Source organism: Metarhizium album (assembly GCF_000804445.1).
Source record: "Metarhizium album ARSEF 1941 chromosome Unknown scaffold_40, whole genome shotgun sequence".
NCBI lineage: Eukaryota > Fungi > Ascomycota > Sordariomycetes > Hypocreales > Clavicipitaceae > Metarhizium > Metarhizium album.
In genome coordinates, this window is record NW_024467614.1 from 36,321 (window position 1) to 171,068 (window position 134,748).

At 53.9% G+C, this 134,748-nt stretch overlaps 38 protein-coding genes across 38 annotated transcripts; 28 read left to right on the top strand and 10 right to left on the bottom strand.

Annotated features, from left to right (window-relative positions):
• Window positions 1-4,237: 4,237 nt before the first annotated feature.
• On the top strand, window positions 4,238-5,461 carry MAM_07973 (Transcription factor vib-1; the record flags this gene model as incomplete). Its single annotated transcript, XM_040826771.1, has 2 exons — window positions 4,238-5,049; window positions 5,116-5,461. The coding sequence occupies 2 exons, from the start codon at window positions 4,238-4,240 to the stop codon at window positions 5,459-5,461; spliced, it is 1,158 nt and encodes a 385-aa protein (XP_040675199.1).
• Window positions 5,462-5,540: 79 nt separating this feature from the next.
• MAM_07974 (uncharacterized protein) lies at window positions 5,541-5,741 on the top strand (the record flags this gene model as incomplete). The annotated part of the gene is made up of 1 exon (XM_040826772.1): window positions 5,541-5,741. One exon carries the CDS (start codon window positions 5,541-5,543, stop codon window positions 5,739-5,741), a length of 201 nt encoding a protein of 66 aa, XP_040675200.1.
• A 70-nt stretch (window positions 5,742-5,811) lies between these two features.
• On the top strand, window positions 5,812-6,189 carry MAM_07975 (Transcription factor vib-1; the record flags this gene model as incomplete). Its single annotated transcript, XM_040826773.1, has 1 exon — window positions 5,812-6,189. The coding sequence occupies one exon, from the start codon at window positions 5,812-5,814 to the stop codon at window positions 6,187-6,189; it is 378 nt and encodes a 125-aa protein (XP_040675201.1).
• Window positions 6,190-7,479: 1,290 nt separating this feature from the next.
• On the top strand, window positions 7,480-8,563 carry MAM_07976 (uncharacterized protein; the record flags this gene model as incomplete). The annotated part of the gene is made up of 2 exons (XM_040826774.1): window positions 7,480-7,718; window positions 7,780-8,563. 2 exons carry the CDS (start codon window positions 7,480-7,482, stop codon window positions 8,561-8,563), a joined length of 1,023 nt encoding a protein of 340 aa, XP_040675202.1.
• Window positions 8,564-9,232: 669 nt separating this feature from the next.
• Window positions 9,233-12,821, top strand: MAM_07977 (Protein required for hyphal anastomosis (HAM-2); the record flags this gene model as incomplete). The annotated part of the gene is made up of 6 exons (XM_040826775.1): window positions 9,233-9,978; window positions 10,040-10,176; window positions 10,245-11,248; window positions 11,311-11,617; window positions 11,677-11,806; window positions 11,885-12,821. 6 exons carry the CDS (start codon window positions 9,233-9,235, stop codon window positions 12,819-12,821), a joined length of 3,261 nt encoding a protein of 1,086 aa, XP_040675203.1.
• Window positions 12,822-13,323: 502 nt separating this feature from the next.
• Window positions 13,324-14,271, bottom strand: MAM_07978 (uncharacterized protein; the record flags this gene model as incomplete). Its single annotated transcript, XM_040826776.1, has 2 exons — window positions 13,324-13,723; window positions 13,805-14,271. The coding sequence occupies 2 exons, from the start codon at window positions 14,269-14,271 to the stop codon at window positions 13,324-13,326; spliced, it is 867 nt and encodes a 288-aa protein (XP_040675204.1).
• Window positions 14,272-18,491: 4,220 nt separating this feature from the next.
• MAM_07979 (WSC domain containing protein) lies at window positions 18,492-21,297 on the top strand (the record flags this gene model as incomplete). The annotated part of the gene is made up of 2 exons (XM_040826777.1): window positions 18,492-20,370; window positions 20,453-21,297. The coding sequence occupies 2 exons, from the start codon at window positions 18,492-18,494 to the stop codon at window positions 21,295-21,297; spliced, it is 2,724 nt and encodes a 907-aa protein (XP_040675205.1).
• A 1,370-nt stretch (window positions 21,298-22,667) lies between these two features.
• Window positions 22,668-23,153, top strand: MAM_07980 (Ribosome maturation protein SBDS; the record flags this gene model as incomplete). The annotated part of the gene is made up of 3 exons (XM_040826778.1): window positions 22,668-22,834; window positions 22,891-23,014; window positions 23,097-23,153. 3 exons carry the CDS (start codon window positions 22,668-22,670, stop codon window positions 23,151-23,153), a joined length of 348 nt encoding a protein of 115 aa, XP_040675206.1.
• Window positions 23,154-23,657: 504 nt separating this feature from the next.
• Window positions 23,658-28,344, bottom strand: MAM_07981 (wd-repeat protein; the record flags this gene model as incomplete). The annotated part of the gene is made up of 2 exons (XM_040826779.1): window positions 23,658-27,620; window positions 27,700-28,344. 2 exons carry the CDS (start codon window positions 28,342-28,344, stop codon window positions 23,658-23,660), a joined length of 4,608 nt encoding a protein of 1,535 aa, XP_040675207.1.
• Window positions 28,345-30,933: 2,589 nt separating this feature from the next.
• Window positions 30,934-32,129, bottom strand: MAM_07982 (Dbl-domain containing protein; the record flags this gene model as incomplete). Its single annotated transcript, XM_040826780.1, has 2 exons — window positions 30,934-31,212; window positions 31,350-32,129. The coding sequence occupies 2 exons, from the start codon at window positions 32,127-32,129 to the stop codon at window positions 30,934-30,936; spliced, it is 1,059 nt and encodes a 352-aa protein (XP_040675208.1).
• A 3,503-nt stretch (window positions 32,130-35,632) lies between these two features.
• MAM_07983 (thiamine pyrophosphokinase) lies at window positions 35,633-36,632 on the top strand (the record flags this gene model as incomplete). Its single annotated transcript, XM_040826781.1, has 2 exons — window positions 35,633-35,676; window positions 35,726-36,632. The coding sequence occupies 2 exons, from the start codon at window positions 35,633-35,635 to the stop codon at window positions 36,630-36,632; spliced, it is 951 nt and encodes a 316-aa protein (XP_040675209.1).
• Window positions 36,633-37,742: 1,110 nt separating this feature from the next.
• Window positions 37,743-41,055, top strand: MAM_07984 (ATPase, P-type, calcium-transporting; the record flags this gene model as incomplete). Its single annotated transcript, XM_040826782.1, has 4 exons — window positions 37,743-37,860; window positions 38,028-38,185; window positions 38,280-40,903; window positions 40,959-41,055. The coding sequence occupies 4 exons, from the start codon at window positions 37,743-37,745 to the stop codon at window positions 41,053-41,055; spliced, it is 2,997 nt and encodes a 998-aa protein (XP_040675210.1).
• A 408-nt stretch (window positions 41,056-41,463) lies between these two features.
• On the bottom strand, window positions 41,464-45,259 carry MAM_07985 (Proteasome, subunit alpha/beta; the record flags this gene model as incomplete). The annotated part of the gene is made up of 6 exons (XM_040826783.1): window positions 41,464-41,607; window positions 41,728-42,287; window positions 42,383-42,949; window positions 43,517-44,308; window positions 44,385-45,083; window positions 45,184-45,259. 6 exons carry the CDS (start codon window positions 45,257-45,259, stop codon window positions 41,464-41,466), a joined length of 2,838 nt encoding a protein of 945 aa, XP_040675211.1.
• A 1,752-nt stretch (window positions 45,260-47,011) lies between these two features.
• On the top strand, window positions 47,012-48,601 carry MAM_07986 (GLUT4 regulating protein TUG; the record flags this gene model as incomplete). The annotated part of the gene is made up of 2 exons (XM_040826784.1): window positions 47,012-47,148; window positions 47,227-48,601. 2 exons carry the CDS (start codon window positions 47,012-47,014, stop codon window positions 48,599-48,601), a joined length of 1,512 nt encoding a protein of 503 aa, XP_040675212.1.
• A 577-nt stretch (window positions 48,602-49,178) lies between these two features.
• Window positions 49,179-49,918, bottom strand: MAM_07987 (60S ribosomal protein L36; the record flags this gene model as incomplete). Its single annotated transcript, XM_040826785.1, has 4 exons — window positions 49,179-49,256; window positions 49,340-49,421; window positions 49,627-49,727; window positions 49,862-49,918. 4 exons carry the CDS (start codon window positions 49,916-49,918, stop codon window positions 49,179-49,181), a joined length of 318 nt encoding a protein of 105 aa, XP_040675213.1.
• A 354-nt stretch (window positions 49,919-50,272) lies between these two features.
• MAM_07988 (thymidylate synthase) lies at window positions 50,273-51,384 on the top strand (the record flags this gene model as incomplete). Its single annotated transcript, XM_040826786.1, has 2 exons — window positions 50,273-50,391; window positions 50,469-51,384. The coding sequence occupies 2 exons, from the start codon at window positions 50,273-50,275 to the stop codon at window positions 51,382-51,384; spliced, it is 1,035 nt and encodes a 344-aa protein (XP_040675214.1).
• A 1,890-nt stretch (window positions 51,385-53,274) lies between these two features.
• On the top strand, window positions 53,275-53,966 carry MAM_07989 (uncharacterized protein; the record flags this gene model as incomplete). Its single annotated transcript, XM_040826787.1, has 2 exons — window positions 53,275-53,669; window positions 53,789-53,966. 2 exons carry the CDS (start codon window positions 53,275-53,277, stop codon window positions 53,964-53,966), a joined length of 573 nt encoding a protein of 190 aa, XP_040675215.1.
• A 1,031-nt stretch (window positions 53,967-54,997) lies between these two features.
• Window positions 54,998-56,203, top strand: MAM_07990 (triacylglycerol lipase FGL2; the record flags this gene model as incomplete). The annotated part of the gene is made up of 1 exon (XM_040826788.1): window positions 54,998-56,203. One exon carries the CDS (start codon window positions 54,998-55,000, stop codon window positions 56,201-56,203), a length of 1,206 nt encoding a protein of 401 aa, XP_040675216.1.
• A 1,464-nt stretch (window positions 56,204-57,667) lies between these two features.
• MAM_07991 (uncharacterized protein) lies at window positions 57,668-58,834 on the top strand (the record flags this gene model as incomplete). The annotated part of the gene is made up of 1 exon (XM_040826789.1): window positions 57,668-58,834. The coding sequence occupies one exon, from the start codon at window positions 57,668-57,670 to the stop codon at window positions 58,832-58,834; it is 1,167 nt and encodes a 388-aa protein (XP_040675217.1).
• Window positions 58,835-61,326: 2,492 nt separating this feature from the next.
• Window positions 61,327-62,503, top strand: MAM_07992 (14-3-3-like protein; the record flags this gene model as incomplete). The annotated part of the gene is made up of 3 exons (XM_040826790.1): window positions 61,327-61,847; window positions 61,936-62,023; window positions 62,141-62,503. The coding sequence occupies 3 exons, from the start codon at window positions 61,327-61,329 to the stop codon at window positions 62,501-62,503; spliced, it is 972 nt and encodes a 323-aa protein (XP_040675218.1).
• Window positions 62,504-63,738: 1,235 nt separating this feature from the next.
• Window positions 63,739-64,230, bottom strand: MAM_07993 (uncharacterized protein; the record flags this gene model as incomplete). Its single annotated transcript, XM_040826791.1, has 1 exon — window positions 63,739-64,230. One exon carries the CDS (start codon window positions 64,228-64,230, stop codon window positions 63,739-63,741), a length of 492 nt encoding a protein of 163 aa, XP_040675219.1.
• Window positions 64,231-67,011: 2,781 nt separating this feature from the next.
• On the bottom strand, window positions 67,012-71,239 carry MAM_07994 (SacI domain and endonuclease/exonuclease/phosphatase; the record flags this gene model as incomplete). Its single annotated transcript, XM_040826792.1, has 4 exons — window positions 67,012-68,332; window positions 68,406-68,625; window positions 68,703-70,525; window positions 70,590-71,239. 4 exons carry the CDS (start codon window positions 71,237-71,239, stop codon window positions 67,012-67,014), a joined length of 4,014 nt encoding a protein of 1,337 aa, XP_040675220.1.
• Window positions 71,240-72,570: 1,331 nt separating this feature from the next.
• On the top strand, window positions 72,571-75,070 carry MAM_07995 (mRNA splicing protein (Prp39); the record flags this gene model as incomplete). The annotated part of the gene is made up of 5 exons (XM_040826793.1): window positions 72,571-72,765; window positions 72,852-73,067; window positions 73,132-73,235; window positions 73,636-74,838; window positions 74,896-75,070. The coding sequence occupies 5 exons, from the start codon at window positions 72,571-72,573 to the stop codon at window positions 75,068-75,070; spliced, it is 1,893 nt and encodes a 630-aa protein (XP_040675221.1).
• A 962-nt stretch (window positions 75,071-76,032) lies between these two features.
• MAM_07996 (Dynamin, GTPase domain protein) lies at window positions 76,033-78,237 on the top strand (the record flags this gene model as incomplete). The annotated part of the gene is made up of 2 exons (XM_040826794.1): window positions 76,033-76,410; window positions 76,462-78,237. 2 exons carry the CDS (start codon window positions 76,033-76,035, stop codon window positions 78,235-78,237), a joined length of 2,154 nt encoding a protein of 717 aa, XP_040675222.1.
• Window positions 78,238-79,371: 1,134 nt separating this feature from the next.
• MAM_07997 (uncharacterized protein) lies at window positions 79,372-79,818 on the top strand (the record flags this gene model as incomplete). The annotated part of the gene is made up of 1 exon (XM_040826795.1): window positions 79,372-79,818. One exon carries the CDS (start codon window positions 79,372-79,374, stop codon window positions 79,816-79,818), a length of 447 nt encoding a protein of 148 aa, XP_040675223.1.
• A 495-nt stretch (window positions 79,819-80,313) lies between these two features.
• Window positions 80,314-80,526, top strand: MAM_07998 (KAP P-loop; the record flags this gene model as incomplete). The annotated part of the gene is made up of 1 exon (XM_040826796.1): window positions 80,314-80,526. One exon carries the CDS (start codon window positions 80,314-80,316, stop codon window positions 80,524-80,526), a length of 213 nt encoding a protein of 70 aa, XP_040675224.1.
• A 417-nt stretch (window positions 80,527-80,943) lies between these two features.
• On the top strand, window positions 80,944-82,341 carry MAM_07999 (HAD-like domain protein; the record flags this gene model as incomplete). Its single annotated transcript, XM_040826797.1, has 1 exon — window positions 80,944-82,341. The coding sequence occupies one exon, from the start codon at window positions 80,944-80,946 to the stop codon at window positions 82,339-82,341; it is 1,398 nt and encodes a 465-aa protein (XP_040675225.1).
• A 1,060-nt stretch (window positions 82,342-83,401) lies between these two features.
• Window positions 83,402-83,743, top strand: MAM_08000 (uncharacterized protein; the record flags this gene model as incomplete). The annotated part of the gene is made up of 1 exon (XM_040826798.1): window positions 83,402-83,743. One exon carries the CDS (start codon window positions 83,402-83,404, stop codon window positions 83,741-83,743), a length of 342 nt encoding a protein of 113 aa, XP_040675226.1.
• Window positions 83,744-84,639: 896 nt separating this feature from the next.
• MAM_08001 (uncharacterized protein) lies at window positions 84,640-85,242 on the top strand (the record flags this gene model as incomplete). The annotated part of the gene is made up of 1 exon (XM_040826799.1): window positions 84,640-85,242. The coding sequence occupies one exon, from the start codon at window positions 84,640-84,642 to the stop codon at window positions 85,240-85,242; it is 603 nt and encodes a 200-aa protein (XP_040675227.1).
• A 1,690-nt stretch (window positions 85,243-86,932) lies between these two features.
• MAM_08002 (cytochrome c peroxidase precursor) lies at window positions 86,933-88,204 on the top strand (the record flags this gene model as incomplete). Its single annotated transcript, XM_040826800.1, has 3 exons — window positions 86,933-87,422; window positions 87,531-87,904; window positions 87,977-88,204. 3 exons carry the CDS (start codon window positions 86,933-86,935, stop codon window positions 88,202-88,204), a joined length of 1,092 nt encoding a protein of 363 aa, XP_040675228.1.
• A 2,079-nt stretch (window positions 88,205-90,283) lies between these two features.
• Window positions 90,284-92,132, top strand: MAM_08003 (tripeptidyl-peptidase 1 precursor; the record flags this gene model as incomplete). Its single annotated transcript, XM_040826801.1, has 4 exons — window positions 90,284-90,442; window positions 90,520-90,742; window positions 90,808-92,000; window positions 92,061-92,132. 4 exons carry the CDS (start codon window positions 90,284-90,286, stop codon window positions 92,130-92,132), a joined length of 1,647 nt encoding a protein of 548 aa, XP_040675229.1.
• Window positions 92,133-94,981: 2,849 nt separating this feature from the next.
• On the top strand, window positions 94,982-96,733 carry MAM_08004 (protein disulfide isomerase; the record flags this gene model as incomplete). Its single annotated transcript, XM_040826802.1, has 2 exons — window positions 94,982-95,126; window positions 95,262-96,733. 2 exons carry the CDS (start codon window positions 94,982-94,984, stop codon window positions 96,731-96,733), a joined length of 1,617 nt encoding a protein of 538 aa, XP_040675230.1.
• A 512-nt stretch (window positions 96,734-97,245) lies between these two features.
• MAM_08005 (uncharacterized protein) lies at window positions 97,246-97,647 on the bottom strand (the record flags this gene model as incomplete). Its single annotated transcript, XM_040826803.1, has 2 exons — window positions 97,246-97,414; window positions 97,508-97,647. The coding sequence occupies 2 exons, from the start codon at window positions 97,645-97,647 to the stop codon at window positions 97,246-97,248; spliced, it is 309 nt and encodes a 102-aa protein (XP_040675231.1).
• A 486-nt stretch (window positions 97,648-98,133) lies between these two features.
• On the top strand, window positions 98,134-99,046 carry MAM_08006 (Speract/scavenger receptor; the record flags this gene model as incomplete). The annotated part of the gene is made up of 3 exons (XM_040826804.1): window positions 98,134-98,401; window positions 98,467-98,770; window positions 98,800-99,046. The coding sequence occupies 3 exons, from the start codon at window positions 98,134-98,136 to the stop codon at window positions 99,044-99,046; spliced, it is 819 nt and encodes a 272-aa protein (XP_040675232.1).
• A 14,764-nt stretch (window positions 99,047-113,810) lies between these two features.
• Window positions 113,811-116,093, top strand: MAM_08007 (WD domain containing protein; the record flags this gene model as incomplete). The annotated part of the gene is made up of 2 exons (XM_040826805.1): window positions 113,811-114,869; window positions 114,939-116,093. 2 exons carry the CDS (start codon window positions 113,811-113,813, stop codon window positions 116,091-116,093), a joined length of 2,214 nt encoding a protein of 737 aa, XP_040675233.1.
• Window positions 116,094-117,450: 1,357 nt separating this feature from the next.
• On the bottom strand, window positions 117,451-119,284 carry MAM_08008 (exo-beta-1,3-glucanase; the record flags this gene model as incomplete). The annotated part of the gene is made up of 2 exons (XM_040826806.1): window positions 117,451-119,024; window positions 119,113-119,284. The coding sequence occupies 2 exons, from the start codon at window positions 119,282-119,284 to the stop codon at window positions 117,451-117,453; spliced, it is 1,746 nt and encodes a 581-aa protein (XP_040675234.1).
• Window positions 119,285-123,022: 3,738 nt separating this feature from the next.
• Window positions 123,023-125,960, top strand: MAM_08009 (Mitochondrial protein cyt-4; the record flags this gene model as incomplete). Its single annotated transcript, XM_040826807.1, has 2 exons — window positions 123,023-123,225; window positions 123,281-125,960. The coding sequence occupies 2 exons, from the start codon at window positions 123,023-123,025 to the stop codon at window positions 125,958-125,960; spliced, it is 2,883 nt and encodes a 960-aa protein (XP_040675235.1).
• A 2,374-nt stretch (window positions 125,961-128,334) lies between these two features.
• MAM_08010 (HEX2 protein-like protein) lies at window positions 128,335-130,176 on the bottom strand (the record flags this gene model as incomplete). The annotated part of the gene is made up of 2 exons (XM_040826808.1): window positions 128,335-129,348; window positions 129,418-130,176. The coding sequence occupies 2 exons, from the start codon at window positions 130,174-130,176 to the stop codon at window positions 128,335-128,337; spliced, it is 1,773 nt and encodes a 590-aa protein (XP_040675236.1).
• Between the last annotated feature and the right edge of the window lie 4,572 nt (window positions 130,177-134,748).

The following is a 134,748-nucleotide window of genomic DNA, read 5'->3' on the forward strand; positions in this document are numbered from 1 at the left end:
GTTGTGCATACACAGTACAGTTCATACGATTGATATGCCTCCTCATATCTCATCAATAGGAAGTGATGAAAGTGGGCTTCGGTTTGAGCGTCGACAAATCAAAGCCGGCGTCTCGTTTTAAGTTGGTGTCATGATTGGGAATGCCACCCCTTTTGATGGGCAGGGCCATGGCTTCTCGCGGTTCCTCTTCATGCAGCTGGCTAGTACTGTAGGTCTGGTCAACGAGTGTTTTGCTAAGATGTTTCCAGTGGTAGAATGAGCCTCACCTTGTCTAGGCGTGCCCCCGCTATGACCACCGTCCCAAATTGGTAGTATTGTCATGTTGGTCGTGCGACAATGTTGAGCATAGTACTATCTCGGAGGACTTGGACCCTGCAGGACGAGCGGCGTCTCCATCGTGGCGGTACCGGCATTGGCTAAATACCAAAAAAAAAAAAAAAAAGTAGACGAAAGATGCAACTCAAGCACAGAGTAGGGCATCACCAGCTTTCTGCGACAACAGATGAACGAGCCTTGGACACTCGGCGCAGTCGGAGCTGGAGCTTCACCACTCGACGCCCTGTGCCTGCGGGACCGGTTTGCATCCCTTGGCCTGGCCGGCCATGACTGACCATGGCTACGCTCCTAGGGGGTGCCAATCGGCAATACCAGCGGGCTGTTTCTTGTTTCTGCCAGCCTGCCGCCAGTTGACCTCCCCTGGCCCCCCTGATCTACCAGCCTGTGGGATGCTCTGCTCTACTTGTTTTTTCGGTTTGGTTCGTCCACACAGCTGCTCGTCTACGCCCTTTTGGGCTACCCTCTGGGATAGTGGCACTAGGAACCTCCACGTTGGCGTGCCCGATACCGTATTGGGTACGTACCTTGGTAGGTACCGATAATGGAAGGAGGATAGAGGCCGTACGGAGCGCACTAGACTCGAGCTCCATGTGGTCGCTTCTCTAGAGCAGACTCGCCATCGCCATGCCTTTGCTAGCGGCAAGCGGCTTGCGGGACCGATAGCCTTGTCCCTCTGCCTCGCCCATCTAAATCCTGATTCAAGGCGAAAATTTCATGGAGTTTTTGTCTTTCATGCCACCCCCTAGCTTTTGCCTGCGCGTCGAGCTTCAAGTTGCCGGCCTCTGGTCACCTCTGGTCACCTCGGGTCCTCGACGAGCTTCCCTTTCGGGTGATGCCTGCTCAACAGACCACATGTGCAGGCCGGGCTCCAGCCTCGCCTCTGCACCGTTGTGTGCAACCATGCCGGCCTGTCGAAATCGGAAAGGCGGCTGTCTCTGAATACCAAGACATGGCTGCAACAGTGGGCCAATCGTGACCATGGTTGGTGGCCAGGACATGGAAGTTCCCAGTCGTTTGATGGGGCAGAATAGCCTGACAAGCCGGCCGAAAAGGCGTCAGCCAGCCGGAGAAGATGTCAACACACTCCCCATCGGCCTCCCGTGCCCACGACGATGTGTGCCGCCCCAGTCCGTCAACAGTCATGGCAGGCACATTGAACGGACAGCATGGGGCATCACCGGAAGTAAGCCCGCCTGGTGCAGACCGTTTGGCCAATGGTGGCCTCGCCTGGGCACCCGCTTACTTGCATCCTTGAGGGCGATGGGGACGATGGCTTCGATGGAGGCGCACACCCGTCAGCCCAGCCAATGCCGCCGCTAGTGGAAGGCTTCTTTCTCCATTGATCCAACTCGGGTTTCTCCTTTGCTCTCTCGAGCGCTCAAGCTCGAGACGGTGTTGCCATGGCTCTGCGCTTGATATGGCCTCTCCAGACGCACTGACAAAAGCCAGTCGGCCGTGCCTTTCACAACCTCGGTCACTGTCCGCACCTGACCCATGCAGGACTAGGGCTGGTCCTGATCTCCCGAGTCCCGTGGCTCCTGCCATGGCGCGAGGCAAAAGGTTTTCGGCCGACAATCATCTGGGACAACGGACTGCTGACACCAACGGGGCAATTAGTCGACGTAGGAGCAGCAGCGACCATGTACTATGCCTTTTGGTATTGTTTTGGGTGTTGCGCATGACTAAGTTCGCCACCATTTCGGGGCGGGTGCTGGTTACCGTGTGGCAATGACGCGGCGCGCACTGGTTTTTTGGTCATGGCCACCACTAGCCGCGAACCACTATCGGCCGAGTCCTCTCGTCTCTCTCGGTTCATTTCCAAAGGGGGAGAGGAGGTGGGAAGGAAAAAAAAAAGGAAAGAAAAAAAGGCCCAGCCAACTTGTCTGGCTGGCCTTCATCTGGCCCGCCTGGTTTACCCTGCGACAAGAAAGGCTCGAGTTGAGAATACGGCTACCGACTTGGTTCGGAAACGTGAACGTGGCAGACAACTTGTGTCTCTGGTCTCTGGCCGGGGGAGGTTCAGATGGGCAGCTCTCCAAGACGACTCGATGCTTTGGCCTCGTCGCTGGTTCATGATAACGACAGCGTCCACCGGCGCCATACCGGTGCGCGGTAGTCAACTTCTAGAAGAATTGCGGGCCTTGCAGTCATTAGCTTCCTGGTGGTATTATCGGAGCATTCTGCGAGTCTGCGTCCAACTGTCTTTCAACGCACGCTGCTGGTTCGCCAGGGACCGGAATGTGCGCTTGAGCCATGAGGCTTGTGAAGCTCGACTTTTCTGTGAAGAGACCAGCCATCCTTCGACCCACAGACACCCCTGCCGTGTCTCGTCTCCGTCTTTTGTCTTTTGTCTTGGTCTTGAGAGAGAGTAATCACGACCGAGCACGGAGCAGGTACATGGCCCACGCACTTGCCTTACTGTACTTACTTTGTGACGGACGCCGCCCGCTCGGCAGACCTCACCTGCCGTCTGTCACCCTCCCCACGGCTCGGTCACCGGTGCTCCGTACATTACATGTACATGGCCATGGCCATGGCATGGCTTCTGACAATCTGGGCCTCAACCGAGGAGGAACACTTTCGTCTCCTCCTGGCTCTTTCCCTTCGTCTGTGTGCCCGCCGCCCTCCGCCACGCCCCCCGATCTCGTGCTTGCATCCACGGTGTCTTGGCCCCATGCCCCATGCCACGGTAGCTCTTCCCGCGCTGTCGGACTTGATCTCGCCCCCAACGTAACCGTCCATCTGTCATGGGCAGCATTTAGGGCTTCCACGTCCCCTTATGCTTCCGGGGTAATTGACGGCTCTGCATGACAAAGACAACTGACATGCCAAGAATTCGCAGAGGCGCGAACTCACGTTGCACGTTGAACGGTGGTTTCCTGTCTTGTTGAGACGGGGCACAGAGACAAACGAGAAGGCCCATCATGTCGCCGTCGCCTCGCATGGCTGGCCCACGAGGTTTGGCTTTGCCGCCAGGCCGGGCCCCCTCCCGCTACCGGCCAGCAGCAGGAGTGAGTTCCAGCACTGTTGACTGTTGACTTGTTGACTGCACCTGCTGGCTCTCCTTCTCTCCTTCCAAGAATAGACGCCTACTTAACGTAACTTGGACGATAAGTACCTCCAGCCCTCCCTCACACGGGTGCACTGCACGCCTCGGTGGACGACAGACTGCGGCCGGATCGATGCTAGTCGAGTGGATGGGCCAAGAGCCCGAGCCTGCTTAGTCTCAATCTGCTCCATGACCCTAAAAAGAATCGCAATTACACGCCACTACAACAAACAGCACGCGCTAATAGTCGCTTCGCTGGGTTCGCTGGGTTCGCTGGGTTCGCTGGGTTCGCTGGGCTTGTTCCCGTTCCTGGCTGGCTGGCTGTTAACACCGGCCCTGGCACTCACATCACATCACATCCCATCCCAAATGTACCCGGTTCAGTGCCGGGCCTTTTAGGACACACGCCCCTCCACAGAAGAACATTGAATCCACAGAATCCACAGCCATCTGCCGTCCTGGGGGGGGTACTACTCGCCCGCAACTCGATCTGCATTTCTACAACCACCATCACTTACATCTTTTTTTTTTATTTAAATTTGCCAGCCGGTAGCATCTGGACTTTCCATTCAACTCGGACCGGGGAAAACTCACGGCCCTGCGCTGTTGCCGTTTCATCCTCAACGACCAAGTTTGAAACCTCGGCCATTCCAAGGCGATATACTTGCTCGCACTCCTGGCCTCTCCCATCTCTTTCGCCTACTTGGACCTCTCGGACAAAACAGGCCCGTCCTTTGCCAGTGACTCCTGTCAAGGTGGCTGTTCACCACGCCTGGAAAATCTCGTCCTACCAGGCATCTTTTGCTAGGACATGCGCCCATGATGACTACCGCAGCCTACCCAGCAGCCACAATGACCGAGCTCCGAGGAGAACCTGCTCACTCAAACCTGTGGTCGAATTATGGCAACTCCTCACACTTACCCAACCGCCTTGGAAGCATAGACTCTTCTATTCACAGCCACTCGCAACCACATATCTCGGCCCGGCCTCGAGGCGAGCTGGACCAGCCCTACTCGTCGTACAGTCGATATTCTCAGGATGAGTCTGCCTCTTACGACCGCCAAAATTCCTACCCCAGTCTCAAGCGGTCCTTCTCCCAAACCGAACCACCGGCCTACCAGGAAATAGTTCATGATATGAGGGACGACGGCTCGCGACTCACGGTGAATCAGGATCACAAGCTGCTCTCTTTCCGCCGCTCGCAAGACAAGTCTACCATTGTTGATCAGCAGGGCCGTGTGCAGCAGCTGGAATTGTCCGCTCAGCTCCACGGAATGTTCTTCTTGTCAGAGATGCCCGCGAGCTGCAGCGACGGTTCGGTGCTGCAGCCCGAGCTGACGTGCTACCGTCGAAACTTGTTCCAAATCAGTGGCTCGCTGGTCATGCCTCGAGGACAGCTCTCCGTGGTTACCGAACCCAACGAAACTCTCCCCGTCAGCAACATGGAAGTAGCTGTGTCGGCCATCGAGTCTGTAGATGGCAATCCCGTGCGTCTCATCGTCATTCCCTGGAAGACCCCGCCACCAAACTCGACCGAAATCTGCCAAGGTCCGGATCAGGAGCCGTCTCCGTTGCCGCTGATTCCCTTCCAGGAAGACGGAAACGAAACGGATGGAGACTTTGCTGTTTACCCCATCGGTTGGCGCCGGCTTCAGTTCAGGATGTAAGTAGCAGTTCTGTTCATGTTATGTTTGCCAACTTGACGCGGTCTTCTGACACAAAAGTCTAGTGCCACTGCCAACAATGGCCGTCGAAAGGAGCTGCAACAACACTTCGTATTGCACCTCAAGATTAATGGTACACTCTCCGACAACTCCAAGGTTGTCTTGTCAGAGTCGATAACCGCTCCCATTGTCGTTCGTGGTCGCAGCCCACGGAACTTCCAAGCCCGCAAAGAAATCCCTCTGCTTGGCTCGAGCGCCGGATCGCGAGGTCAAGCACTGGTTGAGACTGGATTGGGTGTTGTCGCTAGCGCCATCAACCTCAAACAAGACGGCAAGCCCAGGAGTATGGATGTGCAAGTCCCCAGATCAGCATTTACGTTCAGTCCCCCGAAACCTCAACCCGAGCATTAATTCCATGAGATCCAAGTTAGTAGCCAAAACCCCGTGGGCCCCAACAACTTCGCCATAGAACTGACTTGTACGTCCCGAAATGCAGCTCGTATCCCTCTTGGAACTCGCATGTCCCTTCAACCATCGCGCCCGACTCGTACTCGAAGTTGCCCCTCTCCGGATCTTCGGCGTTTGCTACGGAGCCACAGGAGTTGCCGCTACAGACTTCGATGGGTTCCTCAGTGCCACTGCCACTGGCGACTGCGGATCAACCCCAGTCTGGTATACGGTCTCAGTATAACTATGCCACGACGTCGACCCCGCAACTCCCCGGCAGCACCGTTACTTTGGGAGGCGACAGTGCCTTCAGCATGCCCCGATACGTTGACAGCAATCCGAGGCCTTCCAAGAGTCCCCGGCACCAAGGCCACCAGTCTGTTCATAGCAGTAGCTCCATCCATAACACGGAAGGTCCAGACTATCGATACAGCGCTTTCCGCGGCATGTCGAACGGCGTTGGCGATGTCTCACCCGGTGGCAGCGCGGCACCGTCAAGGGACTACTACCCGCCCGCCAACACATGGTCCACAACTACGGCTGCAGAGCCCAGTTCGAACCTCTCCTATGCCGGAAATGACGGCAGATCTTACCCAGGGGTGTCCTCACTGAAGCACGAGCCTGGCTCGTACAGTAACAGCGCTCGCGGCTCTTTTGATACAATGAATAACTACTCATGGACAGCTGCTTAAAACACTGTGCAACCTGGTTCATTATGTGTTCTTGTGGATTCTCCTGCAGCAAAAACCTTCATGATGCTCCGAACAAAAGAAGGTAGGCTGGGGATCGGTGGGAGTAGAATGCAGACCGCAGCGAGCCGATTCGTTTTGACTTGACATAATGTACCATATTGACTACTTTTGATACTATACCACCACCCGCGTTGCTTGGCGCTGTGGACGCTAGATACCCGCTATTGGCGAGCCCTGGGTTAACCGATTCTTCTTTTTATTTGTTTCTTACTTTTTTTCCTTCTTGTCCCGTTTTGATGCAAAGCGGCCTGAGGCGACGGGGTTTGCAAACGAGCTGGTCAGGATTCCAGGAAGAAAGCTGCCTGACCGTCATGCATGGAGCTTGGCGGTTGCACCACGGAGCCGCCCCCCTTCCCGGATCTACAGATGTTTTATGAATCAATCAAACCTGCTTGATGCTGTGTGGAACAGTTATATTTGACAGTTTGACAAGTTAGTTGACTCGGTTCGGCCCAGCTTTGCCGGAGTTGCACGGGCGCGTCATGCTCATGCAGGCGAGACCCACCACTTGGACGTATATACTGGATTTTTTTGAGTATGTTGCATTAGCATGGCTAGGATTGGCCCTGGTGTGGCGTGAGGTATGGCCCGATAGCAACGCCGTCTTGCCCAGACTTGTGTGGCAGGATTGATGGGGGATTGGCCAGGGGCACGTTTGGATGAAATGAAATGAGCCACGGGGGAACGGACGGATTTGATAACAAACTCGGGTTGGTATTCAGTTTCATTACTCCGTACTAGCACTTCCTTTGCCTACTACTTGTTGCTGACGGCGGCGCTATGGCGAACAAGGGCGACTTCCTTACTTTGTTCTTCCCTTTTTGCCCTCGTTTGCTTCTTTACCTGCCCCTTCTGGCTGCGCCAACGGAGTTGTATTTTGTGTCGCATTCAGCTGGGGGGGTTTTTTTTATAGAAATATTCCAGACATGCACACGTTAGATGCTAGAAAACGTCTCAGGTTTTGCGCTGTGCAGCTTGTTGCACTATGTGTTGTGATGTTTGATTTTGAAATCCTTAGCCATGAATTTCGCAAGCACGAAGTCGTTTTGGCGCCGGCCGCCAGGCGAGGCTAGCGACGGTCTGTTAGCGCGCGGCAGTCATTTTGCCAGAACTAACGGTACTAGGCAGGCGGAAGTTGAGCTGATGGCGCGCGCGCTTGTTCGTTGCATGCTGACGCCTTGCGTTTGCGTTTGCGTTTGTTGATTGTCGGCGATAAGATAAGATAAGAAGATGGCCCCCAACTCGCCCCCCATGCTCCAAGTGGGACCGATGATGCCGTGTCAAGGTGTGAGTGAAACTTCATCCACGAGCCAGAGACCACGGAGTACTCACCTGCTTGTGAGCACGAGCCGAGAGTTTGCTGGCTCGCCATCCTGGCGCTCACTCCTCACTCTTAGCGCCGTGTTTCCAAAGTTTGCATTGCATTCGGGCCACCTGCCGCCAATGTTTGAGCAACCCGGGGCAAAGAGGTTCGCGTTCATCACCGTGGCCTTCAATCCCCACCGCCGCCGCTGACTGACATCCGTGCAGAGTCCGCCGCGAGGACTTGGACAGCGACGATGATGACGACTCTCCGCGGAGCGACAGTGCAGGCGAGGGCATCGACCTAGATTTGCAGGCGAGGCTGAATGCACAAATCGCCAAGGCACTGGGCATGGATGTCCACGCGGGCCCGAGGTCGGAACCTCACGCAGGGCCTCATCTGCCACGCCAGGATTCCAGCGGGGAGGGGGACGCCCAAGAGGTCTCGAGACGGGAAATGGTGCGTGAAGGCTCCGACGGCGACCTGGGCGAGTTTGATTTCCGCCTCTTTGGCACGGCTGGCGCGCCGTGCAAAGTCGTGCTGGAAGAGCATGCCGAGCCGCTCGGAGGGGGCGCCCTGGTACGTGGACGGCCTTGTTCGTATTACTCGGCGCGAAATGTGTCCGACGGCCGGAGGCGGGAGTACTTGGCTGCGGCGGTGACGGGAGACGAGGTCGTCGAGCGATCGTACAGGCCGTCGTGGGGAATGCAGTTGCCGTGGAAGGTGACGAGGGCGACGGTCGTGAAGAGGGCAAGATTCGAGGAGGGCGCGGAGACGGGGGACGGGAAGACGAGGAAGCGACCGGGCAAGAAGAGGCGGGTTGCGGCGCGTGTCAAGGCCAAAGCCAACGAGGAGAGGGCCGAGGCCGAGGCGCGGAAGGCCTTGGACAAGGAGGAGCATTTGAAGGAGAAGAAGAAGAGGATCAACCGCTTGAAGAAGCTGAGGAAGAGGGCAAAGAGGAAGGTGGGCAAGGGCGAGGAGCACGACGCGGGGGAGAGTGATGGCGAATAGGGCGGTCTAGAGGCAGACGGTTGTATTTACTGTTGGCGTGCGGTTCGCATGTCTTTCCCCCTCTCTGTCACCACCTTCCAGTCACAATAGTTGCATTGTGGTTTAGTTGCTCAATCCAGGACCTGGTACCTGGGTCGTTGGGAACAGGACGCAGTGCTGTTTTTGACCCTGCAAGTGGCCTTGAATGAAATCGACTACTAGATGGATGCGGGACTAGAGAAGCCAGAGAAGTAATGACAATGGCAATAACTGTAAATGATGAAGCACTCGTGTCTCGGGTTCGCAATCTGTGATGTCTGTGACATTTGGCTTGGTGTTCTGAGGTTAGGTTCCTTGCCAGCCAGCCAATGGGCGTGCTTCAAATGTTGGTACCCTCCCGGCCTGAACGCCGCCAACCGCACAGCAACCAACCCTTCGAAGACACAGGACCCTCAAGCTCAAGCTCAAGCTCGGACCCGACAGCCACGCGAAAACCATCTTTGAATAAAATCCAGCAACGAAAGCCACCAAGTCGAGCATCTGGACGAGGCGAGCCAGATGGACTGAAGATCGTACAGCGCACACTAGACAGGTGGATGGATGCGCGATGCGCCACGGACGACGGAGACACGACATCACCACGACATCACCATCCCAGTGCCTGCTCTCGCTGCCCCACCACCGCAAAACATGTGGCCGACTTCCAGATCCATCCGTGAGGAGACCTCTGAGCAGCCGAGGCCGACGGACGACGTAGCAGATACGGGGGAAGTTGCTGGGGGCGTCCTGAGAAGCGAACAGTCGCAGAAACCGCCGGTACCTGCGCCGCCATCAAGACCAGGACTACAACGAAATGCAATGCCTTCTGGTCTCGCAGCAGCAGGAGGACCAGGCCAAGGAAAGCCAAAACCGCAGCAGCAGAACCCGTCACCCACCGACTCGCTCTCACTGCTGCAGCTCCGCCGCATCGTCGCCGAATATCCTCGCGTCGAACCTGTTGCCTACGACTTTGTCTACTCGGACACGGGGCCGCACGCCGAAGAGATCGACGAATGGTTCGTCTATCAATTCTGGCAATGGGTGCGTCTAAACGCTGCCCAGAAGGCATTCGAGTGGCACTGGAACCACGAATCTGACGGTCGGCATTCGTGGGATGACGCAGACCACGACACGCGGGCCAAGTTCATACAGGCCGCGATTGCGGGAGTCCAGTCGAACGATGCGGCCTTGCGCTCTGCATCGATAGGCAAGATCGTGTATCTTGTTTTGGGCCGTTGGGGAGACACGGCTATGCCGAACGCACCAGTTGGATGTGGGCGGTCGATTGCCAGCATACCCCAGCTGCAGGCCATCAAGGCTGGTGTGGAGTGTTTGACGTCGTTGGAAGGATTGCCCGTGGTTTGGGAGGCACTGAGAAATTGCTTCGAGTTGCATTGGTAAGAAGGCGGCTGGTCGAGCTGCGTTGAGCGAAACGGCCGGTTTGCTGACTTGTTCCAGGTCTGGGGATATCCACCAGCAGGCGAGCCCGCAGGAGGCGCAAGACGAATTGATGAATCTGATGACCATCATGTATATTTCTATCCAGGAGACGCTGAACGACTCAGACGACATGTCTTCATCATACAAGGCATTGCGTAAGTGTGCTTGGTCTCGAGCTGGTCGTTCACGAGGGCGTGGCTAACGAACGCTGTTGGCGGTTTAGTGGAATTGGAGCCGTCTTTGGTGGACTTTATGTTGACGGCGACTTCTAAACTTCGATGGGATGAGCAGAATTTCATGCCTCTTACACAGGTGATTGAGACGCGAGTTGCCTGGGTCTCAAGGGTTGCGCCGCTAATAGACGCGCAGATCTTCCTCTTGTTCTGGAAAACCATCTTGCTGGTATTTGGAGGCACACCAGATCTGGCACGGGTCAAGGCGGCCTTGAGCGAGATAAAAGAGGGGATGACCAAGGAAACCATCACAGCCTCGCCTCTGGACTACCATTTGTTCCGACAAGAAATCACGTCCAAGTATCCAGCATACGTCCCTCCACAGCCTTTGCTACCTCTCGAGGACGAAACCACGTCGATTCTACCACCCATTCCAAACCATCCGGCACGAAACAACGGCTCGAATGGCATCATCGCCACACCCGCACAGTTGCAAACGGGTGGTGCCTCCATCTTGAACCAGCCAGTTCACATTGCCACTCCTGCACCATCGCCCCCGCCTTCACCCGGAGTCGGTGGGAAGGCAGGCAAGAAGCAGAATTACCAAACAAACCAGAATTTCCCCTTCATGTACCCTCCCCTGGATGCGACTAGTAACAGCGCTGGCGGAAAGGGCATGGCTGGTATTGACGACTCAATAGTAAGCCGAAGATGGGAAGGAAGCGACATTCCTGCTTCAATCCTTGAGGCTGGAGAACTTTTCTCCACCAGGGTGCGGATGACGCGCGCAACACGGCAAATGTGGGAAGAGAGGGAGCGATTTCTCAAGTTCGAGCGCGGATGGACGGAGGACGGCGACTACGACGACGACATCGAGGGTCTCGACCTCAGTGAGTTGACCTTGGAGGAGAGAGAGGTGCTCAAGGAGGTCAAGGCCGAAGAGAAGACAACACGGTCTGCCCACGACTCGGAGCCCGAGGTGGATTATGGACCACATCCAGAGAACTTGTCAGAGAGGGATAAGCAGCGGCTACTAGCGGTGGAGAGATTCTACGTAAGTTTTCTCGAACCGGGTGTCTGTGGCTCACCATGTGTTGACTGGCTTCCCATCCACAGAAAGAGTCGTTGCCTCATTTGCAGTCACTAGTTATCGTGCTGCTACGGCCGATCCTGGTCAACGTCACCGCCATCGTAGCGCAGCAAGCTGGCCAGATGCCCAATGGCATGGCGGGCAGAGGAAACAACCCAGGAATGAACGGTGGCCCGGGTGGACCGAGGCCGCCCGAGGGTCCGGGGCAGACTGCCTCACAGGAAGAGCCTGAGCCGTCCCCCGAGGAAGTCGACGCGGTCAGGACGAGAGAGATCACGTCCAAGGCCATGACTGGGATTCTGGTGCTGCTGCTCAAGTGGCTAAGGATATCTCGTAAGACGCCATTACGTAGCCCCCTCCCGTTGGGTGATCTGCCAACTGACGTGGTGCAGATGTGCTCAAGTTTGAGTACCTCACGCAACTACTTTTGGACTCGAATTACGTCCCCCTGGTGTTGAAGCTATTTGCTCATCAGGATGTTCAGCAGGTGGTTGACAGCAAAATGGACCGAGTGGAGAACAGGTAGGGAGCTCACTCACTCACCCGCCCACTCACTTGCCATTGTGAATAGCGGTCCCCGTTCTGACGTGGCAAATGTAGCTTCTTCCAATTCTGCAACCTGCGCTCCAAGCTCAAGGACAAGGCCGACAGCGACGTGGAAAATGAGCACGGGGAGCAGGGGGAACACGGCCACGACGACAACAAGACAGGACAGCAGCAGGCCTGCTCCCAAAACGACAGTGAAGACGAAGCCGTCCCCCCGCCCATCAAACGCAGACGATCTCCTGCCAAGGACTCCGAAGCAGAAGAAAGGGCAGAAGCAAAGGTAGAGGGAGAGGCAGAGGCAGAGGCGGCAGCAAAAGCAAAAGCAGGAGCAGGAGCAGGAGCAGACGCAGGAGCAGAGGAGGAAGAAGACGAAGGCGAGGCCAGCGACGACCAAGCCTCGACGCGCCCCGAGGTCGACGAACTCGGGTACCCCGTCAACCCTCTTCCCGAACGGCCAATCACCGACTTCTCGCGCCGCAACTTCTTCTCCCTCATCAACTACCTCCGCGTGCTGCAGAAGATTTGCAAGAACAAGTCCCACCGCAACCTCCTCCTGGTGCAGTACAAGTCGTCCACCATCCTCCGCAAGGCCCTGCGGGTGCCGCAGCCCGAGCTCCGGCTGTACACGCTCAAGCTCTTCAAGAACCAGGTCCCGTACTGCGGACGCAAGTGGCGCCAGTCAAACATGCGCGTCATCACGGCCGTGTACCTGCACTGCCGCCCCGAGCTGAGGGACGAGTGGCTCGCCGGGAGCGACGTGGACGCCGAGGTGGACTCGGCGCTGCCGCTGGAACAGGCGCTGCGGAGTCTGACGCACTGGCTCAATGTGAGGCGGTGCCCGGACCAGATTGCGGCGGACATACGGGCCGCGATGCGGGAGGAGCAGGACTTTTTCAGCAGGGAGCTGGAGAAGATTGACATTGGGTGGGGGGACGAGGGAGAGGGCGGCGGGAGCAGCGCCGAGCCAGACCACGTGGAGGGATGGGCTTGACTTGACGAAATATGTGAGCCGGGAGAGGGAGGCACCATCCTGCCTGCCGCGGTTTGTGCCAGGCGAGGCTCCCCCGTGGGGTGTTGAAGGGCCTGACTGATGCAAGTCGTGGGGAAGCAACGACGAAGAGGCCATTTCGGCCACCAAATAGGGACGGGTGTTACGAGTCGATCCCGCATCATGCCGTGAGGGAAAGCGAAAAACCAAAGTCACCCATGTCTGGCACCGGGCCAAACATTGCTCACGAGGCACAAAAGAAGGCATGGCAAGGTGTATAAACATAGGTCCAAGTATGGATCGATTCATGATATTAGGTATTACAGTCAAGCCGGCGTCATTAACACATCAGGACGTATCCAGTACGCAAGTAACAGCGAGCAGAAAACAGCCGCCCAAGTCGAGGCGTGACACAACCACTCGACCAGTTGCATCCTCCCGCCGCCATCCCCGCTCCACGTCTTGTTCCCAAGCCTCGTCGATTCCGTGACGAAAACAGCTCGCCTCAAGCACGCTCGTAAACGCCATCCCCGTACCTGTAACTCCTGGGCGGCACGCCACTCATCTGCGGCGTCGTGTGCCATGCGCCCGTCGTGGCCTGCGGCTGGGACCCGTAGCCGGGCTCCTGCTTGTGATGATCGGCCAGGCCGTCGTGGTTCACAGCCGTGTTCTCGGTGGCGGAGCTCTGGCGCGCATAGTCGAGCTGATCGGGATGCGTGTGCTCCGGCAGGCGGTTCGCGTCGTCCAGGGGCGCGGGATCCTTTCGGCGGCGGAAACGGCCGAAGAAGCCGCCGCCCGCGTATCCCGACGTGTAGTTGTTGGCGGGGGAGGGGCCGAAGCGCCTCTCCTTGCGCCGGTGGCGGACGAGAGCGACCTCCATGAACATGGAGAGGACGAAGAGGAAACTAAATCACAGACGGGAGGGAGAGAGTCGTCAGCAGGGGGGGGAGTCTGGTGGCGAGGGCGGTAGGGGGGATTCCGCTCACATGGCGATGATGGCAACGGCCATGCAGGCCGTCTGCAGGCGGCAGGCGGTGTGGAAGCTCGGCAGGGCGGTGAAGCCGTCCTTGTTCCCGGCGGCCTTGGAGTCCGACCGTCCCTGGCCAAAGGGCGTGTCGAGGTAGCCGGTGCAGGAGCCGGCGCCGTGCTTGTTGACGACGGCCACGTAGATGAAGCAGCCGATGAAGCAGACGTCGAGGACCATGGCGACGAAGGCCGTGACGGCGAGCCCGGCGACGCAGCAGAGCAGCACGAGGCCGACGAGGGCGTAGAGGGCCGCCGCGCCCGCGATGCCCGTCACCGCGCGCGCCGACGTGTCGATGGGGAGGTTGTGGTTGTGCAGCGCCGCCAGGAAGTAGGCGTATATGCCGAGGATGAGGGCCGCGCCGAGGAACTGGGCGCCGCGGATGAGCCACTGCAGGGACTTGAGGGCGAGGCCTGACTTTGCGCCCATTGCGACGTGCGACGTGCGACGAGCGACGTGCGACGGGTCCGTTGGTCTTGTTGGATGCTGGAGGGGGATGGGGGCAGTTGCAGGTATGATGACGATGACGATGACGATGACGACGATGTTGACGACGATGTTGACGACGATGTTGACGTTGTTGAGACTGAGGGAGCAGGTTGCGGTCCGAAGGAGGAAGAACGAGTTTAAATGACAGAGAGAGAAACAGTCAGAGTGTATGATGCAATGCTGCGACCAAGGGGACCGATGTGCGTTTCAAGTTTCGACCTTCCCAAGTGCCGATGCGCAAGGCAGAAGAAGATGGAGAAGCAGGGACCTGCGGTTCACGGCATGGCAACATGGGTCCGAGATTCAGCATTATTTCTTGCCTCGAATGTTCTCTACCTGCGCTCGGACTGCAGATCGCTCCCTTCTTGTTTTTCTTCGCTTATCCCCCTCTCTACTCCGTACAGATCTCGTTATCTGATGCGCCGGCAACAACAGTTTATGACGTCTGATTCCATCCTCGTGGCTGCGACGGATCTGGGAGGGGCAGCATGACGACGACGTCTGTGGCTGGTGGGGCGTTGACGTCGTCGAGTGGAAGTGGGGCCAGCTAACGTCGCGGACATGCGATTGGTGTACCGTGTACGGGACAGCCTCGCTATGGACACAGCCACAGGCCACATGGGTGCTGGACTTTGGTAAAGTCTTCGAATGGATTCACACGCAAGAGGAGTGGGGAGGAACCGCGTCCGACACGAAGTGAACTGTTGGGGTTGTGCTTTCGCATGTCCTCTGAGAGGCTGCCGAAAAAAAAAAAGACCAAAAAATAAGAAAGTGTCTTGTTTTCGGCATTCTGCTGCAGCCACGAGGAGAAGAATCCACCAGACAGACGTAATACTCCGTACGAACAATGGAATTGTTTCGGCCTTGATCAAGACCTTGGACGACGGCACTGCCCGACATCTCGCCGGTGCCACCGTACTTGGATCATAACACCCATTCCTGGTGAGGCAGAACTTGATCTCGTCAAAAACCAAAAAGTGCGCAATGAACTAGTGTGACGTCTTCAACACTCCACGACTACCTACACACGCGGAAGTCAGTCCATGCCTGCAGCAGACTCCCTTGTGCGTAGCACGAAACAAATCACCGCCCCCCCGGTTGCCGCCTTTAGGTTACGCCATCTGTTCGTGGCGGGCACCATGTGGCAATTGTAAGACAGCCACGCCCAGCACAGGCAACTAACTCTGTATCTCTGACATCTACAACACCACGAGCGGGTTTGTGCTTGTATATGGTTGAACAAGAAAAAAAAAGCTTCAGTGCCGCTCGGACAATATCAGCAGACGAAGAAAAAGAAAAGAAAAGAAGAACCGACAAAAGGCCCCAAAGAACAAAGAGCTACAGACCCGGTGAGCTCACCTGGCTGGGACTATCGAAATCAGTCCAGCATCAGCTTGGCCGGGGAGAGCCCATTCGCCAGTCTGGACCAAGACATGCAGATCCAAGCCTCGCAAGATAGGCTGACATGGCCCAAAATAAATATCACCATCGACTTACAATGCATTCGAATGTCAGCTTCGTCGCCCACGTCGCATCGTCCCCGGATGGAAAGCGTCCATTATTGCCAATGATGCGGCAATTACACCCTAGCCTGGCCATCAAGAAATCTAGATTCAGCAATTTCCCATGTTTGCGAGAGGTAGAGAGAGGGGGAAAAGCATCCACAACTGCAACGGGCCGGTTCCCAAAGATGCCCTGAGCAAACCCTTGCACCTCGAGTGTGCGATAGAACGAGTCAATTGGCTGTGTCGAATGCCCTGCAGGTGAGGGGGAACATGTGTCCGAGGAGAGGGGAAGGTAGGGCGCCGGCGCAAAGATTCGAATAATGCAGATGTTGCCTATGATACAGTCCTAGAACGGACGGGTTAGGTAGGAATCGATCCAGGCATCCATTCCAGAAGCCCATGTCGACAACGACAACGACGACGCCAGACAGGCCCACCATCCGCGTCAACGGGGGTTTGTCAACACTGGTGGCCGCCTTTGTCGACGATGGATTGATTGATACTTCTCGCCCCGCAGGCCCCGGGACTTGCTTACTTGGCTGCGAAATGGTCAGTGATTGGAGCCAGTTCTGAACGCTCAGCCGAGGCGCCACGCCGGTTGTTGCGGAGGATAACGAACAAGGTCGTGGGCGGCACGTTTGTTTGTTTGTAAACTTTAACGTTGTAGCCACGAACTCGTCAGGGTCTTCGGCCAAGAGCCGTCAGGTTGTCAGGTTGTCAGGTTGTCGGGAGTCAGGGCTCAGGGCTCAGGGGCGGAGAAGCGGGGGGCCCCGCGGACGGCGGCGAGCGAATGATTGGGAAGGAGCTCCTAGCACATGGGGGCGGGCAGGAGGCGGAGGCCGTCGAGCCGCCAGCTTAGCACCGGGTACGACGGTGCCACCGCCAACACTTGAACCTTGTGCGGCGCCACATCGTCAGCCAGAAGTTAGAACTAACCCACGGGCAATTTATCATCATCTGACTCTCTCTACGCGACTCGCTGCCCTTGGTGGCAACAGCGGCATCAGTATCAGGTCCGTCCGGGAGACGACAATTCTCGACGGTAGGCACGACTGCTCAAAGGCAGGCAATACGTACCTAGGTAGGCGGCCTGCGCATGCCGTACCCCGTCTTCTCCCCATCTCCATCTCCCGCCAGGTAGGCGGCAACTACTAGCTAGTAATTGCGCACAGGCTACTCCGTACCCATCGTGTGTCGATGCCACTCCCGGTTGGAAGAGCAGAAGATGGAATCGGACCCGATTCTGGCGCCGGATTGCCGCGTCCATGCTGCGTCAAAAGGTCGGATTACCAGACGGAACCTCGCGAACCCCTCCAGCTCAGCGCCAACGTTGCATCCAACATCGAACCACACCCCAGTCCCCCATCGTGGCGAGTGGCTGGATCGAGGTGCGAGGTGCGAGGTGCTCACTAGGCAAGGCAAAGAAAACATGGACCGTGGTAGTGCGTGCCGTGGCACAGTGGCACAGCAAATTTTCTTTGTCGAACGCATCCCACGTTTTGCACTCTGCGGAGAATATTGTCTTGTGCTATCTGAGTACCGTGACCATGTTCCTCATTCTCACGGGTAGCACAACCCGGAAACTATTGATTGACAGCCCTGATCAAGCAGCCGACCTCCATTCCATGGTGTGCACCTATGCAGCTCAGTCGGACGCAACCCATCTGCGTACGCGTCGTGTTGCTGATTTTCTTGCATTTTTCAAGACACGGCGGAACGGTTTGAATGCAGCATCTTGGGAGGCACAAGCTGGCACTGGCACCGTCCGTCATCACGCGTTATTCGGCGTGATCCAGCATGGCCGTGCGTGGTGCGTGGGCCCTAGACAAATCACAAATGATCTGTTTCTAATCAACCGACAGCCAAGAACGAGCCGATGGCATCCATCCCCCTTCGCTTGGCAACGGTGACGAGTCCGACGACAGCCTCGAAGCAATCGATCGATATTTATCCGGCGAGCCTACGGACGTTGCACAGCGGTCGGGTGCTTGCGCTGTCCAGCTGAGCTGTCCTGGCCTGACTGTGTCCTCTCGATGCATCCCGAGACAAATAATGACACAGAGCCGACAAGGGACGTTGGAAGGTGCGGCTGACGGGCAGCGAATGGTGTACTGGACGAATCCGGCACCAGACGCCGCGACCCCTGGCCGACTAATGCAGACGCCGCCGATAATACGAGGCCTGTCATGCCAGGCTAGGCCGTGCTTGAACTGCCTCCACTCTCGGCCGTTTGTCTAATCTACCGAGCACGCTTACGCTATACTACGATGTAGGTCCCGTACGGAGTACGAGCCTCCAGTTCTGAGGACAGGCCGGGGGCGGGTTCCTGGACCGCGCCGCCGTGGCCGATTTCCAGTCATGCATTGTCGAGAGAGAGACATGGGGCTTTGCTCCTCGGTTGGCTCAACAAGTGCTCAACTTTTCTTTTGTGGCTTCTGGAAGTTTATAAATTTCCTGCACGCTCATCTTCTCGTCATGCTCTGAACATCGTCACCTCTCGTCATCCACGCTTTTGACCCTTTTGCTTTGGCTGTGACCTACCGATCAGAGAGGCCGCAAAACTGCGAGCTCTGGCCAAGGTCAATCGGCCTCTCTCTTGTCCGAGTGCGGCATCAGTACTTCGAGCTTCTCCATCGTCTCCAAGAACTCGTCGTCATGAAGACCTCGCCCGTCATTTTGGGCCTTCTCAGCCTCGCTGGCTCTGCCGCGGCTGATCCAACCTGGCCCTCCAGCATTGACGAACTGGAGGAGATCATGTTTCAAATCAACTCTTTCCGGTCTCGAAAGTTTGCCGATACTGTCAACCCTTGCACCAACGAAGCCTCCGGTCCCGGTCGCCGCAATGCCGCCGAGTGGCTACGATCCGCCTTCCACGACATGTCAACCGCCAACACCTTCTTCAAGACTGGCGGTCTTGATGGCTCCCTGCAGTACGAGTTGGACAATGGCGAAAATACGGGTCCGGGCCATAGAACGACCATGAACTTCATGGCACCCTATGTCTCGTCACGTTCCAGCCTCTCGGACTTGATGGCCATGGGAGTCTACATGTCTGTTCGTTCATGCGGCGGCCCAATCATCCCAGTTCGCGCCGGGCGCAAGGATGCCACGGCCGCCGGTGCCTTGGGTGTTCCCCAGCCTCAGAACTCAGCAACCATGTTCCAGCAACAGTTCGAACGTATGGGGTTCACGACGGAGGAAATGATTCAGTCGACGGCTTGCGGCCACACAATTGGCGGTGTCCACCAAGACGAATTTCCCGACCTCATGCCGGCCACCGGTGTGGTCAATGGCAACGTACAGCTTGATTCCACCGACGCCGTCTTTGACAACAAGGTTGTCACGGAATACCTTTCCGGAAAAACCTCCAACGCGCTCGTCGTCGGCCCGTCTGTCAAGATCAACAAAAACTCGGACTTCAAGGTTTTCAATGTCGACGGCAACAAGACCATGCAAACTTTGACCGACGTCAACAATTTCAAAGCCGTCTGCCAAAAGGTTCTTCAAAAGATGATCGAGGTGGTGCCGCCCACCGTCACCCTTACCGACCCCATCGTGCCCTACACTGTCAAGCCTGTCAACCTGCAGCTCACTCTGGCCAATGGCGGTACTGGTCTCCAATTCACCGGATTCATTCGTGTCAAGACGACAGGCCTCGCCAAGGACAGTATCAAGAACGTGGCCGTCACTTACAAGGACCGCAAGGGCAACGCAAACTGCGGTGCGAGCTCTTGCACCATCACGAGTACCGTTCAAGGAGTTGCGCAGGGCTTCGACGACACCTTCAGTTTCTACCCCATCGAAGCCGTCATCCCTGCTGCATCAGGTATCTCATCCTTCACTGTCACCGTGAACAATGCCGACGGTACGAGCAAAGCCTACGATAACAACGGCAACGGCTATCCTCTTCAGGACGACGTCGTGTTCCAGGCCCCTCAGAGCTGTATCACTGGCAGCACTGGCGCCCTGTCCGTTGTCGCTGCTGTCCGCAATGACGTAGCTAGCAATGGTGCTCAGGCCAGCATTGCCTACAAGACGGCTCAGACCAACAGTCCCGTCGGCCTCTTGAACAATGCCACTGTTCCTCTTCAGAAAGGTGCCTGTATTGGCAAGTACACTCTTTTCTCGGCCAAGTATACCATTCCTGGTGGCATGCCATACCAGTCTCGTGTCGATGTCATGGCCGGGAGCAAAGCCGACACCTTCAAAGCTGTCACTGATATTGGCGGAACCTGCACGGATTTCCCCAATCCCGGTGCCTGCGATGCTGTTGATCCCCCAGTCAACTCGACCACTACCACGACAACTACTGGTCCGACGGCCACGACCACAACCACCAGCTCGATCGTGGCGCCCGTGACACCCACTCATCGTGCCACTGTTGGCGGTTATAATCATGTCTCCTGCTGGTCCGAGGGTGTCGGCGTCCGAGCCCTGGCTGGTATTTCCTTCGCCAACGACACCATGACGCTTGAGAAGTGCGCCGACTACTGCAAATCTTATGTATACTGGGGTACCGAGTATGGCCGCGAATGTGAGTCTCACAATGCAAATTTTCGGCTCGCCTTGGCCTCGGCCACGCGGGTTTCAGTGCGCATATCTGACGAGAGAAATAGGCTACTGCGGCAATGCTCTTGACAAGAGTAGTGCGGCTGCTGCCATCGGCGAATGCAACATGGCATGCGGCGGTGACCCCGGCGTGTACTGCGGCGCCGGCAACCGTCTGGAGCTGTACTCAACGACGAGCGCACCTGTCACGCCGACTCCCACGGCAACCCTCAGTCACAAGCCCACCGTCGCCCCATACACCATGGTCGGCTGTTGGAGCGAGGGCAATGGAGTCCGGGCTCTGAACCAGGCCGCCACTATCAGCGACAAGATGACCAACGAAGCCTGTGCCACTTTCTGCAAGGCTTACAAGTATTTCGGTACCGAGTATGGCAGCGAGTGCTACTGCGGCAGCTTCCTTGCCGAGAGCAGCAAGACGGTGCCCATTGGGGACTGTAACATGCCCTGCTCCGGCAATGCGTACGAGTACTGTGGTGCCAGCAGTCGCCTAGAGCTGTACCAGAACCCCAACATTACGACGGGTAATCCCGAGCAGCCCGCAGCCATTGGCGATTATGTTTTCGTCGGGTGCCAAAGCGAGGGCAACAACACCAGAGCTCTGCCTGGCTCGACTGTATCGCAGGACAATATGACGAATGAAGTGTGTGCAACCTTTTGCAAGGACTTTACGTACTTTGGCACCGAGTACGGGCGAGAGTGCTACTGCGGCAACGCCCTCGCTGCCTCTTCGATAGTTGCTCCCGCCAGCGAGTGCAGGATGCTCTGTGGTGGTAGCAACACGGAGTACTGCGGTGCTAGCAACAGGCTGTCTGTTTACAAGAAGAAGCAGACGCCTCCTCCACCGCCACCACCACCGGCCACGACGCCAAAGCGAAGACGCAACCACTTGTAATCTGCAATGTGGTCAGGGGGGTGGATAGCGCCGTACATAAAACCAGACATTACTTGTGATGGCGTGAGTACAAGCCATGTCTTGGAGTAAATATATTATGTGATTGACAGTGAAGGGTGCTTCGTTTTGCAGTTGAATGTTTGCGATGTGCGTACGAAGCCTTTGGTTCATTGCTTCCTCTCCTGGTCCCGACAGCAGTACGGGGCCCCGATACGTGGTAGGTTGTGAATAGGAAGGACCTACAGCCACAGCGGCCTGTACAGCGTGGAGATGATGATGATGATTTGTAACGGGTGCCTCTTTGCGCGAGCCAACTACCGAGAAGCTCGTGAGCGCGTGCGGAGCAGGTGCGGAGGATTCAGCAATTGAAGCGCCGGAGGGGACCGGCCGGGCATCGGAGCCGGAGTGGAGGCGTGGCGGCCCGAGCCAGAAATATCGGCTACGCATGCCCCGACTGCCGTCGACGTCTCTGTGCACAAAAAAAAAAAAAGAAAAGGAAAAGGAAAAGGGAGGGAATGCTTCTTCCAAGCTTGACGTTTGCAGGCCTACACATGTGCGTGTTGCCGCGTGTCACCCCAGCTTGGATGATGACGTGTGCAGGCCGCCGCCACTCCAAACGAGATGCTCCATCAACGAAGTGATTTTATTGCAGGCGCGGCCCGCCCGTCGATTGTCAGCGCACAGTGCTTGGGTGCCCCCCACAATACACGCACGCTCCCATGCGGCAATTACACATCCAAAAGGGAGGGGGAAAAGATCGCAATCGTGTGAACAAAGAGGCTCCGTTGACAGAATCATCCCCACTTCTCGACCCGTCGTCCATGGCACCCCTCGCAGCTTCGTCACGGCAGAGTGGCCCGTGCCCCTCAGCCCTTGCTAAGTTACCTGCCCACTACACCTGCGGACCCCCGAAACGTCAATGATTCAACGTCACGACCGAGTACTCCACAAAACGCCCAATGACGTAGGTTAGCTACCCCAAGCTCCCTCGGTCATCGCACCTTCCCGCCTCGAATGGCGGGATGGAAAACAGGTCCCAAGTTGCCAGCGGAAAAAAAATAAAAAAAAAAAAAGGGAAAGAAAAGGCAGACCGTTGTTTCGGCACCCGGACAAACTTTATTAAGCCCTCCATTCCCTCGCACCTCTTCTCTCCCGCCCCTTCCTTCCCCCTCTCCCCTCTCCAATTCCCCGCATCATCCTATCCTCCCTTTGACAAACCTCAAAAGTCCGTCAAGCACCTTCCCGCACGTGAAACTCTGAAAACGGTCAACCTTGTCAGCAAAAACACCAGGAAAGCTCACCCAGCCTCACCACCGTCGCGCGGCATCCCTCTCCAAGCCCCCACAAGCCCCCCCCAGAAGAAGGGCAGAATGACCCGAGGCGAGAGCACGCAGACCAAAGTCCACTACAAGGGCTCCACCGACGACTTCCTCGTCTTCGTCGAGGACGTTGCCCAGTACAGGGAGTGGCTGAAGGGAGACACGTCCATCCCCCTGGCGCAATTCGTGTCCTCCTTCAAGATCTTCCTCACGCACCGGTAGGCGCGCCCCCCTCCCGTCCAAGCTGGCGTTCTGACGAGGAGGCCGAGAGCAGGCAAGGCGCCCAGGGCACGTACGACGAGTCGCCCAAGAGCGTGCTCTACTCTGAATTCAACACCGACGACGAAGACGAGGTCATCAAGAAGATCCTCAAGGAGGGCACCATGCAGACCATCGAGGTACGTGCGCTGCTGCGCCCGTTTGCTGAACCCGTCCGTCCGCGGCTCCTGGTCTGCGGCGCACGCGGCTGACACCGCGCAGATGCCGGCCCGGCAGGGCGTCACCAACGACAGCATGAGCTCCATGAAGGCTCACTAGGCGCGCTTTGGTCGTGTCGGGGAGGCGTCGTCGCGGGGGATCAAACCAGGCCCTTGTCTTTTCCGCGCCCTTCTCTCGTCCCACTCTCCCCGTGCGAATGTTGTGCTTGAAAAGAAGAACGAGAGGATTGCAGTGGCTGGTGGTGCATGCGTGGCGGTGGTCTTTGACTTGGTCGTCCTCGTCAGCTGCAGTTGCCGTATTGCAAAGTGTGCCTTGGTAGAAAGACTTGTCTCTGCGTCGTGGTTGTGGGTGCTGTTGTCCGTGCCGCGTCGGTGACTGCGCCTTTGACACCGTCGTCCGTCAGGGAAAACGTGCACGACGCACTGCTCGTAGCGCCTTCGTCTTTCGCCACCACAAGCCAACTATTATTGACTACCAAGTGTTATTTATGCTTGTGAGACGGCATTTACCAATCTGAATCTCTCGTCGTGCCGTGTGCAACGTATTTCTAGACCAGTGCACACCACCACCGTTCGGTCATCCCTCGCATCTTCCCCTCCTAGTCTATGCCGAATAGGTATCAGGTCGCTTGGGAAAATCAAAATACAGAAACGTCACCTTGCCCGACGCATGCCCTAGAATAACAATGTCTTCACAGACAGCCAACACGTTCGACGCGTAGCTCGTCGGCAGCAACGTCAAAATGCCGCGGCCCTCGATCCAGACGTCGCCCAGCCTCGCCTCGCCCTCCATCCCTGGGAACGCCACCGGCTTGTAAACAAACAGCGTGTTGTCCGGCGCCTTCTTGTTCAGCCATGTCTGTCCGGATGCGCTGCTCGACACCGAGCCCGCAGTCGTCACCACGGTCTCCCCGTCCGCCGCAAATGCCATGTGAGAAAAGGTTTCCTGCTGCTTGAGAACCTGGCGTCTCGAGTCGGACGCCTTTTCCAGCGCGTAGATGGCGCCGCTGACGGTCCCGACCATGACCGCCGAGTCGTCTGGGGAAAAGGCGAGCGCCGTGGGGCAGTCGGCTTCCTCCGCGCCAAATACGTGCACCTGGTTCCCAGTCTCCGTCTCCCACAGAGCAAAGGCGCCATCCTTGTTGATGGATGCCAGCGTCTTGCCGTCGTCGGAGAAGGCAATGCACAGCTGCGACTCGCTCTGGCCCTTGATCGGCACGCTCGCGCCCGTTTCGACCGTCCAGAGTCTGACCGTCCTGTCCTCGGAGGATGAGGCAACCATCCTGCCGTCTGGGGAGAATGCGACGCACCGGACGGCGGCGGCGTGTCCCTTCCAAGTGTGAAGCGCTTCGCCCGTCTTCAGGTCCCAGACCCGGACCGTCTTGTCGCCCGAAGCCGACGCCAAACAGTGCCCGTCTGGGGAAAAGGCAACGGAGCGGACGGCGTCCTTGTGGCCGCGGAGACGTTGCAGGCACTCGCCGCTTTCAATGTCCCATACGCGGATGTCTCTGTCGCTGGAGGCTGTTGCCGCGACGGTCTTGTCGGCAGAGACGACCACGTCCGTCACCCGGCCACGGTGACTTTGTTGTGCGTCTTGCCGAGTCCAATCCTCAACGTCCAGCAGACGAGTCGTGTCCTCCGAGCCGCCCATTGCTATGGTCTTGAGATCTGGCGACAATGCAATCGTCGGCCAGTTGTTCCACCCGGGACTGAAGCTCCGCGTACAGACACCGCTCTCGATGTCCCACAGGCAGATGGTGCCATCGGTGGAAACCGACCCGAGCATTTTACTGTCTCCAGCAAATGTGAAGTCTCGGAATGCCTCGTCATGGCGCTTCAGCACCCGAGCGCTGTCTCCCGACCCTGTGGCAATGTCCCAGAGACCAATCAGGTTTTGCAGCAACGAAACAGCCAAAGTCTTGTTGTTCGGCGACAAAGCAACGATGCTCTTAGCATCCCCCTTTGCCGCAAATATCTGGTCCAACTTGTCCGTTACTGCGTCCCACACATGAACTGTGGCATCTCCAAGCACCATCACAACTCCTTTGCAGTCAAGTTGGAAGTTGGCGCAGACAATTTTTCGCTCCTCCGGATGCACGAGTGCCCGAATCTGTGTCTTCGTGTCCAGGTCACAAACATGCAATGCATCCCTATACACCGCCAGTACAGATTTGGAGTCGGGAGAGAAACTGATTTCTTCGGCCACCCCCGTCGAGTCTGGAAGGAAAATTGTGCACATGGGCGTCCAAGTTTCCACATCCCACACGGTAAGAGAGCCCTCGGTACCAGTTGAGAAGAGCTTCCCGTCCTCAGAAAAGGCCACTGCCGTGACTGCACCATAGCGTCCATCGAGGGTGCGCGTGCTGGAGTCGCCAGTCTGCTGCGTGGTGACCATGTTTCGAATGAAAGGAAGCCGCTCATGCCATCCAAAAACTCGAACACTGCTATCGGGTGGAGTGAAGAGTAGCGCCGTGCCGTAGGTCTGCAAGGTTGCCGCCTTGATGGTGGACTCGTGACTGACAAGAAACCTCTCGGCATCCTTGAGAAACTTCTTCAAGGGTACTGACGGTTCAAGGCGAGGCTGTGCTGCCAGCAGGCGTATGGCTTTCAACCCTTCGGACAGACTTCCGAGAAGCGACAGGCTTTCAATCCAGCGAAGAAAGAAGTTCTTCAAGAAATCCAGGACCTCCTCAGACGTTACCAGCTCCACGGAAGCCTCCGACACCATCGCGTCACACAAGTGGTGTATCCAGAATGTGGCAGAGTAGGCAACACCAGCCAAAGGGTCGCTGTCGGAACCGTTGATTGCGTCACCGAGGAACCGCGGGAAGTACCCATTTCCAAGAAGATGGTACATGTTGTGTTTCAGGCTGTGTTGCATCTCGAAGATGGACCGGCTGGCGATGTCTTGATGGCTCAGCACAGCATCCCCTTGCTCCAGCAGCTTGCCATATTCCTGGCACAAGTATTCTCGAACGGATTGATGGGTCAAAGACACAACTCTGCCTGTCATGCTGAGCAGAGAACCGCAGGCCTTTACGATGTCCAGAGGTTTGATGGGAGAACCAAGTCCAGCCACCACTCCCAGCTCCTTGAGAGTGAGCGGTCGATATGCAAGATAAACAGCAGTAAGGACGTTTTTGCATCGCGTCCTTTTCAGCCCATGATGCTCTTCAACCCTGGCCATCATGTACCCGTACAAGTCTGGCAGTCCGGGAGGCAGCTGCTTAATTGTCTTCATGGCGTCTTTGCCATCCACGCCTTGGAGTTCTCTGAATGCCAACGCTGCCCAGAGAAAGGTGTTGGCAGCTCGCTCACATATTTCATTAGAAAGTTCCACGAGCGTAGCCTCATCATCGTAACCAGGCTGGCCTTTTAGTCCTGACAGTTTGTAAGTGATGTATGCATGAACTGGTCCTTCCAGTCTTTGTGCGTCCAACTCAACCAGAGCCTCGTCCATGTCTGGTTTCGGCAAGTCAAGTTCTGGTCTGCTAGAAATCAGCCATTTGACTTTACGTGAAATACTCAGGGACTTGAAGATGAGTTGGATCAAATCCTCTCTAGTCCCGTCACACTCGTCAAGACCATCCACGACAAAGTACACAGGTGTCAGTGACGGATCCTTCAGCATATTTTCAAAGGCCTCAGACATTGCACTCATCGCATTCGAATCTGTAAACAACAAGGATCCCGCATATCTATGTTTGGCACGCAGGTGTTGGATCAGGCGAGGTTGCTGGATAAGCAGCATCCACAGCAGGGATCGAAATATTGTATGTGCATTGTTTCTCATCCGATCTCCCGTGCCTTGACAAAAGTAGTATGACACGCTGGGTGCGAATGCTGCGGATTGAGTTGAAATTTCGCGAACAATCCCCATCAGAAGCATTGTCTTGCCCGTTCCAGGCCCTCCTTTAACCCAAAGCATGCGGCGGGAGCGAATCCCATGCCAATCGGAGAATGACGCATACTCTTTAGTGCCCATGACCCATGAAAATGCAATGTCGATAAGCTTATCTGTCTTTCTTTCAAGCCTCTCAAGGTCGCGCATCGGATCGGTCGTGAACAGGTCTCGGAGACAGGCGGAGTCTCTGTCATCAGTAACCCTTTGCTTCTGTGTGGAAATGAAGTCCTGAAGATCTTGGTGGACATTTCCCAGAGTTGATTGCATCTTGTCTCCATGTTGCATGAGCTCTGATAGGCGTTCAAGTGAGCTCTGAGTATTGTACTGGACAGAAGCAGCCCTCAGAGCTTCTTCTGCGCTGGTGATGGCCTTGAGGTCCAACTCCCACTTGTCCCACGCGGCGAGCTCGCGGAGATAGGTCAGGCCAGAATTCCTGTAGTAAGAGCAAACGCTCTTCATCTGATACAGCAAAAGGCTCTTGTAAAGATCAAGCACCAGCGTCTCCAGGCGCTGCGTAACCACATTAGCGGGTTCCTTTCCTTGGACGATACTTCGCTCATCCAACAGGTGATCAACCAGGGAGCAATACCAGTCCATGCGAGAGACTACGTGGGTGATGCCTGCAAGGTTCTCTCGGGAGACTCTCGCCGGATTCGTGAGAATCTATTCGCAAAATTAGTCTCGGTGGTCTTAACGGCGGACGGCATCGATGAATGGGGCCGTCGGCATCTGTTCCTCTCACCTGCAGCCCGACACAGACACCGGCCCACGGCAAGGCGGCTTGAGGAACGTTTTCGATGGCCACGTCGATGACCCCTCTAGCCTGGAGCACAAACCCAGCAACATCTCCCACCGTCTGGGCAAGTTTCGAGTCGTCAGCAAACTTGTCCCGTCCCTTTTGCACAAGATACCGCATGTGTGCCTGGCGCTTCACGGGGTCCTTCAAATCAGCAGCCAACAAAGTGGCCGTGTCGGGCCCAGGCTTCCCCTGGTCACCGCCAGCAATGGCAAACGTCAACGTCTCCGCATATGACCGCACAATGCCAGAGGTGGCGCCGCTATCTTCCAAGCCATCGTATGCGTCGTTCCAAAGCTGCTGAGACTTGGGCAGGCCTTGGTCGTCGTCTGCGGCAGACGACGCGGTCCTCCTCCTTGGTGTTTTGGCGGAGCCTGCGGCTTGCTGAGCAGCAACAGCCGCAACAATCCGCCTTGGGAGTGCCCGAATCTCGGTCTGGACGACTGCTGTAACGGCTTTGACGGTTTGGTCAACGGCCGACTTCATCAGGGTGGGTAACAACGGCGTAAACGGCTCAGACTTGGGCGGTGCTGCAGCAGCGCTCCCATTGCCATCAACCTGCGTGTGGACTTCTTCTCCCGTTGATGCCATGGCTCGACGCACCAGTCGACCCCTTCTTGTTCCGAAGAACCCCCCCAACCAGAGCGACGATTGACGCTGTGGTGCTAGAAAGAAACGATGAGCTTGGCGAGGTAAAGACTCATTGTCGATGAGGGTTGGCTCAGTACCTTTTTTTGTTTCCCTGGCCTGAAGGTTCAATTCATTGTTTGTTGTGGGGCCCAGGACGCAGGAATCGGCAGTCGGCAGTCGGCAGTCGGCACCAGCGCTTCATCATGTTGGAGTCCTTCGGCCAACTCATCCAAGACATTGCCAGGTTGGTGATATTGAACAATCCAATACAGAGTATGTTAGTACTGGCCTACCAGGACTCTGTACACTGTCGACTACACAACGCAAGTCATTTCTTACCTTGACGGGGTACAGGCCCACGCTGTCGCGCAATAGCCCCCCCAGGAGTCCGGACTCCAGATCCGGACAGACTTTGCCCAAGGTTTGCATTCCGTACCGAGTACAGCATTCCCAGGTAAATTGCTTTACCAAACGGAGCACTTAAATCCCTAGGTGGCTATCATAGATGCCTCAAGGTATTGTCGCCAGCAGCCCATCGACCGACGTCTTTGCATTCATGACCTGTCGAAGACGCGTCAACAACACTTCATGCGTGGGCTATCCAATTCCCAGATTTTCTTTCATGTGTCAGATAATGGCCATATTCCATCTTCAGATATTTCATATTCTTCAGTTTCTAAACTATGTCACTATGTATTATGCACCTTCAGCCATGCGATTTCTTTTACGGCCAGTCCCTTCATCTTCAAAACGAGCACCAAACCAAGACCAATGCACGGCATCATCGATTCTAACGTCTGTAGAGGGTCAATCGGGCAACCGCTCAACTAGACATGCCTCGCAATCCATACCTGGTATGCCGCTTCTCTTCTTCGTCATCACTCCCTGCACTTCCTCCTGCAGGCATGAGCGCTTTGCTGAGCCAGTCGAAGCCCTCCATTGTCCATATCACTTATTCTGCTCCCCCAATTTGACCTCGATACAACTTCTGCCATGTCTGGAGGTGTCGTTTGCGGTCCTGCTGGCCGAAAAGTGTCTTCAAGAGACATTCTCTGCCTCAGCCCGCCAGCTCTCTTGGCAAAGGAACTTGCAATGCTCGCCACACTCAGTTTTCTTATTACCGTTGAGGCTGATGTTCTAACTAGGCGCTCACTCCTCGACCGGCCACCCATGCCTGAAAACGGCAGAATCTCTCGACTCCAGACATCAGCCAGGATAGCCTCCAATCGCACACGTTCGCTTCGAGGTGGTGCAAGGAATGAGACTCGAGTCTTCGCGGCAAGCAGAGAATGAGATCGATGCATGTTTAACGACGTAGAACCGTGGCCGCTGGTTTGCCGAGCTCCGCTTGTGTTTTTTATGATTACTTGGTATAAAGCTGGCTTGGGACATATCGTGGTAGCTCTTCGGATGGACAGTCTCCGGGCGCCAGGGTCTGTTGTCTTTCATGTCAATGCCTCCCACAAGTTTGACTAACAGTGATGACCTACCTGATTTGCTGGCAACAACCCCAAGACTTTTCATGTCCAGGTCCAGAAATGTAAGTGCGGTAGCCGCCCCAATCTTGCATTGAGCTGGCGGTGAAGATAATCGTGCACGCCATTCAACTTCTTCTTTGGGTGCGCAGGCTGTCATAATAATTTCATATAGCTGGTGATGGCATTCAAAAACGAGCTTCCAGGAGAAAGGTGCCGTATGGCATTGTAAACCTATTTTAGAGACGAAAAATCAGCCCGTTTGTAGGCTCACACTCTCTGGTGTTGAGACTTTCATACTTACCTCTTCCGTTATCTGCCTCCTCTACTTTGACCTCATGCACATCTATACAAGCTTTTATGGTATATATGGGATCTACTTTCCCAGCACATGCCAAGCAGAGAATATCAGGGTAAAGTATACATATCAAATATTGGCCGTCAACTCCATATGGAGTTTGCCAACAGACATGGAGGGCTCCGCATAAACGAACATGACCGAAGGATCTTACCCGATCTTTGGAAACAGAATCAAAACTCTACCCTTTGGTTACTCTTGGTTTTTCATCCACGGGCCACAGGAAGCTTACCCTATTTGGAAACACAAGTCGGTCTTGCAGTAGCCAGGAGCGCGATAAAGTGTTTCTCATTTGAGGGTCATTTGTCACCTGGTTGATTTCTGCGGTTGCCTCACGAAAGCGGTTTAACACGCTCTCAGCTGCCATGTGTGCGTTTGGACAATCAACCACAGGCGTATGTTTGAGGAGCTCCCCAAATATCAAAGGGTACCTGCAAATTCTTTGTATCGGCTTGCAGATCATGTTAATGCGTGTTCTCTCTTCGCCTTTCACATTGGTCTTCTCACCTTCACAAGAAGATCTTTCATGGTAGCTGCCCTGTTGATGTTGCGCTGAACACAGCTCTTCGTGCTTAAAAGAGCTGACAGAGCTTCGAGTCCTTTCTGGTTCAAGTCCCAGTCCGGCAACGTGTCGTAAACTGCATCTGTTTCTTGGATCATCATTTCATACTTGGCTCCGTACTCTTTATATATAAAGAAACGGCTCATCTGTGGCCATCAGAAGACTGCGCTGGTCTCATGAATGGCAATGGACTTTACCTGTCTCTCAAATATTTTGGAAACTTCGACAATAACTTGTGGTTCCGTGCACAACTCAGATGTTTCCATGGTTGACCCGCCGCCGTGGACGTTGGCGCCTCCACCACAACCGAAGGCTTGCGTTCGATCATGAAACTGTAGACTCGCTATTCCAGTGGCGCCCTCTGGATGACAAAACTCCTTGAAATCCGAATGCGAGACGGCGCGCTGAAGCTCGTCCAGGAATTCTTCATGCAGCTGTAAGATGTCAGAGAGATTGTGGTTTACTGATTGCCGCAAGCCAGGATATGCAGAAGGAAGTGAAACTAGCATCGTAACATAAACCTAGTAGTTTCATTAGAATATTTCATCGCATGGTCAGTGCTTTGTCATACATTCAAAAGCAGCCTTATATCAGTGATGTAGTCTTGTTCAGTGTGAACTAGCTCATCCAATATTCGGCGACGCTTCACAGCCCGATCGAGAGCGTCAGCGTCCAGTCGTATTGGCCTTTCGATGGAGACTTCTTCAGACTGTCTTGGTTCAGCCGTAAATGCGCCGGCGCCATGTTCAACCCGCGAGGCACATCTGGAAAATGCCGTGTTGGCTCCTGATCTCGTAACGGTACTGAGTCCCGCCAAACTAGCACTGGCGCTCCGAACTGCAGAAACGAAGTTGAATGAAGAGCCAGATGACGATTTAGTCCGAATCGAGTGGTATGGTGGTGATGTACCACAGTCCTCGCCAGTAACCCAAAGCCAGTACGGAAGGCCGCGGTTAGGTAGCTTGCGAGATGGAAGGCTATGCTTGTTTCTTTTCTGTATAGAGACCACCCATTTACGGAAAGGAGACTGAGGACGAACATACTTTCCCGGTTCGAATTCCGGCGTATCTGAGATTCGACAGGTTGGGGCAGAAGGCATTTGATCGATACGCCAGTGCGAGAACTCCTGCCAGACTTGAGCATTGTTTTCGGTACCGTCGGCATCTAGCAGAGACTTAATCTGCCTTCTCCTATGGCTGAGTCCCTCATAAAACTGTCCAGCGTACGTGCTGAAATGGGGGAACTTGAAACTGCTGATGTTTTTCCCAACGATGGGAGATGTGGAATTTGTCGATCCGAAGTCGTCGACGGAGGCCCGGGGCGTACAGAAGGTCGATACTGCAATCGCCATACTACAGAAGAACTTAAGTGAACGAGTCCAAAAAAATTCGGATACAAAATTACTTCCAAGAAGAACCCAAATGGAGTGAATGGCACCAAAAACGAACCAAGAGAGGGTATCGTGCGATGCTGGAAGAGAAATAAGTCTGGGGCTGCTGTCCGGTTCTCGACAGCTGGCAACGGGAGAGCATGAGTGCAGGGGAGGAAGGAGCAATCCCACTTGATTGAGGAAGCGACTGCCGGAGTATTCGCAACTTCCATTTGATTGAAATAAGTATCGGTCCGCAATCTGAAGAATCCCGTCTCTAACGGTTCCACCGCAGCACATGAATGACCGTGGGTACATGACGACGGCGACACCGCTGATATCTCGTGTCTGGCCACCGAATCGGTCGAGCTACGTTCTCTGTCATACCCCCGAAAAAAGGAAGTCCTTAATCCGAAATAATGGTTCAAGCTCTTGACATGTACTACCTGTGCGATTGACGAACTTGGGTACATGCGGTTGCGATCTCGTATTCGAACGCTCCTCGAGCCATAGCCAGGGCTTTGGTTAATGGCTTCATGATTGCTTCAAATCAGTCTTCACTCATCGGTGCTTTTGGTTACCACGAAGACATGGCGTCTGTTGTGTAAAACGAGTGAAGATCGGCAACTCTCGAAGTCGACCTCGTGGAGTTCGGGTTGACTAGAGCAGAGGAAGCTGCGGTGACTCTGGGCAACGACGCCAACGAATGACATCCTTTCTGGACCACTACTCATTCTCCGAATCAGAAAAAAAATGCAGGACGATATGCATTTTAATAGCGTGGTCATGCATGAAATGTAGTACAAGTTATTAAGGTTCGTGGATCATGGTTGGCAGAAACCGAGGCTACGGGAGGGCATGTTGATACAGTCCTCCGGCATGCAAGCATTTCACAACTACTTCATGATGAAATACACCATAATCTTTGATCCATCAAGTATGTTTTTTTTTCTTTTTTGGGAGACTGAATCAAACGCAAGTCGTGAAATGAGTACATGGCAATGGTGAGAGCCGGCGATGACAATAGCCAATATCTGAGTTCCGCGACTAACATTATACAAAGCTTGCAAACAGGAATATAAAAGGTAGCACACAGATTCCCCCCGAGGACCGGTTGGACCGGTCTATTAGCTCCCGAGGCCATGGTCACCCTCTGCGGGGTGGTAATATACGAGGACGACGAGGAGTTCAAGGCGAGTGCCGTCGCCGTTTTCGGCATCAACCCCTCTTCAATCTCAAGTTGTGGGACGATAAATTATAGTCTAGCTTTGAAGAAAACGTTCACTCGATAGCATGGCATTTGTCTCAGATAGATAGTGAGTATTACGACCCTGCTTTCTCATGAACTTCGTCTCTCAGTGGGGTCTAATGAAGGAAAGATTGCGCAGGAAAGCTTGGACTGCGCAAGGCAACGCCAAAAAGTACTTCCGTTTCTGAAGTGCGCAAGAGGTCAGAGCAAGATGGCTATTTATTCGTCAAGGGTTTCGCTCCAAGGGAGGATATGCTAAAAGTCCGATCGGAGTGAGTGGAAACTACAGATATACCTTGTAGTAGACTACCACGCAAGGTCAACACTTCAATGAAGATGATTGACAGATCATAAAGATACTTCACTCGGTACGCTCCAACAAGGATCCTGGAGCCGGGAACATCGTCGGAAGCCGGCATATTCAACTCGAGCCAATCGCCCCAAGCTCACGGCGGCATCGGTGCCGGCGAACTCTCTCCCACGGATTTACAGGTCGCAACAATGACTGACGAGCACAAAGCGCCGGAATAGCTCAACTTTGTGGCACATCCCGACCTACGGAGTTTTGTCAGTAGCTTGATAGGGTGGGACAACGAAGGAAGTCCTAATCACGCGCACAATGCTTCGCCACGACGTCCCCGAAGCACTGAGCACCGCAGTGCCGTGTGACAAACTATTATTCCTCGGAGGCGGCGATTCCTCAGAGGCGGCGAGGCCTTTTTCCTCACTGCATGGGTCGGCAACGGGGACGTATCACAGGACAGAGGCGGACTGGACTGATGTATCTAGCTGACTCTGGGGGCCTGGGCAGATCTATCGAGGAGGACTTTACTCGCAGAGCTGCCGAATTGACTCCAGAAAAGAGGAGTAGTGCGTTCAACGCAAACATGGAAAATTATGGACAACTGTCACAGATTGCCGCCGAGTTTGGTGCGCAGCATAAACACCAGCGGTGGCTAGTGACGAATTATGAAGCAGGGATGCGGTACTGCCTGACCCGTATATGATTTATACGAGCTCATTCGATGAAAATGCCGAGAGCAGGATTCGTCTCATTACTGATTTCAAGGTCATATCGCCAAGGGAGCGATTTAGACCAGAGGTGGATGAGATTTTGGGCGCCGGTTGATGGACTTTGATGCGCGTTGTGCTTCGTTGTCACCATCTTTTCTCTCACTCAATCACCAACTGACGTTTGGAATACAGTCAGCATAAGTACCTTGAAGAGTGGTACGAATACCTGGGCGACGAGATTCGTCGAGGAAGTGCTCCATTTACGCGATTGATCGGCTGCGGTTGTCGCGGGCGAATCGTCGCCACACACTCGACGCCGCCATCCATGCAACAGTGATGGACTTTACGACCACTAGACGAATAAGTCTCGATACAGTGAAAACGATCAGTGTCTTGGTATTTATAGCTCTTACTCTTTGCTGTTGAACTCGCACGTCAAGAAGCCGAACACATAGACTGGTAGAATTTCCTTTTCTTTTCTCGAAGAAGGTTATGATTTTGACGCGTATGTTTGCAGCGTCGTTGCCGCTCCAATATGAGGAAAAGGGGGGGGAAGGGGCCGGAGTCAAGAGATCCTCATCAAATCGTCTTCCAAATGGCAGCATTGATGAGGAAGGATTTGTTGTAATACGGCCCTCGCGCTGACTCATCAACGCCCGTGATTGGAAGTCGATGTTTTTTCAAGGCGCAATGCTCTCGTATGCGTCGTATCGCTTCCTATCTCACTCGAGCAGGCAGAATAGCCTGGAGCCGTGATGATAAATGCAATGTTCCTGGTCGAGGAGTGCAGCAAAAAAAGAGGTTAAAAGAAAAGCGGAAAGAGGAGGGGGGGACGAACAAGATGAGAGGGCGGGAGGGAGACAAAGGGGACAGGGGACACAAGACAAATCGGGGGAGAAACAGCTCAAGGTCCAAGGATATTACCGCACAGGCAAGACTCTACATATAAGTGTCGGCATGAAATGCGTAGGCAGTTTGCACAGGACTCCCCCGGCTGTGAAGTCCGTCCATCATCACGCATGCCGTGTGGAGTTCTGTGTGCAAATATTGGACGTGGACACGGCAGGAGGAACATTGAAGGAGTCAGGACTCAGGACCAACATGGGGCTCAGCAGCGGCCCGCGTAGCCCGCACTTGTCACTCTGTTCCTGCAGCTTCTCAACGGACCGACCTTTGCAACTGATTCAAGTCATCTCCAATTCTGGGTCCCAACGCCGTAGCAATGGCAACCTATACCAACCTCGACCTTGTGAAGCAATGCGATAAGTGAGAATACTTTGACTGACAACAACAAGCACCATACTGACTTGGCCAGATTTCCGTACGCTCAGATGGAGCCTGATGAGTACGCCCAAAAGATCGCGGGATATTACAAGTTCCATGTGGAAGGATGCGATTCGGTGCTCGGTTTTATCCTTCCGTCCACCGCCCGCGGGTTCCAATGGCCGGATTTCTGGAGAGTGGACCACGAAGAGAAGACCGTGTTGCTTTGTGGCAAGACGCTCAAGGAAAGGGATGAACACGTTGCCAGAACGCTTGCAGCAGAGCGCGAACGCTCTCACTTCAAGGTCCTCCAGGGATGGCGGGATGAGCTCTACCCTGTCTATGGCCCGGACCGAAGCATACTCGTCAATATCGAACGTGCGGGTAGCGCCTTGTTCGGGATCGTAGTGTACGGAATCCACATGACTGGATACGTCAAGACGGAGGACGGCCTCAAGATCTGGGTGCCTCGTCGAGCCAAGAACAAGCAAACCTATCCTGGTATGCTTGATAACACAGTCGGCGGCGGCCTCACAAGCGGCGACAAACCATTTGAGAGCATCGTGCGAGAGGCTGCCGAGGAGGCCTCGTTTCCCAGGGACTATGTGCTGAAGAATGCCAAGTCATGTGGTACCGTCAGCTATTTCGACATTCGCGATGAGCGAGCAGCACCTGGAGCAGAGATTGGGCTGCTGCAGCCTGAATGCATGTACGTCTATGATGTTGAAGTCCCTGAGGACTTTGTACCACGTCCAGATGACATGGAGGTAGAAGACTTTCGTCTCTGGGGCATCCCTGAGATACAGGCTGCTTTGAGGAGGGGGGAGTTCAAGACAAATTGTGCCCTGGTGCTGCTTGATTTCTTTATTCGCCATGGCATAGTCACGCCTGAAGAAGAGGGGGACTACGTTGAGATTGTCGCAAGACTTCACAGAAAGCTCGAGTTTCCGTGCGCTTGATATAACCCAAATTGGCGCACTTGACAGCCGAGCAGGTGCAGTGACGGCACATATTAGCAGCTTCTCGGTGGAGGGTTGATCTGAAAAGAGCAGGGCGGCTGGGATGAGAAACGGATCAGGCGGCGTAAGCTACAAGCTAACCCTTGAAAACTCTGATTATGTAACAACGAAAGCCTACTGAAGTGCCTCAAGTACTGAATTTTACGTACCATGTACTTGCAAGTATATGCAGCAAGGGCTAGTAGCTACCTTGTACTTGCTCTGTACACGCGCAGGCATTTGTCACTTTGCATTCACTCCAACACTTTGCAATGGCTTTTTTCAACCACTCGAAGCAAAGCAATAGCATCGATTAGCTGCCAGGGCCAGGATACCATGTCTGCCAGGACGTTGAAAACGTACAGTAACTACCTAAGTAGGTAGTAGTCAGCATAAAACACCCATGTAGGCATCATCGTTGATCGACATCTTTCTGTGTGGACACGGTACGGAGTACTCCGTAGCCTGGCACGCTTAGGCCGACGCCTGGCCGACCCCCTCGCCGACGCCTGGCAGGCCGGTGCTTGGCGGACTGGCCCCTGAAGGCTCCAGGCCCGGCCTCCAAAGGTTGCCGCCATGGTGGCCCCAGGCGCCACTACGGAGCCTGCACCTTGGCGAAGCACCTACCAGATCCTTCACCCTTTTAGCGCTACCCACTCCCGAAGTCCCAAAGTCGGCTAGCACCAGCACCACCTCCGAAGTCGAAACGAACACGTATGCGCATGACAACTTTTTTGCCCTCAACCAGCACCAGCAGTTTCGCGGAAAGCTGCTTTTGCCCTGGCCCTGCCTCATTGTTCCGCTTCGTCTCCTTCTCCAGCCTTCTCTGTAGACGACGCCACGTGGGGCTGCTCGGATCTGACAAATCGGCCATGACAAGACACTGACTGATCTGGTTCTTGGAAACATTCTTCATCGCCGTCCCCAAGCTTCATCTCCCTTTGTTCTCACTCCTAGGTTCAACGACGTTCTATAGCCGCATATCCCCCGGGCTATAATCGCTCGGCACGTCGCGCAACTTCTTGCTTCCCCCCTCGCCGACCTTCCGGTGTTCTGTCGCCGCTAGTTGACATGGAAAACGCCTTTGCCCGTCCCATCGCGACGGTTCTCTCCCACTTCGGAGTGGACGAGCACGATGGTCTCAGCAACAAGAGAGTTGAGGAGCTGCGGATAAAGTATGGCCGCAATTGTACGTCATTCCTATTCAAATACTGTGCCGTCCGTCGTCTGCCTCCTTTGCGCGACAGAATTGTCCCCTTGGCAAACGAATTAGGAGCCTCGATGCCGCCTCTCCTTCACACCCCGTCATGTCTGTTTTGTACACAATCTTCTCTTGCTAACTTTTTGGGCGACTAGCCATCCCCGAGGAGCCCCCTGCGCCCCTATGGGAGCTTATCCTGGAGCAATTCAAGGACCAGCTGGTGATGATTCTGCTTGGCTCCGCCGCCGTTTCATTTGTCCTGGCCCTGTTCGAGGACGAAGGCGGCTGGAGTGCCTTCGTTGATCCCGCCGTTGTGAGTACTACCGATTGTATAGATCGATTTGCAGCTCTGCGGAGGGGATGTTTTCCAACACACTCGCTTGCTAACTCTTGTTTTCTGTTCGCAGATTCTCACCATCCTGATCCTCAATGCCGTCGTCGGAGTCTCCCAAGAAAGCAGCGCCGAGAAGGCCATTGCCGCCCTGCAAGAATACTCTGCGAATGAGTCCAATGTTGTTCGCAACAATGGGCACGTTTCTCGAGTCAAGGCTGACGAGTTGGTTCCTGGTGACATCGTTGTTGTAGCTGTTGGAGATCGCATCCCTGCCGATTGCCGTGTCGTCGCCATTGAGAGCAACAGCTTTGCCGTCGACCAGGCTATCTTGACCGGAGAGAGTGAGAGTGTCGGCAAGGATGACGAGGCTGTGGTCAGGGATGAGCGTGCCGTCCTGCAGGATCAGGTCAACATGCTCTTCTCTGGCACCACCGTCGTGACTGGACGTGCCAGGGCCGTGGTCGTCCTCACCGGCTCCAACACCGCCATTGGAGACATTCATGAGAGCATTACGGCTCAAATCTCTGAGCCCACGCCTCTCAAGCAAAAACTCAACGACTTTGGCGACAACCTCGCCAAAGTCATTACCGTCATCTGCATTCTGGTCTGGCTCATCAATATCCCCAACTTCAACGATCCCAGCCACGGTAGCTGGACCAAGGGTGCCATCTACTATCTCAAGATTGCCGTCTCGCTTGGAGTTGCCGCTATTCCCGAGGGACTGGCTGTTGTCATTACTACTTGCCTGGCCCTCGGAACGCGCAAGATGGCTGCTAAGAACGCCGTTGTGCGCAGTTTGCCCTCTGTAGAGACTTTGGGAAGCTGTAGCGTTATTTGCTCTGACAAGACTGGTACCCTGACCACGAACCAGATGAGCGTCAACAAAATTGTCTACCTCAACGGGGCTGGCAGCGACCTCAGCGAGCTCGACGTTGAAGGTACCACCTTCGCCCCCAGGGGCGCCATTACAGCCAATGGCAAACCCGTGGAGGACTTGACGTCGTCTTCAGAAACAGTTCGCCAAATGACTGAAGTCGCTGCCATTTGCAATGATGCCCACCTCGGTTATGATCCCCGTACTGCCACCTTCTCCAGCGTCGGTGAGCCTACTGAGGGGGCTCTTCGCGCTCTTGTTGAAAAGATTGGACCCTGTCCTCCTGACGATACTCATCTCGAGGACTGCCTCCACCACGCCAGCCACTTCTATGAGAAACAACTTCCCCGTCTTGCCACGTACGAGTTCTCCAGAGACCGAAAAAGCATGTCTGTCCTTGTCCAGAACGGAACCCAGAAGAAGCTTCTTGTCAAGGGCGCACCCGAATCCATCATTGACCGCTGCTCCCACGCCCTGCTTGGTGCCAATGGCAAGAAGGTTGCACTTAGCAGCAAGCTTTCTGACCTCTTGCTGAAGGAAGTTGTTGATTACGGAAACCGTGGTCTTCGCGTTATTGCCTTGGCCAGCATTGACGACGTCTCCGAGAATCCCTTGCTATCCGCCAAGTCGACCGAAGATTACGCCCGCCTTGAGCAGAACATGACATTCCTGGGCCTGGTTGGTATGCTCGATCCCCCCCGAGAAGAGGTCCCCCAATCGATCGCCAAATGCAAGGAAGCTGGCATCCGTGTTATTGTCATCACTGGAGACAATCGCAATACGGCAGAGAGCATCTGCCGTCAAATAGGTGTTTTTAGCGAGCATGAAGATCTCACTGGCAAGAGCTACACTGGACGTGAATTTGAGAACTTGAGTCCCAGTGAGCAGCTTGAGGCTGCCAAAAGAGCTTCCCTGTTCTCTCGTGTTGAGCCTGTTCATAAGTCCAAGCTGGTGGATCTCCTTCAGTCTCTTGGCGAGGTCGTGGCCATGACGGGGGACGGCGTCAACGACGCGCCTGCTTTGAAGAAGGCCGATATTGGTGTTGCCATGGGTTCTGGCACCGATGTTTCGAAGCTGGCCGCCGACATGGTTCTCGCCGACAGCAACTTTGCCACAATTGAAGTTGCCATCGAAGAGGGCCGAGCTATCTACAACAACACCCAGCAGTTTATCCGTTACCTCATCTCGTCCAACATTGGCGAGGTGGTTTCCATCTTCCTCACCGCCGCTCTGGGCATGCCCGAGGCCTTGATACCCGTTCAGCTCCTCTGGGTCAACTTGGTCACCGATGGCCTCCCTGCCACCGCCCTATCCTTCAATTCCTCCGACCACGATATCATGAGGCGCCAGCCTCGAAAGAGAGACGAGCCTCTTATTGGTGGATGGCTGTTCCTGCGCTACCTCATTATCGGAACATACGTTGGTCTGGCGACTGTTGCTGGCTACGCCTGGTGGTTCATGTACAATCCCGAGGGACCCCAGATTAGCTTCAAGCAGCTGTCCCGCTTCCATCACTGCACGGCCGACTTCCCCGAGATTGGATGTGAGATGTTCTCCAACGACATGGCCAAGGCAGGCTCGACCGTGTCGCTGTCTATTCTCGTCGTCATTGAAATGTTCAACGCCATGAACGCCTTGTCGTCTAGCGAGTCACTCTTGTCACTGCCTCTGTGGAAGAACATGATGCTCGTCTATGCCATTGCCCTATCCATGGCTCTGCACTTTGCCCTCCTGTACACGCCCTTCTTGCAGACTCTGTTTGCCATTGTCCCGCTCAACGTGACTGAGTGGAAAGCAGTCGTGCTCATTAGTGCTCCCGTCATGTAAGTGGCCCGCAACTCGTGTAAAGCCGGAACCACAAAGCTAACTTTTTGACAGTCTTCTCGATGAGGTCCTCAAGTTGATTGAACGGAATTATTTCATGCAGACAACGCATGAGACAACGAAGGGCGTCAAAGGCAAGAAGGAGATGTAGAGGATAAATGATGACGGGCAAATAAAAGGAATGACAATTTACATAGACACGGAAACAATAATTTTCATGAATCGCTCAAGCTAGACAGTGGATACATGTACAACAGCCCGCCAGCGAAAGCGCCGGGAAGTCAAGCGTACTTTGGGGCGGCTTCCTGTTTGTATCAGTGCAATAGAGGCATTTGGAGGTTTCAGTCATCACGACGTGGCTTGCCAATGAGAATCATCCAAACAGGGATGAATTAGTCTGACAATGGTAGATGTGATTCTCTATTTATTCCACGTCGACGCCAGCCGAGCATCTAGGTATTCGTACAGCGCATCCCGGCCCCCCCCCAACTTGATCCACACTGCGCACTCGCCAGGTCCCGGAGACGTCTTGGGTCTCACGGTGGCCGAGTGCCTGATTTTAGTCTTGCCTGCCCTTTAGTAATCTCTTGGTAACCTTGTCCTTCTCGATGATGTACACATGTGCGCCCCATCCGGAAAGGGCATCTCTATCAACAGCATTCAGGAGCGCCTGCGAGATGGTTTCGAAAAGCGCATCGGGACCCTATTGTAACAAGCTATCCGTCAGCCATCTCTCACCCCCGTTTCCCGCGCAGCCGGGCCACGCCGAGCCCACACGCCGGGGAAGCGCCAGGAAAAGCAAAGGGGCACGACAGCAACATACCATGTCCTCCTCCCACAGCCCCTCGCACATGCCGAACAGCTGCTCGGACGCGGTGCCGGAAACAATAAAGTCCTTTGCGAAATCGATGCAGCCTATGCTGTCGAACCCGCAGATGAAGGGCTTCCCGGTCTTGGGGTCCAGGCCCGCGACGACGGGGGACACAAAGTAGGGGCCGAAGCGGCGCTCGTAGAGCGACGACGAGACGAGGTTGGCAAAGGTGCGGGGGGCGATGGCGCGCTCCTCGCGGAGGCGGTACATGTTGACCTTGTAGCGGAAGAGGTCGGCGACGGTGCTGACGTCGGTTGCGAGGCCCGTCAGCCCCAGGAACACGTCGCCGTATTGGAAGATCTTGGGGAAGTTGTTGGACACGGTGAGCGCTTGGAGGCCCAGGCGGAGGTCGCAGGCTATGGCGACGCAGTCTTTGCCGACCATGGCGACGCAGGCGCCGCCGTCTTTTTGGGGGAAGAGAGTCGTCAGCACGGGGGGAAGGGTTCGAGGAACTGGAAGGCCGGGGGCCCGGAGGGAGGGGGGAATCACGAACTGATGGAGAAGGGCGACGACTGGTGGTCTGAGTTAGCTTCGGGATTGGCATGGACGGATGGAGGGAGGGAGGGAGGGAGGGAGGGACAGATGGAGGAGCGTGGTTCAGGCGTACCATTGTGCTGCTGGGTGAGGGACTGCGAACCGAGCAGTCGCTCAGGGGGCGGGGAGATTGATCGGTCGAGCTTCTTGGCGGGTGAGGCCTTGACGGGGGGTTCGTGACGGTGCTTGTGGAAGCTGCCTGGCTGAGTGTGTCGTCGGATCGTGAGTCGTGGCTGGTGGTAGCTCAACGGACGGACGAGCTGCGTGCGGCAACTCGCAAGGCAACGACCAGACTGGCGCGGCGGAAGCTGACTGGACTGGGGCGGTGGCGGGCGTTGATTGGCTGGAGCTGTGGCGCCGCCTGGTGGTGACTCGCGAGGCCTCGCCGCTGATGACTTGCTGCCGTCTGCGTGCAGGCGACTTTTGGGGATCCGAGACACCTCAGACTTGGTTGTGCTGACGCTCGTTCTTCTCCGCGACTGCGTCTGGTCTGATGAGACTGGCGCTGCTTTGACGGCCGATATGAGCTGTCTCGTCCGTGTCGCGGACCGACGACACGACATGCTCGGCGGGAACGGCATTCTGGTGGTCGTTTCAGGGTGCTGGGAAGATCGGTGTCGTACTCCCCGAGGACATTTCACTGTAGATAGATTTTCTGATCGTATGGGGACATCTGAATCTCTGCAGGGCACCAGGCCGTGGCGCGCAACGCTCCGAGACGCTGCAGCCGCCCTCTTATACCTTGAGAGAAGGAGGGCAGCTTTTGACTTGTTGAACTTGTGTGTCGACGGCTAAGTATCATCAAGATGCTTCTGGAAAATATTCTTCACGTTGGCCTCGGTTGGGGCAGACAGATTATTCACGTGTGCCGACGCAAAGAGTTCCCACAAAGGTGTGTATATGTATTGTCGCCTGCCTTACTTCCTGGGCCACATGCGTAGTTATAATGAGAGGCACTGAAGTTTTCCAGGCAGATCGTACGCATCATATTCGACCACCTCAACCGAGTCCAAAGGAGACATTGGCGTGTTCCAGGTCGAGACACGGAAACCTCGAGTGGAGGGCACAGCAAACAAGAACCCTCGGCCTCGGGCTCACGCGTTTCTACCTTGACATTCTCGCCTGCCCAAGTCCGACCAATCGTGCCAACTGCCTTCCATGTACCCCTTTTCCAGCAAGCTGCCCTGCGCGTTGCGTGCGTACACACGTATGCCCCTGTCTCCCATCCATATGGCCCCCGGGGACCCGGTAAACTTGCCGCCACCCAAGCCGGACCAGGAGTTCTGCCAGTTGCCTCCCCGGGTGCCCTGCTCTACAAGCTCATACTGATAGTTGCGTGCGTAGATGCGGACATCTCCAGGTGCAAGAGCAATGGCTGCCGGCGAGCTGGAAATAGAGCCGCCCAGGTTCTTCCACTCGTGCCAGCGGCCACTCTGATAGGCCTTTTCCATGAGCTCGCCGGCCCTGTTTCTGGCGTAGACGCGAATGCCTACGTCGTCCCCCATCCACAGGGCCGAGGGGTCACCGACAATATCGCCTCCCAGGTTTTCCCAGTCTGACCACCTGCCGCCAGAGTATGTGATTTCCACGAGGTGGTTGGCCTTGTTGCGGGCGTAGACACGGACGCCTAGGCTTTCTCCCAGCCAGATGGCTGTAGGGGCGCTTGCAATCTCTCCGCCGAGACCCTTCCAGGACTGCCACGCACCGTCGTTCAATGCCCCCTCCACGAGCTCGTTGGATCCGCTTCGTGCGTAGACTCGGAGCGCGTTGTCGTTGATGACCATGGCGGCGGGCTGGCTGGCAATATAACCGTCTCGACGGATCCAGTACGGCCACCACTGGCCGTTTTCCCACGCCGTCTCCACGAGATTGCCCTGGCCGTTGCGGGAAAAGACATGGACTGACCCTGACGTGAGGTTGATGGCTGACGGACGGCTGTAGTCGCTCACGCCGCATTGTTCACGCAGAAACAGCTCCTGAGCCTGCTTGCACTCCTCCCCTGTTGGAAATAAGCAAAGACGGTCAGTGACACGAGGTTCGTGGGGGCTTTCAGCGGGCTTTGGAAACATGCATACCAGGCAACGCTCTCCTTCTCGGGGTCCTGTCCGAGATGGAAAGCAGCGAAAGGGCCAGTGCCAGGTCCAGAACCTGGGGACAATCAACTCCGTTGAAGTCGCCGTCTCTGACGCGCTGCACAAGTGGCTCGTCGACTTTCATGGGGACGGTCTCGTCACGGAAGGGGGGCTGTCTATGGCGTAAATGCTCCTGCAGCTGATCCAGCCTGTCCAGTTGGTTGTCTGCTTCCACCCTGTTTTCGTTGTGATACTGCTCGCGCGTCCACCGCAGCGTCTCTCCCCGTTCAGCCTGCGCGTACATTTGCAAGGCCGTGATCATGGTCCCCGTGCGGCCCCATCCGTAGCCGCACCAGACCAGCGTGCCTTGGCGGTGGCCGTAGAAGGCATCCCAGCCCTGCTGTAGCTGGTTCACGGTGGGAGCGTGGAAGTCGGGCGTGGCCAGCGCCGTGTAGGCGATGCCCTGGTCCTGGAGGGCCTGTCGAATGGCCTGGTTGTCGGCCTCGCCATTGAGCGAAATGACGTGCGTGATTCCGAGTTGCCGGAGACACCGGATGGTTTCCTCTGTTATTCTCTGGTCGCTGTCTTCGTGGAGATAGTATGGTGCAGACGAACGGAAGAGCTTGTCACCAGAGTTCATGTGGTCTGGCACACTCTCGATGCGTTGGAGGCCGTCACAGTCGGGGTAGCTTTGGCCGCCGCCTGGTTACGCGAAAATCGTCAGTGAGTAACTGTCTGATTTGACGCCTTTTCTAGCCTGCAATGACGAGATACAGGGCAGATGTGGCGAGAGAACACTCACCGGTTTGGCGGACCACGAGACCGTGGACTGCCGCGGCTGCCCCAACAAGGAACACGAGAGCCTTGCAAAGGAACATGGCTTTAAGAAATGATTCAAACAGTCTTCAGGTCTAGGAGAAAGGTGGAAATGCCGATTTCTCAACTGCCTTGAAGCGGATCAACCCCGTTGCGTCTCATTGCTGGACACATCTTATATAGCTGTTTGAAACCGTACGCTCACAGCATACACTGTTCCTAGGTCGGTTTGATCGTATGCAGATTGGAAGCTTGGCTACAATGGGTGGATTCTGTCAACTGTGGTCAGACTGCAGACGAAGGTATAAGTGAGCATCATTTCTGCTCTGCTTTGATCACTCACATGTAAGCTGCATAACGCCAACATGCGTGGCGCCTCAGTCTTTCGTCACTTCATGATGAGACAAGAGGCTGCCTGAAAGACGTCCCCGTCGGCAACAATTGTTACCATTGGCAGTTACGATTTCGTGGTTGTGGTGGACGTTGTCTCTTGTCTCATACGACGCCTTGCCTGCCCACCACAGCCATCGACCGACATGCTGCAAGAGGCGCAATTAGGCACTGGGCCACGTACTTTTAATATACGGAGTACGCAGGCCGCAAATCACACGCCCTCTCACCTCTAGGAATCGGCATTGCAAAGCACCCCATGCTGACGTCGGGCCTTATCACATCTCGCAAGCACGCTTCGGTCTCTGCAGGTCTTCGTCGCGTCCCATGCAATCAGGGGTCTTGAACTCGCGGATACACACCAAGACCCGGTCAACTCGAGGATACAACCAACTGCCGAACCGTGCAGTCCATTTCAACCGGAATATGTTGCTTTTTCTGCAACGGAGAATAAACCAGGTAGCTATACAACTCTCCGTGTGGACGTTCGCAACCTGCCGCGGTAAAGTAAGTGTAGTTGTCTCGCTTCGTGGCGCAACGTCTTTGACAGGAAGCAGAAATAAATCCCCAACTACGGGAGTACGTGAACGGCTCGAAGGGTCCAGGGTGGTGATGTGTCAAATCCCGAGATGCAATGGCGGTGTTCTGACGTGCCATTTTAATGAGGAGATAGATGCCAGGACCGGGTCGAGAAACACTACTCATGTTATTAGTCACGATCCAAAGCTTGAGTCGGAGTGAAAATCGTGCCGCACCTCGAGTTATCCAGCGCATCCAATGGCCTTTTTTGAGGGCCGACTGGGCACTGCGGCCAGATTCCAGACCATGCGGCTTGTTGTTTCCGCAGTCAATATGACACCTGGATTGTTTTAACGATGGGTTTGGAAGCACAACAGCAGGATGACATGTCTGCAAGAGGCAGATGGAAAGCAGCACCGTAGAAAGGATGGCTCTGATTGGCTGAAGCTTAGGCATAGGGCGGCACCGGTAGTCACTAGCATGTTGTAACCGTGGAGGCTTCGAGAAGAAGGGACAACTGACTGACGACCGATGACTGAGCCGACGTCGTCCACTCCATCTGAATTCACCGGTTGCTTCATCTGGTGAGGACAGAATCTTGAGTAAACCTTTTACGTTCATTTTCTTTTTCCTCCGCACGACTTTGTCACGCGCCCGAGTGACCACGGTAGGCAAAGCACAAGACGAGACGAGCAGATCCTGGACATGGCGTCGTCGGATGGACGGACAGTCTGACGTGCCACATTGAACACGCCCCAAGTACTTGGTTCATCATCGCCCAGCATCGCCGCCACTTCGTCCATTCACTGGCAAATTTCACCTACACCCTCTCCTCGAGGCTTTCGACCTCAGTCTTCGCTCCTCTGGGACTCGTCCCTCTCCTTCAGGCCCCCGCACTCGACAACATGGCATCCCACGTTGTCGTCATCGCCACCGACCTGCGCCGGGCGACTGTCAATGTCACTCCTGGGACATATCTCTCCGACGTTCTGGATCAGGCTTGCAAGAAGCTCGGTCTCTCCAGCGACAAGTACCTACTCAAGTAAGACTCACCCTCTCCCCGCTCCGGCACCTAGTCCGCATGCAAGACTAAACCGTACCTGATCTGACACGTCCGTAGACACAAACAAAAGCAGGTCGATCTCTCTTTGCCCTTCCGAACATCAGGCCTAGCTGCAGGCGCAAAGCTCGAGCTCGTTCTTCGCTCCAACACCCCGTCCGCCGTACAAATCGCTCTCCAGATACCCCAACCCGAAGCTAAAGAAATCCCAGGCGGTCGCTTAATCAAAAAGTTCCCCTCCGACATGACGCTGTGGAAAGTCATGCGCCAGTTTGAAAGTGGTGAAGCGAGCGCGGGAAAGAATGTCAACATCACCGCGAGGGGTTATGCGAATACGACGAGCGGGAGTGGCCAGCTGTATTATGAAACCCCCGTCTTGAATATCATGGGGAGGGAGTTTTCGACTTTTCCAGAGTTTCAGAAGACCTTGTTCCAGCTGGGGCATAATTCGGGCAATGTGTTGATTCGGTTAGGGTACAAAAAGACTGAACAGACGCTGGTTGAGGCCATGGACATGATTAGTTCCTTCTTCAAAGACCAGGATGAGGACGCGAAGCAGGGTGAAGCCAAGGCGGAGGCCAAGACGGAAGCCAAGGAAGTGCATCAACCGCAGCAAGATCAGCAGGATACCTCCATGGCAGACGGTGTGCCGGAACCGGCTGTCCCTCAAGAAGATCCATCACAGTCAAACCAGCCTGCCCTCTCGGCAGCACCGGTGGAACAAGAAGCTCCTCGAGACAACGGAGCATCCCCTTCATCCACATCACAGGATTCGTATCAACCCGTCAATGTCTTTCTGGCGCCAACAGGAGCCACGCCCGCGGCGGCATTGGTGCCAGCCTCAGAGACCGACTTCATCCCAACCGCCGCCCACGCTCAACTCCACCAAGCCCGACTTCTTGAGAGCACGCGGAACAAACGGCTCCTCTCAGACAAGGAACTGGAAGAGAAAGCCGCCGCTCAAGAGGCACGCATCGCCTCCATAAAGTCCATCCTCGTCAGGGTGCGGTTCCCCGACAATACCAGCAGCGAATGGCAAGTCAGCCCCAGCGCGACGGGGGCGTTCTTGTACCAAGCCGTGCGACATGTCATGGCAGATGCCACGCAGCAGTTTCATCTCGTCCTCCCCGGCGGCAAGGACATCATTAAAGACGATGGCGGGGAAAACCACAACCTCGTCAAGTCGTATAAGCTATCTGGCCGGGTACTCGTCAACTTAGTATGGGAAGATAGTGTCCCGGCACATGTCAGAAAGCAGCCCTTCCTCAGAGCTAACGTCGCGAGGCAGGGACAAGCTGTCAAGGTGCCTGATCTTCCAGCGGTCGATGATGCGCCTGAGCCGGGTCCTACCAAGGAGGCGGCAAAGTTAGAGGATAAGAAGGACAAGGGGGATGGGACGAAGATCCCCAAGTGGTTCAAGCTGGGAAAGAAGTGATGAGAGGTGATTTTACTGCATGACTGGCGTTTATTTCAAATGTACAAGGTAGAGTTAGATGAGCGAATGGTTATGACGGTGATATTGGCACATGTTAACATCATGTCATTGAGCTACATGAGCACGGAAGAGTCTTGACGCTCTCGGCCACGAAGCGTTGCAAGTTTCACAAGCATCATTGTCGGAAGTAGACTGGGTTTGTGCAGTAGTAGTGAGTTATGGTGATGGACGCGGATGTAGTGTCCACGCAAAATTGACATGACGATTTCATTCAATGAGAAGCTGGTAGAAAACGGTACCACACCTTGTTCAAATCATCACATCACGGACAATCAGAATCCACGCATTGGAGAGAAGGTGATTTTTAGTATTCCGACGAAGCAGCAGGTATTTCACGTCCCTGGGATACGTTGAAATAGCCCTTCTCAACTACCGCTCCGCTTGCCAATGCGTCAATGCCATGACCCCCCACGCCGGTGTTTACATGCTTTTTCCCTCCAGAAAAAAAATAAGGTCCATTCCTCCATTGTGCAGCTCGAAAAATAGGTGTCCGACTCATCAGGTCATTGCACGCTATTTAGTGGGCGCGTCGGGACTCGGCAATGACGCGCTGCAGCTCGTCGACCTTCTTCTTGGCACGGCCAAAAGTACCGAGCTGCGTCTTTGTCAGCGTCCTGAAGGGGCGTAGAAGGATCATGGGCAGCGCTGCAACAAAGTCGCCAAGGGGGGATAACGTACTCTCTTCTTGGCGAGCTTACGGGCGCGCTTGTCCTTGGAGTTGCGAAGCAGTTCGATGACACGGCGCTCGTAGGGGGCAAGACTGCGTTGAGAAGTTAGCTGTGCTCGAGGCTTTGCTGGCTGGGAGGGGGGAAAACGATTCGGCTGGGTCACGGGGAGACGGGATGAGGGAACTGGCGGCTAGTTACGGGGACAGCCTGTGCGCAAGCTCTCCCGCGGGCTTCCCGTCATTGTGATGCGTTCGAATTGGGGATTTTCCGCCATGTTTTCTGGGCGCAGACACTTACCCGGCAACTTCCTTGACGACCTCGCGGACGAAAGCGGTGCGCTTGCTCAGGTGGCCCTTGGTGCGGGAGACACGGGGCTTGACGACACGAGGGGTGGTTTTCTATATGGCGGCGGAAACAGGGGCATCAAATGTCAGCGTCCATCGTCTGCTTCGGTCGTGGTGACCACCTCGTGGAGGACGAGGGGAGAGCGGAGCAGAGATCCTCCACGAGGTGAGACTGTGACAACACGTACGTAGCCGCGGTTCAGGCCGACGGTTAAACCGGTTCTCGCGGGCGTTTCCTTGGCCATCTTTGTCGATTGGTGATGGGGTTTGTCGACTTTGGCGTTGGGTGATGTCGAGGGAGGGATAATCGTCACATTCGGAGACGCGGACCGTAAATTTCGGGTGGGACGCACACGCCACCGCCCGTCTGAGGATGGATTTTTTTTTTTTTGAATTGTGGATCACGTGAACGGGGTAAGCGAGTTGCACCTGGGATCGGGGAGACGGGAATTTGATAACCCGGTCCGGACGAGATCGCGGGTCAACTTGGCGCTTGGCTACTTTGGGAGGCGCTCTCCAAGTCGCGTCGAAGGAGCTCACTCGACCGCGTCGCTCTTTTTGTGCTGCACATGCTATACGCGGCGAACCCTCAGTCGAAGATGACTCTACAGGATGGCGTCGCTCCCAACGGAGCTGCTCCTGCTAGGAGACACGAAGAGTACCAGTATCTTGACCTGATACGGGAAATTCTGGAAGAAGGGGAGCAAAGACCCGATCGGTGAGTTACAACAGGCGCGTCCAGCTGGGGTTGCCAGCGACGTCACCGCCCGCTAACATTTCATGGTCATTGTTCAGTACAGGCACCGGCACCATCAGCATTTTCGCCCCTAGACCAATCAAGTTCTCTCTCAACCAGGACGGCATTCCCATCCTTCCGCTTCTAACTACGAAACGCGTCTTTCTTCGGGCCGTCATTGCCGAACTGTTGTGGTTCATCGAGGCCAACACGTCATCCAAGGCCCTCAGCGACGTCGGCGTCAGGATCTGGGACGGCAACGGCTCCCGCGAGTTCCTCGACAACCTGGGCCTCACGCACCGCGAAGAAGGCGACCTGGGACCCGTCTACGGCTTCCAATGGCGTCACTTTGGAGCGGAATACGTGGATGCCAAGACGGACTATACGGGCCAGGGCGTCGACCAGCTTGCAGACGTCATTGACAAACTCAAGCACAAGCCGTACGACCGCAGGATAATCATGAGTGCGTGGAACGCCCGTGACTTGCATCTCATGGCGCTGCCGCCGTGCCATGTGTTTGCCCAATTCTACGTCTCATATCCCAGGCGCAGACGGCGGAACGGCGCAGTCCCGTCAGCCAACGGCTGTACGTCCTCCTCCACGGAGGCAAGCAACGGCGCCGAGGAGAGCAAGGCGACTGAGAAGGGCCATCTGCACTGTCAACTGTACCAGAGATCCTGTGACATGGGTCTCGGCGTGCCGTTCAACATTGCTAGCTACGCCCTGCTCACGCACATGATTGCCCACGTGTGCGATTTGGTACCCGGCAGCTTGACACACGTCATGGGCGATGCTCACGTCTACGCCGACCATGAAGACGCTCTGAATGTCCAGTTGGAAAGAGAACCACGCCAGTTCCCCGAGGTGGAAATGGCGCGAGAGAAGGGATGTAGCATAGACGGGTGGAAGGTGGAAGACATCATTGTCAGGGGGTATGATCCGCACAAGACGATCGCCATGAAGATGGCTGTATGACGTTGACGAAGGCCGGAATACACGAATGGATTTGATTTTTGATTTTTTCTTTTACAGCAGGCGGGAGCGAGCTTTTCCCCTTGGAATATTGCGTGCAATGAGGTGTGGGAGGCGGGCAGATACTGGACGCGATTCATAATTAGACGGACTGGGAGGCAGGGCTTTTGGGGGGTTTGATATCAATAGACGGCATGTTCGTTTGACGAGTCGGATATCGTATAGATTGCGGTAGGCGGAACAGGAAGCTCAACCTCGTCATGTCGACAAAGGAAGTGTGCCTGATATGCCAACCGTGCCACGCCAGAAAAGCTTGGCGAGTTGACTGAAACACGCTAGAATTGTGTTGGAAGATAGCCCGGGTGACATGTATCGTAGGCGAGTGCCACGGCAGCTCGATGGTCGGAATCGCCGATCCCCAGGGTTACGCTAACAGGTCACCCTCCGCCATATGGAGCATCTCGATGCTCGGACGAATTGATTCAACGTGACAGTCTGCTATTCACAACCCGTCTTTCCACTCAATATGCTGCGTCGTCTCCCGGCGTAGTGCGTAGCCGACAAGCCACGTTATGGAGACGTCGAGGGCCATCTGTACAAGCGTGCGTAGGAGGGAGAGGGAGACGGATTGGTTGGTGGTAGGGCGAGACGAATGACGATGGATGGAGGTGGCGGCAGCCTTTGGGAGGTATTCAGTTGGCGCTATCGGATGCCGCGCGCTGATCTAAGAATGGGCATTCAGGGTCATGGCGGATTGATCCCTTTTTCGTCGCCAGCGATCGGCAGCCCAGCCCCGTTGAGACGAGACGCAAACTGGTGTTTTGGATACCGGCCCGTCGGGCCAATCACAACTCGTTATATGCGCTGTTGCCCCGGCCGTCGCGGTCGGTCCCCGATTCTTTAACTGAGCATTTTTCCTTGATAGTCGGATACTAACTAACTACCAGACTCTAAGACAGAGTACCTAGGTAAGTAGGTACGCAGCCCGCCAACTACAGAGTATTAGGTACTTGACCTGGTTTACGCGCCTGTGAGCAGAGACCTGCGCTGCAGATCGCGGCATTGTTTGTGCCCTTGGTCGATGCAGTATGTTCCGAGGCTGGGAGTCGGCGGGTCAACTAGCAAGACCGGGCAAGCAAGGCACGCAAGGCACGCACAGCACGAGGCGTCGGGAGGCTTGTCTTGTTATACCCGTCAGCGACTAGGTGCCGTCCTGCCGTCGATTTGTCCGCCCGTTGAGTACGGACTCCGGAGTACGTGGTAGGCGGACATGCTCGTCCGTCGGGAATCAGATGAAAAGCGGCAGCGGCATGGAGCCAGGGCAACACACAAGCAGAGCGAACAAAACGCTAAACGCGCCGTGTTTTGTCTTGTGCCAGATAGGTTCTCTGTACAGGTCCAGCAAACCCTCGGACGTCTACCAAGGGCGGGACACATCGTCTTTGCTGCTTTGTGCCCACGTTTCCGCCGCACCATCTCCGTCCCTTCTCCATTGATGTGCAGCCGAGTGGTTTGAGCCCGAGCTGGTTTCCCGGACTAGTGCTCGCCTTTATCTTGTTGTTTGTTCCTGTTTGCTGGCCGATGCGTGCGCGGCAGCCGGATCGGGAAGTGATGTGTTGAACTGGTCGCTCACCCAGATGCCCGTATTACCGACGTCCAACCCCCTTTGCACAGACAGACACAGACCTTGTGCATTCTTCACATCTGCCCTTCTTTTATAGCATCCGTGGGCTCAACCCTCCTCGTCCTTGTCCCTCCTTGATTGTTTTATTAATCTGTACTCTTCTTGCTTTTCCCTTGCTCCGGAGCTTGGCACAGTTGCTTCTTGGTGCGGGCCATCAAGAGAGATATAAAATTAAAGCAAGTAAAACAACAACAAGACGAAGACGGAACATGAGGCCGACTCTCTTCCTCCTGGCCGCGCTGCCTGCAGCCACCTTGGCTCGACTTGCATACACGCCTCCCGCCGCCCTCGCAGTCAAAGCCGACGATCCAAACAACGACTGCGTCCTGCCGGCAGACTACCATGTCAGGAACTTCACCGCGGCGACCAACACCACCGGCGGCAACAGCAGCCGCAGCCTGACCTCGTACAGGTTCACGTTCCTGAATACGCTGACAAACTCGTCCACCAGCTGCGCCTATGGTCCCGGGACTAAACCCCAGGCCTCCGCCTCCAAAGGCGGACTGCCGCGGTATTCGTGCGAGAGCACAGACGTGAGCTTCATCTGGCAGGATGAGACGAAGAAGCTGTCCATGATCCAGAAGGTGTGCCCCGATGCCAACGGGTGAGTCTTGCCCTTCCCTCCCTTCCATTCAACTTGTCCTTGGCCCTCGCCTTGTCTCTTGAATATCGATTCCGGCTGGCATGTTGTTCTGGCGCTGACACGAAAACGCCTCCCATCAGCCAAGCCGACTACGAAGCTGCCGGTTCCGTCATCATTTCCCTGTCTTGCAGCCTCGACGCCTGCCGGACCAATGCCACCGACTACAGGGGCACCTTTACCAGCCTCAATCCTATCGAGCACCCTCGCGCGGTTAGACACGAGCGTGGCGTTGTGTGGTCCGTTGAGGTGGCCGGCTAAGCTTTGCGGAGGGGCGTTTGGGGCTCGATGAGGCGGCGAGGGAGGAGGAGTGAAAAGTGTCGGGTCCAGGACGTCCGGTCCCCGACTGCTGGCGCTGGGATCAATGGACACGCCTTTTGCTTTGCTACTTGGCCAACTACGTATACTCTGTACATTATTGCTTGTTCTGCGCCGCCCGTCTCGTACCCCTTCGTCGTGGCTTTTTTTGATGTCTCGTTGCCCGCGGGCCTCCCTCCCCCCTCCCTTTCCCCTCCCCTGCTTTGAAAGGGGAGAGGGAGAGCGTTGGGCGATGCGGTTGCGGTTGGCGTGGCCACATGCAGCCTCTGCTGCGCCGTTATAGAGAAATCGCGGAAATGCAAGGCCATCATTGCGGCAAGCTTGTAGATGTCAAGGCTTGTCCATCACGCATCCGTCATCCGGCAGCCAATAAGAAATCCTCCATGTCTTCCTCGATCAGCCATCCCCCCCAACCTTTCTCCCCCGCACCTTCCCCCTGCATGGCCTGTTGTGGGCTGACCCGGTCAATTGGCGCCAAGTTTATCGAGCCCCTTGGTTTACTTCCCTCCCACACTTTGGCTGGCACGCGCCCGCCCTGTGAGGCTCTAGTTAACTAACTACCAACGTTTACGGTCGCTGTCGCACGAAGGTCACGAGACTGCTGTTGCTCACCTGTTCAGCAATTTCTTGCCGGTGACAAATATTTCATCCGCGGGCGCCCCGTGGCAAAACGCGCTTTTCGTCGCCATCATGCGCTGCGGCTGAACCCTGAAGCGGCTCTTGCCATTTTTTTGCGCCATTCTCAAGTTCGCGACACCCCGTGCCGTCCGCCGTTTTCGGGACGTAGGTGGCTTGAGAGGAGAAAGGCTTCTTTGTTGGGGCGGCGACGACATCAGACGGTCAGACGGCCGAACAACGCCGCGGGCCAAGGCAAAGGACAAGAAGAGACCGAGGAGCAGAAGGACGAGGCTTCTCTCGGAGAATGCAAACTCAGATTCTTACAACCTCACCTCTGTCGGTAGTGCAACAACAACATGTGGTCTTGGGGGCTCCTCGTCCGCCCGCTGCAGTGGTGGCAGCTCGCTCGCGCTCCTCAGCAACACGTCATAGACTCGCTCTCGCCAAGCAACGGACTGTCGCCGTCAGGCATCTCGACGCCACTGTTCGCGGATCTCGAGCGCCTGTCCCGGCTGGTGGACATAACGTATTGCATTGGCAATACCGGCGTCCACAAGCCCTTTCAGTGCCTGTCGCGGTGCAACGAGTTCCCCGGCCTGTCGTTGGCCTCGACGTGGAGCACGGGGTTCCTCATGGCCGACAGCTGCGGCTACATTGCAGTGGACCATGGGAGCAAAGGCAAGGGACGTCGGCACGGCGACGCCTCCCACACAGGGGACGGGCCTAGCATCATCGTCGCCTTCAGAGGCACGTACAGCGTCGCCAATACAATCGTGGACTTGGGCACCATCCCCCAGGAGTACGTGCCTTATCCGGCCCCGGACGACGACGACGACGACTTCCAGGAGAACTACCGTCGCAGGTGCGACAACTGCACCGTCCACATGGGGTTCCTGCACTCGTGGCGCATGGCCAGGGGGACAGTCGTGCCGCAACTCAAGGCGCTGAGGAAGAAGTATCCGTCTTATAGAATGCACCTGGCCGGGCATAGTCTCGGCGGTGCCGTGGCCTGTCTTGCGGCGTTGGAGCTGAAACTGTCGCTCGGCTGGGACAACTTGGTCGTGACGACATTTGGCGAGCCTCGGGTCGGCAATCACCAGCTGGCTCACTATATCGACAAGGCCTTTCATCTCGACGGGGCGGCGAGTTCAGAACACAGGACCTACCGTCGCGTGACGCACAACAACGACCCGGTTCCTCTGCTGCCTCTGGAGGAATGGGGATACAAGCCTCACGGTGGAGAGATTTACATTTCCAAGCAGGAGCTCCAGCCTACCGAGCGGGACATACGGACGTGTGTCGGCGACAGCGATCCGGACTGCAGTGCCGGTGCCGAAGCCTCTTTACTCGGGGATGTGCGACGACTGCTTCACTTCGCTCCTGCTTCGCCGTCTGTCGAGGCGCATATTGCGGCCAGAACGTTTCCGGCTCGTCTCAAGCTCTGGCAACTGTTTTTCGCACACCGGGACTACTTCTGGAGACTGGGCCTCTGTGTGCCGGGAGGAGATGCGGCGAACTGGGGACAAGGATGGTCAGGCGGCGTCGAGGCCGAGGAACTGTAGAGGAACAAGACGTGATGAGAGATGTCGGTGCAGCCGCCTCGGTGGATGCGGCATTTGTTGCCATGCTGCATTTTCAGTGGGTGGCAGGTTGGGAAGGCTTAGATCGTCGTAGCTAATTGGGTGGAATACAAACCGATATTGCTTCATCTTTCCGTACCCCAGACTACAAGACACGATCTAATCCCGTCTGATGCTCGCCCGTGCGCAAGGGCAGTCGACCCACGCCTAGGGCAATGACAGGCGCTCGAGGCCTTTGACAAAGAGTCGGTCGCAGACAACGGTCAGCAGTGGAGCCAGACCTGAGCTGAGCGCATGCAGTTGATCAATCATGCGGCAGCGTCGGGGTGTTGGGGCCCATTGTTCCGCTTGAGCTCTTTCTCTGGTTCTTTCCAAGGGATCTTGTCCATCGGTGGGCTGGAAATAGTGCAAAAAGAGGATGTATTGGCGGCGAAAACCTCACGATCCAGTACTTATGCCGGTCAAGCCTCCCGGAAGGTAGTGGTCAACCGGAAACCTCAACTTGACAAACAATGGAGGCCGGTTTTTGCAGCCTGCTAATGTCAATCAAATTGCTTGGAAGGACGGGCAAACAGTGTTTCTGACCTCTGCCCTTGGTACCGCCGAACTACTACTACTGAGAAGTTCGGCCAAGAGGCTGTACATACGATGACGAATAAACCCACCCTAATGGTACGTAGCTGCTGACTTGTGCGCAGTATTTTAATTGATGTCCTAGGACTATTCTCATTGGATCGCTGGCAACGCACGGACCATGGTTGCGAAGCTGCCCTTCAGGATAGCCGCCGACCTTCAAAATCTCGCGTTATCGGAGAATCACCACACTCCAACCAAATTTACGCGCCTTGTTGTCCTGGCACCGAACTGTCCCACCTCCTCGCAGTACGGGGGCTACTAATGCATCCAACTGCTTCGCGATGCGCTCCCATTATAAAGCATACATCTTTCCTCCGTTCTCATCGCCATGGCCCGCACCCGAGCACAAGTTCGCGCACAGTCAAGGAGTTGCCAACCTCCGGCGCTACACAGTGAAGGTACGTCTCACCGCCCCTCGTATGGATCGCTCGCTAACACAGAGCAGAGAGACAAGTCCAAAGCGGCAAGCTCCGCAAGAGAAAATGCCAAAGTAGTCAAAGAAAGTTCGAACCCAGGCAGACCAACCAAAGTCACTCCAGTTCTCGTTTTCGGACAGCAACACACACAGCGCAGCCCATTTCGCCCCAGCAGCTTGAACCACAGCGGCACCCGATATCTCCAGGTCGAAAAAGGCAGCGGCAAGCTCAAGATACTCTCGAGAGCGCAGACAGACCAGTCCTCAAGCGAGCACGACTATCTGACGGAGGGGAACAGTCGCATCAGGGACTCGACAGTAGAAATACCAACCCGATCGCTCATTGGGCCAGAGAAGGGCGTTGGCCGAGTCACTTCATTGCGCGAGCCCCCAATATGAATCGCATCCTGGCCAGGAAGAAATCGTCGTCTTCCCTGCGGAGCCGCAAGCGTTCGGAACCTGGTTCTGCGAGCTCTGCAACGCCCAACGACCAAAAGCCCAGAGAAGCTAAAAGCGCTCCGTACCGAGATCCACGCTACAGAAAATTGCTTGAGGTCAGAGGAAGCTTCATGGATGAGTCTGCCCTTGGTGTCGCGGATGGGAGTGCAGATATGATCCTTGAGTTGCTGAGCTCTAAGCAGAATATTCCTAAAGACTCGCTCTTTCGGGACGATATTTTCAAGAAAACCTGTCGGAGTGTCGCAGACCGGAATGAAGTGAGGGTCATGCGAGATATCAGTCCCTGGCTCGTGCCGTCCGCAGAACTACTTGCTATTTTCGGAGCAAGCGAACTCGAATGCTTAATTGAAAGCATAAACGAACCATGGAACAATTCGATCCCCGTAACTGCCACCCCACCACAGCCTGACTACTCAGTAGGATTCAAGCGGGAAGCGTTTACAAAAGGCCAGCTAGAAAGGCTATCCCCACTTATTGGTGACTGGATTGCTGGAGACCAGTCCTTCTTCATGGCGACATACCTGATATACTTTCCTTTTCTAACTTGCGAGGTAAAATGCGGTGCTGCTGCCCTAGATATTGCAGATCGTCAGAACGCTCACAGCATGACACTAGCTGTGCGGGCTGTAGTTGAGCTGTTCCGCGCAATAGGGCGGGAGGATGAAATTAACCGGCAGTTGCTCGCATTCTCCATCTCGCATGACCATCAGTCTGTGCGAATTTATGGACACTACCCTGAGGTAGAGGGCAAAGAAACAACTTACTATCGTCAGACTATCCGCAAATTTGATTTTACGGAGCTTAAAGGCAAGGATAAGTGGGTGACGTATTCTTTTACTAAGAACGTCTACCAACTGTGGATGCCACAGCATTTCAAGAGAATCTGCTTGGCCATTGACCAGTTGCCGACCAACTTGGACTTTGATGTTCCCTCTCTTCAAGAATCCGGTCTGTCACAGGATCTTGAAAGTTGTGACCTAGCTCACTCAGAGGTGGACTCGGCGATTGAGCCCAACGCCTCTGATCGACAGGCCACTCTAGATTCTTCTTTCACAGGGCTAGGCGCGGTTAAGAAGCCAAGGCGAAAGCACGGGAAAGGATAGAGAGTTGTAGATAGACCTCTACTAAATAGTTTAACTGTAGTTTATATTGTATTATATGAAGTTAAATATATTATATAGTAAAACATATTACATAAAATAAAATAAATTATATAAAATGGAATGTATGTAATAGCTAGCTCCATTAGCAGTAGCAGGTGCTAGCAGTAGTCGTCCCAGTAATGTGCCGGACCCCCGACCCCAGGTCAAAAGGGCACGTAATAAATCAAGCTTGTTTATCTAGGACTATATAGGTTATCAACAAAGAGGTAGGCTATGTCGTCTATTCCGTTGCAGCTATCCATCAATAGGTTAAGCATAGCTCAGACTACAACACTTGAAAAATTATTAGAAAAGTTTCTAGTACTAGATCTTTACTATTACAGGCGTTGCTGACTGATCGTAGTCCCCGCGGCTGTACGAGCCCGCACTCCGGTAAAAGGAAGCCAACGTGGAGGCGTTTTCCAGGATAGGACGTGCGACATCGATTGCGTCTTCCTTGGGTGTGGATGGCGAAGGCGGGGAGCAGCACTTGACGGAGATGGAAACGAGGGAGGAAGAGGCACGCATGCATGCATGCGTGAATGGGTGCCTGGTAACCAGACGTCATGTTATACTCGCGTCTACGGAGTGGCTTCCTCGCAACTCCGAGCCCAACCAACAGTGGAAGTGAAGCAAGGACCTGGGTGAGTACCTTTCGGCTCCAAGGCGTGACAAATCCGCCCAATGCAGAGAAAGAAAATGTCTCAAATACCTGGAATTGTCCCAGGCACAATGCAAGTGCGTACGTTTACTTGGATATGCACGTACAGGTTGACATGTCGTAGGGTCGGTCACCGTCTGGGAAGCCTCCAACTCCGAGGTCGTCGTTACTTAGTTACTTGGTAAGTACTTCAGAAATAAGTAGTACTCAAGTTCTTGATGCATCGACAGGACATTGATGGTAGAAGCCAAGCCCGAAACAAACAGGAAGGAAGGCCCTTGCTGGCAAGGCCGCTGTGGTCTTAGCTTGCGCGTCAACTCGTCGGCATTCCGGCACTAAGCTTGATATAGCTCACGTCTAGGGAGCTGCAATCTTGACGGCCGTCTAAGACGCAGACAATGGCGACGGCGACGGCGACGGCGACGGGCGACGGGCGACGGGCCCTGCAGCAGCGCACATGTGTCGACGCTTTCTGGCAAGGGAGAAAGCGTCGACACATGTCTTGGTCCAGGCCAGGTTTTGCTTCATGAAATTTTCTGCGACGACCAGTCCCCCGTCGGTATCCACATGGTCTTCGTCCTTCCACGAGCGTCCACGAGCTGGGCAGGACTCTGCTCTGGACACAGGCACGGCTCCACCGGTGGCCCAGCCCGCCGGCGCCCGTCCCGTCCACGTCTCCAGGCCAAGTCGGCATTTTGCGAGGCGCGTCGAGCTTGTCCCGACTCCTCTTCACGGGTGTTGTGGTTTGGGGTCGGGTCGGTTGGGTCGGGTTGGGTTGGGCGGTCTGACAGCAGTGACAGTGGCATTGTCCAGACATGGGGAACGGTCAATGGTCAATGGTCACGCGCACGCACGAGTTGAGCAGCAGTGATGTCGCCGTCTCTGACGACTGGGGAGGGCGTGGGCGTGGGCGTTCAGGCGCGCGAGCAGAGAAGGTGCTCTCAGGTCACGTACGTAGTTACTCGGTAGCAAAGGGGAAGTCAATCGAGGCAGCTCAAACCGGGAGGCTCACAATGCCAGGTCCGCCCGTCTGCCTCTGCTTGTCCGGCTGCTGGCGTGCAGCCCCGACGCCAACTGATGACTCCTGGCCTCTGAGCGCTTGCGCGCTTGGGATTGACGGTGCCTTCCCGTCAGGGTCAGTCGGTCAGTCGTCAGTGTCAACTGCCCCCTCTCCCCTCTCCCCTCTCCCCTCGCCCCAGCCGCGCCCCAGAACCCCCAGCGCCAGGGCCTCCGGACGTCTGGAGTCGGGACTCAGGACCCAGGACTCGACTCGACGGGCCCAGCACAGCACCACCGGAACCTACCAAGTACTCCGGTGCAGGCGCCTCCAGAGGCTCTTCGTGGTCCACAGTCAAAATATAAACACCCACCCCCTCATCTCGTCCCTTCAACGCCTTATCTACAGGACCCCCCGAACACGCCTTTTTTTCCACATTTCTCTCGCATCATCCTTTTTGATTCCCTCCTCGCAGTTGTCTCGACGCTTTTCCTCCCGACATCTCTCCATCGACAAAATGGCCACCGAGGTAGGTTCTTGTGTCGTCCCGCCGCCCCCCTCGCTCACCTCCTCTCCAAATTCCCACCGCCGTTGCGGTCCGTGTCTGTTGCCTCAGTTGCGCAAGCGTGAAGCTTCGGCTCCGTCTCCGTCTCCGTCTCGTTGCCTTCTGTCCCTCGTCCAGTCTCGCCATTTTCAGTCAATCTCAGTTGCTGGGCGCCGAGGACATCCCTCGCCTCCCCTCATTCCCGCCCCGGCTTGCTTTACGCTTTGATCCATTGGTGCATGATGCTGACCATGTTTCTTCTCTCTAGCGTGAAAGGTTCGTCCGCCCTGCCCTTGGTCCGGAGGATCGGTTCTTCGCATCTCCAGAGAACTGAAAAGAAAAATCAAAATAACAACATAACAAAAACCACCGCGTCGCTGTCCGGAAAGACTAACCTTTTTCTCGATGTGTATCATAGCAAGACCTTCCTCGCCCGCCTTTGCGAGCAGGCGGAGCGCTACGATGAGATGGTCACCTACATGAAGGAGGTTGCCAAGTTCGGCGGTGAGCTGACCGTCGACGAGCGTAACCTCCTCTCCGTCGCTTACAAGAACGTCGTTGGTACTCGCCGTGCCTCGTGGCGCATCATCTCCTCCATTGAGCAGAAGGAAGAGTCCAAGGGTTCCGACAAGCACGTCTCCACCATCAAGGAGTACCGTTCCAAAATCGAGACGGAGCTGGAGAACGTCTGCGAGGATGTTCTCAATGTTCTGGACGAGTCACTCATCCCCAACGCCGCCACCGGCGAGTCCAAGGTCTTTTACCACAAGATGTACGTAAATAAACCCTCTCAGCTACCTGCTCCACCCACAACGGCCGCTTTTTCCGCAGATTTGCTAATCGTCGTTTTCGGCTCAAAGGAAGGGTGACTACCACCGATATCTTGCCGAGTTTGCCTCGGGCGAGAAGCGCAAGGGCGCGGCCACTGCTGCTCACGAGGCTTACAAGGTTGGTCAATGGCGCATGCTGCAATTGTCCTGCAGATCGTCCAATGACGGCGCGCACAACAGTCCATTATTCCGTGCCGCTTGAAGCTCCTGGTTGCTAACCCACTGAAAACTCTAGAACGCCACCGACGTTGCTCAGACTGACCTTACTCCCACCCACCCCATCCGCCTGGGTCTGGCTCTGAACTTCTCCGTCTTCTACTACGAGATTCTCAACTCGCCCGATCGTGCTTGCCACCTCGCCAAGCAGGCCTTTGACGACGCCATTGCTGAGCTCGACTCGCTCTCTGAGGAGTCTTACCGCGACAGCACTCTGATCATGCAGCTGCTGCGGGACAACTTGACGCTGTGGACTTCATCCGACAACGCCGAGGCCGAAACTGGTACTGCCGATGCCCCCAAAAAGGATGACGATGAGGCCGCGGACAAGCCTGCCGACGAGGTCAAGGCTGACGAGCCTGCGCCCGAGGCCACCAACTAAATTCTTTTCTCACGTCTCCGATATCATGAGCATTTCGGCAAAATGGTACCGAGGTGCGATTTTGGGCAGGCTTGTTCTCGCATATTAACCTCTACTGTGCACGAGAGCAGCTGGATCGTGTTTTTTGGGGCGGGCAGGCGGGTGAATATTGCGCCGGTGCGCAGATGCGTCGATACTTTATTTTGCGGCAATCGGGTGGAGGGTGAAGGTGGTCCTTTTTATCGACTAGGGGAAAATGGAAATTGTTATGTTGCGGATTGTTTCGTACGTTTTCGTCCCATTTCACCCTTTCGTTGGGGGGCCATGAAAGCTTGTACTGGTAGTCTGGTCCTTTGATCAGGCGGGAACTTTTTCTGCAGCAAACGCTTTTTCTTCCTGGTGCTTGCCGTATTGCGGATGATCCCTTCCACCATGAGGGTTTTGCCCCCCCCCCCGGTGTTGCTATTTCCATGTTTGGTTTGACAACTCCGAATCGAGTCGATGCAAATGTTGTTGGTTTTTCTTGGCCTTTTTTTCTTCTCTGTTGCCCTTCCCCTTCACCCGCTCTATTGTTGTTGTGCCTGTTTCTCTGTTCGTTCCTTGGTTTTTTTTTTCTTTTCTAGCTGCTGGCTGCTCTCGTTTTCCTCCTATACAATGGCCCAGTCTCTCTCGGGAGAGAAGGAATCGGATCGTGGCTCTTGCATCTTCATTCCCCCCGCCCCCTTCCAACGCGCAAAACAAAAAATATTACTTGAATCGTTCTCCGCGGCCGATGACAAGGTGAAAGAGACGAGGATAGGTTCGTCTCGTGGACTGGGCGGCCCGTATGCACGGCTGGATTGTGGACAAGCAGTACCTTTGCAAGGAGGGACTGAAGTCTTTTTTGTCCGCGTGTGATTCGGTGCTACGTTGCTGGTCTGGCTTGCACTTTAGGCGTGGATTAATGAACACTGAAATAAACATCTAAACCACGTGCTTGCTGGTGTGAATCCGTAGACTTGGGTTGGCATGACGAATACGAGTATTGACCAATTATGCTAAACCAAGTAAAATATAAACTGAAAAGGGACGGGGGGGGTTCGTGAGGTGTACACCGCTGACAAGCCAGACTCCGCCACCGTATGCCCAATGTTCAACGCCAGCGCCTGAACCAGATGTGCCTTTGTTCATTCCCGATCATCGTCTCATCTCGCATGGCTTTCAAATTCGTCGTCAACAATTTTACAAGCCGGGTATCAATTCTCCTGCTTCCAGTTTCACGAGGTGGCTGCGCGGTTGCCATCCAATAGGAGAGCGGCTCTTTCTAGACGCTGCTTCGTGTCCATAAGTCCTCGGCCCGTAACGACCTTGCCATCGCTGCTCTCTTCGCCAGGGCCGCCCACTTCTTCAATGGTGTCGACCCCTGTTGCGTTGACCGGGGAAGGCGGCGGCGGTGCGCGGTACATGGCGGTCCTGATGGCGGGTTCCCGTTCCAAGTCTTCGTCCTCGAAACCGCCGAAGCGGCCGCCTGACAGGCGACGGGCAATGCGGCGCCAGATTCGGCGGCCCCGAGACAAGGCGCCGGCGCTGTGTTGCCGTTGTGACATGGAATTTCCGGCAGAAGAGTGTGTGTCTGAAAGGGAAAAGGCGATTCCGGTGGAACTGGCTGCCGAAGAGGCAACATCGTCGAGTGCCGAGGCGACCTCGGAGCGCCAGATGAGAATGCGATTCTGCGTCGAAGCAGAAACGTTCGACACGCGGGCGGCCATGGCTGAGGGTTTTGGCAGATGATAAAAGGCTGAAGACTTGTGGTCGGAGTCCTGATGCTGGAGAAAGGGGCGTTTTGTGAGCCTCCGCCCAAGAACGGGAGGACCCAGGCCAAGAATGGTGAGACGGAAGGGACAGGCGTTTCCCGGGCTGAGATGTCCGGTCCCAAGGTCAAATATACTTTTTGCTGACAATACTTCGCCCAGCAGGAAAACAAGCTCCGGACTTAAGGACTGCCTCGTGTCGAATCAAGTCTGTTGCTCTCACGGACGGTTTGAAATTTTCGTTCTTGGCCCTATGATGCAATGGCGCGGCACCGGTGAGAAGTTTCGGCGGTTGGGCGGGTATGTCGTGTGTTAGTGCCGTTGACGGATCGATGGTACGGAGCAACGGCAGGGAGTATTTCTTGTGTCTGAAGCAATTTCTGCGGGGTAAAGCTCTCAGATGCTGCCGATAATCCCGTGACCGGTACCAACTGCCTGGAGAGGGTGGCGGCGGGCAGTAACTATACAGGGAATTGGATGTAATCGTGTGAAAAATGGTCACCTCGGAGGTGCCAATTTATCTAGATCGGGGCCGCGTGGGTTTGGAGTGAGGAGGGTAACTGGGGTAGTCAGGTGGGTGACAGTGGATTAGTAGTTGACCGTTGGCCACCAAAATCCAGTCAACCAAGCGATATCAGCGATACCGTCGTATAAACGCTTCAAAGTGCGGATACAACACAAGCTGAGCGACGCACGGGGGTCGTGTCGGCCAGTGCGAGGAGGGCAGAAGCAAACCGGTCTCCCTCACGGGTTGCGCAGATTGGAACAGGTCATGGGAGTGTGGAGCGCAGGGAAGAAACAAATGGTGATGGTGTGTAGTCGACCATTCGGGGGTAGGTGGGCGTTGTCGACTTTAAGGGCCGCCGCGAGGCAGAGCAGAGGGCGGCGGCTCCCAGACCTAACGAGGAGACTGTGAGTCTGGCTTGCTGCACGACAGCAGCGGCGCACGTACAGGGTTGGCTCATGAGCGTGCAGAGCACATGAAGTCCGTCTGGTCTCGGACGGCGATCGCCTCGGCAGAGCCAGCCGAAGCTTAATCAGAGTGATGGGGATGGGCCTCACAGCACGGCACCATAGCACCGCCGCCCAGTGGGCATCAGCTGGGCTCTGCTTGGCGACAGGATTCGTGTAGTGCGGTGGTATCTCGATGGCGATCGCTGATACGCCCAGGTACAAACATGGAGACTGGAGCTCGCCGGTGGTGGTGGTAATGGGGGTGGTGGTGGCGGCGGAGCTGGCGGCGTTGTGCAGGACCGTGGAGTTTGGTCTCGTGATGGCTCATGGCAACCCCGGCATCTCTTCATCTGGTTGGGGGATGCTCGGGGCTCAACGTCTCAAGTGCTCCTTCCTCCTCAAGTGGGAAAGCAGCCTGGCGTGTTCCTTCCCGCCACCGTTGCTCGTCGCAAACCTAGAACTCGGAAGTCATGACCGTGGCTCTCAAGTCTCACTCAATTCACTCGCCCCAAGCTGGCATTGGCCTGGCCCTCTCTTTGCGTGACCATTCTCACCATTCTCACGCCCCCTGCAACCACGGCGGCCATGCAGTGGCAGCGGCAGCGGCAGTGGCAGTGGAATGATTGTTGACTTGCATCTTCATCAGCCCACATTGCAGTCCACATCGCCAGACAGCAGCGGCCAAGATCAAGGGAATCGCCGTAGCTGCCTGGGCCGCCCAACACTCGAAACTCCCGCAACACCAAACAGCGAGCTACCGCTTGAGCAGAGGCCCCGGTAGTCGTTGTCTTGGCTTGGCGATGAATCACTGGCGTGGCCGAGCCTGTGGGGACGGCGCAAGCCGTCTAAAGTAGGATGAAGGATGATCAATCACGGTCGCCACCGCGGCGAGCTGGCGTGCTGGCTGGTCAACCTGGTGAGTTGGTTGTGTTGGTCCAATGTTGTAGATTCGCACAGCAGACCAAGTAATCCATGGTGTAGACGTCGGATTGACGAGCCCCCCCCCTTTATTATCGGCCCCGGGCGCTCGAGAGCGTTCCAGAGCTCTTGTTCCAGAAGCCACAGTGAACCTCAGCTGCGTGGTTCAAAGACGCTCGGCATCAATCTACGTGCTTCCTCTTCTGTCCAGGCGCGCCGGTGACTGCGCTGCCTTCGCCTCACAACATGCGCAAATATCGATTGCTCGTGTGACGAGTAGTACCGCTGCTGCCGAGTGTCTCTGTACCCCGACCATGTCCCGTCCTCACCAGATATCGCCGTGCCTACTCCGAACAAGAGAGTAGCACTCCCTGGTGGCCAGCCAATTTGCTCCGTCTCGCAACTATCCATGTCTTGTGTCCAATCGCTTGACTGTTCATGAATGAGACAGCTCATCTTGCGGCACTTCAGTCACATCACACGCATTGCACGGCCCGTTGGTCAAGCTTTCGAGTTCTACAAAGACTCTCGCAGGGCCAGTACTCCGTACGCCGTACGCCATTTGTACATTCTGACCCGGCCTTGTATCCTGCCCTCGCTCCCGGCCTCCCTCCGCCTCTTGCCCCGGTCGTTTCGTGTAGCCATGTAGTATCGTCCGAGGTTCCCGTTCACGTATCCAAAAGAAAAATGTCTCTCGCTGTTGCAGCGCCATGTGCCCAAATTGTTCAAGATCCACTACCAATTCGTCTTCGGCTCCATGGATTCACTTCGTTTTCGCAGCCAAGGTGCGACCTACCATCAGTGATCACACCCTGGTCTCTCTGACAGACACGGCCAAGGCAAATCAAAGCTTCCGGAGCATGCCAACTAGTAATGCTGTTTCGAACTTGGCTGCAAGGCCTCCCACCCACCAATACCTTCACCGCCATCATCTTCCGTCGAGTCCAACAGGTCCAAGCACGTAGAGGATCCTGCAGCCTCCTGGTCGTGGCTGCTCGGCAGTGGAGGTTTAAATCCGTTGGCGTGCCCCGCCATGCCGGCTGCTCCCTTGTGGGCTCCGTCTTGCCTTGTGGCATCGACAACAGATGTTGCCGTCGACTGACCTTGAGCGCGATTCTGTTGTTGTGCCACGGCCACGGCTTTCCGAGCCAGCGACGTCTGCTGACTCCCCCGTGATGTCGTAGTAGACGCCGACCGTGCTGGGAGTGCAGGCGTGGCATCATCGCTTCGTACCGACACCTTGATTGTTGAGCCAGCTGTTGTCTTGCAGAGTGCTGGGCCTGAGGTCAGATGGGCGGGCTTTTTGCCCACTGGCGGTGGAGACTTGCCGCTTTTACCTGCAAGCTGTTGCGACAGCTGTGATACTCGCGATGCTTGTGAAGCTACCGATGCAGGGCGAGATGTTGCAGGTGATGGCGGTAGAGTCTCGGTTCTACCTAGTCCGAAGCCCTGCGTTGTAGTAGAAGAAGATGTGCTTGGTTTCGAGTTTGCAGTATGTCGTCGAGGCGGCGGCGGCGGCGGCGGCGTTGCAGATTTGCCCGCGTCGGATTGACTGTCGACGCTCTGCTCATCTAGTCGTAAGCGTCCCCGTTGCGCCGGTGAGATGGGAGGGCTACAAGATACCCGCAACTGTTTCCCCGACGCTGCCGCAGCACGTTCAGTCATCGCGTTCGGCAGCGACACCTTCTCATACGGCGAGCTCGACAGACTAGAGTATCCAGGTGGTGACCTCGGTACCGACACCCAGTCAGGCTCTTCGCTCTGGCCAAAGGGATTCGAGGGCCGGTTTGGGTTCAAGGCCATTGGGAGACCATCGCGGCCATTGGGCGCTGCTACTTGTGCCCGCGCGGGTTGTCCGTTCTGTAGCCACCATTTCTGGTGCTCTGAACTCGCGGGCGGAAGACCGGGCTGAATGGAGTCGTACCCAATCAGGTCCTTGTCGTCGGATTCTTCGCCATCGCCTGGGTGGGCCGTGGGATCGCCCACGTCTGCTTTGCGGCGCTGATACAGCTCACGGCTGATATTTTCGCGCCTTTCCTCGTCAACAATATTGACGAGACATTCAAACGTGGCATAGACGGGGCGATGGTCCGAAAATCGAAGTGGTGCGGAATCGTACGAGAGTTGGCGGAGGTTGGGGCCTTTTCTGAGGATGCGGTCTGTCCATGCTGGGATTCGTGCCTTTTCACTGGATTCACATTGTGCGCTTCAGTATTATGACATGAGACATCGATACAGTTCTGCATTCGGCGTGAACTTACGAGCTGTCGTAGGTGTCTGAACCGACGTCGAATTTGTACGTGGGCATAAAGTTGATCCGAGCCTCGGAGTAAAAGGGGAAGCATAAGCCAGCAACCATCTGCAGGTTTAGCTGGTCGTTCTCGTAGAGTGTTTCTAGATCTCGCTTTTTGACTAGAGCCTTTGCGGTTTCGAGCCCTAGTCCAATGCGATAGTTGAAGTCGCCCATCCAAATGATGGCGTCTGCACGGAATCGTTTCAGCTAGTTGAAGGGAGTTCCGCCCAGCTCGGGGAAGAAATGCCGTGGGTTGCTTGCTTACCGTGGTCTTCAATCCTCCTGTTGCGTTGAAACCGCAGCCCATGATGAATGGTCGCGTAATCCCGGTTCCTTTCATCGTAGTTGGAAAACCCAGCTGCCAAATGCGCCGTTACGAAGCAAATTTGCGTACTGGCGAATTCAAATCGAATCGCCACCGCTCCCTTGTTCCCGGCCATGCCCGAGAGACCAGTCTTTTTGACACTCCCCTCAACATTCTTGATGTTGTTCAATATGGACGTCTTGACAAAGATGCATAGCGCGGCTCCTACTAGTTGTCCACTTCGCAAGAGGACGTACTTGTCCCCTCCGAGTCTTGCCTGCCTATCGTTCAAGCTGCGCTTGACGGCTTCCTCCCAGAGGTGCTTTCTAGAGGGGTTGCTGTTCATGATTTGCTGAGGGCTCAGCTCGACGATTTCCTGAAAGGCAACCACGTAGATGTCGGGTTGCTCGACGCCTGCCGACGGGCCGAACAGCCAGGGCGACAAGTCGTGGCCTATTCCGTCTGTGCGGCCGTTGAGGTTGAACGTGCCGGTCCATATTGTCATGGTTTTCGACGATGTGAACTCGCCGCTCCGCTTGGAGAGTTCAATGGAAACAAAGTCGCTGATGGGATCGAACAGGTGCACCGGCGCTTGGCTCACAAGACGGCCTAGCAACATGTCAATCGTCACCTGCCGTGAGGGGTCGACAAAGTTGTTATGGTAAATGCGTTGCACAGACTTGCGGAGATCGGCCATGGCGCCGGCCAGGGACATTTTACCATGTCGCGTGAAGGAGGATTTGAGAGCGCCCGTTCCTGCGTAGATTTTGGACAAGGAGTCACCATTGTCTGCCCAGAGGCTGGAGTGCCTCATCCAGAAGTCGGAAGCTGCGTAGTCGCTTCGGTGAGCCAGGAACGACTCAACAGCCATTTGCGAAATCAGTGTCTGGATCAGGTTTGTCCGGTCCAAACAGTCCAAGCAGTTGGTGCGGAACACGCCGTCTTGCTGCAATACAACCACCATTCGGCCCCTACTAGTCCCGACGGTCTTTTCGGCCAGGTCATCTGTTTTCTCGGCGAGAAAGTATGCGAACCCGTCTATTGACCCTTCGATATACCGACGGATATCTTTGGCGGCTTCATAACCCGCTGGGCCTTTCGTTTCGGCATGGAAGTCATAGTGTGTGTCGCGAAGCAGAGCGTGCTCGGCTAAGCCACTGCTGGACTGGCTGTACGGGGAGTGTCGTATGGCGTTGCGATACAGCGTGGCCAGTTCAACCTCTGCGGGTTTTGTGTCGCTCAGCAGGTTTATGATGTGGACTGCACCATATATGTGCTCCAGGTCTTCGAAGTGTTTATTGAAGGCAGGCTGCGTTCCTTCTGGAGATCTGGTGATGGCGATATTCTGTCTACCGGGCAGCAGGTCTGCGGTTTGCTCCCAGAATACAGGTACCGAGCCCCGGACCTGAACATAGGAGAATAGTGTGCCCGCGGCGCTGCAGAATATCGTTTCAGTCTCCACAAAGTTTGCGACATGTCCGTCGTCGTCAATGCCTCGGGAGTTGAAGCGAGTTCCGGCCCTTCTGCATGACAGCCGCGAGATCAGGCTCATGTACGATGGCATTCCATTCCTTGGTTCGCGTAGGGGAGACGCACTCTGGGGAATGGTCACTGTCTCACAGAATCCACGGATGGCAGATGTGAGGATTCGCGAGGAATCCAAGGCCTCTCGTTCTGGCGGCATGAGACGGGAGCGAAACTCGACAAGTGGACGTATCATGAACGAATTCCAGAGGTATGTGTCGTCAAAGTTGTCAATATCGAATGAATTGGAGTTGATGGATCTGGGGGAACGTTAGCTGGCCCTCTGTCACGAGCCGTCTCGGGTTTTACAGTGAATGGACCAACCTATCTTGTAGCCGGTTTGTCACATCAAAATCGGTACTGTAATAGAACGAGCCGTTGCTGAGCAGCTTTCGCAACTCATGGCAAGGATGCTCCACAGCAACCTCGCGGCGACTGAGGCTTTGGCCATATCCAGACTGACTGCTATATGCCGACATGGTGTCCGAGAATTCAGGCTCCAGGGATTCCAAAGGCACAACATCGTCATAGTCTGCACTGCTCAGGCAGTAGAAATCCACGGTTGCAATCTTTTCCACAGTCTCCCCCGGCCGAATAGTTGCAGCCCGCATGGCCCGGGTGATGACTGACAAGAAGACTTCGCCATTGGCCGCAATGAGACCTAGTGTACCGTAGACAGGTCTATGGCTCAGCGGGCGATAGTCCCTCAACAGTTGGTTCGAAATAGGGGCAAATTCTACCATGCATCTCGCAGCGAGGGAGTCTCCGCCGCCACGAGATTTGGTGGATTGCAAAGAGGTCACCGATCCATTATGAGGTGTGTCGCTGCTCGCCGACGAGCTATATCGCAAAACGAGGACATGGGACGAGGATACGATGGCAATCGATCGATAAGGAAAGTCCCGTATGTAAAGCTCGCTCGATTTGTCGGGAGCAGAAGCCTGCGCGGCCCTCGAGCTCTGGGTGTGGTCCATTGAGCGGGCGCCGGCATTCGAACTGGGAAGTCTCTCTTCGAGCGAGCGGGTAAGGTTCGGTCCTGCTACATGGGCAGACCATCCATTATCTGAGGATTGGAGATTCAACAATGGGGAAGGAAGTGTCTAGTCGTTTTACTTGGCCTGCTGTGGTGGCGAGTAGCCCACAATAAGCGTGCCTGGGAGGATGAGTCGGCGAAATCCAGCCAGAGATGACGTCGACTGCGATGCGTCGTGAGTCGTGACTCGTGGGGAGACGGACGACCCGGGCGAGTTCTGTGTGGCCCCACGGACGTGACAACGAGGAAAATCTGAACAAAGAAAGGCCTACTAACCAACTGCGAATTGATGTGTCTAGCGCTGCTCTGTCTTGTCCAGTGGCTTTTTTTTATCACATTTCTTTCATCTCTCTTTGTTCCTGTCCAGCTGCCATTGTTGTGCACGATGACAGCGTGCACTTACTTGCGGACTGTAGGATACGATGCCTGGTTGTGCTCCGTAGATTCAAGGCCAACAAAGAACCAGTAGATGAGTCAAAGAAGAGAAAGAACCATGCCGACATGCGAATTGCAAAAGCAACATGCAGCATGGCCATAGATTTCTCGACGCTTTGCTCGTGCTGAAAAAGCATAACCTACCCTATACCATTTGATGCTGACTGGAAAACCATCCTCCGGTTCGAGCTTTTTTTTTTTTTCGACATAAAAACTAGCAGACATCCCCGAGAACCAGGCACGGTTTCTGCCCAGTATTCAATCACCGGATGGCTCGAGCGAGGTCGTTGCCAAGTTTTTGTCCTCCCTCGTAGGCCAGGGGCTGATGCCGGCCGGCACTACAGGCTGCTACGAAGGCAATGTTTGTGTCGAAGATTTCGAGACGATTGTGTGGAGGATGAAGAGGGTGACGAAAAGATTGGGAGCAAGCAGACCCGCAGGCAAATCGAGCTTCAGATTCGTAATTGAGATCATGCTCTCTCTTGGAGAGCGTTCAGCCTCTTCCTATCATGTTTTTTTTGTTCAGTGAATCATCATAAGCCCAGATGAAGAGAAGAGTTATCTTCCACGGGTCCAGGACAAAAGTCATCACTTGGCACCAGCTTAGTCACACTTGATGACTCAGCACGTACTTTTTTTTCCCTGGCCTACGGAGTAGGCTTGCAGGCTCCAGCGTCTCGAAAGGTACACACTCTTCTTGTATTGTTTCCCCACTGTTCAAGCAGCGAATCAGACACAGCTGCTGACGGCCAGGTACACAGAAGTGAAGTATCGATTGTGGGCCGTGGCTGTCTGGCGCACGGGGCGGAACCATCCAAAGTCTGCCAGCCTTTCCGCATGCAACGCGCTGCCATCTTTTTAAACCCCAACCTTGTGGCAGAGTCGCAGAGCTCTTCCCTCTTCATTTGTCGCATCGTTGCATCTCAATTTATCACGAGTCGCGAAGCGCCAACGAGTCCTATGAGTGAATTCGCTCACTTCGGCGGTTCTGACGAGGAGTACGCTTCGGTGCGCAAGCACCAGGCTGAGGTGGTAAGCAGCTTGCTTCATACGATAATGCCATCCATCAGCTATCGTTCAATGTACAAGATCCTCGATGCTGATGCTGTTAAATTCAGGAAGCGGACCCCGACAACTTTGACAGCTGGGAAAATTATATCAAGTCTAGCGAGACTCTAGATGGCGGACTAAATCGAAACTCAAGCCCCCAGGCGCTGGCTACGTTTCGCGAAGCCTACGACCGTTTCCTCCACAAGTTCCCGCTTCTGTTTGGATACTGGAAGAAGTATGCGGATATGGAGTTCAACATTGCTGGGCCGGAGTCAGCAGAGATGGTGTGGACATGGATTCCCGAACCCAAGCTGCCAGTGTCCAAGCTGACTTGATGATGGCTGATAGGTTTATGAACGAGGCTGTGCCTGTATTATCAACTCCGTCGATTTGTGGACCGACTACTGTTCCTTCAAAATGGAAACGACTCACGACCCCCAGATTGTTCGAGAGTAAGTATAGCATGATGGTTTCCTTCCCCTTTAACAAGCCATCAACGCAGTATCCCTCGAGGTCGCGAGTATACTTGAGACCTCGACACGGAGACCCTCACACGTCGCTGTCGATACATGTGCTGGTGAGATATGCCTTCAATGGCCCTACCACTTTCGGGACACTCTCTCACGCTATGCGCCAGGCTCTGTTGATGCCCTGCTTCTTATTCACAGCCTTCCTCTTGTCGCCTTGACACCGCTTCACCCCGTCGATGATCTGAGAATGGAGTTGCACCTTTTGTACCAGTTGCTTTCGTGGTCGTACCCCTTCTTGTATTAAACCTCCCTTTCCCCCCCAATTGCCCATCTGTTGACGAGCTATGCCGAGAATTGTTGCGTTCTAACATTTATTGTCCAGTCTTTTCGAACGCGGAGCAAGCCTGGTTGGTCTCGATTTCCTTGCACATCCCTTCTGGGACAAATACATTGAGTATGAAGAGAGGCAAGAAGCGCACGATCGCATCTACGCTATTCATGCTCGGGTTATTCGAATTCCAATGCACCAGTATGCTCGCTACTACGAGCGTTTTCGTAACCTAGCTCACACTCGGCCATTGGCTGAGGTTGTGCCGGCTGACGTTCTCAGCCGATTCCAGGCCGAAGTCGAGGCGGAATCGGCAGCTCAGGGCGGTGGTGCACGGCCCGAGCTGGAAGTAGAACGGGATGTTCGAGCCAAGATCGACGCCATGTACTACGAAGTCTTTACCGCCACCCAGCAGGAGGTTTCCAAGAGGTGGACCTATGAGTCGGAGATCAAACGACCGTATTTCCACGTCACCGAACTAGAACACTCGCAACTCAACAACTGGCGCAAGTACCTGGATTTTGAGGAAGCCGAAGGAGACTTTGACAGAGCCGTCTCCCTGTACGAGCGGTGCTTGGTGACGTGTGCCTTTTACGACGAGTTTTGGTTCCGATACGCTCGATGGATGGCTGCACACGACGATAAGGACGAGGAGACACGTCACATCTACATTCGAGCATCTATTTTCGTACCAATTAGCAGACCCGGCATCCGAATGCAGTGGGCATACTTCGAGGAGAGCTGTGGCCGAATTGCTATCGCCATAGATATTCACGCAGCGATTCTTATGAAGTTGCCAGACTGTGTTGAAGTGGTCGTCTCATGGGCCCACTTACAACGTCGTCAGAACGGGCTGGATGCTGCCGTCCAGGTGTACCGAGACCAGATTGATGCGCCAACGGTAGATCTTTACACGAAGGCTGCATTGGTGGCCGAGTGGGCACAGCTGCTGTGGAGAGTCAAAGGTTCAGCCGAGGATGCCAGAGCCGTGTTTCTCAAAAACTCGCAGTGGTATGGCGACAGTCTCGTTTTCTGTGAGAAATGGTTTGAGTTTGAGTTGGACCAGTCTGCAACTGGTGACGAAGAAAAAGAGACCGCCGAACGCATTAAGAATGTGTTTGACGAATTCCGTACTAAGAGCAAGTTGTCCATGAGTGTCAAGCGCGAATTGGCCAGAGTTTACATGAGCTACCTCGTCCAACGAGGTGGCAAGGACGCCATGGCGATTTTCTTGGAAGTCGACCGAGAGATGTTTGGGTGAGTTGCCCCGCCGAAACTCGATGTTGCAAATCGAATAGCTGACCTTGGACGTAGACCTGCCTCGATATCCTCTCCTACCAAGTCGACCGTCATTTCCAAGGAAAATGGCACCGCTAGCGGAGAGTTGGACGAAGTCAGCAGACGAAAGGCAGAAGCGAGACTGCTCGCATTTTACGAAGTCCATGCCGAGCCTAATCCCGCAGCCCAGGGACCCGCGGATTTCAACTAATTTTGGCACAAGTCGCCGGGCCAACCGAAACTGGATGAGGACAGCCTCGGTGACGAATTATCACTTATCCACGCTGTACAACAACTACTGGATATGATGATGAGGTGCAACGTATGCGTCGTAGTCGTCGGATGCTTGAACCATGAGCTGCGATGCGGTTGAGGGCTTCTTTACGGGCGTGGCCCACGATGAAGTGTCCTTGTTCACGGCGACGACGTCATCGGGCCTCAGGCAATACCGAACTCGAACATGGAGCGAGTTTGCCGACCAGATATAAACGACCCTGGATGGGTTAGAGCATCAATAACGGTCTGGGTTAAGCGTCGCAGTTGTAGTGATTAACAGTCATGTATGGGTACAAATAGTGCTAAGCTAGTATAATGGGAAAACAAAAGGAAAGAAGAGAATAAGAAGAAAAGAACCACGGCTCCGAGCACACGAACGAACACGGTGTCTCCCCTCTCATGTTGCGTCGCAAGTTTGGTTGCTCTGTTGACGGATTCATGGGTTCATGATTGCGTCACGTTGTTGAGTCACCATGGCAGCTCCTACGAACCGACCAAGCATGGAAAAGGACAAACTGAAACTAGGAAGAAGCGGCGTCGGGTGGTTGCTGGCAACGTTGATGTTTGGTTCCACTGCAAAAACGCTTGGGTCAAGGGAAGCGGATGAAAGTGAGTCAAGACTCACGAGCATATGATGGGTTGGAAATACAAACGGGAGCCGGCCTGCGTTTGCTTCTCAGAGTCGCCTCACTCACTGTCTGCTTTGATAGAAACCATTGGCAATATTTAAGCCGTCTGTCGTCTCCTCGCTCTTACCTCTTGCGTCCATCCTCTGGTGCTTGTCTGATTCTCAACACTCTCGGGTCGTATGCTCTGGTTCTTTCCCGCTCTCAATTCCAGACCTGCCCATTCACCTACTACACTACTCCTTGATTGCACGCCTGCGATTACTCCAAAATGCCGGGCACAGGAGGGACGCAGGGCGCCAAGGCGCTGACAAGCCCCGACCGGCTTCACAAGATCGACCAGCTCCGCGAGAAGAACGTCGGCGCTCACATGCCGCTGCCGCAACTGGTCGTCGTCGGCGACCAAAGCTCGGGCAAGTCGTCTCTCCTCGAGAGCCTGACTGGCATTCCTTTCCCAAACGGCCAGGGCCTCTGCACGCGGTACGCCACCCAGATCACGCACCGTCGTGATGCTGTCCAGGCCATCACTATAACGATCATCCCGGGACCCGATGCCGCCGACGAGGAAAAGGAGAGGCTCAAGGCCTACCAGGAGACGGTGGAGTCGACCGACGAGCTGGTCACCAGGTTTGAGTCGATTCTGACCAAGGTGAGCAAATCACCGCGCCCTTCCGCATGCCGCGTGAGCGTGACTGACTAGCATCGCAAACTCGAGGCCAATGCTGCAATGGGCATCAGAAACGACCTCAACCCCGAGGGCGTCAGGACATTCAGCCAGGACGTGCTCAAGATTGAAAAGTGCGGTCCTGCGGAGGACTATTTGACCGTCATTGACGTCCCGGGCATCTTTCGCAACACTGAAGAGGGCGTCACGACGGAGAGCGACAAGCGGCTTGTTCTTGACATGGTCAAGAGCTACATTGAGCAGGAGAGGACCGTGATCCTCGCCGTCCTCCCCAGCACAGTCGACATCATGACCCAGGAAATCCTCAATCTTGCCGAGAGGTTCGACCAGTCCGGGGAGCGTACTCTGGGCGTCCTGACGAAGCCGGATCTTCTGACCGAACGCAGCACCAAGGCCGTGGTCTGTGACTTGGTCAATGGAAAGAAACGCCCTCTCAACCTTGGCTACTACGTCGTGCGGAACAGAGGTGCCGATGAGGACAGCGAGGATTCCCAGAGTTTCAGGGAACGTGAAGCCATGTTCAAACAAGAACCCTGGTGCCATCTCCCGCCCGACCGTGTCGGCATTGTTGCTCTACGAGAACGGCTTCAGGAGCTGTTGGGCCACATCACGGACCGAGCTTTCCCGAAGCTGAGAGCGCAAGCCCGAAAGATGCTTGACGCCTGCAAGAAGGAGCTCGATGATCTGGGCTTTTCCAGACAGACTGAGCGTGAGCAGCAGCAGTATCTGTGCGACATTGCTGGTCAGTTTCAGACGGTTGTACGGGATGCTCTCGGCGCCAATTACACATCCAACGAGACGCTCGAGAGCGATGAGCTTCGTCTGATTACGGACATTGTGAACATGACAGACGAGTTCAACCAGGAATTCAGCCAACTGTCTCAATCGCGGTTCTTTCAGCCTGTAGCCAGCGCCGACGATGGAGAGTCGGATGATGGGAGACGTGCCCATGGGGAACGACACCACCACGTCAACGAACCCGACGCCTCCAAGTTTCCGGAATTGGATTCCATCATAGATACTCACTGGACTCCTGAACAGCCCGAGGGAGACATTATGGGTTGGATCAATCGCATATACCATCGTTCGCGCGGAGCCGATCTCACCACCTTTGGCCCTGGGCTTCTGCTGGGCGCTTTCCGGGAGCAGTCGAACAAGTGGGCGCCGTTTGTGAAGCTGTACATGAGCAAAGTCATCCTCATCATTCACAGATTCGTCATGACCGTGCTAGCCCGAGTTTGCCCGGACCCGAGGGTCCTTGACGAGCTCCAGTCGGCTTTGGATGCTGATCTCCGAGAGAGATATCAGGCGGGCATGGATCAAGCCCTGTTTCTCGTAAGCATCGAGCGAGACATGAAGCCGTACACTCTGAACCAAGCTTTCAGCCGCGAGCTGCAACGATTACGCAGCTTGCGCATCTCGGACAAACTAGGCGAGGACTTTATCGACAGATTCGACAGAAAAGTTGTCTACATGGACAAGGTGAAGTCTGAGCTTGGAGGCAAGAACAACGTAAAGTATACGGAGGAGGACATTCACGACATCCTACAAGTGTACTATGACATTGCGCGAGAGCGCTTCGTCGACTACGTCTACCGCCTGGCGGTCGACAACTGCCTGTTGTCTGGCCCAACAAGTCCGTTGTCGCTCTTCTCGGAGAAATGGGTGCTGGCTTTGCAGACGCAGAGCCTCGCCTCGATTGCTGGGGAATCTCTTCGCGTCACAGGGAGGCGCGATCAGCTCAACAAGAAGATGCAGGATCTTCAGAGTGCCATTGAAATTTTGCGATGATTGGATGATTGGACGATTGGCTAGCAAAGGAGGCTTGGTTCACGGCGAGAGGGAAGGGACTCGACGGCAGACGCAGTTGACATGTACGTGTGTGTGAAGTAATGATGAGTGCTGAGTCTCGGAGACGCGAGTTTTTATCGTTGCTTGAGGGCTCTTGGCTTTGGGCATTGTTGCCGCGGAGGAGGTTGTAACTTGTGCAACGGAACACGGGGAATATAGTGCGCACGAGACGTTGACGTTGGAGCCAACGTGGGCGGAATTAAGAGTTTCATAGGCTTCCATGGAGAACCAGAGCCGGTAAAAGTTGACTGCTTTACGAGCGAGACAAGACGCGGCACGTCAGATGGACTGCTGTGACGGTAGCTGTTCCGCGATGGCTTCAATGTCGACTATGTTTCTTCACTGCCACGGGTTTTGAGCCACTCATCGAGAATGGGCATCAGCAAGGCGTCGGCTGTGATGCTTGGCATGCGAAGAAGAGAAACGCACGTCGCCTGGCTGTGTTGATCTTTGATCTCGGGGCAGTCCGTTGAAACCAGGCGGCATCAGAACCCAGGTGTACGCGAGTCGAGTCCTGCGGAGCAAGTCGTTTCTCTGTCCCTTTGCTCCAAAACTTGCTTCTTCTCCAAGCCTTGTAAAGAGGTCGTGATGGTCCCAAGACGAGGAAAACACTCGAGCTCAGAGTTCCGGGGGCGCCTCTGCCACGGACACGCGCGCACTGGTCTTTCCATCTTCGGGACTCGCGTCTAGATACCTCGAAAGCAGGCCGGTTGAATCCAAAATGAACCATGCGTAGGTGTCGGACTGTGGTTGTTTCGTAGACTGCGGTTTGCACAGGAAATGCACGTACGCACCTGTCGAGTGCGTTGGAGATTCGCGAGCCGTCGACATGCCAACTCCATCGCAAAGTCCTGACGGTTGACACAGCCACGTGAACTGCCGGACCGTCGGTGACTTCCTTCTCCGGCGGTGACTCCCTCGTTGCACCGACACGCATCCTTGTCGATCCAGACAGAAATTCTACCTGTCCGGGGCGTCACGGTCCCTCCCTTCTCCCTCCCCTTCCCCTTCCCCTTCCCCAAGACCTCGCCGTCGACGCAAACACACCGACACGACCAGCCTGGCACGCCGACAATGAGCACGAGAATACTGCCGTCGTGGCACCGCCTGCTGGGCCTTTCGTCGCAACGCCCGCCGTGGTACAGGGCTCGTCTGCGGGAAGAGCTGGCCGAGCGACGGGAGGCGCGGACGGCCCTCGCCAGGCTGAGCGAGACGTCCGACGTCTTCTACACCCTGGGCAGGGCACGACACGACGGCTATCCGTTGCGGCGGACGCCGGCGTTTCGCCTCGGGCATGCGCCGGTATACGCCTACATGCTGTCCAAGTACACCTCCCGCTGGATCTTCTACCAAGCCGCCGCCTTTCTTTGCGGCTCAGCCCGCTTCCGCCAGGTGCGAGAGGTGGTGAATCCGGCACGCGACGTCAAGCTCGGCCAGGTCGCGTCGCGCCATCACCTCGAGCCTGGCGAGTTTGTGCGGGTGTGCCGTCGCTTGCGGCGCGTCTGGCCTCTCCTCCCGTAGGAGCTGCGTCCTCGCTGTCGGCTTTCTGCGTCTCGGCTTTTCAGACTTTGCCTCGTCCGTGGACTGGGCCAGAGCCGGCTCGCGGATCCGTGACAAACGCTGACTGTTTGCGCGTCTGCCGTTTGACAATCGCGGTGGTGGTTGTTGTCGCTGTTTGTTGTTGTTGTTGTTGTTGTTGTCCCCGGAAACATGCTGAATCCAAGGAGCGGGACGAACGGCACCATCGTTCTCCGGCCATGGTGGGCAAACAGTCGCTTTCTCTCGCTGCCTGGGATCGGTCCTCGCGGCCAACTATTGTCGCCTGATGGGAGTTGTTTGCTCGCCTCGCCACTACATCGTGACGTTGGCCTATATATTTGCGACGAGTCCACCCGGGGATGACGACTGTCATAGTACATGTTACCAGTCAAGTTTCTCGGATACATGTTCTTGCTGGCATACTCATCACCCCAAAGTCAATACGTGTTGCAAGAACCCGGGAGCCTTGTTCGGAAAATGGACCCTTCTGAACCGCCCCTTAACAAACCACTTACGGAGAAAGATGACGGCGAGAAACCTGTGGTAGTCGGGCTCTACGGATTGCCGGGTTCGGGCAAGTCGTTCCTTTTAAAGGAGCTGCGGAAGTACCTGAGCCATGCCGATTTCGACTTTTACGAAGGATCTGAGATGATTGCGTCCCTGGTCCCCGGCGGACTGCGAGAGTTTTAGAAACTCGACGACAGAGAGGCTTACTACTGGCGAGCGCAAGCAATTGACCGAATTGCTCGCAACTCTCGCCAAAGCGGGAAAACGGCACTTGTCACGGGCCATTTCATGTTCCTTAGTCAAGGGCAGCACAAGCCTGTCTATACGGCGAATGACATGGACACTTATACGCACGTCGTGTATCTGGACATTCCGACCGAAACATTGCACAAGCAAAGGGCCGACGATGCAGGGCGGGCACGCCAACAATTGTCCGTGCCGGCTTTGGAGACGTGGCAGCGAGCCGAGTCGGCGGAATTATCCCGTCTTTGTCGACAACATGGCATCCTTTTCTCCAGCTTGGCCCAAGCACCGGGCAGTCAACTTTCCGCGGCCTTGAAGCTGATTCGATTTTCACACCGAGCTTCAGCCGTACCCAACATGGTTCGAGTGAATGCCAAAGTCAGCCAGCTCCTATCCGGCCGGAAATCTCTGGAGACCATGGTTGTGGTGGACGCGGACAAGACGCTGTACGCAGAGGACACAGCAAAGATGTTTTGGGACGTTCTGGGATCAGCCAGTCCACTCCAGAAGCTGTTTGGAGGCCCGCTGGGTTATTCTGAGACGGCATTCCTCCAAGCAGTCGTTTTGTACGAAGAAGCAGCTGATGAGGCCGAGTTCGAGCGCGTTTGCGACGTCGTGGCGTCCAGGACCGAGATTCACGCCGAGTTCAAGGAACTTTTTGGAATGGCGGCAACGGAGAATCACGTGGGAGTCGTCGTCGTGACTTGCGGCATCCGGCGTGTTTGGGACAAGGTCCTGCAACGAGAAGGACTATCTCGAACAGTCCAAGTTATTGGGGGCTCGAGGATCTCCGACGACATGGTTGTCACGCCAGAGGTCAAGGCTCGAATTGTCGCGAGACTGCAGCGGGAGGAGAAAGTACGTGTTTGGGCCATTGGCGATAGCCCGCTGGACCTGCCCATGCTCGAGGCGGCCGATGAGGCTATTGTCGTCACGGGCGAGGAGCAACACAGGAGTCGAAGCATGGACGATGCGCTCCTGGAGGCCATCAAAACCAGAGGTCTCAGAGCGCGACAGGCTCTGCTGCCGAGCAACGCATCTCCGCGACTTTCGTATGCTGTGCTACCTCGAATCCGTCTTACCAACGAGGAGTTTCTGCGCCCCGTCTTCTCTCGCCGACGCCGTCTACACCAGAATGTTTGGCACGCTACCGCCAAGGATGCCGCAAAGGTGCTCATGGCGCCAACCCGAGATGCCTCGGTCGCTGGGCCGAGGCTGAGGAAAGCCCACGCCGATATAGGACTCTATCTCGCATGGGGATTCCTGCCGGAGCTGCTTGGTGTCGAGGAGTACCCAATGCAGCACGTGCAAGGTCATCAGATCATGGGCCACCGCCTCAGGCACGAGCGAGAAACGACCATTGTCGCTCTCATGCGCGGCGGCGAGCCCCTGGCCTTGGCCTTGAATGAGGCCTTGCCTCTCGCCATGTTCCTTCATGCCATCTCCCCGGACGACATTAAACCCCATCATGTTGAGAACCAAAAGACTGTGATTCTCGTTGATTCGGTGATAAACAGCGGCCAGACATTGATCAAGTTTGTCCAACACACGCGGCGATTGCGCAAGGATGTACGAATCGTCGCTGTGGCAGGCGTGGTGCATGCCGATGCCGTATCCCAGGGGCACGCGCTCGCGGGCATCATGGAACAACATGGCGTTCATATCGGAGCGCTTCGCTTGTCAGAAAACAAATTCACCGGATTCAAGGGCACTGACACTGGCCACAGGCTGTTCAACACGACACACTTGGCCTAGTTCTCAACACGCCATGATGCAGCCGCTCTTTGTGTCGGCTCACTGAAGACGCCTGAACGGGGCTGCAGCTTTCTTTTTCTTCCTTGGTTTTGAGTTCCCAGGGTCACATCCCAAGGTTGGCTCAGTCTGTTGAGAATGGGGTTGCAGCAGCAGCGTGCCGAAAGGGGGAGCGACGGTTCTGTGAAATACCGACATGAAAGATTGACAAGAAATAAAACAAAAAACCTGCAAACTAGGCAGTCGTGTAGATGCGCAGTCAGTAAAGACGCAGAGTAGATGGACGATCTCCATCGTCGTGCCGCAAGCGTGCTTACATGCGAAGGAAGCACAAAGAGCCGTCCTTTTTGACACCCAAAGGCCAAGGCTGATGTTTCTTTGACGGTCATTTTTGTAGCCATGACCACCTGACTACGGGGTCTTTCTTGTTGAAGCCTGATCGTCACTCCCTCACTCACTTGGCTCCCGACACGTCAATGACAGACTGGCTATGTAGGCAGAATGTGACGGCTAGCACAAGCGGCATGAGGCCGTCTCGAAATACCAGGAATACGACGCCGTGTCGACCACACCAGTCAAGAAGTCTCAGAGAGACCCTCCGTAGTCAATTCTCCAACAGCGTTGCCGTCCTCGGGCCGCTCAGCGGCTCGTGTCTGACAACAGCAAGCGCACGATGCCGGGTGCCTTGAAGAGAAGGACATGCACGACGCCCTTTTGGACGCGAATCAAGACTTTTCTTGGTCCTTTGATCTGGATCGCCCTGTGTAACGAGAGCCAGCAACACAAAGCACAACGCCTGAGTTTTCAACAAGCACGAGCGGGTGCCTCCGTCTTTGTGTGTCCTTGTTGCACCACTTGACTGTGGCCGGGCTCGGAAAGTCAAATGCGACTGACGGCAAACCCGAACAATTTAAACACTTCCATGCCCGCCCTCGGTCGCAGCAGCAGAGTGCCCAACATGGTCAACATAGTTCTGTCTTGAGCCGCCCACTGGTCTGGGCGATTCTCGGGAGAAGCACAGCCCAACAACATGCAACGAGTGAAGGGCAAGTAACGCGAGCATATGGCCCTGATGCTGGACGCACCCATACTGACTGGCGATAGACGCCTTCGCGAAGCGAGGCACAAAGAGTGCCGCCGCGGTTCCGAGAACGCCAAAGGCATCCGTCCGTTTGACGGATCTCACGAACGTGACCGGCAAGAAGGGCTTCGGAGACTTGCAGAAACTCTACGTGTTCGAAGTCGACACGCGGCACGACGGGGAGAGCAGGCCTGCCAGTCTGCAGGTCATGATGTGGCTTGCATCCAGCGACGGGCCGCTTCTCAAGCAATACGACGACCGCGTTATCGAATGCTTCGGCGGCCAAGGCCGTGGCATGAGCGAGGGCGCAGGGAAGATGATTAGCAGTAAGCGCAGTCTCGGGTCGGTTTTTCGACAGATGTTCCGGCGCCGTGCTTAGAGGACGCCTGGGGGAGGGGGGGGTCGGTTGCGGCTGGCTGCAGTTGGCGGGAAATGACAGCATGGAGTATTTGGGCGGTGTTTTGGTCTTGGGAGGATGAGCTTTGTAGGTGCGAGTTTGCACAGCTGGCCGTGCGAGCCATCGTGGATTTGTCGACCGGAGCGTCAGATACGGCTGCGAATGGGGACAGGGCGCAAGGTAGGGCACACATGATACCCGGAAGAGAGTGAGCCTCGCGGACATGATTGAGTTTGTCCTGCTCATGTTGTAGCTGATGACGTTTATAAGTGATGCGTGTGACGGAGGTCGAGTCGTGAGCACAGGATGTGTTCCGAACGTGGCCGGTCATTGATATCGCAGACAAAGGCTGTTGAACCATGGCAGCACGCTCGCGAGCTCAAGGCCGAACAGCTTGAGCACGAATTCACACCTGGCTCTGGTCATCTCGAGTCCTGCGGCAAGTGTGTTGGGCTGGCCTTGGCTGGACCGGTCGTCGTGTGAGAAATCCTGGGGATCAAGCCGCGGGCCTTTTCAACAGAGAATGAGCAGGCAGTCCTGCACGAAGAGAACAGGCCGAGTTCATCTGGCTCCAGAGGCCAAGGAATCAGTATTTGAGTATTGGAGCATCCCTGGTCGCGCTTTCGGACCTACTTACTGTTTCTCCAACGACGTCACGGCAACCAAGCTGCCCACCATGCGCGCACATCACATCGCTTGACCACGCCTTTATAACACACGTCGAACGCGTTTCCTCCCTTGACTAGAGTCAACCTGATAGGAACGTTAAAAGCTCGAATTGAATGCTCTGACACACCCATCCAAGAAGCAAGTATTGACGACCATGTCCAGACCTCCGACAGTTACCGGGCCATGGGTCGCCGCTAACAAGACAGAATCTCCTCCGTCTTACAAAGCGGGGTGCGAGATGGGAGACGACGTTGAGACTGTTCAGTTTGATAACACCCGTCAGCCGACTGGCGATGCATCCAACGATCGGGACCAGATGGAGGATGTGATGCCGTCCTCCAGCACCGAAACCCGCCACAAGAAAGACACCAGACCCAAGCGAGGAAACCCCACAAACGAATCCTATAGACGCCTGCATCGAAAGACCATATCACGACAGCGGACCGCACGCACCGCAAGGCGTAACCAAGGATACTCCTTCCTGCGAGTCCCCGATAACATGGAGTCGCTGCGTGAAAATACGGCAGTATTGTTCTCGGACAAGCGCGGGAATGTGGCCATGCAGAATGTGACGAGCCAGCTCGGCGCGTTGTGGCAAACGGCGAAGCCGACAAACGGTGCAGTTGCTGTTCCGAGCATTGTGCTACCAAATTCGGCCCAAGACCAAGACATCGACACCGGCTCTCTCGATGATGTGGATTCCTCCAGATGCGCCAACAGCAATATCCAGCCTACTCGAGGAGGATTTCACTCCTAGGTCTCTAGCAGAGATGTTTCCGTGTCCTCCGTCAACGACAAAGCCGTGGCCAAGGTGCTCGCGGACCATCATGTACAGAAGATTCCCCGCAAGCGAGGAGGGAAAGGGCTGACAGAATTCACGCTTGGGTGCGCAACTCTTAGTGATAGTGTCTCATGTTTGGGTACTTGAGTGACATGCCCGGGTTGGTCATCTCGGGCCGTCTGGCCAGAGGATCGGCCGCAGTTATTGGCGCGTTGATTGCAGGCTAATCAGCTTTGCAAGAAGACCGACTGGATTTGGAAATGAAGTTTTGAGGAACCTAGGATCGGGATGTTTATTGCGGCCTATTTGGCTGCTGTGGGAGGACTGGCTGGAGTTGGAGCTTTGGTTATGCGGAATGCAAGTTTCAAAGTCTCATAGAGCCGTGGACTCGTCGTCGTAATTTGGTTGGGGGGGTGGTGGTGGCAAGGTCTTGTGATATGATTGGCTATCCAACCCCCGTTTCGACCCGATCTGAACGTTGGCTCGCACTGAGTTGTCGATTTGATGTTTGATTGGCTGTTCAGGACCCTCTCTTACTTGTGTCAACCCCTTGAAAGCAAACAACAGAATGTGTTGTCCATGGACAAGGAGAATTTCGGTTGTTTATGAATGGCCAAAAGCCGGGTCTAGCGACGTTTCTTTCTTCTGCCACGGGCTGTCCGCTACTGTCCAACACTACAACGAGAGAAGGCCAGGCTTGTTTTCAGCGGCAGAGCGTTGGGAAGCCAGCGTGCAACCTGGCTAGCAACTCGGGGGAATGCCTGTTTAACTTGGACCATGACGGAATTTGTGGACCTCACAGGCTGGCTGTGGAGTGACCGTATCGTCGCATTTATTTTATTTTATTTTTTTTGACTCAGACGGCGTTTGCTCGAAATTTGCAAGTGTATCTGTGCGCCGCGCTCCTTCTGATTCGGGTCACAAACACCGCGGCAATTGACTAACACGAGAACCGTGTGCCTCACCAACACCCACCAGATATCAGGTACGGAGTAGAGCTGCCCGGTTTTCGGCTATGTTTGTTATTGGTTGTTGCCGATGGGGGTTGGCATTCACACGTGCCTGCAAGGATAGATTTGGAACCGTGAGACCTGGTCGAATAGAAAGCGTCGTCAATCAGTCGCAAGCCTGTCGGCCCGTCGCCCCCGATAGTTTTAGTTTAGCCCGTCTGGCGCCAGGACTTCAAGATCCAAACAGAGGCGATGCGAGCAATTTAAAAGCCTCGACCAGTACCCTTGCTCCGTCCACGGTGGATTTGCGAACCTTGATATCAGCTCATCCGCCTGTGGAGAGAAAGAGGGTGATAATCCACTCTGCTCTGCACGCACGCGAGCGAGCCCACCACTGAGAGTGCTTCAATTTCCAAAGAACCCCTTCAAGATTGCTTTGACGGTCGTCGTCTTTAAACTTGTTTCAAACGGAATCGGCAGTGGCCTGGCCTTTTGTCCTTTGTCACCCTCGGCCCCGGCAACGTGGGTTTCTTCTTCACACTTTGCGTTGCAATTCCATTCGCTTCTTTTTTTTCTTTCATTTCCCAAACAACCCTTTCATGCTCATCGTGATTGGCAAAGGTAAGCAAAACCCGCACCTTGGATTGTGCCGCTCATCATTGCACACTGGTTTCTTTTTTCGTCCAAAGGACATGTTCCGTGCTGACATTCCCAAGATGGCTTCCGCTACTCGCCAGTTCGCCCGCGTGGCAACCCGAACCGCCGCCCGTAACGCCTTTGCCGTTGCTCCTCGCCAGGCTTTCCGCCAGCAGGGTCGCAGGTGGTACTCCTCTGACCCTGCTCCTCAGAAGGGCCCTTCCACGTTGTGGTACCTGACTGGTGCTGTTGCCGGCGGTCTCGGAACCTGGTACTACACTGCTTCTGGCTCTCCTTCCGCCGCCTCTAGCAATATCGTCAATCCCACCAAGGACGATTACCAGAAAGTCTATGACGAGATTGCCGGCCGCCTGGAGGAAAGGGACGACTATGACGACGGTAGCTTCGGTCCTGTGCTGCTGCGTCTCGCTTGGCACGCCAGCGGCACCTTTGATAAGGAAACTGGCACTGGTGGTAGTAATGGTGCCACGATGCGGTTTGCCCCCGAGTCAGACCATGGTGCAAATGCTGGTCTTCTTGCCGCCCGTAACTTCTTAGAGCCTGTCAAGGGTAAGCAAATGGGACAGAAAAAAATCCGCACTGATTCAATAGCCTCTGTGCACCTTAATCCTGTGGCTCTTGATCCAAGATCAGACTGAGGGCTGACTTCCTCGCTAGCCAAATTCCCCTGGATAAGCTACTCTGACCTCTGGATCCTCGGTGGTGTTTGCGCCATCCAGGAGATGCAGGGCCCCTATATTCCCTACCGCCCTGGCCGTTCTGACCGTGACATCGCTGCTTGCACTCCTGACGGTCGTCTCCCCGATGCGACCCAGGGTGCTGACCATCTCCGCAACATCTTCTACCGCATGGGATTCAACGATCAGGAGATTGTTGCCCTTTCTGGTGCTCACGCTCTTGGTCGCTGCCACACCGATCGATCCGGATTCACTGGTCCGTGGACTTTCTCTCCCACTATCCTAACCAACGATTACTATCGTCTGCTACTCGAGGAGAAGTGGCAGTGGAAAAAGTGGAACGGTCCCAAGCAGGTATGTGACGGAGATGTCTCTCTAGGTGTCTCGCGTTTTTTTGTGAGGGATCTGCTGACAGGTTCGGCGCAGTACGAGGACAAGACTACCAAGACTCTCATGATGCTTCCCACCGACATGGTCCTCGTTCAGGACAAAAAGTTCAAGCCCTGGACCGAAAAGTATGCCAAGGATAACGACTTGTTCTTCAAGGACTTCTCAGCTGTTGTTACCAAACTATTCGAGCTCGGCGTTCCTTTCGCAGAGGGCACTGAGAACCAGCGATGGAAGATGAAGCCCACTTGGGATGAGTCCAAATAATCACCGGCAGGCTTCGAAACCTCACCTCGAGTGATGGTGTAAGCAAATGGATGTAGAGTAGAAGAATACCGGACAGATAGACATTTGAGCGACATGGGACTTTAGACAGATTTTCTTTGGCTGCTATTCGGCATTTGATGTAGTAAAAGTCGGACTTATTGGAGGTAGTAGGCACATAGGTTCTGCGCCGGCCATCTGGTATGACGGCAAATTTCCGTGCTGTACACAAGACAGACATTCTTTCCACAGTAGCTGCAACGAGTCGACGGTTCCAACCACGATGGAAGTGGAAAAGACTGATTGCCTGCTTCCCAAACGGCTGGGCCACAGACTATTTCAAGCACATTGAGTCACCCAGCCAAGATCGGCCATAAACCATTAACCTGACCTCTGCCGCCATCGAGAAAGTGCTATTGGTTCCGACGAGGAGGAGCCGACGCAATTGAGAGAAGTGTGAAGGGGTTCCCCGCGTTTTGGAATTGGCCGTGGGCTGGGGGACAGCCGTTTGACAGATGCGGATGAGTGCGTTTTTGCATTCTCGTACGGAATAGAATCACACCTTGAGAGCATATCATGAAGTCGTAGCAGAGGAGGGTGTTTATGCGCGTTCTAGCCACGGGCTGGGTGTCATTTCTTTCGCGCCATCAACGGCGGCGGGACGCGAAGGAAGATTGATTCTAAATTGGGAAGGTGCGCACGGCATCTCATCCCAACCAATCTTCTCGCCTTTGGCCCCGCCGTCACCCCGCCGGCTATGGACTCTACAGCCAGCCAGCATTTCCGTTTTCCACGGAACAATGTCAATTGTACAGCATCATACCCCCAACGAAAGAACTGCCGATGCATCGCGAGTAAACGTCTACGACTCCCTACCAGTGTCGGCTGTGTTCGGTCCGAGCAGGCCTGACATGTCGGGGCCGGAATGAATGTCGGAAGTCCGGCAACTCGCATGCGCCAATGTCAACTATGTCTATATCAGGGGTGGGAGACGGGGAGACACGAGCTTGAATCATGGGGATTGATGCTGTGCAGCAGAGCACCAGAACATTTACCGTGCTACTATGGGGTACATGCACGGCTGGGCAAAAGGCGAATATCGTGCCCCATGCAATGCATCCATCCTGCGGCCCGGGGCAATTGGCTTTACCATCAATGCCGACACTGCCACTGCCGACGCAATAACGAAGCGTCCTTCCAAGAATGGAAAGTCCACTGCGATAAGGGACGTGGAGAACGGATGCGAGGATCGAACTTCTACATTCTACTCATTCGCTCAACCACACCCGTTGAGGGTCTCATGCGAGTGACGAGCGTTGCCATGGAAGCGGAACAACATCGCGACTTGACCCGATCTGGTAGGAAGATGAAGCGTCTGGTCTTCCGCGACACCGTCCGGGTCACACAAGGAAGGCCAGTCAGTCAGTGCCTATCACGGCGCGACACAGATGGTCACTCAAAGCTTGCCATTGTACGGCGTACCAAGTCATTGAATACGCCCAAGTGGCGCGAAGCTTTGTGAAGCCTTTCAACGGAAGGACGATTACCGAGCAATTTAGGCCATATCGGATTCTGTGCCTCGATAACCTATATTTTGCCGGTCATCCCCGCCGGCCCGGAATGCATTTGTCAGTGGTAGCAATATGCCGGCAGACCTAGCGTCAGGTCGCAGTTCAACATGAACCGACATATAGGTGCCTCGTCGCAAATGATACCGATCGTAGAGCCGGATTGATCCAGCTTCCTGATTAGGGGTAATGCAAGGTTCTTTGTTGCATCCTGTGGGGAAACTGATGGGTGAGACAAGTGAGAGAGAGACTCTTGCACTGGTTGACTCGGCGGACAGACAATCAATGAGACATAAATAATAAGTCGCTCACCGTCTCTGGGGGGACTCGCTTGTTGGGATCTGGAACCAGTCTGAACATTATATATTCAGCATTCTCACATCTCAACTTTATCGGAGCCCGCTTTGACCTGGGCAGCGTCTTGTGAACTGGCACAAGTGTTCATGGCAACATGTCAATGCCTCTATTTCGAGCACTATGGGCCCTTGCGGCTTTGTCCTCATCTACCCTCGCAATGCCGGCTTCGCAAGCCAGTATTGTCCAGAAGCTTTCCAACGCCCCTCAAGGATGGACCCAGCATGATGTCAACGTCGACAAGACCAGTGCCAGGATGAAATTGCGTATTCATTTAGCGCAGCCGCGCATTTCAGAGTTCCAGGACTTGGCTATGAAGGTATGTTGAGAGGGGGGAGAAGCAAGGAACCTTGACGTTGCCCCCGAGAGGGAAATTTCCTTGCTAACTCATCTCAGATTGCCACTCCTGGCAACAAGCTGTACGGGAAACACCTCGCCAAGGACGAGGCAGACAAGTTCTTAGCGCCCACGCCTGAATCTGTCCAGACAGTCCAGGAATGGCTCAAGGACGCAGGTCTGGGTGACGCCGCAGAGCTAGATGGCACAGGCGATAACATCCTCGTCCACGCCAGTGTTGCCGACGTTGAAAAGCTGCTTCATGCTGAATATAGCCCATTCGGTATGCCCCCCTTGTCCCTCAGTGAGACACAGACAAATTGATGAATCGACACTCACATTCTACAGTTTCCCAACGTTCTGGAGAGGTCATCATGAGAACGCTCCAATACAGCCTGCCAGACAACCTCAAGCAGCACATTGACGTCGTCCAGCCCACGACATACTTCGGCATGACATCCAGTCGTCTCACGCAAACATCCCTTGGCGACGCTACAAATACCCAAGCGTCATGCGGAACTAGCAACCCATCCTGTCTGTCGCAACTGTACAGCTACGGCAGTGCCAAGGCGTACTCCAACGGCCGCATGGGAATCGCTGGCTTCATTCGCCAGTTCGCAAGCCAGTCTGACTTGGCTACATTCATGAAGCGCGAAGCCACGCAGAACAACACAGACCAGAGCTTCTCCTGTGTTTCCGTCAACAACGGCAGTTGCCAAGAGAATAACCCTGGCATTGAAGCCAATCTAGATGTCCAGTATGCCCGAGCCATCACCGAGAAGATTCCCAACGTGTTCTACAGCACTGGCGGTTCACCCCCCACCAACGGCAACGTGTCCGACAACGAGCCGTACCTTGAATTCCTCCAGTATCTCTTGGGCTTGTCTGATGAAGACCTCCCCAACACCATTTCGATTTCCTACGGCGACATCGAATACACGGTACCAAACGACTACGCCAACAAATGCTGCGACTTGTTCTCCAAGCTTGGCGCCCGCGGCGTCTCCGTCCTCGTCGCCTCGGGAGACACTGGCGTCGGCAGCAGCTGCCCGGGAGGGAAATTCGAAACCGCATTCCCAGCCGCCTGCCCTTGGGTAACCACCGTTGGCGGCACAGATGGCACGGGGCCTGAAAACGCCTGGTCTGGCTCCGGGGGCGGCTTCTCCGAGCTTTTCCCTCAACCCAGCTACCAGGCGGATGCCGTGAACGGCTGGCTGAGGAATGACCAGACGCACCAGAGTCAGACTCCTTATTTCAACAGCTCTGGCCGTGCGTACCCCGATGTTTCTGCTCTCGCCACCAACTTTCCTATTGTCGTGAGCGGAGCCTTTGTCCGTGTCGGAGGGACGAGTGCCGCCTCCCCCGTGTTTGCCAGCATTGTGCAGTTGTTAAACAGCGATCGCTTGCTAAGCGGCAAGAAGCCTCTGGGGTTCTTGAACCCGTGGCTGTATAGCCGTGCTGCTTCCGCGTTGACGTCCATCACTCACGGTTCCAATAATGGTTGCCGGAACATCAATGGACAGGGATTTCAGGCTGTCGAGGTGAGTTTCCTCAAACGTCCTTGCCCGTTTTTCTGGGCTTTTTTGCTAATGTCTGACTAGGGATGGAACCCTGTCACTGGCCTCGGCACGCCCAATTTTGAGAAGTTGTTGGAGGTTTCGCAGAGCACATAAGCCACTACATCTGGTAAAGGAAGCCGCTTGTTGTACATTTCATCGTTGTAAGCGCAGTGAAGACTGGCTCAATAGTGAGTGTAGCTGTTGAAATCAATGCATATGAATATAAGGCAACAAATCACGTTGAGCGTCTGCAGCCTGCATCGCATACATCAGGCAAGCCCGTGATCAACAGCTGAGAAGCAACTGGCCGGCCGCCCAATTTGCTAGGGGATAGCCTCCATGCTGGTCCGCCCATGTATCCGCAATCAACTCCAGCACAGCCCGTCACCTTTGCGAGCCATCCATGGGGAGGCCGTGTGCCGTTTACACAAGGCCCAGGTGGGCAGGCTCATCCTGAGCATGAGCAGGCAGCAGCAAGCACAATACACCAGCGTACCGTGGGCCACGAGCACCAGCTGTTCCGCGGACAAGACGTGTCGGCACGTTGCTAGAGGAGGCGGCGTGGCTACTGCTCGTGGAGTCATGGTACTTGGAATGGAGGCGATTCTGGCTCTCCCTGCAGACTCGCCATCCAATATCCAATCCTACCGTGTCGCTTCGCCCCTCTGTAGAAGCATCTGTACACTGCGAGCCGCCTGGCCTTGTTGAAGTATCCCATCTGCATGCCCTTGTGGTTGAACTTGCTGCCGTCCAGAGTCCAGACTCCATAGTCCAGAGCGAAGACAGTGCGCAAATGAGGAACGAGCGGCCTCGTCGTGCCTCTTACACCCTATTGGTGCGTGCGCAAGCCACTGGATGCCAAGGCTCGTGCAGGGTTAGGGCCTTGGTTTTGTGAACTGTGAACTGCTCTGCTCGGAGGGGTTTGGACCTGTCATGACCCGCTTTTTTGCCGTCAGCCCTGCTGCCGCGCCCTACTGTTCGTTTTTAGTACAAGTATGGCGGGCGGCCTGTCTCAACTCTACAGGTTTCACTGCGAATTTATTGGAAACGAGGTTTCAAGACGAGAGTGTGATTTTTAAAATGGGAGTTTTATCTTTCTCACCTTGGATTTTTGACCCTTAGTGGTATAAAGGCTACTTGCTGTTGTAGAGCAAGCCCGGCGGCGCCCTGTGGGATACTCTTCGGATGCACGTCGGGGACACAGAGTATAAGTGAGGAACCTTCTCTCTTCCCTCTTCCCTCTTCCCCTCAAGTATGTAGTTAATACTAGTAATGCTCACGTGCAGACGCCTGTGAGGCCCGTCCTTAACTAGAAGAGAAGAAAGGGAAAAAAAACCCCTTGGGCGTTGCAGCCATAATGGGCTGGATGCTGCACCGGCACATATTGCCTAGCAAGGCACCTAGGTTTAGCCATGAGCAGGTGTGCCAGCTAAACTTTTGCCTGCTTGGCCGCTTGGCAAGGCTATATAGTGAGATGGCAGGTGAACATGCAAAACAGCGGCCGCTTTACCCCGCGAGGCCCGGGTAGGTTGACGTCGAACCTGCTAGCGGAGCGCGTAGAGCCCTTGGGATTGTGGCCACCTGTTCTCTCCGGCAGTCTCGTTCTGCTGCTCGTGGGTCGGTGTCACCGCAGGCGATACTCCGTACCGCCATCATGCATGGTACGTCCCGTAGGTGTGGGGCAACAAGACATAAGACAAGCTCGGGCCAAAGGTCCATCAACAGTTAGCTGGACAGTTTCGAGGGCGACTCTCGCCCGGTGGAGCAGAGCAGCGACGGCATTCCAACGTGGGCGATCGGGGCAACAGAGACAGTATCGAAGTGGTAACTTTTCGAGGCGCTGCTTGTAGGGCAAGGAAAATCGAAGAGGCGCACGTACAAGCGTGGATAGCAGCCCGAGGGCCATTGAAGCTGGGGCAAAGCGAAATCCTTGGATGGCGTCAACCAACTGGACGCACCGGTTTCAAATGGTGGAATGTGGAATGCACCTGGATGCCCTGTTCATGCACACAAGAGGCTGAGCCAATAAGTCAGTCCAAGCACATGGCACAGAGGACGTGAGGCATACAGGATGAGGCATCAAGAAACGCTGAGCTGACGACAAAGCGTCTGTCAGTCAATGATGATAAATCGGCATGGTGACGGATAGCTGGCTGGCGTGGAGGTCGGTTGACCGTGCGGTGCGGGTGCGGTGGGCTTGAATCATTATTAATCGCAAGTTTGAGCCATGAATCAGGACACGTTACGGAGTACTTGAGAGCTTAAGTACCTAGGTACCTATTTGAGTACCTACTTGAGTACTCCGTACGTACGTACCTGGAGTAGAAACTGACATGCATACTTCTCAGGTACGCCGAGCCCTGGCCGTGCCCCGCAGTGGAACAAACAGTGGCAAACACACAATACGGGGTAACTCGTAACTCGCTGGCTGGGGAGGGCTGAGGTGCTGCCGCAGCCGCAGCAGCAGCAGAGGTTCGACTGGCATCACGGAGGACACAGACTCTGAGTCTGGTACATGTACATGTACATGTGCGTACTCTGCTGCTCCGTAATAGGTGTAAGCTCCTAGTGTCAACATTGAAGTGGCCCCACTCATGCATGTGCTTTGGAGCGGTTCAAGGCTGTATGGACTAGCTAAGTAAGCAGCGAGCACAGCTGTGGTCCCTTGGGGAAAAGGGACACTTGTTCAATTGGACTCGAGCCGCCTCTTCTCAGGTCCAGTGTCCTGCCTGGGTTGAAGATACAAAACCTCAATCCCATCATCCTCCGACAGCTTCTTGATTCCTCCCCTTCCATCGCCCACAACCCCCATCCCATCAGCCTCTTCTCAATCCATCGTGGCTTGCTGATCCTGGGCCCTCGGGAAAAACCGCCGTTTTATTTTTCTTTCGCTTTTGCTCATTCATTCACATCCAGGCCTGTGTAGTATACTTCCAGCCCGCCTTCGTCACCACTCACACATTATGCAGTACAAGCGTGTCGCTTATGGCCTGTTGGCCGCCTTTGCCTCCCTGGCTTCTGCTGCTGATGACAAGTCCGATGTTACCGAGCTGAGCGGGGAGACCTTCAACGACTTCGTCAAGGGCAACCCCCTGAGTATGGTGGAGTGTAAGTTGATTCCTTGCCCTCCATTGATGGTCCGTTTGGCCAGAGGGCCAGTCTCTCCAGACTCTCCAGCGTGGCAACTCCCTGGCTCTTGCGCCCCCAAATAACCTTCATGTGCTAACGCGAGCCTCGCTCTAGTCGTTGCTCCTTGGTGTGGACACTGCAAAGCCCTCGGTCCCGAGTTCGAGAAGGCTGCCACCAATTTGCGGGAGTCGGGCAAGGACATCAAGCTCGGCAAGGTTGACTGCACTAAGGAGGCCGACCTCTGCCAGAAGTACGATGTCCAGGGCTATCCCACTGTTCTGGTTTTCCACAGCCTCGACGATGTCACTCCCTACGAGGGCCAGCGCAAGGCGCCTGATATCACCTCCTACATGATCAAGCAGTCGATGCCTACCGTCTCTCACCTGACCGCGGATACCCTCGAGGAGTTCAAGACGACCGGCGACGTGGTTGTTGTCGCCTACATTGATACTGATGACAAGGCCTTGTTGGAGACCTACACCAGTGTCGCCAAGAAGCTCCGTGCCAAGTACACATTCGGCTACACAGACGATGCCGCTCTTGCCAAGGCCGAGGGAGTCAAAGTCCCCTCCCTTGTTGTGTACAAGTCCTTTGACGAGGGCAAGAACATCCACACGGAGAAGTTTGAGGCTGAGGATATCGAGAAGTTTGTCAAGACCGCCGGCACCCGTCTCATTGGAGAGGTTGGCCAAGAGACTTACGCTGACTATATGTCGGCCGGTATTCCCCTCGCCTACATCTTCGCTGAGACCCAAGAGGAGCGCGAGAGTCTCTCCGACGAGCTCAAGCCCATCGCCGAGAAGTACAGGGGCAAGATCAACTTTGCCACCATCGACGCCAAGGCTTTCGGCGCTCACGCTGCGAACCTCAACCTCAAGACCGACAAGTTCCCTGCCTTTGCCATCCACGACACTGTTAAGAAGTTCAAGTTCCCTTACGACCAGGACAAAAAGATTGTCCATGACGACTTGGCCAAGTTTGTTGATGACTGCACAGCCGGCAAGATTGAGCCCAGTATCAAGTCTGAGCCCATCCCCGAGGATCAGGACGGCCCTGTTGTCAAACTTGTCGCCTTGAATTTCAAAGAGGTCGTGGGCAATAAAGACAAGGACACCCTTGTTGCGTTCGTCGCCCCTTGGTGTGGTCATTGCAAGGCTCTAGCCCCCCTCTATGAGGAACTCGCCGAGGCCTACCGTGAGTCGCCAGACCATGACAAAGTTGCCATTGCCAAGATCGATGCCACCGCAAATGACGTTCCTGAAGAGATCGCCGGCTTCCCTACCATCATGCTCTACGCCGCTGGCGTGCTGGATGCCCCCATCACCTACAACGGCCCCCGCACTGTTAAGGACCTGATGGAATTCATCAAGGAGAACGGCAAGTACAAGGCTGCCGCCTCCATCAAGGAGGACACTGAGGAGGCTGCCCCCGCCGCTTCCGAGAAGGCAGAGGAGGAGGACAAGGAGGACAAGGAGGACAAGGAGGACAAGGAGGACAAGGAGGACAAGAAGGACAAGAGGGACAAGAAGGACAAGAAGGAAGAAAAGGCCGAGGACAAGGAATCCGAGGATCACGATGAGCTGTAAATTTGACGAGCAATGTACTGGTTTAAAAACGAAGGGGGGGCCCTTTATGATATCCGGGGTGGGTTTTGAAAGCTTCAGCTTGAGTATCAAGGCTTTGGAGTTTCTGTCATGTTTACGGACGCTGCCGGATTGAAATCATAGTGTTTGGCATTTGCTCAACGTCGTCACAATCCCTTGCTTGCACATGAACTCCGTGTCTTTGGACATGTTAAACTTGGATATGCATATCAACTGTGATGTTACAAGCGCACCGATGCCTAGCAACTGGCGCTACATGAGACGGCCCAGCAGTAACCCGGGGCAGCGACGACATGTTTGTTTTCTCTCCTCTTTCTTTGTCGACATCCCAGCTGCACATGGAGCCACGACGGAGCTGTTCCTTTTTATTTCTTGTCCTGTGTTCTTTGCTCCAGAGAATTTACATAGTTTGTCAAGCGGGTGACGGAAGCTTCGAGGTTCTGCAACAAGTCAGCGACATGGCTTGCAATGCGAAGCCCCGAGGCGGCGCGGGGTCACCGCGACACGTCGACAGCGCGGATGCAAGTGAGAGGAGCTGGGGAAGGGGCGTGACAAACGTAAATGTCCTCGGAGAGCATGTCGTTGGCGGCCTTGAACTCTTGGACGAGATAGTTGTAGACGGCGCCGCCGGAGAGGACACATCCGCCCAGGAAGCCGAGGAGTCTGTGCCAGTCAGCTTCCGCTGCAAAGAGCCCGGCCGCAAACCATGATGGATGCGCGCCGCAGGCTGCAGGTCCCCGAGGCGGGAGGACTCACCCTGCGCGGAAAGCTCCCACGGGCTTCTTGGGCGGGAGAGGCGCCGCGTCGGCCATCCGTCTCGCGGACGTGCTGAAGGCGCGAGGCGCGCCCAGGGCTCGCGTCGTGCCGGCCAGGAGGATTCTTGAAGCTCCAGACATGGTGGGAGGTTTGGATCTTGCGGAGTCGTCGTGGGTGGCGAGGGCTGGGCGAGACGGGATGGCATCGGGCGGCGGAGAGGCTGGCAGTGAGGTCCTGTGCTTCGCTGAGCCTGCTTCGGCAAGCAAAGCAAGCAGGCGTTGGACGGTTGGACGGTCGGAGGCGGGCTGAATTGGCGCCGCGTGATTGGGTGGGCTGCGATGGAGAAGGAGAGCTTTGAGTGTGGCGGGTTATCCCATGTCCCGACGTTTTGGCGGGCTCGGACGGAGCTGTCTGTGGAAAGGAAAGGGCGCCTGGCAGGCGTGCACGCCACGCACCTTCCGTTTAACACTGAATGGTCCGGTCTCTCGTAGGGACGAGATAGGGAAGATAGGGGGCCTCTTTTTTTTTTTTTCCCCGATCCATCTTCTTTGTTTTTCCCCCGCTACAGTTCCATCTCTTTCCTTCCAGCCCGACACTTGGCGCCAGGCCCAGCCAGGCACGGGAGCATGAACAACTTTGGCGTCATCGAGCTCGCCAGCGCGAAAACAACATCCGCGCCGGGATGGGCCTACGTGCCGGACACGGCCATGGGCCCCGGATCCGCGGGCATGCAGCCTGCCAACAGGAAACGCGCGCGCAATCCGACCGGTGGAGGGCCAAGTCTGGGTGATTTGACGGCCAGACAAGAGACCAAGATGCGGAAGGAAGTCGAGGCCCTGGAAAGGGACGGCTCAAAGGATAACACAATCCCCCTGCCCGCGAAGGGCGGCCGAAGTACGTCTGAGCGACTCGGCCCACTGGGTGGCCACGTGAGAGGGGGGGAGACTGACAAGATGAAGCGCAAACCAAGTTCACCCCCAACGTCCGAAAAGTAATGCAATCCCAAAAGACATTTGCGAACCACCTCGACGACTACCTCGCTCTACAAGCCCTCGAGGCCCAACCATCTTCCAACGCGAGCAAACGGCCCGCGGCCGGCAAGAGGGACACCGCGACGTCTACGCCCAAGAATTCTACGCACGATGACGACGTTGTCATGGCAGACGACTTGCCTCCTGTCTTGCCGCCGCCGTTCAAAGCGCCGCCCGCACCGCACCCCGGCGATGACGACCCGCTGCTCGTGTCTCGCGTGCCAGAGATGCCGTCCGACTCGGAACTGCGCAGATTGTTAGCGCACCCGCCGTTGTCGTATCTCGAGACGTTGGGGGCCGTGGACGACAGATATCCGAGGAGGGTGTTTTGCGAGGTTTGCGGGTATTGGGGACGCGTCAGGTGTTTAAAGTGCGGGACCAGGGTTTGTGCGTTGGATTGCTTGGAGACACATGGGGAGGAGTGTGTGACTCGCCATGGGCTGTGAGCTGCGGGCTCAGAATCGCTCTGAGCCCGGCGGTCACGATGGCTCTCGCCGCTGGAAACTGACCCGGTGGCTTTGGATCACTCTGCCGGCGAGAAGTATATCATGGGACCGACGACGGGGCGTGATTGTGCAGTTTGCTGGCGTTTGGCATGGTTGGAATCGATACCCCTGATATTAAACTAGACTTGGATAGCTAGGTTGCTCGGTTTCATTTTACTTTTCTGACGTTTGCAAGCACATATCGCGACTCGTCTGGGGTCGTGTTCCTGTCGTCGTCGATCAAATCAATAGTCGGTCTAGCCACGATGGCTTGGTGCAGATTACGCCGCGACAAATCGAGTCCCACGCCGACATGTGGCCGGGTCCGTCCACGCAGACTCGCGACGCATCCATCGGGAGAGACGAGGGCAGCCACACATCCCGGCGCAGTACGGAATAGGGCAAAGATGTATCCTGCCCATGTGCGCCCGTGTGTCGGGGTGTTGGAGGAGGCTTGCCAGAGTCCCAAGTCCCAGAGAGAGACACCGCCGGCAATGGTGCCCCTGCCGGTGATCAAACAACGACGGCAGCGCCAGATTCGCATCGCGCTCATGCAGGCGTCTCGGGGAAGTCAGGCAAGTCATTGTCCGAGAGGACGAGGACCGGGTCCGGGTCCGGGACGGGTCGGGTCGGCCACAGACCACGCCTCCAGGATATCATCCCAGGGGCTCCGCACATCGAGCATCGGCCGCAGTTCTCACCAGCCAGCGCGCGGCCGGCTCACTGGGCTTCGAGTCTTGACTGCCCGACGAGAGCTTTCTCGCCAACAAGTCGCAAGGGGGGCCTCGTCGCCCGTGGGAAGGGCGGCCCGCGCAGGACTGATCGGGACCGGAGAGACTTCCTCTCGGGACGACGAGCATGCGGCATTGCACGACATGCGCACCTCTACAAATCAAATCACGTTGCTGATGAGGGGGGAGTGCCGCCATGGAAAGGGAGGATTCCAAGAGCTCGTGTCGCACGGCATGTGCAGACAGGGCCGATGATGTATGGGACCACTGTCAGGACTCGGGACTCAGGATGAACGTTGCCCACGTACACGTACGGAGTACATGCATCCGTTGACGTAGTCCGTAGAGAAGCAGAGGGTCCCGGTCGGCGGTATGGACCTTGTTTCGTCATTGGGACACGTCTGTCCTCTGTCCTCTCCGACGTCGAGTAAGCTGCGTACCAAGGCGCATGGCTGATCTTGTTATCCCGTGCTCTGTGCTCTGTGGATGAATAATGAGCTGTTCGCGCCTTTGGAAGCATCGCTCGGGATTGGCTTCCAATCCTGGACGTGGTAGCTCCGACGATGAAAATTGGGCGTGGCATCGACTCCGCTGGCAGTGTCGACACCTTGTCTGGCTTCCATTCAAGCCGAGACTACATGGCAACATTCATTGCCTTGAGGACACGGCCAAGTCCAGCCTCGGATACGCTCTCTGGATGCCTTCAACCTGACAATAGGGGCATAACCCCCATTGTACCACTTCTTACGGCTCCAAGATATTGCCGTTCACGACGCCATGAGACGGATCTGGAAGTGCGGCACGCGAGCCCGCTTGATTTCAGATGCCCAGGCCCTCAACATTTTTGACATGCCTGGGCAAGGGACGAGGCACCAGCCAACGACGCCGCATCGAGACGTTACTCGCAAGATACACCAGACCAGTCGTGAGTCGTGACTCGCCGCAAGCCAAGTAAACGCTCTGGCTCAGCCTTCTCCAGTTGCTCGTCATGCTCAAGGACTGCGTCAAGGAACTGGACCAAGCCGCTTTTCAGCCTTTCAGGAGTAAAGATGTTCCAGAAGGGGGATCCGCGCGGGCTAGCTGGGACCAATATTGTGCAACAAATTTCTTCGGCAAGTCCTTTCCACGGCACTCTCCCCCACCCTCCTTTTTTTTACCCTGTACAGCTCGATCTCTTACCCTCTCACCAGCAGTTTGTGGCTGCAAGAACCGTTAGGCACAATCTGTGTTTTTAGATCAAAGGAGAGGGCCCCTGCCCCATACACCTGTATGTACTCATACGCGCAGCACCTATGCCACCACCAACCCTTGCAAGGCGTACTGGAACAGTCTGCCAAGCTCAGAGATGAAAGACGACTCGTCAACACGTGCTGGAAAGGGAAAATCATACAGGCACTAAAGCAAGGTCATTTCCATGTGGTAAGAGCGGCAAAGGTACCGTAGTGCTCCGTAAGAAGCGACACCCAGCGGTGACGCATCACCCGAGCTGCATACTCCGTACATACATACGTATGGGAACGTGGTGGCGACAACACATTTTGGCTGCTGTCCAGGACAAGGATGATGATATATGACATGTTGGAAAGGACGTGGCCCGCAACAACTTTTTGGACCGTTCCAACGTGCCTGCCCCAGAACGGGTGTGGTTCGTTTATCGAGACGCAACGGCACGAGGGTGGAGCTCTGGGGAAAGTAGAAGACAACCCGAGTTGAATGTGACTCGTCCGGTTCGTGTCCTCCATCTATGATGTATCTTGGGAGGCAAGGTCGCTATTTGGAATTCTGTTAATGTCACTCATACAAAAAGGCTCCAGCAGGGATGACCATCCATTATTCACTGCACAAAGCTGAACAATAAGGCTGGCGTCGGCAAGGAAATGTTTGGGAGGAAGTGTCTTGACGTAAAGGGGGGTCTCTGGGCGGCTGGGATTTAAAGTTAGGGAAAGGCTGCGTCTACTAATCTTGTACATGACATACATACCTCTAGACCTGTACTCCGTAGTAGTATATCCCTTTGTCTGCCAGGGCAAGGTTCACTGTGCTTTATGATAACTATGCTTGTGGAGGAGAAGGAGAAATATGCCCCCCTCCATATGATAGAACTGTGAGCATCATGTGAAAGAGCTGTCACCTTGTACAGAGTTCTCGGTACACATGACACGAGCCGTCGAAAGACATGTTAAACATGATTTTGTCGACCGAGCCGCGTTGAAACTTTGCCGCGTGGTGAGAGGAGGTGTTCATCGATCTACAGAATGCTGCAATTGGAATTCCGTTCGTCAGCCCTGCTTCGCGGTTAAACAACAGCATACGGTAGTACGTTGCCAATTCTCATGCCCCAGTATCTAGATCTACGGACTTGTAGATACGTGAGTGGCTGTTGGCTGTTGATAGGGCGCCGGAGCTCTGCGTGTACCAATTCATTGCACGCCCAAGATCATTACACCATCAGGAATCCGGGGTCAAAGACCAAAATATCGTCGTAGTAGCCCCCACGTAAGGAATAATCCACGGATAGGGCAGAACAGCTGACCGCTGGTTGCAGGGTGCATGGCTCATGCCTCAGAGCAGCGAAGCGAAACAGTCGTCATGTAGGCCAGGGAGGAGAAACGGGCAAAATCACATCGGGAGACTCAACCGTGCTACGTACCTTCTCTGTCCCTAGGCCGGAGAAGCCAAGGGTAAACCTGTTGTGAGTCTGTGTGACATGGCGTCAAACGACGCAGGGGTATGCATAGCACGCATTTCTGTAAGAGGAAAAAAGCCGTTGTTAATAGATGCCAGGGCTGCCGCCTTGTGGCGGTACATACTAAAGCAAAAAACATGTCGTGTATTCGGGGGAGTCGCCTCGTCCGGCTCGGACATCAGGGCACGGCAGTGTTTTAAAGGTTCAAAACACCCAGGGCGAAATCGATACTGTACATCCAGCATGAGCAATGACACTTGCACCACATGCAGCGTGATATGTCACATATGTGGACTCTTCAAGGGCAGGGGTGGACGACAGCCATGCCTGCCCACGAGGTTGGATTCCAGAACAGGCGAGAGTAGAAGAAATAACCTTGCCAGAGCGTCAACTGGTTCATTCCAGACGCTGTGCGCCGTCAACTTAATAGTAGAAACGAGATGCATCTGTAGAGGGGGGGGTGATCACGGAGTGATCCGTAGAACCTACTGCCAGTAGTAAATGGTCGGCCCCCGTGAGGTCGGCCACTACACAAGCTCTGTCGCCATTTAAAATGATAAATTCGGCCAAATACCCGCGAGCCTTGGTGAGAAGGTTAATATCAAAATTATGCACAGCCAGGCTCTTGACCCTTGGGAGACTATTCGGCCTAGTTCTGGGGAAGCTCCACTGGCTCCTTATGAGTTTCTAAGAAGCCTATAATGAGCTCGTAAGCTGTAGCCTGTAGGTTCGTGATATAAGCGGCTCAGCAAGAACCAGAAGGCAGGGATTCCAAGTCTGAAATCTTGGCGTTCGGGCAGGGGGTCTCACCGGTGTGGAGCCGAACCCTCCGTCCTGTCGCACGGCACGGCATGCCCAACGCGCCCTAGCATACCCACCTAGGGCTAATAGACACGCACGCGCACGGGATAAAGTTAATGCGCACCTAAAGCGTGGAGCTAAGCGCACCTATTTAAAGGGCGTATATAATTCTCTCTTTTGTAGATTAATTTAAGGCTTTTAACTATTATCTAAGTAATATCTAGCTTAGTGCTACTGCTATTGTGTAATAGTTATAAGCCTAGGAGGTGTTAATTAACTCCTGCAACTTCTACTAGCACATTAAGTATTCTTTATGTATATTATATGCTTATTATTTTTGTTCTAAGCTAACTATAAGCTAATCTACTAAGCTAACTGCACTAGCAGGCGCTATTTTAGCGCTAGCAAAGCTTCTTTGTTTCTCTATAAATTAGAAGAATTAGTATAATGTAATATATAGTTATTATAGAATATAGAAGATTTAGAACTATATAGACTCTAATTAACTAGAGTAGGAGTCTAATAGTTTCCTTAAGTCTAAGCGCTTAATAATAGCAAAGGCTAAGGTTCTTTATAAAGCATATTATTACTCTAATTTAACTTATATAGTTACTAAGGCATATAACTAAATGCAAAAGGACTATAAGTATTAGCGTGCTAACTAGCTACATAAAGAGAAGAGCGCAACCTATGTATATACTTAGTTTGCTGTTTTAATTAAACTAAGCGTATATTAGGCAACTATAGTTAAGCTAGAGAGAATAAATCCTAAATTTACTCTTAGGCAGCTAGTTAAGGCGCTAAAGGCGCAGCTTGCTTTAAACAATTTAAGCATTTATATAGAAGCTTATAGAGCTTATAGAGCAGTCCTTAAAGATGCTTAACGCGCAAATTAGAATCCTAAGAATTAGTATCTCTAATAAAGTAAGGCCTTTACTTATGCTACTATAGAAAAGATCGCTAAGATCTAGGGTATTATTACTATCTATAATTTCCTTAAGGCAGCTAGATCTTACTATAATTCTAGCTAGGCTAAAACTCTAATTAATATAATAAGAAACAACAAGAGTATTAAAATACTAGAGACTTATATGCTTAGGGATTTTAGTAATATATTTAATAGCTACCTTGCTTAGAATAAGTATAGCAAGTTAAAAGCTAAGGGCATTTATACTACTTTAGGCGAATACTTAGATTATAAAGATAATAAGAATAATGCTAATAATAATACTTAAGGCAATAGCAGTAATAATTAGAATAACGCTTAAAACAACACTAAGAAGAAGAGGTGCTTTTGTATGCCTAAGGATTTATCTCTCCTCTATCTCTAGAGCGCTTAGAAATACAGAAGACTACGCTATATACTTACAGAAGACTAGAGTCTTAAACTTTATATACGCCTAACTAAGAAAGAGATTATATAGATAAAGAACTACTATAACAGCAATAAATAAAAGGACTTACGCTTAAAGCTATTAGCAGAAGGCATAGAACTAAGCTTACAAAACAACTAGAGCTTTAATAAGAAACTACACCCTTCTAATAAGGGATTTAATAGCGCTATTATAGATCTCTAGATTACCTAATTTTATAGGCAATACTTTAGAATTTATATAGCGCTTAGACAAGCTAAACATCTGCTCTTCTTAAGCACACTATTAGACAACTATAGTGCTATATATTTTATTAATAATATTAATCTGCTTAAGCTAGGCTTATTTAGAGAGACAATAGGAGAATATATAGAGGCAGGAGCAATAGGCTATCTAATTGTTAGAAGAGGCATATATATGCTTAGGAAGATTCTATATAGTAATAATAGCGCTAAAACAGCAGACCTTACTCTTAGCAATATAGCTGTTATTAAGGACTTCTACGTTAATATTGTCTTAGCAGATCTTCTATATAAGAAGGGAGCTTAGCTTAACAGTTGCAATTATATACTACGCTATAGACTATTAGAAAGAAGCGTAGTGCTAGCTTAGCTTGTTAGGAAGTTCAGCCTAACCTTCCTTAAATATAAGCCCCTTAATAACTATATAAAGAACTCTTAAGGAAATACTGTAATCTTAAGCCCTCCTACTATTATTGCTGCAAGCAGTTATACTTAGAATATATATACATAAAGCTCTTAGCGCTAGAGGCCTAGCAAGGACTCTCTAAAGCTAAGAGAAGATACCTCTAAATTGTAGCATCTATAAGCCGGCTATCTTAGTAAAGCTGCGCTTAAGAAGCTCTACTTAAATGCTAGGAACGTGCGTATAAAGGGAATTAAGCGTAAAGACTGTGACGTCTGCGCTTAAGTGCTTGCACACTAAGTTATATCTAGGCGCTCTAGAGAACACGCATTGCTACGTTTATTTTAGCGCGTGCATTAGGACCTCTAAGATTACTTACCTAGTTATAATAGCATAAATTAGCTCCTAGTATTTAAGGATAAATACTCTAAGATAATATAAGTACATCTGCTCCCTAATAAAGCATAGGAAACAGTATTTAATACACTTTTTTACTATAAGCGCTAGGTTATACAGCAATTTAGGCTGTTAATATGCAAGTTTATATAGAACAATAAGAGTGCTGTAATTTAGCAAGCAGGCAAATCTATATTCTAACGCTAGGCATGCATGCAAGGGATTAAGCTTGAAAACTCTCCTCTTTATATGCATAAATCTAACAGCAGCATTAAAAGAGCAGGCTAATTAATCACGCTATGCTTGATTAAGATGCTCACAAGCGCAGGCCTACCTATAAACCTATAGTTAGAGAGCATACAAGCTGCAGCATATCTTTATAATATAAGCTCTTGCTAAACTACTAGTTGGAAATTACTACAGCAAACTCTAGACACTTAGTTCTGTGACAACGCTTAATTACTAATAAGAGAGTATACAGTAGACTTAAGACCTAATTAGGATAGAGTCTATGCATATAGCTGCTGTATATATCTGCTTAAAAGAGATTGTAAGGCAGGCTGTAATAGATAGTACTATAAAACAAGCCCTAGAGGCTATATTAAGTATCTAGTTAAATACTCTGCCTTTAATATATACTAAATATAGATTCCTTGCCTTAATAGAGTTATAATAACAAGAAATATAACGTTTAATAAGTTTATCTTTTATAATGTATGCATAGAAAGCGTAGTTAAGCTTTCTGTAATAGAATTAGAAGCTTAATTTACAGCCCTTTAAATTAATAACAAACTAGACAAAGAAGTAAACTACTTACTTTTCTTTACAGAAGATAATACTATAGTAGAACTTAATGCGCATTCTACTTTAGGGGTAGAAGCTTAGACAATCCCTAAAGATAAAGAACTAAGCGTAGTAGAGCTAGAAATACATATAGAACTTTCTACTCTACGTTAAACGCCTAATTATATATTTAATATAGACAATAATACTAGTAGCAGGCCTAAGCAGCTAACTAGTATGCTATAAGCTTAACTAAGCATTAAGTTACAACCTTCTTAGATACAAACACTAGCCTAGACTGGGGATAAGACTTAAGTAATCTTGCTAACTAACGCGCAATAAAAGTAGAGTATATTAGCGCTAGAGGCTTACTAAGCGCTAAATAAGTTAGCTACTCGCTTGGATATGCAGCAGAGAGCCTAGGTCTTAATAGAGGCGTCTGCTGTTAATAACTACAGAATAGAGAGCTTATAAAGCATAGAAGCTCTATACTATAGCGTAAGGCTAGCTAATAAGGCGCTGTAGCGTAAGGCAAGCTAGAAAGAAGCGCTAAGATTAGAGTGCCTTGCGTAGAAGACATCCTAACATGCATTTAATGTAATATTTGTAGCAGCTGCTAGAGAATATTCTGCCTAATTAGTAGAATATAGATGCAAAAGCTACATAAAGCTTTGTAACAGTTTACGCAGTAATTAATGCAATATACAACAAGGAAAATAGAGCTTAGCTTTAACAACAGCTTAATCTAGAGAAGGTTTACTTAACTAATCTAGTTAAAGCGCCTAGATCCTAGAAGAAGATGCAAAACTACTTATTAAAAGCTTAATAGAAGGAAGTAATGTCTGCAGAGGTTACTACACTGCGCAATAAAGGCACCTAGAAGGAAATTAAGCGTACAAATGTTTAGTTTAGGCTGCTGCCTCTTAAGTAGGTTTATACCTATAAGTTTAATAAGAGAGGTTATCTTAATAAATGCAAAGCATGTATCTATATATACAGCGATTTGCAGGACTGCTCTATAATTAAACAAACTTATATAGTAACGCTTATAGTGTATGCATTTTAAATTATAATAGCGCTAGCTGCTAGGTATAATATAGAATTACTGCAATTTAATGTTAAGAATGCCTTTCTATATGCAAAGCGTAGCAAGTATATAATACTAGTAATATGTAAGCTCTCTAATAGTTACAAAATACTAGGGAAGTGCGTTTAATTACTTAAAGCCTTATATAGGCTATAAGACTTACTAAGCTTATAGTTTAAAGAGCTAAGTATAACTCTTAAGAGAGCTAGGCTTAATCTAAGCAAAGAAGAGCTATATATCTTCTTTAATAAAGCTTAGAACGTCTATCTAATATTTTTTGTAGACAATATTATACTTGCCTTTTACAAGGGAAGAGAAGTAAGGCAAGCAGCAGATTATATAGTCTAGTGCTTAAAGCAAGCATACAATCTAGAAGAGAAAGGCAAACTAAGCTTCTTCCTAGGCATCTAGATTATTAAGGACAGACTACACTGCAAAATTTTCCTTTATTACAAGGCTTACATAGAAAAGATTAGTTAAAAGTTTAGTTAAGCACAGAAAGCTACTTTTCCTACTATACTAATCTCTACAATAGAACTTATATAGCGCGTTAGTAAGGCAACTAAGCAAGAAATTAAAGCCTACTAGGAAAAGGTCAGCTCTCTGTTATACACAGCAATTATAATTAGACTAGACGTCGCTTATGCTGCTTCTAAGCTTTTACAATTCCTAACAAACCTAGGCTCTAAGCATTAAAAGGCAGTAGACTAAGCTATTTAATACTTAGCCTTAACAAGTAAAGTCGCTCTTTATTACAGCAGTATAGGGGAAATTAAAGCGCTAGAAGTTGTAAGTAATGCTTTATATGCAGATAATTTAAGCACATAAAGGTTATTATAGAGATATATTATTATGTTATTTAGAGGTCTAGTTATCTAGAAAGCTACGCGCTAAAATACAGTAACTACATCTATAATAAAGGCTGAACTACTTGCTTTACAATAAGTAGCAAAGGAGATTATAGCTTTAAAGCGCTTTTTTCGCAATATTTATTTTAACCTAGGAGAGAATTATAACATTTAATACAATAATTAGCAGACAATTTGTCTTATGCTTAATTTAAGCAAGCAAATTAATATACATCTGCGCTATATTAATATTTATAATATATAGTTAAAATAGAAATATAAAAAAGAAAGCTTTAAAGTTATATAAAGTTATATATTTACCCTACAGCTAAGATGCCTGCTAATAGATTTATAAAGGCGTTAAACAGGCAGCATTTTAAACACTTTAGAGGCCTGCTTAATTTAGTCGATCTAAGCAGCTAAGGCTAACTCTTGTAACGTTATAATTACGCGAACAAGAGTACAGCTAAGGGGGGGCATTAAATTAATTGCCTCTTAGATACATAAGCGCCTACCCCTTCTAAGCAAAGCGCGCTTAGAAGGCAAATAAAATTGTATAAGGTAACGCTAAAACGCTAAACGCTAAAAACACTTGCAGGCAAAAAGCAAGCTGCTGCTTATATTAAAATATATATGCAATAGAACAACAAAAGCAAAGCTTACTTCTTAACAACTAAGTCTATAACCTAGTTAAGCAAAGCTCTTACATAAGCTTTCTTTCCTCTAGCTGCTAATAAGCCCCTAGCGGCATTATTAGCTCTAACACTAAGTGTAGACTCTTTATATATAGAGTTAGACTCTATAAGAAGGTTAAGCTGCAATTAAAGTGCTTAACAGCACCTATTATATATCTACAGCTTAGAGTATTAAAATTAAGCGTAGAATCAGAGGTAATAGAGCGTTAGGAGCTTACCTTGCTGTCTACACCTAGCACTAACAGCATCTGCTTAGCAATAGGAACTAATATAGCGTGACTATATATATAATTAGCAATTAGCTAATTAGAGGAGCGAAATTAAGCTTACTAAGGCCGGCAAGTATAATTGCCTGCCTTGCACAAGCAGCATTATTTAGAGCAACTAGTAGTTACCTTAAAGCAGCGACCTTTATTGCCTTTGCTTGCAATAGCCGCGCAAATGCAGCCCTTATAGAGCACATTACGCAGCACATCTAGCTCTAGAGATTTAGTCTAACAGTTAGCGCGTAGGACTTACAGAACAACGCTTCTAAGCACAACTTACTCTTTGCACTCTTGTAGGCCTAGCAGGCCTTAAGGGACAATAACGCTTAGAGAGAGAAGGCGTTACTAGAACCTCCTTGCTATTAGGAGTAGAAGCAGCACTGCTAGGCTGCTCCTTAAATAAGGTAGACATAGATATATCTAAATTCGCTGGTATTTACTGCTAGCGCTTAGCGTAAATAGTCCTGCCTAATCTTAGAGGCATAATAATAATTACAATAATAATAGCAACAATTAAAATATAAGCTTATAATTGTATAAAGGCAGTTGCAGAAGGAAGGAAAAAGAGAGCTTGCAATGCTCTTAGAAAGCGCGTATAAATATAAAGAGCAGCCGGCTAATAAGTATACAGCGCTTACTTTTAATTCACCTAAAAAAACAGTATAGCTACACTATACAAAACAATAGAATTAGGGCAAATTAGAGGCATTAGCAGGCGTGCAAGAGCTTTAATTAAACGCTCCGTTAAGCGCACGCTCGCATAGTCTAAGACTCGCAATAGCTTCAAACGCAGCTTCAATTAGGGGGTGTATCGCACGGCACAGCATGCCTAACGCGCCCTAGCATACCCACCTAGGGCTAATAGACACGCATGCGCACGGGATAAAGTTAATGCGCACCTAAAGCGTGGAGCCAAGCGCACCTATTTAAAGGGCGCATACAATTCTCTCTTTTGTAGATTAATTCAAGGCTTTTAACCATCATCCTGAGTGATATCTAGCTTGGTGCCATATCGTGTGACACGTCCTCCAACAGGACGTACTGATGTCAATCACCAAGTCGGAAAGTCGAAAAGTGATTGCAACCGCAGAAGGCCGCCATATCAGGCGAATGTAGTAGCGTAGTGTCCATGACAGAAGAGAGGAGGCGCGGGCATTGTCACCCATACATCAGTCGAGTCGAGCCCAAAGAGCTTCCCAGACCGATATCAAGTACCACGGAGTACTCCTAACTCGCTGTCATCAGCAGCCCTGGCAACTGTGTGTCTCGAGAGAAGGCTCTCAGAGTCATCCACAATGAAACGACAGTGGTGACTGGCTGGTCGACGAAGTGGGTGCGCCATGGGGCTCTAGAGCAATAGATCAGTTATCATAAAAGACGGTGGCACAGACCAGTACTAGGACGGACAAATTCGCCAGTGTGGTCAGTCATGTCCTGGCCCGGGTTTTGGTTGGAGACGGACACATGGTGTTGGAGAAAGCCAGCAAGGCCTTTGGTGGAGTACCACGGGATGGTTCCAGATTGTGTCCGGCATTAGGCTCGGCATGGTCGAGGAACTGAGTTGGGCTCGTGGAATTTACCCCAAGCGCATCAAGCATGGCGGGCGAGGTATCAAGGTCGATAAGGAATTTTGATGCCTCTGGTGGGAGTTTGGGACAACGGAGGGCTTGTTCCACTGGTGCAAACGCGCCCGATTACGCGGCCTTGGAAGCTGCAGCACCAGCAGTCGATGGAATCTTGGCCGCGTGCCCCTGAACAGACACAGCCTGAATTGTCCGGGGCTTGTTCGGACGGTGTCTGCACTGTCATCAGTCATGGAGTACGGAGTACCTAGGTCTAAGTACCTATAGCCAGTCATGTTGATGTGTATGATGGGAGCACTTGGCATACGGAGCGCTGGAGGGATAAAAAACTGATGCATCCCAAAGAAAGTCATGCCGTCATTGGAGGATGTCGTGAGTGATTTTTGGCCGCGGAACTGAAGCAGCTGACGAGTCCAGACTTCTGAGTACGTAAGTTACTCGGTCCGTCCATGTACCGGAACGGAGGGCGAGGTAGAGAACAACCAAGTGCCGAGTGGGAGAGTGAAGAAAAACGAAGACGCATACAAGCCGAGAGCGAAAGTTGTATGGAGTAGTTGGTGGCGTGGATGTTTCCTCAAAGCACCGGGTGCTAGGGAAAATGTGACTGCAGCAAGTCATCTATCTAGATTGCAGATTCATCAATGTTGCACGCTGAGTGAGGTGCACGCAGCCAGAACGTAGAAGGCAGGCAAGGCAGGCAGGCGCAGGCAGGCGCTGCCATGCAAACTCGCTAGTTTCGTGGCAGGAGCCTGTTTCCGACAGGCAGGGAGTACGGAGTACAGACACGGCGTGGCGTGGCGTGCCTTGTGCAACATGGAATCTACGTCTCTGTACTCCGTACTCCGTACGGAGTAGAGCCAGCTGCAGCCAACTGGAACTGGTACTCTGGAGTCTGGAGCACGGGAGCGCCTGCCGCATCTGCCACGCTGGGTTTTGATTGAGTCCTTGGCGCCGAGGTCTTTCCCCATATTGGCACGGATATGTGTATATGAGCACTTGAGCGCCAAGTGGTCAATCAATGGGTTGGGTTGCTTTGTAGTTATACTAACTTACCGAGTACGGCCAAGTCTTCACGTTTCGATCAACTCGATTTCACACTTGATGCAATGCTTCCAAGATGTTCGGTCGATGGTGGGATGCATCCAGTGACCGACCGCTGACCGGGCACGCCAAGCACCCACTCCGTTCTCGGACGGTGGACCCCCAGCTTGCCAAAACAGTCCCCGATGGCGCACAAGCTTGTTGAGCTATCACCGGCCTTCGACTGGGCGGCGGGAACTGTCGAGCGAACGAATATGTCACACCAGTCCATCCTGGCTGGCAACCCGGCCGGCGTCAGCATCAGCACCAGCACCACCAGCATCGGAATCAGGCTCAGCGTCGTGAGCCGTGACCATCCTGGTCGATCCACGACACTACTAGTAGTAGTTACTCATTACCCACCTCGACAGCTGGTCTGTTGAAAGCCCACCACACGTCTGGCTGTATAAGCAATGGCTCCAACCGTGGATACGACGCCGTAAAACCGCCACTGGCAAAACTTCTCGCTCGCTTTTTCCCTGAGGGTCTTTCCCCTGCTTGCCACCTACCAAGTTCTCGTGTCTACACAACTTGGCTTTGGTAAGTACTTACTCCGTATTGAAGTAATGCTACCGACCATCGGTCAGGCATCTGGTCGTATCAGGAGTTGGGGCAAGCCAGGAATCCCTCCATCAGGCCGAATAAATACTTGGGGTCTTGGGTCGACGTCGGGTGTCACTCGCGGACGTCGAAACGGAGTTGGTTCTCGCAGTTGACAGCTCAATACCCGCCTTCCCCAGCACGACGACGACTTTCGATCCCGAGGGCTATCTCGCTGCCCGGCTTGGCGAATTGCAACAGGCAGCCAACGCCCAAGGCGGCAGACCGTCCCCGAGTCGGTATCAGAACCAGAGCATCCATCAGTCGTACGGAGGACCGAGTACGTAGAAGCGGCAGCTTCCTGTGCTACACGTCTGGTTCCTCGAGACGTTTAACCGTGACACAATCTTCTCCTCTCGAGGTTCCCAGCTTAAATCGAAACCTTCTCCGGGTGACCAGTTTTGTCAATCAGCCAGCCCATTGTCTTCAATCATACTGGCGCAAACATCGGGCATCATTTACCCTACGCATTTCCACTTAGGATCCATTGTCAAGTGCGGAGCAGTGTAAAGTCGTCCTCGGTTGGCTTGGATGCAAATGCTGCGCTGGGCTCTTTTGAAATCCAGTGTTTGTTTTGATCAAACGTCACACATCCTTTCCCGAGGCTCGATAGCCTCAGGCCAACCATCGTGCCTGACTTCGTGCCTTGGGCTGCACGTCAATGAATTTGCCTCGACCGTCCTATAATCCTATCCGTACGTATTGATCATCCTAACGTCCGTCCTGCCCCGCAGCCCGACCGTCGCCTCAGCACGCAGTGCCCAGTGGGAAAAAAGACGAGGTGGTAGGAGGACTACGTCAGCAACATATGAGCGCCGTCCCCCGCAAAAGCAAAAAAAGAAAAAGAAAGAGTTCAAGAAAGGAAAAAAAAAAGAAAGGAAAGGAAAAAAGGGACATGTGTATGGATGTCGCCTAACTGACTAGCTACCCGACAACTCGACTGGCCAGGGGAGACGTCCCCCGATAAGTGGACAATCTAAGAGGCAGCCGTGGCTATTAACTACTCCAAACTGAGTGAGCAGTGACAAATCTGATCGAAAACTAAAAAAGCAAGTCCCGGTTGTGATACATCAGACTGGCCCGAGCCTAGCGACAAAGCCAACTAACTGGTTTAAGCCAGCGAAGCTCTGGAACGCATAAGGCGGGCTCTCGCGTTCTTCCGGCTGGCAGGCATTTCAAATAATCTTGGAAAGCTCCTGCCGTTGGCACCGCCATGCGCTCGTCATATTCGTCGGCGGAACAGTCTCACAGCGAGTCAGACTGGTCTGAGCAGGATGAAGGCGGCTCTCGCCACTCGGGGAACGGCGTTGGAGTTGTTTCTCCCAATACCGACCACGACCACGACGACGACGGCATTGATAAAACTCTTAGCGAACTAACCCACGCTGGTCGCCAATGTCCTGTCTCGGGCCTACCCGTGACGTCTACCCGACACGACGCCCAAAACACCACCACAGCGCACCATCCTGATGCGAACCAACCTTTCCATCACGTTCCTCCTACCCACCCCCCTGATCAATCACATCATTTACAATCCCCAGAGGACCATCATGGAGATGACGATGAGGGCATGAACGATATCGACAGTGGCGTGCCCCTTGACCAGACTCCCCATGATGCCCACACCGAAGACCATCCTGGCTCACATTCTACGGCGGCTGGGATTGACTACGACTACAACGACAGCAGCGACGGCAGCGACGGCAGCGACGGGGACCTTGACATTGAGCAGGATTCAGACTACCATGGGCCTCTTCCCTCCCAAACTTTCGATCTATACCCCAACTTCAACGGCCCTCCCAACTTACCTCTGCATTTACACGACCTTTACGGATCTTCGTTGACAATGGGCACGGAGCTTACGTCCCAGACATGGCCTGGCGCCAATGGTCATGGGATTTTTCCGGCACCAGAGATGAACATGGCTGCGTTTGATGATACGAATGATGCCCTCCCACCTGTCCAACTAAGCAATCCCAATCCAGCAATTCCTGGAGCCGAAAATCTCGGTCTCGTTGACTTTCTTCGAAGCTGGGCCTATCAAGGCAGTTTCGCTGACAGCCCTCGATCTCGTCCGCCACACCTTGGCGAGGTAATAAAACAAGCTGGTGCCCGTGTCAAAGAGGTCAGGTATTCAGATCTCCGCGGCGACCATTGTGATTTTCAGGGCTTAAATTGGGCCGCGATGGAAACCACGCGGAGAAATGCGAGAGAGAGGCGCCTTCGAACCTACAAAAATTACGTCAACCACCACGGGTCTGATATATTAGCCGTAGGTGCAGTGCCGCAACGACGCCCGCCACACACCCCACCGTGCACGTTTGCTAACATGACAATGTAGCCTCACATGGATGACGAGGGCATTCCTTCTTTTGAAAGTTTCTTCCGTCTTAGAAGGATGAACATTCGACAAGACGTTCATCTTGCTCACTTTCAGCTCCGAAATGTGCTGGCCTGCCCTTCACGGACACACGCCTACTATCCCAGCCCGACGGGTGTGAATAGGATCAATACGATTTCTCGAACTACCGACGTCATGATGAACACGCGCGACCTTCCATCCATGAGTGCCGCGCTTTCCAGCCTGGATGCGGCTTGCGGGGTTTTGATGGGAGGCACATTTGGTGGTGATTATTACCTGAAGCCCCTGGACTGCGACGACAAGTCAAGGTTCACCGAAGGTCAGATCACGTCCGACTTTAGCGGGATCACGAATCACGTCAAGATATATCAGCCTCGCCGCTCCTCGGGCCCAGCAGCAGCAATTGCCAGCAATGACCGCGGGTTCCGAGTCATGGACGTTGGGACGGAGCACTTTGTTTCAGAAAAAATGTACCCTTTCGCTCTCAACTGCTCAGCACTATCACCAGATCATCGCCTTCGTGTACTTGTCGGTGATAGCTCCAAGGCCCTCATCACAAACGCAGACACCGGCGAGGTCCTGCAAGAGCTTGCAGGACATCGCGACTACGGTTTTGCTTGCGATTGGTCGGAAGATGGGCGGACGGTAGCAACTGGTTTCCAGGATCGTGGCGTCAAGATATGGGATGCGCGCAGATGGTGCAATTCCAGCGGTATAAGCACTCCGCTGTACACCATTCGATCGGAGATGGCCAGTGTACGCGGTCTTCGCTTCTCACCCCTTGGAAGTGGCAAGCCAGTGCTGGTGGCAGCTGAGGAAGCAGATTACATCAACTTTGTCGACGCGCAAACGTTTGCATCCAAGCAGACCATTGACGTCTTTGGCGAGATTGGGGGCATTGCATTTGCAAATGACGGGCAAGAAGTCAATGTTCTCTGTTGCGACAAACATCGCGGTGGTCTGTTGCAGCTGGAGCGATGTGGACGCCGACCAGAACCGCTTCTTGAGAATCTGGAACAACACTCGCTGCGCTGCCTACATCTTGGGGAGGAGGATGAGCAAAGACCGTTCCAGGACAAATGGATTCGCAGTCGCAGAGCGGCGTTTTTCGCCCAAAGCCTTGAGCCGTTCTGATGGGATCACAGCACTATTCTTTTTTTTTTTTCCCTTCCACTTTTGATAATTCATGACACGGGGACAACGTCGACCGAAACGAAAACATATTCAGATACAAATACCCTCTTTTATACGTTCAAAGCAACGTCGCCGACGTCAGTACATCATTTCGACGGGCCTGACAAATTTGGATGTCCTTTATTTCTTAGTCTTATACCCCAGGCCAATTTCTCTGAGCTTTCCCCGCAGCATTACTACTGGCACGTTGCATCTTATTTGGTTAGATTAGCGACCACCCGACGCAACGCCGTGGTGTTTACGCTTTGGATGTTATTAGTCTGTTCCTGGGCTCCCGGACATGTTGGAAATACACATACACGACTTTCGCCGCCAAGAGCAGGGGAGCTGGCTTCGCCTCTTGTCTTGTCGATTATGTGGTTTGGGCAAAATTACGTGATTGTCGGGCTCAATCATGGCAACGAGACGATGCTTGTTTCCAAATTTGTTGGATATCAGAAACAAGACAATGTACATCAGACTTCATGTGTTTACTAGACTTTTCCAGAGCAATCAGGTGACAGGTCAGTCGGGGACGGGACGTGACGTGACGTGAGCCACGGACGGGGTCGCGAGAAATTCTGCGCTTTGGCCGCCTCTCGCGGGGCGCCACCGCCGCCGGCCGGCAGGCAGACGGGACAGGCAGAGGCACAGGTTGCACGGCACAGGCAGAAACCGCCACACGTCGCACGGCAAGCAGTCCACGTCGCGGCCAGACGTGGCAGACGATGGCACGGAGTAACTTACAAAACACAGGACACAGGGAGGGAGGGGTACACAAACGAACCCCCAGATCACGCACACTCCAACGTGGTCAACACACATGGCCAAACCGCGGATGCATGTGCCACCAATAAGCCAATGCGTACTCGAGTCGGGGTCCAGACGAAAATGCAGCTCATCCCAAGAGGCTAATAAATTATTTCAGCACGAAGCAGATGCTATATATGTACATAGAAAGATCCAACTGTGTTGCGTGGCACCAAAAAAAAAAAAAACACCAGAGACGCCATCAAGCTTGGCAAAGATGAAAAAGGACCCGTAATGAAACGGAAACACGATATGATCGAGTTCAAAAGGCCCTGACCGCAATCGTCAGGACCTTTGCTTCTTGCCGTTCCACCCACCGCGCGTTCTCTAGACGACATCACAAGTGTCACGGGTCTGCCGGGGGTCGTCTGGCTCCTGCATATCATCTGGATCGGCTTCGGGTCTTCTTTTCCTGTTTTCGGCTCATGTACATTCGGCCAAGACTCGGGCCGAACGAGCCTCGTGGCGGGACAGTCCAGAGGCGTGGCCCTGGTGTAGTCTTTTTTCGTTACAGTTGAATCTTGACTTTGAAAACAGCGCCGAGTCCCCAGCTGTCCTCGCAGCCGCAGGTGCCCTTCTGCTTCCAGAGATCGTTTTCCAGGGAGAAAAAGATGACCCTGTTTCCGATCTGTTTCCGAATCGACTCGACTGCAGTGGCCTGCGCCTCGGGCCCGACCACGGCGAGACCGTTGTTCGAACCGCCCGAGGGCCAGCCGCATTCCAGGGTGATGACGTCCTTGTCGCAGATCTTCTGGAGAATGTCAATCTGGCCCTGGACGAACTTACCCGCATCACTGGGACTGACTCCGTTGTTGAAGTACGGGTGAATGTTGGCACCGGTGAGGTCGACTGCGGGACAGAGGGTGGGCGCGACGTCCTTGCGCTGCCAGATGTTCAACGTCTCCGAAATGGTGAACTTGCCCTTGTATTTGCCAGAACACTTGCCCTTGACAGCTGTGATGAGATCCTTGAGTTGCTGAGGAGAGCAGTAGTTGTTCATGATGGCCTCGTTACCGACCACGACAAGTTCTACAAGATCCCACTTGTCCCAAGCGGCAAGCTTGTCTATCTGCTCCTTGATGTCGGGCGTGTCCACGCTGCAGCCTGAGGCCTTGACAAATACACCCACAATCATCTTGAGGCCATGCTTGGAGCAGGCATCGCCGACGTTCTTCAGCGTGTCGCAGTCTGTCGAGTACACTCGCACAACAGAGAAACCAGCACTCTTGATGCCCGCAATATCAGCATCGACCTGGCCTGCTGTCTTGCACTGGCCGGTGGCGCCTACGTAGGGAGTGTAAGTGATGCCCAAGTGGTCATTGTTGCTCACCAGGCCGCCGCCGTTGGTGCTTGGGGGTGGTGGCGAGGTATCGGACGTTTTAGGAGCCTCCGAGGACTTGGCGGGAGGGGGGGGCGCCTGTGAAGTCTTGGCAGGAGGCGGAGCAACCTGTGTATTCTGAGCAGGAGGGGGAGCGACCTGTGTCTTGATGGAAGTCGGAGCTGGAGCGGCAGTCGAGGTTGGAAGACCCTGGCTGGTAAGCGGGCAGATGGTGACGAAGCCCGTCTTGGTGACGGTGACGACCTGCAGGGGAGCAGTGTAGGTGCCCGGCTTGTAGGTAGCGGGAGTGGGATATACGAGGACGGTCTGCTCGCTCACGGTTGTGGTGATGGGAGCAATGGTGTAGGTACCGGCGCTGGGGCAGACGTAGGTGGTCTGGACAATGGTGCTCGTGGTGACGCCGTCGCTGGTTTGAACAGTGGCCACGGGGCAGGTGACAGTCGTGGCCGTCACGACAACCGTCGTGACACCGCCAACGGTGTGAGTGCCGGCGGGAACCTGGGTCGAAGTAGCATCGCAGACGGTGGTGGTTTTCTGGATGGTGACGGTGGTGGCCGACAACGTGTAGGTGCCTGGGGTCGGCAACGTGTGAACGACGGGAGTGGGCACGACGACGATTTCGGTGGTGGGAGGCGCCGGCGGAGGTGCCTTGGTCGTCGGTGGAGGCGGCGCTTCGCTGCAAGACTCGGGAGAAGCAGTCACGGTGAGAGTTCGAGTGTCGGTTTTGGTGGATCGGACCACGACTAAGCACAGTGTGTTAGTCACTCACGAGTCTTTCCCTCGGTCGTGTCGGATGTGGTCGTGGGCATTGGACAGTCGGGGAATACATACGGGTGGGCTCGCCAGTAATGGTTTTCCAGATGGTGGTGCAGCCGGGTACGCAGACGGCGCTGGTATCGTTCTGAGCCTTCCTGAAGAGGTGCTCGTGAGCATGACGGTGGTGGCCGGCCGAGGCGCTGCTGGCCAGTGCCGCCATGGCTGCGGCGACAAACGCTCCCTTCATCGTGAACAGTGTGTATATACTGGTGACGGTTGTCCGAGGTGTAATGTATTCGTTAAAGCGCAAGGAAAAGAGTGCCCGCTGAAGGAGTGAAGCGGTAGGCTGGTGAAGGGAAGTGAACGAAAGGCCAAAAGATGGCGTGGACGACGTTCCTTACGAACTCGACATGGGCAGCGGATGCGTGAGGAGAGGAGAGAGGAGAGGAGAGGAGAGGCGGGAAGGGAGCAGCAGGCATCAAGGCTCAGTTGGGGGATATAACTGTTATCATTGATTGCGGAGATGGGATGGCGCCGGCCATGGACCCATGGACCAGGATGCGGTCTCGTCGACGACATGGGTTGGGCTCGTCACGTCTGGCCTTGTTTCGAGGATCAGACTTGGGGAGTATACTAGCACTTCGTATGGAGTTATGTACATGCGGGCTACTATTGTGGAGCACTCCGAATGTGGCCAAGTTCGTCAGGTGCTTGTTCCCGGATCCACGACGGCAAACGCCCAGGAACCGACGCGGACGACCACTCACAAGCGGCGGGCGGGTCGGGCTGCAGCTACACACCCTGGACGCGGTGGAACGGCGACTAGTCAGGTACCGAGGCTGCCAGGCACCGAACAAAGGGGAAAGGGGGTGCGGGCGGTCTGCCTCTCGCCATGCGCACCAGACACAGACACAGACACACGCAGACACGCAGACAGACACGCAGACACGCAGACACGCAGACTCGGACACGCAGACAACACACTACGCACCCTGATAAGGGGCGTTGTGGGTCTTGCGTTCTGTTGTTAATTTCCACGCCAGCCGACCGACCCGACCGTCCGCCCTGCCCTCGTGGCCTAAGCCAAGCATAGGGCCAGGCTAGGGTTCGATGTTTTTCGTGAAGCCTGGGAAATGGGAAATGAGCGCCCAGCGGTCCATTTGACCAGCTGGCCTTTTTAGTGAAATGAGACGGAGCGCAATCCTGCCCTAGCAACTTCGCGCCAGCCCCCCTCCCCATATCGGATAGGCGCGTCGATAGTTCTGCTATGAAGATGCCTGACGTAGCATTCTTCATTTGAGCATGTTGCCGGAGATGAGACTCGCTCGCAACGGGCGGAAAAGCCGTCGTTTGTCGGCATGGTGTGGGAGATTCATTGCCGCCGTGCGCTGTGTGTTCTGGTCCGCTGTGAACCCATGCGAAAAGAAAAAAAAATCTCACTCGTGGCCTTGCGCGTCCCTGGTCGACACCTGGCTTGCTGGCTTCAGCTTGTCAGCCCCATGATCCCGGGACCCTTGTTGGACTAGGGACTGTCTTGTCTGTTGCTGCATGTGGCGGCGCATCCAACCAACATGCGGTCAGCACTTCTTTGGTAATTTCCGTTCAGTGTTATTAGTCTTTGTGGAGTTGAACCTGTCGGTGGCTTCGTGTTGCCGAACTCTCCTCTTCACAAGAGTCTATGCCCTGTTGGGACTTTGGCCAGCTCCATCACCAGTTCCATCGTCGATCCCCAGAAGGCCGTTACTAGTACGGAGTATCTGTATTCTCTCTTTTCCAAATTGTCGGGGGCCCGAGCTGCTCGGGTCCGAGACCGTGTCGCCCATGGGGCAATGTGCACTAGCCCTGAGACTGTTGATCTGTTTTTTTTTTGTTTTTGTTTTTTTTTTGTTTTCCTTCTCCGTCGCCGGGTCATACATACCGACGCGCAGCTTTTACTAAAGTACTACAGTAAACTATGTCTATAACGATCCTGTGTTATAGCGAAATTAGGGTTTTTACGATAATTCACAGTTATCTGAGGTTTTTCTCTAGTAAATTGTTAATAGTCGCATTACTAACAATATTGTTAACTTTTTGCTTAGTTACTATACATTTTATCGTTATAAGGCCCTACTTTTAAGGGCTGGGACTTCTTATAATAGGGCTGGATCTCCTTATAGTGGGGCTAAATTTTGCTGCTTTCTCTTAATATATACTTTATAACATCCTTAGGTGTAATTCCCTAGTAAATGCAATAAAAAGTACAAGCCCTACAAAAGTCGCACCTTAACGATAGTCGCTATATGACGATGAAAAAAGCCTCACGAGGGATATCGTTATAGACCTGGTTTACTGTACTTTTTTTTTTATTCTTTTTACCAGAGACTGCCTCGTCAGTCTGGTCTGGTCTTGGCTTTCATTTCCAGGCACGCCCCCCAGTCTCTCTCCCCTTTCTGCCAAAAGGGGCGTCAGGCCTACTGGACTCATGGGCCATGGCTTCCCACATGGACTTGTCGGTCAAGATGGGTACGCCCCCAGCTCTCGGCCGTGCCAGGCGTTGGCTTTAATTTATGGGAGGTCGTACTCCGTACTCCGTACCCAACCTACAAACTTCTCGACGGTGGGCAGAGTCGACTTCGTACTCGGTATGACCACATGCGGCATTGACGCGAATGCAATCAACCACACATGGGTGGCTCATGGGCCAATACGACTCAAAGCGAGGCCATGTTTGTTGTCGTCGCTTCGTTCCGCCGCCGTGTCGCTGCTGCGTCGTGTGCTTCGCCCGAGGCACCTTGGCATCGTATCGCGCGAGGCTCATGGAGAGGCATCGGAATGTGGAGCGGCGTAATCTGGTGTTCCAAGATCTATCGCCGTCTGTAGAATGTAATGAGACGCGGCAATAAGCCTAGTAAAAGACCGTCATGATTTTGTCTCAGTTTATTGTTGAGCTGTTTTGAGGCTCCTGCTTTTCGCCAGGTTCTCGGAGTCGCTCGAGACAATTAATTGTTTGGCACCAGAAGATCATGTGATGCACAGTAATCGCCAACATGTACTCCGTACTCCGTACTCCGTACCTGAATACTATAACGCGGCCTTGTGCTTCGCTGTGCGCGCTGGCCTTGCACTCACTCTGTGGACCGTCTGCGTCCTCGCCCACCTTGAGCAACACCCTCGCTGTAATTGACTGCCAGCATGGCTGTGCGTAAAAAAGTATTTACTATTGACTGGCCATGGGGAACCACCGCCCGCTCGTTTGCCCTGTCCAAAACACCATCCATGCGCAAAAAATCTCCGGATGATTAGTCAACTTTTCTCTTCAATAGCTGGAAGCAGGAAAGCCCGATCAAGCCAGTCCGAGATGGAATCGACGTTGATCGAATTGTGCAAGCAAATCGAGGATTATCGACAAAAGCAGATGGCTCATCAACGGCCGGCGAATCGGTAGTGTCATGATGGAGCACGTGAGATCGAGGGGCCAGGGCGACACTGGCGCTAAGCCCGACCTGGCTTCCTCGAATGCTCCGACGGATGTGGAGTCTAGCAGATTTTCTCTCCATGGTCGAGCGCGGCGTGATGGATGAAGTTGTTTAAGAGCTCTCTCCTCCGGCATCCAACTCAACCAGCTAGCGCCATGATACGGCACTCGAGACAGCCATACGCATGTTGGAACTGTCTAGCTCGCCGTGCCATCTCCCCGAGGGAAACGCGTCCTGTTCTGGCGGGACACGTAAATGCACATACCAGTAATCAAGCGTCACATAGAGTTAGTACTCAAAAAAGATGTCCAACGGAACATGTATCCCGCACAGTACTTACACATCTCCCACGTCCGTAGAAACTCGCTACGACGCAGAGCTCGACGCCCTGTGGAAATCACCGCATCCCTAACCCGCCGAACGATGGACGAAGCAGTGCTGCCGATGCAGAGGCCATCGGAAACCTACCGATACGCGAACGCCTTCGACGATGGATGATGGAGAACGAAAACGTTGGCACGCGAGCCATGCCTTCGGATGCTTGCATCGATGCAAGAATTGTCAATAATATCAGCCGGACGCAGTCGACGGGGTCGTCTGAATTCGACCAGTTACGATCGACCGCTCGAAGCACGACCGACATGAGTAGCGAAGGACCTACAAACGACAGCGCAGAGGCGTCCATTGTAGGCTCTGACTCTAGAAGCCCTGGAGACTTGGTAGAGCTCATGTAGGTTCAAATTGCCCCTCGTCCTGCTGCAATCTTTGACTTATTGGTTTGTCAGACAACAAGCTTCTCGGGTTCCCATGTTCGCGATATACCTTGGCTACTTCGGTGATAGGAACCATTTTTATGCCCTCAATGGGAAATGGATCACAAGCATGGGGTATTCGCCACTCTTCACAGTTTCCAACTTCGTAACGCCTCCGGAAATGCAGTCTGTACTGGCCAAGATTCCCAAGGATGGTACTCCCGAGCACTTTGACGAATTACGCAACGACGACAAAGGGCCCTTGAGGCAAGACGGCGTCCATCTCATTACTAAAATGACGAAATTCAGGACGACTTCCGAGGAAATTTATCAAGGGAACATGGCCAAGCTTGACGGTGCCCGTGAGCTGCTGTCCAGCGCACGACGTGTCAAGTATCTCAGCCTGTTCGAAATCGCAGACATGTTACTTCCGGAAAACCTCAAAGGGGAAGATGGCTTTTCTCCACCAGCTTTGTACGCTGTGCACACGGCCTTGTCCCGCAGTGACATTGCATTCAGTCCATTGAGCCCTTCGGCAGACTGTCACCGGCGTGATCACTTGTTCGAAGTGTTTCCCCAAAACCACGCGCACGTCGCAGCCAAAGTTGCGGCTTGGGTACGCCAATACACAGATTCGAGTGCGAAGAAATCGCGGCCGCTCAATGACAGTGAATTGGAAGAAATTGCTTTGGGAAGATTTGTCATCCAAGCGAGGGAGGCCGTTTATCACAGCCGTCAGACCCGGGAATGGACTCCGCATGGGATATTGAAAACATCGCCCAGCGTGACGCTACCCAAGGTGGACTGGTCCCCCGTCAGCAAAGACGTGATTTCGTTCCTAGAGTGGTGGGCGAGCTACGATTTGTTCGGCGCTGGATCCCGGTTTCATTCTTACGGCGCACTCATTCTTCGGTCATTGTGCCTCTATGACAATGCCACCCTCGATCAGAGCACTGCTTGGACGTTTCTCCAGGAAATTGGGGTCATCGCACCGTGGGAAATTGCTTCTCGATACAGGGTTCGTTTTCCAGGAACTACTATTGCCAGAGGTGGCGGCATTAGTCGTCCGAAACCTCAAGACCTGCTCAAGTCTACACGGCCTGACATTGCAGAAGGCAGCAGAAAGATGAGGACTGGTTCGCGAATATTCTGCATCGATGCCCCTTCCACAATGATCATCGATGATGGTGTTTCACTGGAGCGTACGGATCAGCCTGGCGAGTTTTGGATTCACGTGCACGTGGCAGACCCAGCGTCAGCCATTCAACCCGACTCGGAGCTCGGGAGGTTCATGGAGCTGATTCCAGAGAACATCTACCTTCCCGGACACTTCCAGGCGATGCTACCATCGGAGTTGGGGGAGGATGATTCCAAAGACTACAAGTCAGAGAGCTTGGTACAGCAGTATTCACTTGGACCTGGCTGTCCAGCGTTAACGTTTAGCGCAAAAGTCAGCGACGCAGGCGATGTCCTCGATTATCGAGTTGAGCCCAGCACGCTAGGGGAAGTCACCTATCTGGATCCCAAAGATGTGGCCGAGTTCTGCGGCGAGCAAACGCCGCCGTTTGCCACAGGCTACAACAGCCTCGAGGTGGGAACGCCCCCGGATGCCTCGACCGCAGCCCCTGAGCGCAACATGACATCTGTACAAGAATTGGACGGATCAAGTCAGGAGGACATACTGACTCTTTATCGCCTCGCCGAATCGATCAAACAAAAGAGGTTATCAAAGGGGGCATGGCCATACTTTTTCCCACGACCATCGGTTCAGGTGTGTTTCCACGACGCAATACCGGAAGCTGGGGCTACGCAGGGAGCTACGTCATTTCCGCCGGACCCATACATCAAAGTCGGCACGGAGTTGTTTACCGGGTGTTCTGTCGTGTCCAACACGATGGTCCTCGCGGGAGAAATTGCGGCACGCTGGTGTTCGGACCGCGGGATTCCCATTCCATATCGCAAGGACGTCAAGTCGGCAGAAAACTTGGAGGCAGCACTCAACTTTGCCACAAAGGAGGTTTATCCGCTGATCAACCAAGGCATCGAGCCGTCAGCCACTCACCGACAAGAGCTGTCAAGACTGACGGGAGGAATCCAAATCTCATCAGAGCCCGGGCCATATTTCCTTCTAGGGGTGGACATGTATGCAAAGGCAACGTCCCCGCTGCGAAGGTTCTCCGATCTCCTCGTGCACTGGCAGATACACGCGGCGCTAGCGTATGAAAGGAAAGTGCAGCGACGGATCGACGCAACAAGCGACGCGTTGGACGACATTCTCCCATTCTCGACCGCATCGCTAAGAACCACCCTCCCACTCCTGTTCATGCGCGAAAGAATGGCCAAGACAGTCTCCCGCGGCACGGTAGACTGGATTCTGATTGCGCTGGTTCGAGCGTGGCGCTTCGAGGACAAGGCACCGCGCACGCTTCGCTTCACCGTCAGTTCACGCGGGCGCCAGGGCCTACTGGGCCGCCTCGACATGTTTGACCTGAGCGCCGCCATGGACGTTGCCGGGCTGAACGGGTGCCGTCTCGTCAGGGACATTCACGCCGGCGATGAGTTCGAAGTCGAGCTGGTGGATGTGAATGTGCACTCGAGACAGATTCTGGTCAAGGCGCTCAGATGCCTCGGCGGCCAGCAGCCTCTCGGCTCCGGCAACACTGCGCCTGCTGGTGCCGTCGCGGACACCACACCTCGCATGGGCTCCTCGTAAATCACCAAAATCAGCGTCAACCACTGCTATGCAACCCGGTGCGCCGGTTTGGCTCCATTGGAGGCGACGACGACGACGCCGCAACCCGCTGCTCAGGGCACCGGGACCCATGCGACCTCATTGTCAAGACGACGTGAGTGTACATTATATCAGTGATATCTAGTCATGTAAACTTGACTGCCCGAGCTGCTCCCTCTCCCGCGTGGCTGCTCTCGTCCAACATTCATGACCAGGGCGTTCCTCACCAACCAATCCGGGCGGGACCACGAGGGCCTACGTCCGGTGCCCTCCTCAGTCAGGGCTCTGGACTATGGGACAAGCCTGCTGCTGCCTGCCTGCCGGCTAGTCTGTTTCCTCCCTGGTGAAGAAAAAAAAGAAAAAAAAAAGGTAAATAAACAAAAAGCCAGAAAATTCAATTCAGCCGTACTGCGCGGATCCAGGCGGCAATGTCCGCATCAAGTCTCCCAAACTTTAGTCAGACCAACCAACCCAGCCGCACGTGTAACTTACTGTACGTACGCACGTACAGTAAAGCAGGTTTATAACGATCCCCTGCTATAGCGATTCGGCACACACGCCTAGGCGTGAAGTACCTTTTCTATATATTATATATATAAAAGTGACTTCTTACCTATAGCGATTTTTCTCGTAAATATTGCTTATTAATATATGTAAGTTTATAATTACACACTACTTTACCCCCCCTAAAATCCCTTATCAAGCCTTATTAGGCCTTATCAGCCTTATCTACTAACAAAAGTAGGGCTCTTTCCTAAAAGAGTAGTCGCATCTTAACGATATAATCCCTGTAGTCGGGTTATAACGATGAAAAATTGCTCACGAAGGTTATCGTTATAGACCTAGTTTACTGTACTCGGAATGTAACTTACGTGCGTGCTACTTCGGCACTTGCCCTTTTGCCCCACGGCTCCTTCCATCCCCGGAGGAGCCCCACCCAGCGATCCCCCCCAGTTCGCCACCCTTTCGAGGCCAAAGAAGCGTCAACTCGGGGCCATGCGACCCCTCGCCATCGTAAGTAACCCCTTTGTTGGAGCCAGGCGGGCGATCCGGGGTCCCCAAAACGCCACGAGGGCCCGCCAGGTCTTGCCCGTCAGTCGGAGACTTTGCATGTGTCCCTGGGCTCCTCGGGTCCCCGGGTCCCCGTCCCTGGGACGTGCAGTACACCACGTATCTATCTGCCTGCTCCAATGGACTGTGGGCGAGTTGCTTCCCGACTCGAGAGTACCGAGGATCGTGATTGAGTCGAGAGACGAGCCCTGTCGACGGCACACATGAAGCGGCTGCCTACCTGTCTCGGGTCGTCACACCCGTCGCGAGACGCCGGCACCAACCACGTCGCCCTCCACAAACGATACTGACTCGGTTTCATGACACGCACCAAATCACTTCCATGTACTAGTTATATGCCCTGTTCAAACTTCCGTCCTATATGTTTTTTTCGCCATCCATGATGCCCCGCGCCGCTCAAAACATCTCCAAAAAAAAATAATGTTGTCCCCTTTTACATACATGCCCTCGCCATGATCCCCATCCCACGCAGGAGGAACAAGAGGAGAAGATATCATGACCAATGTCCCAATTAGTGAAAAACACAAAGGCTTTCTCGTCGCAAAAAGCCCCAAAATAACAAAAGAATACGCCAGCCAGTGCTGTTGATCCCCAGCCTTGGTCAATGTACCTGGTTGTCTCTCCTGCCCCCTGTGTGTCCGTCCGTCTTTGTTTGCTTGCCAGAATGATTGATCTAGTGGATCTGAAGAGAAACAAATACCAGCGGCGGAAAAACATTGAACATTACAAAACAAACAACCAGAACCAAAGGACGACAGAGAAAACGTCTAATAAGAACAAGTCGTATCAACAGATGAGCGTGTGTAAATGTTGTAGCCAAGAAAAAATGAACAGAAACGTCAAGTCGTCATTATCAGCGTATTCCGAGGCCGAGTCGCCTCAGCGAACCCGAGTTGTTTGGTGACCATCCAAAGAGCGCAATGGCCTTCACAGCACGCCGCCATCGTTCCGCTCGTGCCACGTGGTATGCGCTTCAGGCGCCCGGCATTAACGACCGTCCAACCTCAAGAGTCAACCGGTAGGACCTGCGAGGCAGAGGGCGGAGATGAAAATAAAAGTTGACGGCAGAAAACCTCGCCACCGGGCATGGCTATCCGAAGCAATTAAAATAGTAATAGTCAGGATTGTTGCTGTGAGACCTTGTGGGTATCGGTTGATGGCTCGTTGCCAAGGAAAAAGCAAAGGAATGGCCGTTTGTCCAATAATAGACACACGCAAGTCGTGCATTATGCCTCAACGCCGCTGTTTTCACAAGGGCATCATCAGACTGCAAAACGTCATCTCCTCATTTCCTCCACCCAACATTCCAAATCACATGCGCAATGTCCCGCGCCGTGTTGACGGTGTCGATAACTCGGCCTATGAGGCCGTCGCCGTTCGGAACCTCGCCTTCATCGCAGGGCATGAACATGCCCGACGCAGTACGGCGCATGCCAGCTGGCTCGTCCGACAGACTCCCCGAAGAAGACGACCGGTGAACGCTTACACCTGCTGCGCCCCCCGGTGGAGATCGCCAGCCCGAGGTGGCCACAAGGGTCTCGTCGCTATAGCCGTCATCATCATCATTGTCGTCTTCCTCGCCAAAGAAAAATCTTGATGACTGCTTCGCGGGTCGAAGAGTTTCCTGAGATGACGAGGGTGATAATGTTGGGCTCCTGTAGACCCCTGTGCTGTGCTTCATGGCTGTCTCTCGCGGTTCCGGCGTGTCGGCTCGATATTTCAGCGTGGTCGACGGCAATTTGGCGATGATCTTGCCGTCGGCATTGGCATGCTTCTTATTCCGCTTCTTGGATGTAGGGTCACGCTTCTTGGATCTGACTCGCTTCATCATGACGCCACCATCGTCGGAGTCGCTGTCCTCACCAATCCCACCACGAGCATAATCCTCCTCGTCATCATCTTTGACGTCGATAGCAATACACTGCTCTACCTGTTCGTTGAAGTGGATATGCTTGCGCTCGGGGAAAGGGGAGGAAATATTTGACGAGTCTGTTGAAGCTGCAACGGAGCTGCCGGTACCTTGACTTCCTCTTCGGACGGACAGAGGGTAGGCTACATAGTACTCGGCGTTGGACTTGTCTGCACCATACTTCAAGACACCTCGGGTTTCTTGAGCTTGAACCGCCGCTGTAGCCTGTTTCAACAAAGATGCCGACACAAGAGACCTTTGTAACATGACTTCAGACATGCTCCTCTTCTTCAGGATAGGCTTTTTGTTGAGGTTGACGAGTGAATCGTTTTTTGACAGTGTCACACTTGACGGTTCTGTGCCCGTTGGATTCACATTCTTGGGACCACACTGCAGAGGACCGTAGAGCCAAGTAACGTCACAATCTTTTAACCTGTAACACGCCACTGCTTAGCGCACGAGAATGACTGGAGAGAAGGGAGCAAGGGGCTTGGAGGGGCTGTTTACACACCAGTTCAGTTCCTCGGGTGAGATGGTCTTGAGATTGTTCCTAGCCTTCGTCCAAGTCCTCCAAGAGGCGTTTTCCAATCTAGCGCTGTTGGCGAATTCGCCTCTTTTGGAGCAGATATACCTCCAGGATGACCAGATATCCTCCTCTTTCCAATCATGGGATAGGTAGTCGACTTGCCGGGATGGCCTACTTGACACTGCTGTGTCGTCTTCAGCATGCTCGGTCACGTCGGGTGTGTCGGGACCAAATGCCCCAAGAGAAACCTCGGGCTCCGAGGGAGAGACTGTGTATGAATGACCCGTCCTCGGGCTCGGCGGTGGCTCCAGAGTGTCATCGCTCTGGAAATTTGGTTGCAGAAAGAACTTTTCCTGCGAGAGCAGGGGTAAGCTGAAGTTGTCTTCGGGGCTCTCGTCTATTCCCAATGATTCATCAAAGTCGGAAGATATTGACACGTTGCTCGCGGGGGTGGAGGGAAAGGAAACATCGGTAAATTCGGCCTGGATAGCGGAAGGAGAAGAGGGTGCTGAGGAAAGGTCCGAATCGGTGTAGACCTTGCTAGATGGCGGCTTGAGCGGAGGGGATATTTGCTGCGTAGGCGTTGACCGCCGAAACGACGACGGGTTGTGTCCGAAATTAGTCTGGGATTGTGAGCGACGCAGCGACGATGAAAAATAGCTTCTTTCCTCGGAGGACAGCACGGCGGCCATTGTAACAAGGGGCAGCTGTGTCGGCGGGTTGCAGACGCAGAAGAGACGCCGCTAAGGGTGTGGTTTTCGGACAACAGGATCAGCAAGTCATGGATACCGCGGACGATAAATGAGATGGGCCAGACGATGAAAGATGGTTTTGACGGACAAGGCGCAATCGATGGTCGAGGACGGTCGAGGAGACCTAATCTGGAAGCGAATGCGGGAAGACGGCGAACCGAAGGCGAACCGAAGGCGTGCTGCAGGCAGCGTCGTCTGGAGATAACGTTGAGGTGCGTCGACGTGGGCTGCAGGAGCGGCCAAACGTGCAATGCAGAACACAACCCTTGCTGATAAGGGACGAAACGGCACAATCCAACGGCTATTTTAGCAGGCGAGGGCGCAACGAGGCACGGATTATGTACGGTACGGGCGGCTGGCGCGCAGATGGCGAGGTAATATTTTCTTTGAGGGAAAAAAAAAGTGCCAGCGTGATGATTGATGTGCGGTGAGCGACTGACCTAAAGACAGATAAGAGAAGGAGGGAGGGAGGATGGAAAGTTTGAAGTCGAGGATCGATGGCCTGAACGGGATGGGCGGGTGGATGTCTGAGTGCAAGTTTGAAGCCCGCACCCGGTGTCAGTCCTAATCCTGTCTTGGCGGTCGGTATAAATTGTGTGTGGGGACGCCGCCGGCAACGGCCAGCCAAGCAGATAAGGGCAAATCAGGTGAGTGAGTGGTGACTCTGGTGAGTGGGTGAGCAAGTAGGCGAGCGAGCGAGTATGGTTTGACCGTGTTTTCAAGTCGTTTTGCAAAGTATGCCCGCCGTAGGGGTTGCAGCGGATAACAAACAAAGGGAACTCCAGGACAATATGGGATTTTAGCACTGCGAATGGCCAGCCCGCAGTCCCAAGTCGATGGGCCACGTAGAATAATGCGAGAGGAAGATGACGACTGAGGAGAATCAATGATCAATGCAGATGGGGGAGAGAAAGAGGGATGCGACAGCTTTTACAAGTAGGTACTCCGTAGGAGCTTGAGTTATGAGACATGTACGGCCCTGCCCGCGTCTCCGTCTGGGGTCGAGTTCCAATCTTTCTTTGCAGAGGTGCGTACGGCTCGACGTATTCTCCTCGGGACGAAACCGATGCCGACTTTCAGGGCTAGGGACTTGGCTTGACTGGCTTGAATGGCTTGAATGGCTTGACGTGAATGGGCCTGGCAGAAATGCAGTCTTGATAAGCAGGCAGGAAGGAGCCATCATTGAACCAGTTTGGCCCTTGAACCAGCGACATTCTTGCATGTCCACAACCTCAGACCGACGGCATTCAAAGACTTGTACTGGCCTGGCCGTACAAAGTACATGCGCGCCGAGTATCCACGCTGAACTGTTCGTCGCAATCAGTTCTCCGTACTTCTTGGTACTCCGTACAACGGGGCCTGGTCTCAGCGCTTGGTCTAGGCCCGGGGCAACCAGTACTTGAGCAGTACTTGGATACTTACCCAGACACTACCTACTTAAGAAGTATTCTAGCAAGTACTTCAAGTATCTAGAACAGCGCGTTGCGCGTCCATGCACGATGCTCCCAGAACTTGAACTAGACACGATACACTAGTGCGCAAGGTGCTCTGGGCCCGGAGCAAGTACACCAGACCTGATCGGTATCGCTACGCGTACCCGGTGTCCAGTACTACTGCGTACCCAGTACCCAGAAGTTACTAACTCCCTCGACTCCATGCCGGCTGCCATGCCGTGCCATCACTGCCATGCCATGCCATGCCAAGCCATTGCTGCCACACACACACTCAAAGAGTCAACACAGCACACAACCGCACGCTCCTCCGCGACACGCATCTTCTCCCTGCGCTTAGCTGATACCTAGCACTTTACCCAAGCACGCTACTAACATTGTAGGTTTGGCATGCAGCCATGCAGGGCCCAGTCGAGACCCGGCATCACGGTTGCAGTCATCTTGCCATCGTCGTCCGGCCCACTGCGAATACTAGCCACTGCCAGACTGCCAGGCTGCCAGATTTGCCAGCTCTCCCTTGGCCGAGTTCGTTCGTCGTAAAACCAGGACCGGATATATTGCGCTCCCCCTGTTGCCAGGTTTTAAGTCTTCTCTGCCGCTGCTGCCGGTGCCCATCCAAGTCCAAAGCCACTTCATCCGCAATGGCGCCTGGCACTTCACTCGAAGGCGGGCTCTGGCGATAGACTCTCAGCCATCTGTCGAGGGAGGAAGACGCAAGAATGTCTCCATCCAGATTCGAGAAAATTATCCAGTCTTCCTAACTAAAGTCTGCGCTGCGGGTCGAGGTTGCGCCCGCAATCAAGCCATCAATGGGTCTTCTCCATCAAGCGCAAGGGAGTATCTATACCACAAACATCGCCCTCGACTTGGCTAACAGCAAAGGTATCAGAACAACGACTAGCCTTGGGTCGTCTAAATCGAGGCGTAATACTTCCGAAGAAAACAGGAGTAGACTGACGTGTTCCGGGCGCAGTTCACTGGTTCCGCAAGCCCAACCCATTGATAAGAGCAATATGGCCGTTGGGCATGGCGCCCGCAAACTACCTAGCTTCGCCTGTGTAGCTTGGTTGCTTCGTCTGTACATAGGCCAATTCTATACTGTGTTTGCAAGATAGGCGAGTCTCTTCCCTGCAATGCAGTCCCACTGGCGCTGTCAGGTCAAGACTTCATTGTCGTACGGTGCCTTGCTGTCCTGCGTGGTGCCCCTTGTGTAGCACCCATTTCTCTGCTCCGTAGAGCCAAAGCGAAGGCTACCAAGGTTCAAGAGTGCTCAACAGGGGAACTCCAGGGGACCACAGGCGACTAATTCAAGGAGGACGAGATGGGATAGCCACGGGAGTTGCCCGGTGGCTTGTTGGCTAGTTTGGTGGCGACGGTGCAGACTCCGTACGGCGGATCGGATTGACGGTGTGCGGGATGGTTGGTGCGTCTTGCCCTCCGCCTTCCTTTGTGCGAGAGAGCTTTAGTATCCCGTCGGTGCCTCCCTAGAGAAAATCCGGGTAGCATGGTGTCTCGATGTAACAGTTCCATAGCTCCGCACAACATGAACCATTCCATGGACTGCAAAATTTTGCAAGTACTATCACTGGAGTCCCGGCATCAATACCGCCGTTCGATGACTGCATGTATGTACCATGTAGACGTAAGCGAATGAGGCGGCCCAATGAGACTGGGAATACCTGGTGGCTGGACCCTTTCTATCCTCTCGACGAACTAGAATCACGCCGAGGGCGAGGCGGAGCGGCTTCGAAAAGGAAGGGGAGAAAACGGGAAAATTTTGTGAGCAAGAAAACTTGTCGGGAGGGTACGGTGAGGTGGCAATCGGCTCGAGATGACATCTGCGAGGAGGATAAATTCGGTAGAGGAAAGCATGCGGCGCTTCCGGCAACAGACTTGACGGAATGTTGAAGGATCGTACTCATTCAGATCTTTTTTCAAATCCTAGAAGCCCGGTCAAGTGGATAAACACACCAGAACATTTGATCAGTCCGAAGTTGTATTTCGCGAGATGCTTCGTGCTGGATTCACTTGTCAAGTTGGAAAGTGGAACTACTCTGGAGGGGCACTCCTGCCTCTGCAAGTGGTTTGCGGGGTTGTGACTAGTGTTGAAGCACTTGCGTGTTTGTCTGTTCCTTTCTTTCTTTCTTTCTTTCCCCAGATAACTTCTCTGTTCTTGCTTTTCCTCGTTTCTCGCTACGTGCCACTCTTCTCCGCCATATGGCAAAGTAACCACAGATGAGAATTTCATATCGATGCACTGCTTCGGCCCATCTCAAAATCCCAGGCGTTCGGCCCGTTAAAAGGAAATCCATAAACTAGCCTCACGGCCGGAGCGTGTGGATACTCTCCGACCGACATTCTGCAGAACATCCCTCCTCAAGTGGCCCAAAACACCTGGCTGAGCCGCCGTTAACCCACAGTCAAATTCTGATCTTGATGTGGAGTGGCTTGGCCACGTTCCAATTCGCCAACTCACGATTCCAATGCCACCGGCCGGGAGCTCGGGTGATCCGCCAACCCGAAACTCTCACGACAATGTTACTGGTGTGCCGTCGGCGCAAATAGCCATGCGGCTAACTGATACTGTCGCTTGGCTCGCTAGTGAAGGTCACTCACTACCTTTGTAGCGTCAAGCCATCGATCCGCGATGCAAGCAAATGGATCGCTCCTAACGCACGTTTTTATGTTTGTTATTTTGCGCAAGCGAGCAGGACACTGGCCTTCTAGCAGTCGACAAATTCTGGATTACAAGTACAGACGAGCCATCGCAGGCTCAGCATCAGGCCGTCATCTGCTTGTCTTGTGCTGTGGTATGATCTACGAAAGTCTGGCCTGGTCCGGTTCTTCAGCGACTTAGTCACTACGACGAACTACCAGCCATAGGTTTCGGAGAAGCCCACAAGCCAACCGTAGGGTGACACTCATGACAATCAATCTTGGCCGGCTAAGGGTTGGATCCAGGCTCTGTAAATGGGCCTTCTGCATCACTGTTTCCCCTCTTGTTTTCGCCGCTAGACACCCAAACCAGGCCAACATCGAAACGTGAAATGACTAGGCTTTC